Source organism: Polypterus senegalus, chromosome 3 (genome assembly GCF_016835505.1).
Source record: "Polypterus senegalus isolate Bchr_013 chromosome 3, ASM1683550v1, whole genome shotgun sequence".
NCBI classification, from domain to species: Eukaryota; Metazoa; Chordata; class Cladistia; order Polypteriformes; family Polypteridae; genus Polypterus; species Polypterus senegalus.
In genome coordinates, this window is record NC_053156.1 from 11,768,080 (window position 1) to 11,912,258 (window position 144,179).

Here is a 144,179-nt window from a genome sequence, read left to right on the forward strand (position 1 = left end):
TTTTCATTCGCTTACTGTTGTATTCTCACACCAACCCGTTTTAGACAAACGTGTCTTTCCCGAAGTGTTTAGCATTCAATAAATAATTATGCACGACATTCAGCGTGTGTCTACCCGGCGTGGGTAAGCCGTTGAACCCCATTCGGGCTGCAAACCGTGGAATTCCCACTAAGTGCGACTCGTGCGCTCCCACTGGTTACGTCCCAACCCTTCGTACACACCTCGCTACTACCGCGGTCGGGTGTCTTGGTGGATTATATATAGAAAGGCAGCCAAACCCGCACAGAGTAATGAAAAGTCTACGTGGGTCACAGGTACACCGAGACGACGACTCAAGTGACGAGCTGGAGGTGGGCACAAGAGCAGGCACTGCATACTGAACGAGAAATCAGCAGACTAGCATGACGGACGGAGCTTCTCCTCTCCTCCCGTTCCAGACTCCGCGCCGTGCGCCCCCATCCCTCCGTCTGGCAGAAGAGAAGGCGCGAGGACGGCCCGCCAGTTTTCAGTCACTTCAGACGATTGTGTGTTGGTTCGTTCCGTGCATTGTTACAATGTTGCTTTTCTTGCTGATTTATTACATTACCGATTTTTCAAATGTTAATTTTCTCCCTGTGCTTAAAAATCATTAAAAAAACGACCGTATGGTACGCCGCGGGTTGGCTAGTATTATATATTATAATATTATATTATATTACATTATAGTGCTCGCATTGTTTGTGCATTAGCGGCTAAGCGACTGGCTTAATTCGGAGGTTTCATTTTTCCAAATTGCGTTTCCTCGGAAGCGGAGCCCTCACCCTGACTTCACTTCCCGCTTCCGGGCCGGACAGACAGACACACACACTTCCACGCGTAGACGTTTATATATAAGATGCGTACATATATTGTTTTTTATTTTATTTTACACACAAATGCCAGCCCAAACACTCCAAAGCGAGTACATTTGATGCGCTAATTTGAGTGAGTGCTGCCCACTGCCTCCCGTCTCAGACTCAACAGGTGGGCACCTTCCTTTTATGTTGGTCCCGGCAGTACTTCTGGTGCCATAGTGCTGAATGTGGTCATGTGGAAGCCCTATGAAACAGGTGGTCCCTATTTCTGCAGTGCCCTACAGTGAAAAACCAAGGACCCCCAGAAATACGAATCCCATGGATCCCTGCGAGCGTCCACACTTGGTCTATGCCAGATAGGCACTGCCATCCATTGTACCTGGGGGTGGGCGAATTGCTCTTGACAAACAACCTGCACCATTAATCCTTCACTCCGACTGGGATAATAATCAAGTCTCAACCCCCAATGGTTAAGCATCCCTCCATGATGTCCTCCCATTATGACCTCCCAGCCGAACTAGGCTCCACCCTCTGTCCCAGTCGGGCTGCCAGTCCATTCACGACGGCACTTCCACCAACTCTAGTTGTGAGGATTTACTTGCTGGTGTGGGATGCAATTCTCACTCTTAGTTTCTCCAGGGGACGCATTTCAGATGTGCATCAGGGTGAAATATGTGGGCGCTGCTATTTAGAGACCACGCGTGCAGGTGACTGGGACACCGGGACACCTCAGCCAGTGTCACCTGAGAGGCCGGAGGAGATAGAAAGGGCACAGGTACTCGCACAAAGGGGTGCTTCCACGGATTGGTTTGCCTCTTTTGACCCCCTCACTGTTTGCCCTACTGACCCCTCGGTGCCACATGCCCCTTTGTCCAGCTGCCTTGAATGCAGTTACTGATAGATAAGGGCATTGAGGGGGGGCTTTGAAAAAGTTGTTAACTATGTGGTCAAAATGAATGACAGTAGCCTAACCACAAGGGGGCACCACAGACACAGCAATAGCCAACACAATCGCAGGTTTGACAAAACTCCCTTCTTCACCAGAACACCTGCGAAACCCACCCAATCCCAAATCTCCTTCGACCTCCAAGACAGCGTTGCCCGCTGCCACCCAACTCTGACTCGATTTAAGTGAGGCGGTGGGCTCTCCAGTCTCACATCCAGCTCATCCAGCAGCATTGCTGGGTCAGGCAGAGACCATTCAGGCCTGTCCAGCAGCGCCCTCTGTTGGTATCCAAAGTCCTGACAGGGCTGCTGTCACAAGAATGAGGTTTGGGGCAGCCACCCGAATTTTATTATGCCCAGGCTGCAAATGGGTAAATAGGCTGTGCTGTTCACAGGTCAGAGTCCAAACCAGAACTGCGTTAGGTATGTCAAAATGGCAGCTTTAAAGACCGGGACCGGAAGAGACGTCATCAGGAGCCACAAGTGACACCATCGTGGGCGCCGGCACCGGAAGGGACATCACAGTGGGCCCCAGAACTGGAAATGACGTCATCGTGGGCGCAAACACCAAAAGTGACATCATCGTTGGGGGCAGGAGTCGGAAATGATGTCATAGTGGGTGCCGGAACAGGAAGTGACATAATCGAAGGCATCATTATCGTGGGCGCCGGCAGTGGACGTGACATCACAGTGGTCACAGGGACCAGAACTGGCGTCAACGCAGGCACCAGAAAAAGTGACAGAAGTGACATCATCGTGGGTGTCGGGACTGGAAGTGACATGATGGCAGGCACCATCTCTGGAAGTGGCATCATCTTGGGCACCAGAAAGTAACATCACAGTGGATGCAGGAACCAGAAGTGTCATCATTGCAGGCGCCAGAAAAAAGTGACTTCTTTAGGGCCAAAAGTGACGTCACCGGACAAACGGAACAGGAAGTAATGTCATCGCAGGTGCTGCCACTGGAAAGGGACATCATCATGGGTGCTGGGACCAGAAGTGACATCACAGTGGACGCCGGAATAGGAAGTGACGTCATCGCAGGCGCCGGAAAAAAGTGATGTCTTTGGGACTGGAAGTGACGTTATTGTGGCAGTCAGGAATGGAAATGAGGACATCGTGGACGCCAGAACAGGAAGTGATGTCATGGCAGGCTCCGCACACCAGAAGTGGTGTCATTGTGGGCACCCACACCAGAAGTGACATCACAGTGGTCGCAGGAACCAGAAGTGACATTATCGCAGGCGCTGGAACCAGATGTGATTTCCTGTGGCTGGTCTGCAAAAAAATCGAGAGAGAAAGTCAGTGCACCGTGCCACCTTCTGGTCTGGCATGGAACTACCATTCTTCAGGCCCTCCCATGCGCACATGTGTGACACTGTATTGCTGGACTCCAACACCCATGGCACCCTGCGGGCATCTTCATTTGATCCAGCCATGAGGAACACCACTGCCCCCTGCTGTGTGGAGGATGAGCTGCTCCCAGTAAGCCTGTTTGCCCAGTCCAACCAGCCAGGATGAAGGATGGATTCATATCAAGGCATACCTGTCTATCCTCCCTGGCACCTGCAGTAGGCGACCTAAGAGGACACAAGAGATGATGAAGACCTGAACTTGGCCTGCTTGGTGCCAGTCCATGTCACACACCGTTAAAATGCCAACTGGAGGGGCACTGCCAACCATGAGAGCCAAGGTGGGACTTACATTCTGTTCCCTTTATCTGTTTATTTTTTGTTTAATAATTATCACAAAGTCACATTTTCATTGTGGACTTTTTAAATCATGTCACCTCCATAGGGGCCGTTTAAATGAAGATCAAACGTTTATGTTAATAAAGGGGAAAAAAAACACAACTCATGGGGGTGCACTTACTTTTGCCCACGAGTGGCCGAACACTTAAGGGCAGATTATGCACAAATGTTAGAAAGTCCTTTTTCACGCAAAGAACCACAGACAGAAGGAGTCCGTGACCACGTAAGCCTTTAGGGACCCTCACACCTCGACTTGATGTACCACCTGCACTTCAGAAGAGGGGTCTCATGCCCCTGAAGCTAAGCATGTGTGAGCCTGGCCAGACCTGGGATGGGAGACCATCTAGTAAACAGAGCTGGGATTGCTGCTGGAAGAGGTGTTAGGAAGACCAGCAGGGGGCTGTAAAAATGTCACCGTCCCTCAGATGAGACTTAAAATCGAGGTCCTGACTCACTAGCTAAATTGCCCACCGTACCCTTATTTGTTCTGGCCCCCTAATTAGCCCCTGTCTCTGATTGGCTGATTGGCTCTCTCTCTCTCTCAGGCCCCCCCCATTTCACCACCTAACAGCTTCCCGTTGTCCAGGTAGATGCAGCACACTGGGGGTGGTTGAAGTGGCTGAGAGTGTCTTGAAAGGCGCTATATAAACACAATAGGATGGCCAGCCTTGTTGGGCTGAATGGCCTGTTCTCGTCACCGCCGCTCCAATGTTGATAATCGTTTTCTGACGTGTTTGTCAGACTTGAGGTTGTTTCTCACAAATTGAATCTGAATGTTTGAATTACTGACGCAGGGCGGTCAGGTTGGGTTCATTGCCACCTGTACGGTGATAAAAAGCAGCCATTCTGAAGATGTGCAAACAAGCCGTGTTTGAACTGTGAGCTGATTAACAAGCGGCAGTCCAGACGAGCCACGGCGAGGTGAGGGTCCTCAAACAGACCCACTGAACCGTGGCAAGTAAGCAGTTTAACCTGATGGTCAAGCCTGTCCTTGAACCTTTTATCTGTAATTTAATTTCTTTGGCATGCGTACAAAATCCTTACATGTCAGCCAGGGCCGGACGTGTCAGTCAGACAGATTTGCTGCACTGCAGATGTTAACGTTAAATACATCCAACAGAGGGTACCTGCCAGAAATCCACCCTAATCAAAGTGTCTGTATGCCTGACGTATATCTCCGTCCTTCCAAAAGATGGTGCATCACAAACATTGGTAGTCATAAAAGACATTGCATTGGTTATTCCAACAGATGGCGCACCAGAAAAATGTGTAGTAAAAATGCATTGCATTTTTCGTTTCAATAGATGGTGAATCAGAAACATTTTTAGTAATAAAATGCCTTGCATTTGTCATTCCAACAGATATATATATGGCGGACAATAAGGGACGTCACAGGTCCCAAAATCAGACCACAACTAAGAGGACACAGGTCATGGGTTCAGAAAAAATGTTTTATTTAATGTAATACCTTCATACAAGTCCTGACACCATAATCAACACAAAAATGAAAACCTCTCTCCTGCTCCATTTCCATTCCAGGTGACTGTTGACCTCCTTCGTTCCAGTCTTGGACCTCCACCGGGTAAGGCAGAGCGGCTCCTTTTATGCCAGGTATGAAAGTACTTCTGATGCCACAACATTGTGCCCAGGAAGCACTTCTGGGCTAGGCAGAACCTACTTAAAATGGCAACTCCCTCTGGCATCACCCAAGGAACCCAGAAGTGGAGCCCATCAAGACTACAAGCACTGTGGGTGTGCACAGAGGAGAAATAGCAGAAGGATACTGCCACCCGGTGTACTGGAGGAGCAGGCAGCCCAGTATGGTGGTCTCCTTCTGTTCTGGGATTAAAATGGGCTTCACATAGGGAAAGGGAACAGCAAAAATCTCAGCCTAGATAGATAGATAGATAGATAGATAGATAGATAGATAGATAGATAGATAGATAAGAAAGGCACTATATAATAGATAGATAGATAGATAGATAGATAGATAGATAGATAGATAGATAGATAGATAGATAGATAGATAGATAGATAGATAAAGGCACTATATGATAGATAAGATATTCAATGTCAATTTATTTATATAGCACATTTAAAACAACATAGGAATGATGAGGCCAAAGTGCTTTACAATAACAGAATAAAAGAAAACATACAAATAACATAAATAGAAATAAAATAAATGAACATAAATAAAATAAATAATAAACAGAAGTAATGTTACATAATCACAATGAGGAAACCATCAATTACTGAAGGTCATGGAATGCAAGTGAATAGAAATGAGTCTTTACTCTTGCTTTGAACAGTTCACTTGTAGACGACTCCTTTATGTGATGAGGTAAAGAGTTCCACAGGCGAGAAGCAGCAGCTGCTCAAGCCCTGTCTGTCCTCCTTAGTTTGGCACTTGGTAAGCAACAGCCAATGACCACTTTGGCTCTCCAGGACCAAAGTTGCTGACCATGAATTTAAACGAGTACTAAGAATAAGCAGACAAGTAGGTAAGGTGTGGGCACAATGCCCATGTTGGTTTCTATTTCGCTATTAAAACAGGGGTCCCAGCACACTAGTTTGCCCGGGGGCCTATGATACTATTAAGGCGGCTCTGGGTAACACTGAAGTAGCTGCTCCTTTGAATTATGAGTGGTGGCGTCTGCTCGGCTCATTATTAACTGACAATATTCAGATACAATTATGAAAGCAAACTGAATCAATTTAAAGAGGAAAAAAAAAAAAAAAATCAGGTTTACCTTCGGTCAGTCAGTCTTTATCCAACCCGCTATATCCTAACACAGGGTCTTGGGGGCCAGCACAGGGTGCAAGGCAGGGACAAACTCCGGGCAGGGCGCCAGCCTACCGCAGGGCACACACACACACTCACGGGACAATTTAGGATCGCCAATGCACCTAATATGCATGTCTTTGGATTGTGGGAGGAAACCCGCGCAGACAACATGCAAACTCCAGGCAGGGAGGCGAACCCAGGTCTCCTTACTGTGAGGCAGCAGCGCTACCGTTTAAAAAGTGGAAATCTCACTTTTCTAAAAACAAAATAAAAGACGAGGCTCGGCGAATTAAACAATGGGTTCATTTAAAGGTAAAATGACTTGACTAATTGAGAAACTGGTTGGTACAAAAGTCTGCAGCCACAGGGGGTTAAGCAGAACTGGACTTACGAGACGCTGGTGCGTAACATAAACATTTCTTTATCTTCGTTCTGCATGGTCATTTCTTTTACTTGTCCATTATTACAAAACACGTGGCGCAAAAAACTGGGTGTTTGACGCGTAAGTCTTTCGGGATTTAGGAAAGACGAAGAAGGACGACCGCTTGAACCTTACCGCGTTTTTTTTTTTTTTTACTGACTAACTGATTTCGGTTTCAGTACAGTATTCGACGCCTGTTCTTCAGTTCACATCAACAAAGCTGGCCACCTGGACTACAAGTACGAAGGACCAATGGTATTTGGTGCCAGGTGTGCCCGATCTTGTGAGACGGTGCGATTACTCAAAAGCGCGAAGCAGACAGGCGAATTCTCGCGCGCATGCGCCAACCAAACACCCGCGTGATGTGAGCGGAGATGTTCTTACTGACAGACCTGCGCCCGCCCATTCCCGCCCTAAGCCCCACCCCCGTCGCGAGTCGCCGCAGCCCGTGCGGCTCCCAGGCAGCTCATTTTCTCCTTCTCCATGCAGAGAGATGGGCAGCACGCAAACATGGCCACCTGGCGAACGAGTGCCGTGTTATTTCTGTTGGCGATTGTGCTCCGAAGCAGTGTCGGTAAGTGTTTCTTTTCTGTTTGTGTATGCCGTACGTCGGGAATGCAAGGCTAAGTGAGGCCGAGGTCGGGCCGGAAGCTTGCCGACTCAAGAAAGATGCGCTTCGGAGGCTTGTGTTTATGTGGTTTCGCGGTAGGGGCGGCCCGCTTGGACGAGTATCCCCGCTGGGACTGTGGTCCCCCGTGACGACAAGCTGGGCAGCAGTTGGAGGCCTTCACCCTGCCCCGAGTACCAGTCACCATCCCTTATGTTTACGAGTGCCACATGGGACTTGCACAGTTTGGAGGGCCGTGTCCTGCGAGAGTGACAATGCGACGGGCCTTCGGTAATTCGCCTCCATTCTCCGTGTCGGTGTACAGTATGTGTTTCCCTATGTGTATGTGTGTTTATGTTTTCCCTTTCCTGCCATCTTGCAGGTTCACGGCACGTTTGACCGGTCGTCCGGTGCCAGTAACGGCGACTGTAGTGTTGTAATCGCGCTTTGTGTGCTTTGCGTCACGTATGGCACCGCCGTCTGGGTGCGATTTCCTGCAGGTATGTTCTTGTGCTGTCGGGTACCTGTTGACAGGCGCTGCTCGCTCCAGCTTAGTTTAGTTTAGTTTGTGGAGTCCTGGCTGCTGTTGTGTCCCAGATCTTATGGGATCTTTACACTCTGGCCAGCTTGATTGGCGACTCCACACCGGCGAGGTGTTAGTGATGGCTTGGCACCCCTTGTGTGTACGGCTCCGCCATGTAAATAAACTTTACACGTTCCTTACCAGGGCCGTCTCCCTACCAACAGCAATAGAAATGTAAATTGCCGATAAAGTTTAAAACATATATTTATTGTATTGGTACTTTCAGCAACATTTAAAAACATGCTGTACAGCAAAGATTAATCGACACAAACGTGTGAACAATACCTTGGAAAAACAAACATTTTAAAGTCAAAGCGAACTTTATTGTCATCTCAACCATATTCAAGTATACAGATAGACGAAATTGCAAAGCACAGGGTCCACAGCGTAACAACATGAAATGCAAATAATAAATTAAAATTTAAAATTGACATTTCAGGAACTTCTGTTTACTTTTTGTAAAGTTTATTTAAATGGCTTGAAAAATCTTGCATTTTGTGTTTATTTTTAAATGGGCTGTGAAGTGCTCTGGAGTATTACTTGTAACATCCACGGTAAACTGAAATGTGTAGCGGCTGTACAGAAGTGTTACATTTGGGAACTTGATTGGACCTTACTTTTTATTCTATGTTAGTGTTCCCTTATTTTAATTCCTATTTTATTTTTTTTTCTCTTCATCATGTAAAGCAATTTGAGTTCCATCATTTGTATGAGAATGTGCTCTAGAAATAAATGTGGGTGCTTTAGCGTATATGGAAAAAGATGATCCGTTGTGGCAACCCTTTAATGGGGAGCAGCCAAATGAAGAAGAAGAAGGGTGCTTTAGTATAACGCTTCACGATCCTAAACTGAATAGATGACGTATTTGGAAGTTTGGATGGCTTTTAAACAAAATGCAGTGGAAGAAAAAAAATTTATGAAAGACCACAGTGGCTTACAATATTGCAAGCTTTCAAGGCAACTCAGACGCCTTCTTCAGGCAAAATGGTGTCATTTTGCGTAACTTCTCTTTACATTCTACATTCTTTACCTATAACGGAGCGCCGCCTGTCCGGATCAGACACCCCTGGCACCCAACGCCCTGGTCCTGCGTACATGTAGTCCAGGGGGCCAAGCTAAGCTGATGTGAACTGACGTGAGTCAGCCAGTCATTATCCAGCCTGCTATACCCTAACTACAGGGCCTCGAGGTGGGATCTGCTGGTGCCAATCCCAGCCAGCACAGGACACAAGGTAGGAACAAATCCCGGACAGGGCACCAGCCAACTACAGGGGGCACACCCACACCCACTAGGGACAATTTAGGACTGCCAATGCACCTAACCTGCATGTCTTTGGTCTGTGGGAGGAAACCCACGCAGACACGGGGAGAACATGCAAACTCTACGCAAGGACGCGGACTTGGGTCTCCTTAATGCGAGGCAGCAGAGCTACCCACTGCGCCACCGTGCTGTCCTAATCCAGAAATGTGAATCGGAAAAAGAAGCCGAAAATGAAGGTGATCTGGGCTTTCCCACATACACACACACACACACACACACTCATTGGCCACTTTGTCAGGTCTGTCTCTCAAGTCTCAGGTAGGACCACCGTTGGCTTCTTTAGTCCCCAGAGCAGCCTGAATTCTTGGGTTGGGGCGTTTGAATGCTACTGTAAGAATTCCTGCAGGATTTCGGTCCATGCTTACTCCAAGCATCACAAATTTCCAGTGGATTTGTTTGCCGGTGAACCTTCTGGTCCCACCTCATCACATCTCGCTTTTGGATTGAGATTTCTGGACCCTGTGGACCATCGGGGCTGCCATGTTTGTGGAACCAGCGCTTGAGAGGATATGTCCTTTGTGGCTTGGTGTATTTAGTCAGTCAGTGTCCAGCCCGCTATATCCTAACACGAGGTCACGGGGGTCTGCTGGAGCCAATCCCAGCCAGCACCGGGCGCAAGGCAGGAACAAATCACACACACCAAGCACACACTATAGGGACAATTTAGGGTCGCCAATCCACCTAACCTGCTCGTCTTTGGGCTGTGGGAGGAAACCCACGCAGACACGGGGAGAACATGCACACTACACGTGGGAGGCGAACCTCAGGTCTCCATACTGCGAGGCAGCACCATGCCGCCCCAGAAATAAACAGTAAAAAGCTCTTTTTTTTTTTTTAATGCTGTACAGATTGGGGTGCTTTCATCATTTTTCTCAAAATGTTCATTTAATTTGAGGAAATGTAGAAAAAAGGCCCCAATACGTGAAGTGTGTTTTTTTTTATTTCACTTCGCTCCCAAACATATAAAAATGGGTTTGATTCGACCCGGAGACATTGTAAGGGCCCCGTGTCTGCGTGGGTTTCCTCCCACAGTCCAGAGACATGCAGGTTAGGTGGGCCGGCGATTCTAAATTGTCCCTAGTGTGTGTGCTTGGTGTGTGTGTGTGTGTGTGTGTGCGAACCCGTGCTGTCATCGGGAGGGTGTTGGGCCACGTTCTTGAACTTGATCTCGCACAGCCTCGTCTCTTTGATTTAGTCGGCGATGTGGGCCGCACGGTGGCGCAGTGGGTAGCGCCGCTGCCTCGCAGTAAGGAGACCTGAGGTTCGCTTCCCGCGTGTACTTTGCATGTTGTCCCCATGTCTGCGTGGGTTTCCTCCCACAGCCCAAAGACGTGCAGGTTATGTGGACTGGTAATTCTAAATTGTCCCTGGTGTGTGTGATTTGTTCCTGCCTTGCACCCAGTGCTGGCTGGGATTGGCTCCAGCAGACCCCGGTGACCACGTGTTAGGATATAGCGGGCTGGACACTGACTGACTAAATACACCAAGCCACAAAGGATGTATCCTCTCAAGCGCTGGTTCCACAAACATGGCAGCCCCGATGGCCCACAGAGTCCATAAATCTCAATCCAAAAGTGAGATGTGATGAGGCGGGACAAGAAGGTTCACCGGCTGGCGCCCTGCCCGGGGTTGGTTTCCTGCCTTGTGCCCTGTGCTGGCTGAGATTGACCCTGTAGTTAGGATATAGCGGGTTGGATAATGACTGACTGACATTGTAAATGGTAAACGACGGACGGACTGCTTTGTTTTCTGTCACTTTATCCTCCGATTTGGAAGCCTAGTTATGCAAGTGGCCTATCCTGAGAGAGATGGAGAGAGCGGGTGGGCAGCAGTCATCTTGGTTCAGAGTCTTTGCGTATTAAAGGGTAGGATTTTTTTTAGTGGCCCATACTTGCCTTGTGTGTCTGAAGAGTCCCGTCACGTGAGGCGTATCGGCTGACAGCTCTTTACATGGTGGGGTTTCTTTGATTTCAAGCACACGCAGTACTGTGGTGTGTGTGTTTTATGGAGACGACTCCCTGTCGGTGTGGACCGTCACTTACTCGGTGATGTCGTTTTTTTTTTTTTTGGTTGCGTCGTTTGAAGCGCCACTTGCTAACACAGGCTGTCACTACGTACTGCTCGGTCGAGTTGCCCGCCTGATTATGAGGTGTGAGTGGTGATGTTCGGCAGCCCCTGAATGCGAGCGTCCCACCGGACCCGAATCTCCTCTCTGCAGTGCGCTCTTTTTTTTTTTTTTTTCTTTTTTCTTTTCACGCGTTTCTCATTTTATCCTTGTGTCTTGTATGACGCGTTCACAGATGGACTTCGGGTCTGTTTTTTTGCAGTAAAGCTTACCTTGACTGTGCTGAGACCCCCCGTTTTTTTCTGTCCCTGAACTTGGGTCCTTTCCAAGACCTTTTTTTTTTTTTTTATCTCCTCTGCCCGTATGACACGTTTTAATTATCGTGCCTCGGACATAGAAAGACGGACTTGGGACAGCAGATGCATATTCAACACGCCTGTGGTAAGTTTCAGATGGGATCGTTTTATTTGTGTTTGTAAACGCCCATATGGGGGCTTCAGTGACACAAGACGCCCCCCTCTGTCGATGCCCTTGAATGCCAGCGGTGCCGCTGCTCCTGTCCGGGTCGTCTGCTGCTAGCTTTTCTAAGGTTTTTGATGTAGGTCACTGGGAGATTACGGCTCCCATGTCCAAGTGCACACTCCCCACCTGCTGTCTGCGCCTCTGCGTTCCTCAGACGACGACGTCGTCTGTGTCGTTTGTGGGGGGCCGCGTTGCCTGCAGTGCACCAGGGGAGCTGCTGTATTGATTTCCCTTTTTCTTCTCCCCCTTTGACCTGACGGCGCTCAGCCTCTGCTCTGCTCGTAAATGGCCGTATCACGTTCCCACAGCAGGGCTCAGCCTGACAGGTTCCTCGCCTTTTTGCCTCTCCGTCTTTTGTGCCTCTGATTTGCACAACAATGCTGTCTGGGGGTACGTGGCTGGCGGCCTTTTCACATTTGTTGTATTGTGTTTGGTTGTAAATGAAGCGTCTGGGTGTCGAGAGAAGGAAACAAAAAACGTGCATTGGGACGTCGGGAGGGTGTTGGGCCGCGTTCTTGAACTTGATGTTGGCACCTTTTATCCTTCTCGCACAGCCTCGTCTCTTTGATTTAGTCGGCGGTGTGGGCCGCATGGTGGCGCAGTTGGTAGCGCCGCTGCCTCGCAGTAAGGAGACCTGAGGTTCGCTTCCCGCGTGTACTTTGCATGTTCTCCCCGTGTCTGCGTGGGTTTCCTCCCACAGCCCAAAGACGTGCAGGTTGGTTGGACTGGTGATTCTAAATTGTCCCCGGTGTGTGCTTGGTGTGTGTGATTTATTTCCTGCCTTGCGCCCGGTGCTGGCTGGGATTGGCTCCAGCTGACCCCCGTGACCTCATGTTAGGATATAGCGGGCTGGACACTGACTGACTAAATACACCAAGCCACAAAGGACGTATCCTCTCAAGCGCTGGTTCCACAAACACGGCAGAGTCCATAAATCTCAATCCAAAAGTGAGATGTGATGAGGAGGGACAAGAAGGTTCACCGGCTGGCGCCCTGCCCGGGGTTTGTTTCCTGCCTTGTGCCCTGTGCTGGCTGAGATTGACCCTGTAGTTAGGATATAGCGGGTTGGATAATGACTGACTGACATTGTAAATGGTAAACGACGGACGGACTGCTTTGTTTTCTGTCACTTTAATCCTCCGATTTGGAAGCCTAGTTATGCAAGTGGCCTATCCTGAGAGAGATAGAGAGAGCGGGCAGGCAGCAGTCATCTTGGTTCGGAGTCTTTGCGTATTAAAGGGTAGGATTTTTTTAGTCCTTTTTTTTCCCCCCCTGTGCTGGCTGGGATTGGCTCCAGCAGACCCCTGTATGGATGGATGTATGCGATGTGGAAAACCCCTCCAATGCTCTGGCCGATCAGTTTTCCAGGTTTGCTCTCGAGCTCTTTTTGAAGTGAATGGTTTTTACAATGGAGGATTGCGGACCGGGAAAAGCCCACAAAAACGGACTTTGTCACCATCTGCGCTGGCGGACAGACCGGTGATTGGAGTGCCATACCAGATTGTTGGATTACGCTTAAATGATAAAATAGTGGCAGAGCGGCATGACGTGTTAAATCCTCTTTAATGGGAGACATCGTCGTCAAATCGCTTAATGCATTATGAGGCACACAGACTCCCATTTAAAAAAAAAAACAAAAAAACAAACAAAGTATAAAATGTTTGACACACTGGAGGAGACCGTTCAGTCCAGGTACTGTTTACAGCTTCTCCAGGTTTGTGCTTCAGCGACGTGTCTCAGATTCTCACAGCTCTTCACGTGAAGAAGTGCTTCCCTGCTTCAGACCTAAATTCGTTTTCCCTTTTAATCTCCACAAGTGCCCTTCAGTTTGCAATTCACCAGGTCATGATTGAGTCACAGATTTGCACAAAAACAGAGGAGGTTGTAGAGACGGGGACTTTATTCAAGCATGTCTCTTTGAAAAGTCTAAATGTGCTCCTTGACAGGTGAGGCAGTCTCACGATTAAAAGTATGTAAATATGAGAGAGAGTGGGGTCGAGAGAGAGAGAGAGAGAGAGTGGGGTCGAGAGAGAGAGAGAGAGAGGAGAGAGAGTGGGGTGAGAGAGAGAGAGAGAGAGAGACAGAGAGTGGGGTCGAGAGAGAGAGAGAGAGACAGAGAGTGGGGTCGAGAGAGAGAGAGAGGGGGCGAGAGAGAGAGAGTGGGGTCGAGAGAGAGAGAGAGAGAGACAGAGAGTGGGGTCGAGAGAGAGAGAGAGTGGGGGAGAGAGAGAGAGAGAGAGGGGGCGAGAGAGAGAGAGAGAGAGAGGAGAGAGAGAGAGTGGGGTCGAGAGAGAGAGACAGAGTGGGGTAGAGAGAGAGACAGAGAGTGGGGTCAAGAGAGAGAGAGACAGAGAGTGGGGTCGAGAGAGAGAGAGAGACAGAGAGTGGGGTCGAGAGAGAGAGAGAGAGAGAGAGAGAGGGGTCGAGGTAGGAAGAGAGAGAGTGGGGTCGAGAGATGGAGAGAAAGAGAATGTGTCTGTCTGTCTGTGTGTATGTATAGATTTTTAAGTATGCAGAGTACCGCATGACAGAGCAGCCACAAGTAAAGGAGCAATATGAAAAATGACAATAGGGACTCTGGTCTGTTGGGCCCTTGAGTGAGGCCCTTAACCTGCAATTGCTGAGCGCTTTGAGTAGTGAGAAAAGCGCTATATAAATGCAAAGAATTATTATTATTATTTTTATTATAAGGTAGTCTGTCAGCGTTTTTAGGAGGGGTTTTCTGAGGAATGTCTGTATCCTCTAGTGGTGCGATCAGCCCCCCAGCTCACAACTGATACTCTGCTGCCTCCGCTTTATCACTTTTGAAGGTATGGATTAGGTCAGGCACACGGGGTCACTTCTGCCCAAGACTCAGCAGGTTTGATTCTCTATGCCTGCCAGAGTAGGACATGTTGTTCTTAAGTGGCACTACTAGCTACTTGATTTTACTCTCCCTTGTTAATTTGTATATGAAGTATGGAGAAGGTATTGGAATTGTCCAACAATCTGTCCTCGATTTTGATGAATCTCGATGTTTTAGACCTCCCCAAGTCTGAGAATACCATTTTTGGAATTGTGTATGTGTGTGTAAACACGATACCTTGAGTTCGCTATCACTTCCTTCAACCAAATTTTGCATACAAGTATTAGGTACAAAACATAGATTCCTATCAACTTTTGGGCTAGTTCTGCAAACTGGAAGAGGTACTTTACCTTTTATTCATGCAGGTGTAGAGTCTGATTTATTCAACTTGAATTTTTAAATAATTGTTCAATATTTTATTAATTTGATTTGTTGTGGATGGTTCTTTAATGTACATAATATAAAAATATAATTATTGTCTTACGGTTTACTCCTCAAATATCCATCCCCATATCTGAGTATATGAGAAAGTCCAGCGGAGACCACTCCTGATTTTTTTCTATTTATTTATTTTTTGTTCTCAGTACATAAAATTTGGCACCATTTTCCACATACTATGATGGGTTTAATTGAACAAGGCCTGATGGTTTAAGAGTACATCAATGTTCATACTGGCATGTGCTGATCAACATTCAAAAAATCACCACCCTCCATCAACCATCATGATTACTGAGGACAACTACCTAACTGCAAAATCTGACTTTCCTACTTTAAGTAACGGCAGAGCAATCACACCTTGTAACAAAATAAATAAAAATAGAAATAAAAATAATAGTACTCTTTAAATGCTGCAACTCTACTGATTGTGGAATCCACTTGAGTAATAGAACTGGCAAACTTTACAGGGCTGAATGTCTACTTGTCATCAATTTTTCTAATGTTCCCATAAACTGAGCACAATTTCCTTTTTTTTTTTTTTTTTCTTTCTTACTGGAAGTGATCCTACAAGTCACACATTCAAAGTGGTTTTCAATCTAAAATGGAAAAGAGCTGTAGGTGGTTGGTTTGTTGTTGAAGCAGTTTTCTGTGGTCCCAGCTTCTTGTGTTATGGCTGTTCACTAACCTCGGGTGGGTAAGGATTTGGGTTTATGGTCCTGTGATGCTGTTTTCCCTTAAAATGATTATAGAAAATAAATAGTTGAATTTTTAAAATTAGTTTTGTATGTTTAAAATGTTAGTTGAAAATCTATTTATGATCAATTAGGGGAAGAATATCATATGGGCAAAGCGGAGACTTGGCATCCACTAAGATTGATCTATCTCTCTCTCTCTATATATATATATCTAATAGTGTCATCTAGCTATCTATTTATTATATCATGCCTATCATATCTATCTCTCTATCTATCCATCTACCTATATTATATAGTGCCTATCATATCTATCTCTCTATCTACAGTGGTGTGAAAAACTATTTGCCCCCTTCCTGATTTCTTATTCTTTTGCATGTTTGTCACACAAAATGTTTCTGATCATCAAACACATTTAACCATTAGTCAAATATAACACAAGTAAACACAAAATGCAGTTTTTAAATGATGGTTTTTATTATTTAGGGAGAAAAAAAAAATCCAAACCTACATGGCCCTGTGTGAAAAAGTAATTTCCCCCTTGTTCAAAAATAACCTAACTGTGGTGTATCACACCGGAGTTCAATTTCCTGATTACTGCCACACCTGTTTCAATCAAGAAATCACTTCAATAGGAGCTGCCTGACACAGAGAAGTAGACCAAAAGCACCTCAAAAGCTAGACATCATGCCAAGATCCAAAGAAATTCAGGAACAAATGAGAACAGAAGTCATTGAGATCTATCAGTCTGGTAAAGGTTATAAAGCCATTTCTAAAGCTTTGGGACTCCAGCAAACCACAGTGAGAGCCATTATCCACAAATGGCAAAAACATGGAACAGTGGTGAACCTTCCCAGGAGTGGCGGCCGACCAAAATGACCCCAAGAGCGCAGAGACGACTCATCCGAGAGGTCACAAAAGACCCCAGGACAACGTCTAAAGAACTGCAGGCCTCACTTGCCTCAATTAAGGTCAGTGTTCACGACTCCACCATAAGAAAGAGACTGGGCAAAAACGGCCTGCATGGCAGATTTCCAAGACGCAAACCACTGTTAAGCAAAAGAACATTAGGGCTCGTCTCAATTTTGCTAAGAAACATCTCAATGATTGCCAAGACTTTTGGGAAAATACCTTGTGGACTGATGAGACAAAAGTTGAACTTTTGGAAGGCAAATGTCCCGTTACATCTGGCGTAAAAGGAACACAGCATTTCAGAAAAAGAACATCATACCAACAGTAAAATATGGTGGTGGTAGTGTGATGGTCTGGGGTTGTTTTGCTGCTTCAGGACCTGGAAGGCTTGCTGTGATAGATGGAACCATGAATTCTACTGTCTACCAAAAATCCTGAAGGAGAATGTCCGGCCATCTGTTCATCAACTCAAGCTGAAGCGATCTTGGGTGCTGCAACAGGACAATGACCCAAAACACACCAGCAAATCCACCTCTGAATGGCTGAAGAAAACAAAATGAAGACTTTGGAGTGGCCTAGTCAAAGTCCTGACCTGAATCCAATTGAGATGCTATGGCATGACCTTAAAAAGGCGCTTCATGCTAGAAAACCCTCAAATAAAGCTGAATTACAACAATTCTGAAAAGATGAGTGGGCCAGAATTCCTCCAGAGCGCTGTAAGAGACTCATTGAAAGTTATCACAAACGCTTGATTGCAGTTATTGCTGCTAAGGGTGGCCCAACCAGTTATTAGGTTCAGGGGGCAATTACTTTTTCACACAGGGCCATGTAGGTTTGGATTTTTTCTCCCTAAATAATAAAAACCATCATTTAAAAACTGCATTTTGTGTTTACTTGTGTTATATTTGACTAATGGTTCAATGTGTTTGATGATCAGAAACATTTTGTGTGACAAACATGCAAAAGAATAAGAAATCGGGAAGGGGGCAAATAGTTTTTCACACCACTGTATATTATATAGTGCCTTTCATATCTCTCTCTCTCTCTCTCTCTCTCTATTTATCTGTCATATACAGTAATCCCTCCTCGATCGCAAGGGTTATGCGTTCCTGAAGCGATAGGTGAAAATCCGCGAAGTAGAAACCATATGTTTGTCTGTTTATTTTTATATATTTTAAGCCCTTATAAACTCTCCCACACTGTTTATAAATATTCCCCGCACAGTTATACAGCTTAAACCCTTTGTATTCTCTTAGATATTAGGTAAGATTCATTGAAATTATGTATATAAACACACTGTTTATATACAGTAAAACCTAAATATTATTTTAAAGATATCGAGTGTCTCTGATATCACATATGTTACAGCCATTATGATAGACAGGCCACCAGCAATAAATATGTACAATACAAGAAAAATAGTATACAGTAAATGTGTGTGTACAGTGACACTAAACGTACGTACATGTACTAAGTACTGTAAGTAGAAAATGAATTCTAGTTACTCACCAACAATGACACGATGACTTGTCCGCTAACGATGAGTTTAGTTTTACTGCACAACAAGCAGAGCGTCACAGCTCTTCTAAGGGAGCCTCTTCAGGCGACTGTGTAGCACCGCCGTTGTTCGTCTTCAATCCAAATCCCTAAAGCAGATTCTATCCAGACTGCTGCCTTATTAGATCCACTTACAACTCGTTTTGCACCCTGGTTAAAGGACACTGCGGCCGTAGATCTTATATTCTTTTCTTACTTTTTAAATAAAAACAATCGTAGCCTCATTGATGCTGTAATGGCGTCCAACAGCGGTGTAGCTTTTCCCTTCCTTCAACAAATCCAAAACGTTTACCTTTTCGGCAATTGTTAACATCTTCCGTTGGCGCTTGGGCACAGCCCCTGAAGCAGTAGCAGGAGCAGATCGTTTTGGAGCCACAATGAAGGGATTGACTACACACAAAGATAAACACAAAAGAGCACAAAAGTGAACTCTTTACACAGCGAAACACGTTGATGCTGAATGAGCGAGACGAGACTTCCTGGTTAACACCGCATTCAGCACACAGGAACTTAACTGCATGCTCTGATTGGTTAGCTTCTCAGTCATCCGCCAATAGCGTCCCTTGTATGAAATCAACTGGGCAAACCAACTGAGGAAGCACATGCTGGAAGTAAAAAGACCCATTGACCGCAGAACCTGTGAAGCAGCGCAAAATCTGCGTTGTATATTTAGTTATGCTTTCATATAAAACCCACTATAGAGTGAAGCTGTGAAAGTCGAAGCGCGATATAGCGAGGGATTACTGTAGTGCCTTTTCTATCTATCTCTCTCTCTCTATCTATCTAGCATATAAGCAGTGTTTAATTTTATTGAGTGAGGACTCGTATTGTTTTTCATATTTCCAAATTCAAACCATGCCGGATGGGATGTCTTGTACTCCGTGCTTCCTAAACTCAGTCCTTTGGGAATGTGGTCACCCTAAATTTGTTACTTGGTCTGCAGAATAAAAGATTGATACAAAGTGCAAAATCAACATCTCTCTCTGTATTAAAATCCAATGTGTCTCTGTCTGTACGTCTGTCTGCTTTTCACTAGAGAACTACTTGATGGATTGAGATCGGGTTTTTTTTTTGTGTGTCTACAATTTGTCTGCACATTCCGGTTGATTGCCCTAAGAATCATAGTTTGTTTACAGGAGCAATATATTTGCGCTAATCCGACTGTAGACCAGGGGTCTCCAACCTTTTTTCCCCTCTGAGAGCTACTTTTACAAGATGAAAATGGCCGAGAGCTTCTAACGTTTCTTCTCATAGCTTATTTCAACCCAAACAAACTGAATAAGCTTGTATTGCCTGAACATTTACAACATGTTGGTGTCCACAACTCACATTTTCCATTAAAACGTCACAATAAAATATTGAGTTCACCTGCAAGTGCATTTTGTACGTCTGTATGCATTTCCTAGCGTATCTCACACTATTGAGTTAAAACATGAAGGCTGTCAAAACAAAACAATGCAATTCCAAATCCACAGACCTGACTTCTTCATTTGTCATTTTGTCACATGTCACCGTGTCACTTTATTCACAGGTCCAGTCGCTTGTGTGATGTGTTGTTTAGTTAGTCAGGTGGCTGGCACTGAGGTGTCTGGTGGAGTGGAGCCCCCTTAGGTTCACTCTGATGGAGTCGTTTCAATGTCCGTCTGTCAGTCTTGTTCTGAACTTTGACTCACAGAGGTATGGAGACCCAAACAAAGCAGACGTTTTCAGAGCTGCTTGGTGAAGATTCTTCGAGTTATCTGGCTCTACTAAATCCACATAAAACTACATAAAATCCAAATCATATTATGGGATATCATCTACTGTTAAATTCTGCTCTGTACTTGTAATATTTTTATTTTCATACTGTATTGAGAATTTGTTCTGTGTATTGTATTGTATTGACGCCCACTGCACGTCCAACCTACCTATAAAGGGGTCCCTCTTTGAACGTCCTTTTCCAAGGTTTCTTCGATTTTTACCCTACAAGGGTTTTTTTTGGGAGTCTTAGAGAGTCAAGGCTAGGGGGGGGGGGCCGTCAAGAGGCCCACTGCAGCACTTCTTGTGTGATTTTGGGTTCTACAAGAATAAATTGTATTGAATTGTACTGAGCTCCAGAAGTGCTGTTGAGACTTTAACTGCACATTATTTTACAGGTGTACTAATATATAAAATATAAAATCCAATGTCTGTCTGTCTAAGTCACTTTTCACGAGAGAACTACTTCATGGATTTTTCTTTTTTTTTCTTTTCTATAATTTGCTTGAACATTCCGGTTGATTTTGCGACTTCTCATTTCGCTGTGTATCAGACTTCGCCTGCGGTAACGATTTATTCAGGGCTGTGGAGTCGGTAGATAAATGCTCCGACTCCTCAGTTTCTAAATCTTCCGACTCCGACTCCTCAGTTTCTAAATCTTCCGACTCCCCGACCGACTCCTCAGTTTCTAAATCTTCCGACTCCTCAGTTTCTAAATCTTCCGACTCCTCAGTTTCTAAATCTTCCGACTCCCCGACTCCGACTCCTCAGTTTCTAAATCTTCCGACTCCCGACCACTCCTCTGTATGTATCTACTATGTGAATGTATTTTCTACATCCATTGAAGGAAAGGAAGGCAACATACATGTCATTTCACCACAGAACTACTGGCTAGGAGGCCAACACTCTCTACTATAATGCCAGATTAAAGACAAACACAATGAAAACAAGGTTTTGTTTATTTATTTATTTATTTTTTTTAAACAAGTGTCTGAATAGTAATATCAGGCATAAAAATCAGGAACAGGAAATAGTTCAAAAATACAAGCCACATTCTTTGGTAGTTTTAACTTTTAAAACAAAAAAAAAAAAAAGCTTAACTATATGAACTAAAAACAATATCTGGAAAACCTGTATTAAACTTGGAATACAGTTCTAGTTAAAGGAAAGGAAATAAATATGGCAGCCAACTTATTCCTCTATCTAAAATCGGTGGGCTTTAGGCAAGGTTCACAGTTCCCTGTAACAGTGGAACACGACACAATGGAAAGCGGTGCCGCACCTTACCTGTGCATTACATCCCATAAAGTGACGCATACAGTCAATGAAAAGCGTGCTTCATGGTTACTTGACATGTTCGTTTTGTGGTAACATTATGCACTGCATGCATTGGGCTTTATTCTTACAGCAGAGAAGTAGTTCATTATGACTGTTTGTGAATTGGGACATTTCAACTTACTTTTTTAATTCCCATTTAAATTTAGTAGGAGTCGGTTAACTTTTTGCCGACTCCGACTCCAGGTACCCAAAATTGTCTCCGACTCCACAGCCCTGGATTTATTTGCACGAATCCAAGAAAGACGCAGAGGGCCGAGGTGTGGGACCTTTCCTCACTCACTTGCCAGCTTCGGTGTGTTTGTCCTTAACTCCGCTTAGCTGGTGAACGAGAGAACAATTGAATTCAACTTTTGTTTGATGTTTAAAATAAAGTGTCACTTAGGTCTTGATGAGTTTGAGTCTGGATGTTCTCTTAAGTGTGTGCCACGTTGAAAAGAGAGATTACAATTCAAATTGTGGATCGTGATTTTGTGTTAAAGGATCATGATGCATTTTTTTTTGGAAAGATCGCCCATGGCTAATTTGACTAATCAAGGTTTATGTAGGATTCCTTACCCCTTTGGCGAGCTACTTGGAAAGGGGTGATGAGCTACCGGTAGGTTAGGTTTGGTTTAAACACTCAGGAAAACACAGCACCTCCAAACTTGACATAAGTGGAACCCAACACTATCTTGTCTTAATTTTATTGTTGAGCTAATTGAGCTCCCCGTCTCATCCATCCACTATCCAACTCCCTATATCCTAACACTGGGTCACGGGGGTCTGCTGGAGCCAATCCCACCCAGCACAGGGCGCAAGGCAGGAAACGAACCCCGGGCAGGGCGCACACACCCACGGGATGACTTTGGATCGCCAATGCACCTAACCTGCATGTCTTTGGACTGTGAGAGGAAACCGGAGCAGACACGGAGAGAACATACAAGCTCCACGAAGGGAGGACCCGGGAAGTGAACCCAGGTCTCCTTACTGCGAGGCAGCAGCACCACCACTGCGCCACCGTGCCACCCCGCTCCCCGTCTCGGACAGGTTGAAATTTAAATAATCATCGTCGACCTCCATGTTAATGTTTGCAGTGCATCATGCAACAACAACAACATTTATTTCTATAGCACATTTTCATACAAACAGTAGCTCAAAGTGCTTTACATAATAAAGAATAGAAAAATAGAAGACAATAAAAAATAAAAATAAGTCAACATTAATTAACATAGAATAAGTAAAGTCCAATGGCCAGGGTGGACAGAAAAAACAAAAAAAAAACTCCAGACGGCGGGAGAAAAGAAAAAAAAAATCTGTAGGGATTCCCGACCAAGAGACCGCCAGGTCCCCTCTGCATGCATGTAGAAGTGGTGTCCTCCCATTTCAGGGCCCCCATGATGTTTTTTTTTTTTATTTTATTATGTACGTTTTTTAACACTAGAATTGCCAAAGCCTACGATAAAACTCGTAACCCTGGCCCACCTTGAATCCATTCGCACCTCTCTGTCAGCGTCTTTTGTGTTGTAAATGTGTCGATCGGCACAAGCAGCAAGCAGCCTGCTATCCCATCCCCACACCAACGCAGAAAGGGCAGAAAGTTCTCTCGGCTCAAGTCTGTTTACCTGCGTGTGAGTTGCCTGGAGTTGTAGACGGTTAATAATTGATCGTCATTTGGAATACATGTAGCAACGTGTTGGAGACCCCTGCTGTAGACTAAGGTGAAAGGTCATTGCTGTATGACGACTCGGCCTGTTCACGCAGCCTCGTGTTTGTCCAGCATTCGTGAGGTGTTTCCGACTTGACGGCTCGACAGCCTAAAGAGTGTACCCAATACAGAGAGGATCTTTTTGTGGTGACCGTGACCTGATCGATGGCTCATTGTCAATCTTACTAAAGATGTGTCCTTGGTGGCAGTGGGTTCTGTCACACTTGTGCCGTGTTTTGTTTCCTCCTGTAGTTTTCTGCTTCAGCAGCAGGTCCCAGTTAGTTTTGTTCCAGGTTTCCACAACTCTTGGAGTGAAGAAGGGCTTCCATAGGTGCAGGTGACCAATTGTTTCTCCTGAGAAGTTCAGCAGGGCTTTCTATTTCCTGGAGAAATGGTGATACAACAACATTTATTTCTATAGCACATTTTCATACAAAAAGTAGCTCAAAGTGCTTTACATAATGAAGAAAAGAAAATTAAAAGACAAAATAAAAACTTAAAATAAGACAACATTAGTTAACATAGGAAAGGAGTAAGGTCCGATAGACTTAAATGATAACTAGCGACTGGGAGCCCGATCGAATCGGACTACAAATTCTACGTTTGTGAAATCCATACTGCAAAGAATTATTTGTTTTTTTAAGTCCTTGAAATGATTTTATCATCATGGCACTGATTTGCGCTCAAAACAGACCTTTTCGGCCGATGTAATGAAGAGCTTCCTGTTTAAACGAGGCTGCGAGACGTGAACTCCGCTCTTCGGCGCACCTCCTTTTGATTTTTTCCCGGCAAACAAATTTTCAAAACCAACCGTATTTTACGACTCTAATCAGAGTCAGAGTAATAATTATGTTGGCGTGGTCATTTTAGATCTGAGATCGGCTAACATTCAAACAATGACCGTTGTTAATACCCAGTCGTCATTACTCAGTTTGCCAATAGGTGTCAGAAGGGCGGATGCCAAAACCGAACTGCCCAAAGATAGATTGACATAGCAAGCAAATGGCGACACGTTCTAAATTACTTTCGGTTCTGGAGCTGTCGAAGGGTTTAAGTCAGTTGATGATGCAAGTCCTATTTTAAGCCCTTATAAACTCTCCCACACTGTTTGTAAATATTCTCCGCACAGTTATACAGTAAACCCTCGTTTATCGCGGTTGATTCGCTCCAGACAGTTAAATGAATTTCCAAGAAGTAGGATTCTTTATTTATAAATCTAATATTTTCGCAGTTGGAGCATTGAAAACCTGTTTACGACCTTCTAAATACGTTTGGTAACATTATTAGAGCCCTCTAGACATGAAATAACACCCTTTAGTCAAACGTTTAAGCTGTGCTCCATGACAAGACAGAGATGGCAGTTCTTTCTCACAATTAAAAGAATGCAAACATATCTTCTGTTCAAGGTGCGCGTCAGGAGCAGAGAATGTCAGAGAGAGAGAGAGAGAGAGAAAAGCAAACAATCAAAAAATCAATACGTGCTTTCGGGCTTTTAAGTATGCCAAAGCACTGTGATAAAGCAGCGCAATGAAGGGATCGATGTGAAGGTAGCCTTTCAGCATTTTTTTACAGGAGCGTCCGTATCTTCTATGCAAACAGCCCCTCCGTCAGGAGCAGATAATGGGACCAATCATATGCCTCCCTGATGGTGTTGCATGATGGATAAGTATCTGCCTGTATTTCTCGGAGAGAGTGAAAGAGACAGAGAAAAGCAAACGGGCTGTTAGAGCTTTTAAGTGTGCGAAGCAGCGAGCGGGAAGCACATCGTATATCATTGAGGAGTTTTAATTAATATGTAATACGTGCTCTGATTGGGTAGCTTCTCCGCCCTCCGCCAATAGCGTCCCTTGTATGAAATCAACTGGGCAAACAAACTGAGGAAGCACGTAACATAAATTGAAAGACCCATTGTCCGCAGAAATCCGCAAACCAGCAAAAAATCCGTGATAAATATTTAGATATGCTTACATTTAAAATCCGCGATGGAGTGAAGCCACGAAAGTCGAAGCGCGATATAGCGAGGGATCAATGTACCTCTAAAGCCATTAAATAAATAATCCGTAAAAACTGGTGTTTATTGTGGAAGTTAAAATTCCAATAAATAAAAAAAATCCTTTTAAAACGAGGTTAAAACAATGCTGGAAGCAGTCCCTTAAGAACAACACAAAGCCTGGTGCTTCTTTTACCTGGCGCCTCTCCTGCTTCTCCCCGCAACATGAGAGTCGCCCTACCAGTAGCAGCTGACCTTTTTTTCCGCTCCACCGGTATGGAGACCTCCTGATCCCTGGCTTCAGTCGCGCACTCTCTAGACCGAGACTTGGCTTCCCTGGCGACCAAGACGCCCACGTCAGGGCATTCTCCACCCAAGCCTCATGACTCCTGCTTCCTTCTCGGCCTTCCGTGGCCAGCCGTCCTACTACCGGTCACTTCTGCTCCTCAGTATGCTAAGAGGGAGCGACCACTACCAACTGCCCTAGGTGTTGGCCAAACACCCCAGCTAGGGCTCACTGTCCAGCTGCCTGCCTGCCTGCGAGCCTTCGCTCGCTCACTCGCACCGGCTCTCTCTCTCTCCACGCTGCTTCCTGCTCTCCTGCAACCTCTGTCTTTTTTCCTTCCCTCTTTCTTCCTTCCCTCTTTCTTCCTTCTCTATCCCCTTAGCCGCCTCGCGCTTCTATTTATGAAGAGGACGTGGCAGCTGTAGCAATCAGCAGCCCCAGGAAGAGTTAACGAATGTGGACGGTTTCTCACCTGTGCGTTTAGGTGAGAAACGCCCACACCACGAATCCCCCTGGAACTGCTTCAGCCACTCAACCACCACACCCCCTCGCTAAGCTGCAATTATTTATTTAAAACTGGCCTCTTGACGTGAAGCTGTGGACCCGCTACACCACAGGAGTAGATTAGAAAAAGGACGAAAATGCCAGAAATTAGTCGGATTGGCACCAGGTTTGTTCAGTATTGGGGTTATCGCAGCAGTTTTAAAAGATGAGGGAACAATACCAGTAGTGAGAGAAGAGTGGATTATAGCAGAGATAAGAGGGGAGGCAGGCTTTGACCAGAACTGTTTCCCAGTTGACAGGTGGATGGCTTAGACTACCGGACAACATCTGAGATTTCTGAGAAGGTAGGAAGCTGGAAAGAGGAAAATGAGTGAGTTGGTGGGTGAAATTCAAATGAAGTACTGGAGGAAGGACTGGTGAATCTTCTGGATTTTTTTTTTCCCCATTAATAAAAGGACTTAAGGGAATTGCAAAAATGTAAGGGATTGAGGAGGTCTTTGAAGTACTTAACCGACCCACGACGTTCCGAGTCGAGGTCAGCAGCGCATCATCCCCACCATTATACAGTGTTGACACCGCACTGCTTCCCACTCCTGAGACGCCGGACGGTAGACCATAACCTTTATGGACAGAATTTCTAGGCACAGCCAGGGTGTTGAAGGGGTCCGGTTTGGTGGGCTCAGGACTGGGTCACTGCTATTTGCAGATGATGTTGTCCTGTTTGCTTCATCAGGCTGTGATCTTCAGCTCTCCCTCTGGATCGGTTCGCAGCTGGGATGGGAATCAGCACCTCCAAATTCGAGAGCATGGTCCTCAGCCGGAAAAGGGTGGAGTGCCCTCTCAGGGTTGGGGGAGAGATCCTGCCCCAAGCGGAGGCGTTCAAGTATCTCGGGGTCTTGTTCAAGAGTGAGGGAAGAATGGAGAGTGAGATTGACAGGCGGATCAGTGCGGCGTCCACAGTGATTCGGGCTCTGCATCGGTCTGTCGTAGTGAAAAAGGAGCGGAGCCGTAAGGCAAAGCTCTCAATTTACCAGTCCATCTACGCTCCTACCCTCACCTATGGTCATGAGCTATGGGTAGTGACCGAAAGAACGAGATCACGAATACAAGCGGCTGAAATGAGTTTCCTCCGCATGGTGTCTGGGCTTTCACTTAAAGATATGGTGAGAAGCTCAGTCATCCGGGAGGGGCTCAGAGTAGAGGAGTCAGATGAGGTGGTGCGGGCATCTGATCAGGATGCCACCTGGATGCCTCCCTGGTGAGGTGTTCCAGGTACGTCTAACCGGGATGAGGCCCCAGGGAAGACCCAGGACACGCTGGAGGGACTATGTCTCCCTTCTGGCCTGGGAACGCCTTGGGATTCCCCCCGAAAGAGCTAGAAAAAGTAGCCGGGGAGAGGGAAGTCTGGGCATCTCTGCTCAAGCTGCTGCCCCCCGCGACCCGACCCCGGATAAGCAGAAGAGGATGGATGGATGGATGGAGTTGAGTAAAGGTGAGTAGGTAAAGACTTGGATTCAAACAGAGCTGCAATCCCTCAGGTGATTGTTGCCATCCGAGTGGCCGTAGCTGTGCTGTCCCACTTAATGAAGGTGACGGTAACCACGCTGGTGTGTTTTTGTGCTCTGCTATCGCCCAGGTGTGTGTGTGTTTTTTTTTTTTTTGTCTTTTGAAAGCCTCATTGGGTGGAATTGCATTTCGTACCGAAGAGTCGGTAAAGACTGACTAAAAAAAGAGAAACAGGTTTTCGAGTTCGGATTCCTCCAGGGGTTTGTGTGAAAGGTGCCTCTGTATGCCGAGATCTGTGTGACACTTCAAATACTTGGCATTTTGCTGCCGTGTAAAGAAGACACTGTCTGCATTTGTTCCTTCAGCCAGACAGTACCCACCCTCTTTGTCGCGCACAGCTTTCCCCAGAAATATGTGCAGCTAAAAATATAACTTTGATGCCTGAAATGTGCAGACTTCATAAGCCGGGGTCGAGCGTAGGTGTGGGTGCACTGGAAGGCTGTTGCTCTGGATACTACCAGCGATGTCTTCACGTGTGCTAAAAGTGGCTACCGTGAGAGAGCGAGGAGAGAGAGAGAGAGCGTCAGAGTGGTGCCCTGTGCGTTGGCTGGCGTCTGGGTGACGCCTCAGAAGGACTACAGCTGACAAACCCGTCCACGTTTCACTATGAATTTGTAATGCCGTGGAGTTGGGGTGCCTGACATGGGCTCCCCAAGCGCACTCCACCGAAAGTAAGGCGTCGGACGTTTTCAGATTGACACAAAAATGAATCTTCACAGAGTTTGCTGCCTCAGTTTTTACAGGATGGCAATTTGCTTCGACTCCAGAATGTTCAGACGAGTGAGCAGATGACTTGCAATTTATAATGAAATTGAATTTAATGTCAAAAAACCGCTGCATGTCAGCCCTGCCACCAAACGACCAGCTGACGTCACCTCAGTGATCCTCTCGTTAGCTCAGGTGAGAGTGACGAGGACAAGGCTGTAGGTCGCTCTGCCATGCTGATTGAGTTACAATAGAGTGGGCGCCCAAGAGAGTCCAGCAAGCACCAGGAGGGTCTCCTAAAGTGGATTCAGCTGTGGGCACTGCCAGGGCATAGGTGGCTCATGAATGGCAGCAGGCAGGTGTGAGTGGAGGATGGCCTGGTGGGTGTCAAGAATGGCAGCAAAGAAGCCATCAGGGACAGACTGATATTCTGGGATTGAGTGGCGCTACCGTCAGTCCTGTGTCACACCAACAGTAAAGCATCCTTAGACCAGTCATGCCAGCCAAGGCAGTGCAGGGCTCAGAACGCAGCCAGGAGTAAAGAATGGGAGCAAAACATCAACGGAGAGCAACTTCTACCAACCATCCAACAACAGTTTGGTGACCAACATGACGGAGCACCAGGCCATAAGGCACAAGTGACAACTGAGTGGCTCAGGGGAAACAAAACATTGACATTTGGGGTCCATGGCCAGGAAACTCCCCATTGAGAACTTGCGGTCAAGAACACTTGCGGGTGGACAAACAAAAACCCACCAATTCTGATTATACAAGATTGGGCGGCGGCCATCAGTCAGGTTTGGGCACAGAAGTTGAGTGACAGCCTGCCAGGGCGAATTGAAAAAGAAAGAAGGGCCAACACTGCAGATATGGACACTCTGTGCATAAACATCATGTCCTTGTCAATCAAAAGTGACAACTGAGTGGCTCGGCCATCAAATCATCGACATTTGGAGTCCATCGCCTGGAAACTCCCCATTGAGAACTTGTGGGTCTGTCCACAAGAGGCCAGGGCTGTCTTAACGCATGGGCACGCTGAACAGTTGCCCGGGGGTCCCATGTTGTGACTTGCTGAGTGGTTGTGTAGGTAGGGGGCTTCAGTGCACTGCTTTGCCCTTTTCTGTAATGCTGTTTAGATGGCCTTGCAAGAGGCGGGCGGACAAACAAAAAGCCACCAATTCTGATTATACAAGATTGGGCAGCGGCCATCAGTCAGGATTGGGCCCAGATGTTGATTGACAGCCTGCCAGGGCGAATTGCAGCGGTCTTAAAAAAGAAAGAAGGGCCAACACTGCAGATATGGACACCCTGTGCTTAAATGTCATGTCCTTGTCAATCAAAGCCTTTCAGACTTGTGATCTGCTTGTCATTCTACTTCAGTATCTCATAGAAACATCTGACAAAAAGATCTTAAAAAAACTAAAGCGGCAACCTTTGTGAACACTGTCACAGGTGGCTGGGGGTGGTACCCAGCGGTGGAGGGCTTACGCCTCCAGCAGACCATGTGGGGGCGACCGCCCTGGTGGCTTTGGGAACCACGGGAATGGAGCTTGGAAGCTCAACCCTATAGGGGCCCGTGGTCACCACCAGGGGGCACCCCAATGCCTGATGGCCCTCAGCACTTCCGCCACACCCTATGGAAAGAAGACTAGGGACACCAGGGGTGCGTCCAGGTGCGCAGCCGGTACTTCTGTCACACTGGGGAGTGCCAGCGAAAGATAATCGGGAGGCACCTGGAGCACATCCGGGTGGGAATGAAAGGGGCTGCCTCCCTCGAATCGTTGGGTGGAAGAGGAGAGGAGTGAAAATGGTCAGAGACAAAGGGGAGAAATTGGATAGAGAGGCCTGGACTTTGGTGGAGTTTGTGGGTTGTGTGCACAATTGTAAATAAACGTGTGGTGGTGCCGAATACGATGTCTGCCTGCCTGTGCCCGGGCCGCGTTCCACAACACCAACACCCGACTGTACACACAGAACAGACTGGGACAGTTCAGACACCGGGAAATCCCAGCACAGCTGCCAACATGTAGTATGGGTATAGTGGCTCCACGGTGGATGAGCGGCAGAGTCGGCGTAGACAAACGTTAGGCCCCGACTGTTTTACGAGACGGCATCCCAGGCCGGCTCATTTTCAGTTCTTCAGGGCTCCCTAATTGGAGGCTGTGCTTGTGACTCAAAAGGACTCGATCTTAAGCCAGTCACTTGTCCTGGGCCCAGTGGTCTACTAGGACCCGAGCCGCGCTGTTGCTGTTAATGTCTTCTGAGGAGGCCCGGGCTGCTGGGCTGTTCTGTAACGAGTAAGTGTGAAGTCTCTGTGTTTGTCTTCCCACTCTGAATGCTCTGTAAATGCCAGGCTGTGGGTTGGCGAAGCCACACGTTTTGTGTTTCTGCCACCGATTATGAGAAATGGTTTGATGCGACTGTAGTATGTTGTTTTACGGCTACTGGGTCAGGCAGCGCTTTGGCTCGTGGAGGCCCGGATGTGCCCGCCACTGTGCCCGCCACTGCGCGATTGTCCCCAACTCTCCTCTCCTTCCTGGGTCACCCGAGACTGCTCGTTTTTTTTTAATTTGGTACAAGCTGCACTTACTCACCCCACCCTCCAGCGCCTCGGGCAAGTGGGAAATTTGGATGGCTGGGACGCTACATGTATTTGCCATGTAGAGACCTGTCCCCCCACTGGCTTTGAGCAACATAGGCGCTGCCTCAGTGCAGACTGGCATTCTTTGCAGGTTACCCAGAGAGCATTGCACCCAGCCACCAGGTGACGTTGATCTGGACTCGGAGCTGGCCCGTTAATGTGTGTGTGTGTGTGTGTCTCTTTCTCCCTCTGCTGTGGTTGGGTCAGGTTGCAGACTCCCAAGTGACTCTGGCTGGCTTGTCAAACTGTTGTTCGCTCGGGCTTCCTCCAGCACAGGCGCCAGTCACAATATTGAAAGCGTTTCCAGGCAAGTGAGAACGGAGAGCCCGTGACGGCTGGCTGTAATTATTCCTTTATTTTCTTGGAAATCGTGCCAGCTGGGAGTTTGCCTGCCAGGAGAAGGATGGAAATCGGAGGGAGGGGGGGGGGGATTTATGTCTGGGAATCAGAAGCACTTGTCTCGGCCGACTCTGCCGCTCATCCAGCGTGAAGACACTATGCCCATACTACGTGTTGGCAGCTCTGCTGTGATTTCCCTGTGCCCGTCCTGTTCCATTCTGTTCTGTGTGTACAGTCGTGGCCACACATCTTGAGAATGACCCCCCGTGTTGGTGTTCACAAAGTCTGCTGCTTCACTGTTTTTAGATTTTAGTCTGATGAGATGCTGAAGTAGAATGACAAGCAGTTCAGAAGTTTCAGAGGCCTTGATTGACAAGGACGTGACGTTTATGCACAGTGTCTCCATATTGGCAGTGTTTTTCAAGAGCTCTGCAATTCTCCCTGGCAGGCTGGCAGTCAACTTCTGGGCCCAATCCTGACTGATATCCGCCACCCATTCTTGGAGAATCAGAATTGGTGGCTTTTTGTTTGTCCACCCACCTTTTGCAAGGCCATCTTAACAGCATTATAGCCCCCCTCACCGGGCCCCCCCACCTACACAACCAGTCAACATGTCGCACTATACATAGATTAGGATTGGACCCCCAGGCAACTGCCCAGCGTACCCATGCGTTAAGACAGCCCTGGCCTCTTGAGGATTTGACCCACAAGTTCTCAATGGGGAGTTTCCCGGTCGTGGACCCCAAATGTTGATGTTTTGATCCCCAAGCCACTCAGCCACTCACTTTTGATTGACAAGGACATGACGTTTGTGCACAGAGTGCCCGTATCCGCAGTGCTGGCCCTTCTTTCTTTTTCAAGAGCTCTGCAATTCGCCCTGGCAGGCTGTCACTCAACTCCTGGGCCCAATCCTGACTGATGACCGCCGCCCATTCTTGCATAATCAGAATTGGTGGCTTTTTGTTTGTCCACCCGCCTCTTGAGGATTGACCCACAAGTTCTCAGTGGGGAGTTTCCTGGCCCTGGACCCTAAATTTTGATGCTTTGTTCCCCCGAGCCACTCGGTTGTCACTTTTGCCCGTCATGTTGGTCACCAAACTGGTGTTGGTAGATGTTGCTCTCGGTTGATGTTTTGCTCCCATTCTTTATCCATGGCTGTGTTCTGAGCCCTGCACTGCCTTGGCTGGCATGAATGGTCTCAGAATACATTACTGTTGGCGTGACACAGGATTGATGGTAGCGCCGCTCACCTTTTCATTTTTTTCTGGATGCCCCAATCAGTCAGAAAGAGGATTCATCCAAGAAGTTGACTTTTTCTTCCCTCAGCAGTCCAATCTCAGAATATCAGTCTGTCCCTGATGGCTTCTGTGCTGCCCTTCTTGACACCCACCAGACCATCCTCCAATAGCCTTCGCCTCATTCCCACTTGCCTGCCTGCTGCCATTCCTGAGCCAGCTGTGACCTGGTGGTGCCCACAGCTGAATCGCCTCTGAGAGATGCTCCTGGCACTTGCTGGACTCTCTCGGGCGCCCTGACGCCTTCTTCACCTCTCTCTATTGTAACTCAATCAGTGTGACAGAGTGACCTCCAGCCTTGTCCTCGCAGACACTCTCACCCATCTTAATGAGAGGATCACTGAGGTGACGTCAGCTGGTTCTGTTGTGGCAGGGCTGACATGCAGCGGTTTTTGGCATTAAGTTCATTTTCATTATTCATTGGCATTCATCTTCTCGCTCATCAGAACATTCTGGAGTCGATGCAAGTTTGTATTTGTGACAATCTGAAAACGTTTGGCTGTGACTGTACTTTTGAGCTGGTAACTGTAGAGGTTGGCATTGCAGGGTCAAAGACAAGCGACCGTTTCACCCCCACGTCCCCCTTCTATATTTGGTAGGCTTTGATCGGACTCTGTTCTGCCAGCCTGCCCAGCTCTTGCCTTTGACTGAAGCCCTCCAGTCCCGTGTGTAGATGCCCCACCCGCACCGAGGCGAGTGGAGTTTGCCTGCACCAGGGGTGTGGTGGGAATTGTGAAAGCGTAGCTTCAGCTCAGAACTTGCCATTGAGTCAACAAAGCAGGCAGCAGCAGCAGCAGCAGCCGGCGGAGGAGGAGGAGGAGGAGTGGAAAAGGGGGCTGCTGCTTACCTGGTGGCTGGCCTCGCACTTCCTGAGACAAAGCATGCATTGGGGGTCGACCATCTGTCTGTCGGCAGGCAGTTTAACTCCAGACAAAAAAGGGGGCGGGGGAGGGGATTAAGATCCATCCAGTGTGCCCCCTACACACCAGCTCTTTAATAATTTCCAGCTGGCCATGCCTGACTCTGTGGGCCTTTTGTGGAGCGTTCACTAATCTTCCAGACCATAAAATTGAAAAGAGCAGATCCACAGAGCCCTGTCTGCAGGCGGGTAGGGTAGCAAGTACACTGTGTGCACAATTATTAGGCAAGTGAGTGTTTTGACCATATCATCATTTTCATGCATATAGATAGATAATTTATTAATCCCAAGGTGAAATTCTCATAGTCCAGCAGCAGCATACTGATGATAACAATATTAAATATCAGAGTGGTAACAATGCAGGTATAACAGACAATAACTTTGTATAATGTTAACGTTTACCCCCTAGTCGCATAGTGTGTGGTCTCCTCAGTGTGTCAGTGGAGCAGGATGGTGACAGCAGTCTGTCTGTCTCTGAAGCTGCTCCTCTGTCTGGAGATGATCCTGTTCAGTGGGTTCTCCATGATTGACAGGAGTCTGCTCAGTGCCCGTCGCTCTGCCACGGATGTCAAACTGTCCAGCTCCATGCCTACAATAGAGCCTGCCTTCCTCACCAGTTTGTCCAAATGTGAGGCGTCCTTCTTCTTTATGCTGTTCCCCACCGTGTAGAAGAGGGCGCTCACCACAACCATCTGATAGAACATCTGCAGCATCTTATTGCAGATGTTGAAGGACGCCAGCCTTCTAATGAAGTATAGTCGGCTCTGTCCTCTCTTACACAGAGCGTCAGTATTGGCAGTCCAGTCCAGTTTATCATCCAGCTGCACTCCCAGTATTTATAGGTCTGCACCCTCTGCACAGTCACCTCTGATGATCACGGGGTCCATGAGGGGCCTGGGCCTCCTAAAATCCACCACCAGCTCCTTGGTTTTGCTGGTGTTCAGGTGTAGGTGGTTTGAGTCGCACCATTTAACAAAGTCCTTGATTAGGTTCCTGTAATCCTCCTCCTGCCCACTCCTGATGCAGCCCACCATAGCAGTGTCGTCAGTGAACCTTTGCACGTGGCAGGACTCTGAGTTTTATTGGAAGTCTGATGTATGTTGGTTGAACAGGACCGGAGAAAGTACAGTTGCCCGAGGACGTGGTGGACCTGTGGCCTCAGGTGGTGAAGCAGCAGCCGCTCCATGGTCTTCATCACATGTGACGTCAGAGCGACAGGCCGGAAGTCGTTCAGCTCACTAGGATGTGATACCTTTGGGACTGCGGTGATACTAGATGTTTTCCAAAGCCTCAGGACTCTCCTCTGTTCCAGGCTCAGGTTGAAGATGCGCTGTAGAGGACTCCCCAGCTCCGACGCACAGGCCTTCAGCAGTCGTGGTGATGTGCCATCTGGACCCGCTGCTTTGCTGGCACGAAGTCTCGTCAGCTCTCTGCTCACCTGGGCTGCTGTATATATTCCATCATCTCCAAGCTGTATAAACCTGAATGCTTATTGGATTTAAGCCTATCAGGTGATGTGTAATGAGGAAGGGTGTGGCCTAAGGAGACCAACACCCCTTATCAAGGTGTGCAGAATTATTAGGCAGCTTCTTTTCTTCTGGCAAAATGGGCAAAGAGATTTAACTGAGTCTGAAAAGTTTAAAAATTGTAAAAAGTCTTTCAGAGGGATGGTAAGATATTGGCGCGTGATCACAGAACCATCGAGCGTTTTGTTGCAAACAGTCAACGGGGTCGCAAGAAACGTGATGGGAAAAAAAAAGAAGCCACAGACTTGAGTAGAATCAAACGTGCAGCTACCAGGAACCCGTTATCCTCCAGTGCTGTCATATTCCAGAACTGCAACCCTACCTGTTGTGCCCACAAGTACAAGGTGTTCAGTGCTCAGAGACATGGCCAAGGTAAGGAAAACTGAACAAGACACACAAACTGAAAAGTTGAGACTGGGCCAAGGAGCATCTGAAGACAGAGTTTTCAAAGGTTTTATGGACTGGTGAGATAAGAGTGACACTTGATGGGCCCTGTGGCTGGATCAGTAATGGGCACAGAGCTCCACTTCGACTCGGGAGGTGGGGTACTGGTATGGTGCTGATACTATTAACGATGAGCTAGTCGGACCTTTTCAGGTTGAAGATGGACTCAAATTTAACTCCCAGACCTACTGCCAGTTTTTTGAAGACACTTTTCTTCAAGCAGTGGTACAGGGAAAAAAAAGTCAGCATCTTTGAAGAGGACTGTGATTTTGATGCAGGATCAATGCTCTGTCACATGCATCAAAGTACTCCAGTGCCTTAAAGATGACAGAATAATGACATGGCCCCCTACCTCACCGGACCTAAACCCTATTGAGAACTTGTGGGCCCTTCTTAAAGGGGAGATTTACAAGGAAGGGAAACGGACGGTACACCTCTCTGAAGAGCGTCTGGGAGGCTGTGGATGCTGCTGCGCAAAAAGTTGATCAAGAAACTGACCGACTCCATGAATGGAAGGCTTATTGCAGTTATTGAATAGAAGGGGCGCTATATTGGTCACTGATGTCACAAATGTTTATTTGGAAATTATGTGTTTGTTTATTATTGTCACTTTAACAGATGAAAATAAACAAAGGAGATCGGGGAAAATGTAGGTTTTTGGTTTAGTTGCATAATAATTGTGCACACGCGTGTATTCCCCAGGTGATGTCCACACTCACATTTCCTTTGCTTAACATTCAGGTTTCAGGTTTATTTAACCTTTTGGATTGACTGATGGCACTGTGTTTGTTTCATATTGAAATGAATCCCAAAAGTACAACAGTGTAGTCAGCTAGATAGATACTTTATTAATCCCAAGGGGAAATTTTACACGTAGTAAACAAGAAGCAAGACGACGGGCAGTAAATATTCCTCTAATCTCCGTCTGCTTTGCCTCAATAGACAGGGGTAGGGAGTGCGTCGGCTTGCTAATTTTTAGGGGGGCTTAGAAATTGCAAGAAAGTGGCTCCTGAGGTCCCAGCAGCCTTCATTTTTTCGTCTACTCGGGGAGAAAGTGAGATGCAGGAGGAGAGGGCGGGCCTTTCGGGCTCGGCGACGGAAACGGATGTCTGGGTTAATGCCAGCCGTACGAGAGGCACCGCTCTTGGTTCAGGTGTTTGACTTGAAAGGAAGGTGTAGGTGGGTTTGGTCAATATGACCAAAGTTCTGCAGCTTACAGTTTGCTTCATAGGACAGTCGATGGGGGTCTCGAGAGACTAAGTTGAGGGGCTAGCGAGTGCCCTGATAAAAACCCAAGGATCCAGACCTTTAATGACCTCTTGGGCACGGCCATCAGCAGTGCGTCTGTCTGCAGAGAGAGCGTCGATCTCGTCATTGAGAGGTTTACTGACCTCGGCGGTGACATTCCATGTGACTCTTCGTATAAAGTCAGTGGACGGATTGGCAGAGCATGGGTTGGTCATGAGGTCTCTGCTAAGGGGTTTGTGGCGCAAAAGGACAAAGGTCCTGGTGCCCCCCTGTTTGTGAGACGTGGACGCTATCCAGTGACCTGAGATGAAGACTCGACTCCTTCATGTGTGTCTTTTCAGAGGAAACAAAAAAAATCCTGAGTGGTCTTCCCTCGAGTTTCTTGCATACTCGCATATAGGGATGGATATTTGAAGAGTAAATATTTTTATTTTATATATATTAAAGAAGCATCAACAACAAAACAAATCAAATTAATACATTGAACAAGTGTTAGAAAAGTCAAGTTGAAGAAATCAGACTCCGGGATTGGCTCCAGCAGAACCCCTGTGACCCTGTAGTTGGGATATAGCGGGTTGGATAATTGATGGCTGGATTATGTACATTAAAGGACCATCAACAACAAATCAAATTAATAAGAAATGGAACAATTATTCTACAAGTTGAATAAAATCACTGCTTGAATGTAAAGGTCAAGTACCACTTTGGGTTTGCGGAACTAGCTGATTGTTGAAGTTGATAGACACCTACATTTTGTGCCTAATACTTGTATGCAGAATTTGCTTGACCGAAGTGAAAGCCCACTCAAGTTATCGTATTTACGCATTTACGCAACGGTATTTTTTTGGACTCGGGGAGGTCTAAAACGTCGTGATTCATCAAAATCGTCCAGTAATTTGATTACAGTACTTTCCCTACAGGGCGGCCAAGCTTAGCCGAAGTCCAGGCGTCGGATACTGTACTGAACCCGAAATCGGTCCGTCAGTCAAAACAAACCGCGGTGAGGTTCAAGCGGTCGTCCTCGTTTGTCATTCCTACATCCCGAAAGAGACGTGCGCGTCCGGCACCCCGTTTTTTTTTTGCGCCACATGTTTTGTAATGATGGACAAGTAAAAAGAAATGTTTATGATACGCACCAGCGTTTTCGCAAGTCCCTTTCTGCTTGGCCCCCTGTGGCTGCAGATGTTTGTGCCAACCAGTTTCTCAGTTAGTCAAGTCGTTTTACCTTTAAATGATCCCGTTGTTTAATTCGCCGAGCCTCGTCTTTTATTTTGCTTTTAGAATAGTGAGATGTGCACTTGGCGCAGTGGTAGGGCTGCTGCCTCACAGTAAGGAGACCTGCGTGGAGTTTGCGTGTTCTCCCCGTGTCTGCGTGGGTTTCCTCTCACAGTCCAAAGACATGCAGGTGAGGTGCATTGGCCATCCTAAATTGTCCCGTGTGGGTGTGGCATGCCCTGTGGTGGGCTGGCCCCCCTGCCCCAGGTTTGTTCCTGCCTTGCGCCCTGTGTTGGCTGGGATTGGCTCCAGCAGACCCCCGTGACTCTGTAGGTAGGATATAGCGGGTTGGATAATGACTGACTGACTTTCTGTACAAGAAGGTAAATTGGACTCGGGAAGATCTAAAACACTGAGATTCATCCAAATCTCGATATTGAATTAGTTTGCACGATTACAATACAATCCCTATACTTCGCATACAAGAGAGTAAAAAAAAAAAAAAAAATGGAGGGTATGGCGCGCAGAGAAACAGCTTAAAATTGTTTTAAATACTGAAGCTTGTGCACGATTGGACTTTCAGATCGAACTTCACTGTCTGAGTAGTGTTATGAATTTTTACAAAGGGGCCTCATTTGAAGGGAAAGTGTCACATTTAAATCTTTATATAAAAAAGAAACTAGGGGGCTCTGGCCCCTGCTCGCTTCGCTCACCCACCCCCGGGTTTGGTTTACCGGATATACAATTTAAAGCGATTTGTTATTTTCTCGGATCTTGTTACATATGCATTATTTTCACTTTTACTTTAAAACTTTTGTAAAAACAATACTTTATTTCCGGGTGTGGACAGGACGCATAACGCTGCTCGCATTGTGAAGGAGGGTGGCAGCTGGATACGTGCTAAGGAGATGCCGTCGGATCATCTGCCGTCTTTCTGCTGCTTGTGCTGGCGAGCTGCGTGTTCGGGTTTGTCGCGCGGCAAGTCGACCATTTTAAAGCCTGTACAGCAGCTGTCCTTTTGCCACTTTGCGTCTCTGTCGCTCGCGTTGCAAAGTTAAATTAGCTTAATGCATGCTAAGGAGAAGTGGTTGGATCATCTGCTGGCTTGCTGCTGCTGCTGGCGAGCTGCGTGTCCTGCTTGTCGTGCTACAAGTCGACCATTTTAAAGCCTGTACAGCAGCTGCCCTTTTGCCACTTCACGTCTCCGTCGCTCGCGTTATGAAGAGGGGTTGAATTAACGCATGCTAAGGAGAAGTGGTTGGATCATCTGCTGGCTTGCTGCGTGTCCTGCTTGTCGCACTGCAAGTCGATCATTTAAAAGCCTGTACAGCAGCTGTCCTTTTGCCACTTTGCGTCTCCGTTGCTCGTGTTGCAAAGTTAAAGGAGCTTAACGCATGCTAAGGAGAAGCAGTTGGATCATCTGCTGGCGTGCTGCTGCTGGCGAGCTGCATGTCGATCATTTTTAAGCCTGTACAGCAGCTATCCTTTTGCCACTTTGTGTCTCTGCCCCGCGTTATGAAGGGGGTGGTTGGATTAACGCGTGCTAAGGAGAAGTGGTTGGATCACCAGGCCACATGCCTTGGTCCGGTGCGCACCGTTGCTTTGACTGTCTAAGCATCCTTCAAAAACAACGAATCCATTATCACAACGCAACGCAGGCCTTCCCGAACGCACTTCAGCTTTCCTCCTAGCGGTGACGTCCCAAATCGGAAAACAATTCTTAAGTTTAGACAAACGGGTCCAACATTGAACAGAAAATTTCCAGGCTGTCCTCAAACTGTACGAACAAATGCTTTGAAACATCCAAGCTGTGAGCTGTGCGTCCATTTTGCAGTCTTCTAGACGCTCCGCGTGCTTCTGAGTTGGGGAACCGCTGCTCTAAAACTAAGAATCACAATTTGTTACCAGTCCAAACAATTTAGAACGTGAGATATTGCTAAAGTTGTCCATTGTCGTCCTATAACGGGTCTCACTCCCACGCTGGAGATTCCTTCACCACCACTGACACGAGTGGACGGTGGGAGACCAAGCCACTCCGGTGTCCTTGTATGCGGTCCATGGCGACCAAGGTCTTTGCTTCACACCTGATAGTCTCTTATATCTATAGTGAACAATAGTTACAAAAAGAACACCTTTTGACATCATAATTCTCCATTGATCGTATAAAGGAAAGTATTGTTCAGTCAGTGAATGACTTGGAAACAATGTATACAAAATAACACATTCATTCACTTTCTGGCGCTCTCTTACAGTGGGTACCGAAAGTATTCAGACCCCCTTCAATTTTTCACTCTTTGTTATATTGCAGCCATTTGCTAAAATCATTTAAATTATTTTTTTTCCCCTCATTAATGTACACACAGCACCCCATATTGAATTTTTGAAATTGTTGCAGATTTATTAAAAAAGAAAACCTGAAATCTCACCTGGTCCTAAGTATTCAGACCCTTTGCTCAGTATTTAGTAGAAGCCCCCTTTTGAGCTCATACAGCCAGGAGTCTTCTTGGGAAAGATGCAACAAGTTTTTCACAACACCTGGATTTGGGGATCCTCTGCCATTCCTCCTTGCAGATCCTCTCCAGTTCTGTCAGGTTGGATGGTAAACGTTGGTGGACGGCCATTTTTAGGTCTCTCCAGAGATGCTCCATTGGGTTTAAGTCAGGGCTCTGGCTGGGCCATTCAAGAACAGTCACAGAGTTGTTGTGAAGCCACTCCTTCGTTATTTTAGCTGTGTGCTGAGGGTCATTGTCTTGTTGGAAGGTAATCCTTCGGCCCAGTCTGAGGTCCTTAGCACTCTGGAGAAGGTTTTTGTCCAGGATATCCCTGTACTTGGCCGCATTCATCTTTCCCTCGATTGCAACCAGTCGTCCTGTCCCTGCAGCTGAAAGACACCCCCACAGCATGATGCTGCCACCGCCATGCTTCACTGTGTGGACTGTATTGGACAAGTGATGAGCAGTGCCTGGTTGTCTCCACACACTGAGGAGAGGCAAGACACATGACAGCCCGCATGAAGTTTGCGAAAAGACACCTGAAGGACTCTGAGATGGTGAGAAATAAGATTCTCTGGTTTGATGAGACCAAGATAGAACTTTCTGTTCTTAATTCTAAGCGGTATGTGTGGAGACAACCAGGCACTGCTCATCACTTGTCCAATACAGTCCCCACAGTGAAGAAGAATCTCCGAAGACACTTCGACATCTCGCGAGACAAGGCGGTGGGACAAAAGGACAGGTGCTGTACAGGCTTTTAAATGATCGACGCGCAGCGCGACACATGCAGCAGCACAAAGCCATCAGCAGACCCAACCGCTTCTCCTTGGCGTGCGTTCAGCGCCCCCCACGGTCCCCTTCACAACGTGAGCAGCGTTCTACGTCCTGCGAGAAAGAGATTTAACTTCGCCCGGGGTCTGAAATAAAGGACGAATATTGTGTTTACTGAAGTTTTAAAGTGCAAGTGAAAATGATGCATATGTAACAATTTCCATGGAAATAACAATCTGTTTCAATTGTATATCCGGTAAACCAAACCCGGGGGTGGGTGAGTGGAGCCCCCTTGTAAATAGTAATTAATATCTTTTTTTTTTTGCTTTCTCGTATGTGAAGTATAATGGAAGTACAGTGAACCCTCGTTTATTGCGGTTAATCCGTTCCAGACTCTACCGTGATAAATGAATTTTCGCGAAGTAGGATTCTTTATTTATAAATTGAATATTTTCACAGTTAGAGTATAGAAAACCTGTTTACGACCTTCTAAATACGTTTTATAACATTATTAGAGCCCTCTACACATGAAATAACACCCTTTAGTCACCATTACACTCGTATTACCCAATATATTAGACAAAATAAGACATATTAGACGTTACAAATATCATATTATTACTAGGCTCACCCACCTTTTAAGGCGACCGACTTTTCTCCTCAATTTTTGTGCGCTCCATATGTACATCAGGCATGTAAGTGTAGGGAATGAGAACATCAAAGTGCCCATTTATAACATCTCCCGAAAGTTTTTTTTTATCCCCTCGAGTGCCTGTCCAAAGTCGTACAATGTCAGCCCGAATCTGTACCGCTAAAGACGAAGTTTCATGCACTAAATAAGCTATAGATGAGAACAAGCAAGCACCATCTCCCCTGATATTCACTACGCGGTGAGGCATTTGTACTCCATCAACATTAATTATTTCCAGAGACATCATTTTGTCTATTTTTCCAGCGCATCGCGCACAAAACCAAGGGAACGATGGGAGCACCAGAACTCCGCTCACATCGCCTCACTTCGTACCTCAAGCCGCAAGTAGTAAGTCTGTGATAAGCGGAATACCGCTACGCTCTGCACTCACGGGACGGAAGGACAATCCCGACTGCTTTTCTATAGTAGATTATTGTACTGCACATTTAATTGCACACAAACACTAACCTATGAAGGCACGACCTCAGTAGGAGAGTCTCCAGAGGTGGTGCAGTATCTTCAGCAGGTGCGTCGTTGTCGTCTTCCGCTGAAGGAGTACTAGGAGTAGGCAGTGGGTGTCTGGGTGTGCGGCTGAAGAACATCTTGATAGGCAGTTGCTGGCGCTGTCTTTTCATATGCGTGAGGAGGCTTTTGTAGGGTATTGCCATCTTTGATCATATCCAAGAGTTTCACCTTCTCCTGGATAGTAAACATCTTCCTCCGTCGCTTAGTTTTATTGTCAGAAGGCTCAGAAAAAGCAGCACGTTTAGGAGCCATCGTAGGGCTCAGATAAAAGTTCTCAGAAAGCGCATGCGTAGTGACGTAAGCGTGTATGAGAAAAAACATTGCGACAGAGTGAAGCCGCGAAAGTCGAAGTGCGATATAGCGAGGGATCACTGTATTGTAATCGTCCAAAGATTCCTTGTCAAGAGTTTGATGAATCTCGACGTTTTAGAGCTCCCTGAGTGTGATTTACTTTCTCGTACTTTCTTATCCAAAAATTCCATTTTGATAAATCTCAGCGTTTTTAGATCTTCCTTAGTCTTAAAATACCATTTTTTTTGAATTATGTGTGTTTTTATAAACCCGATCGGTCAACCAAATTTTTCATACAACTATTAGGCACAAAATGTAGATTTCTATGAACTTTTAAGCTATTTACGCTAACCAGGAAGTGGCACTTTACCTTTTATTCATGCAGCCGCAGAGTCCGATTTTATTCAACTTTTATAATAATTGTTCCATTTGTTATTAATTTGATTTGTTGTTAATGGTTCTTTAATGTACATCATCCAGCCATCAATTATCCAACCCGCTATATCCGAACTACAGGGTGGTCCAGATCGTCTGGATGACTTTGATTTATGCAGGGACGATTCCAGTTCGGCGCGAAGACGATTCTTCATGTCGTCAGTTCGCACACTTCTCGATGGTCCGGGATTTTCTGCATGATTTTCTATGTAATAAACTTAAATTATAGTGTAATGAAAATTGCATAATTAGATATGGACCACCCTATACAGGGTCACGGGGGGTCTGCTGGAGCCAATCCCAGCCAACACAGGGCACAAGGCAGGAAACAAAACTCCGGGCAGGGCGCCAGTCCACCGCTGGGCACACACACCAAGCACAATTTAGGACGGCCAATGCACCTGACCTGCATGTCTTTGGACTGTGGGAGGAAAGCCACGCAGACACGGGGAGAACCCGTTATTGTACATAATATTAAATCTAATCCTTGTCTGTCGGTTTACTCCTCAAATTTCCATCCCCACATCTGAGGGTACGAGAAAGTTGAGGGTCAAGTCAGAAGTTTGTGTTTGTTTTTTTTCTTTGCTTTCATTTTAGTCATTGTGGTGTGTGTTCTTATACATCTATTTATCTGTTTTAAAAATCTTCTGTAAAAAGCCAAACTTCTAGCTGGGTACAAAAAAGTTCTGTCTATTAATATAGTGCCTTTCATATCTATCTACATATCGTATAGTTACTATCATTTTTGCTTTCTCGTATATGAAGTATTGTAATTGTCCAAAGATTCATTGTTGAGATTTTGATGAATCTCAGTATTTTAGACCACCCAGAGTCCAAAAATACCACTTTTTACAGTCGTGTGTGTGTATAAACACAATAAATTTCCATACCTGTATTAGGTACAAAATGCAGATTTCTATGAACTTTTGGGCTATTTACGCTAACCAGGAGTGGCACTTTACCTTTTATTCATGCAGCTGCAGAGTTTGATTTCTTCAACTTTACTTTTCGAATAATTGTTCAATATATAATTTATTTGATTTCTTGTTGATGGTTCTTTAACGTACATGATATAAAAATGTAATCATTCTGTTGCGGTTTACTCCTCAAATCCCCATAAGGGCGGAGTGGTGGCTCTTAAGGATCTGCGCTGGTATCCCCAAGGAATCCCCATCACTGCCAAAAGAGATCCTACCCTGCTGGGCCCTTACCCTGTAATTGCTCCAGGGGCACATTACAATGGCTGACCCCAAGGTTGTATGTGAAAATGAACTCTTTCGGGGCTGATGTAGACTTCTGTCAATAGGAGGAGTTGACAATAGTAATCAACTGTGACAAAACCAAGCGTTAAGTTTTTTGTTTTGGAGTCTTCTTGCTAGAAGGAAAGTTAGCTTCATTGGTGTTGACCGAGATTTCCTGCGCTCGTGTGAGTAGCAAGGCACAAACAATGACAAAAATGGCCCTGACACCTGACGAGAGATCAATGCGGACGCATAAAGCCGGGGACCGCGTTTTGCCTGTACTCTTTGAGCTGGACTATGACTTGTCAGACTCCGATTTTGACTCAAGCGATCAAAGACAAAGGTGGGGTTCCAGCTTCAGCTAATTGGTCCCCAGCTCTTCACGGTGCTGAACAGGTTCAAGGAGTTGACACGCCTATGGCGCTGTTTGCCTGGGAGGACTGCCATTTAACAATGATAAGAGGTAGAAAGCAGATTGCAAAGCACTGCGATGGTGACCACCACCACTGCTGCTGTTCCAGCCACGCAAAGACAGCCTGGCAGCAACCCTGCTGCACATTCTTAGCAAACTGGCAGCCACAGCATGCAACAACGGATGTTTTATGTTGATTTCTGTGTGAATCAATCAATCAACATTTATTTATATAGCACATATTCATACAAAAAAATGTAACTCAAAGTGCTTTACAAAATGAATAGAGAAATAGAAGACACAATAAAAAATAAACAAGTCAACATTAATTAACTTAGAATAAGAGTAAGGTCCGATGGTCAGGGTGGACAGAAAAAACAAAAAAAACTCCAAAGCTGGAGAAAAAAAAAAAATCTGTCGGGGTTCCAGACCACGAGACCACCCAGTCCCCTCTGGGCAATCTACCTAACATAAGTCAAACAGTCCTCTTTGTATTTAGGGTTCTAATGGGAGGACCTGATGATGATGGTCACGTAGACTTCTGGCTTTCAGTCCATCAATGTTGGAGCATCAGGATGCTTTGAGTAGGTGGTGGTGGCGCAGGGCGGAAAAATAAAAAACAGAAGAGAGAGTTGGGGTCAGTATGGATTTTAGAGCCACCATGAATAGTTATTATGAAGAGTATCAGGATTAAGTTAAAGTGAAGTTATAAAAAGGCCATGTTACAGTAATGTGTTGTCAGCAGTGTTTTAAACTGCTCCACTGTATCAGCCTGGCGAATTCCTACTGTCAGGCTATTCCAGATTTTAGGTGCATAGCAGCAGAAGGCCGCCCGCCTCACCACTTCTTTTAAGTTTTGTTCTTGGAATTCTAAGGAGACACTCATTTGAGGATCTGAGGTTACGATTTGGAATATAAGATGTCAGACATTCTGATATATAAGATGGAGCGAGATTATTTAAGGCTTTATAAACCATAAGTAGAATTTTAAAGTCAGTTCTGAATGACACAGGTAACCAGTGTAGTGACATTAAAACTGGAGAAATGTGTTCGGATTTTCTTTTCCTAGTTAGGATTCTAGCAGCTGCATTCTGCACTCGTTGCAAGTGATTTATGTCTTTCTTGGGTAGTCCTGAGAGGAGTGCGTTACAGTAATCTAGTCAACTGAAAACAAACGCGTGAACTAATTTCTCAGCATCTTTCAGTGATATAAGAGGTCTAACTTTTGTTATGTTTCTTAAGTGAAAAAATGCTGTCCTAGTGGTCTGATAAATATGTGATTTAAAATTCAGATTACAGTCAACAGTTTTTTAATCCTAATGTATCCAGTTTATTTCTGATGACCTCATTGAATCCATTATTGCCAATTACTAAAATTTCAGTTTTCTCTTTATTTAGTTTGAGAAAGTTACTATTCATCCATTCAGAAATACCAGTAAGACACTGTTAGTGTATCGAGAGAGTCGGGGTCATCAGGCATTGCTTTTCAGAAAACTGTTTTTTAGCCCTCAAAGAGCTAATAAATTCCTAATACAAAAAATTGTATAAGGTGAAAGAAAGAGAGAAAAAAAAAAAAGGTCGAGGGGAGTCCACTGTCGATTTTTTTTTTTTTCTTTTAAATATATAAACGTCTCTCTTTTTTTTTTTTTAAGGTGCACACCTCCGTGTAAAGCAGATCTGAGCAGGAAGGTGCGATTATGTCATCATGTGGCATGGACAGGTGCCCTTTCTGCACCGTAGAGATTTGACTCGATCGTGGTTGGCGCTTGTGCTTCTTACTCAATCCGCTAATCACAGACCCACCCGTCAGTGAGCGAAGTCCGAGAATAAAGAAGAGAAACCAAGTGAGCCGTCTGTGAACAGGGCGTCAGATGCTCTGCCAGACACACACCCTCATCCGTAACTGTGTAGAGCTGCGTCTCTTCCATGAGTCCAACGGTCTCCACCTACACGAAGGGTTCGATCATGGCATATCAAAAAAAAAATGCCATGGTCCAAGTGTCTTTTAGGTTTTAAAAGGTTTAGTACAATTCAAAGGAAAAGCTTGAAACACACACACACGTTAACCTTTCACACTTGCGTATCTTTGCTACGTCTCCTTAAGTTACTGTTTTCATTGTTAATGCGAATCTACAAATGTTGGTACGATGCCTTGTAAAGTATGCACCCGCACAGGTGTTTGTTCCGTTTTCCAATCTGGAATTCAAGTAGGATTGCGGGGTGGCTCAGCACTCGGCTCAGGTTGGGCGGTTGGGAGACAAAGTCAGAGAGACATGACTGCGTTCGTTTGGAGAGAGAAGGGTGCTAAGGATAGAGCTACATCATCCTCGCCACTCCACTGATCTCCCTCTCATTCACACACATGTATTCTGTCTTGGTGGTCCTACTAACCTTCGTTCCCATGGCCTTCCTCTCGAGGCCACTCATCATATGCCTTCTCCATACCTTGCAGTTTTTAACGCTGTAATCTGACATTGGCATTGGGTTGTTTTTTTTTTTAACTGTGGTGCTAATAAATTGTGCACACGGTCATGTCTCGTATCTGTCAAAAAACTTGTTAATGCTGTTCTCTGCTACTCCACTGTATTCGTTAGCATGTATTCACATTGGAGCACTGTGGACGAGAACAGGCCATTCAGCCCAAAAAAGCTCACCAGTCCTATCCACTTATTTCTTCCACAAAAACATTAAGTCGAGTTTTGAAAGTCCCTAAAGTCCTCCTGTCCACCACACTACTTGGTCGCTTATACACTCTGTGTGAAGACAAACGTCCTGATGTTTGTGTGACATTCACCTTTCTCAAGTTTCCAGCTGTGTCCCCGTGTTCTTGATGACCTCATGTTAAAGTCACCGTCTGATCCACTGCACTGATTCCCTTCATCATTTTAAACACTTCAGTCAGGTCTCCTCTTCATCACTGTAAAGGCTCAGCTCTTTTCATCTTCATAACTCACCCCCTGTAGCCCCTCAATCAGCCTCATCGCTCTTCTCTGGACTTTCTCCAGTGCTGCTGTGTCTTTATGGAGCCATAAACTGACCCCAGGACTCCAGATGAGGCCTCATCAGTGTGTTATAAAGACCTGAGAACCACCTCCTGTGACTTGTACTCCACACATCAAGGCGCTATATAACCTGACATTCTGTTAGCCTTCTTCATGGCTTCTGGATTTCTTAGAACATTAGAACAGTCTAAACGAGAGCAGGCCATTCAGCCAACAAAGCTTGCCAATTCTATCCAATTCATTCCTCTAAAATGACGTCAAATTAAGTTTTGAATGCCCTTAATGTCCTCCTGCCCACCACACTACTTGGTCACTCACTCCAAGTGTCTGTGGCTCTCTGTGTGAAGACAAACTTCCTAATGTTTGTGTGACATTCACCCTTCACAAGTTTCCAGCTGTGTCCCCGTGTTCTTGATGAACACATTTTAAATTCACCGTCTCGATCCACTGGACTGTTTAAACCCTTCAGTCAGGTCTCCTCTTCCTCACTGTGAAGGATCAGCTCTATTAATCTTCATAACTCACCCCCTGTAGCCCCTCAATCAGCCTTTTTGCTCTTCTCTGGACTTTCTCCAGTGCTGCTGTGTCTTTATGGAGTCATCAACTGACCACAGGACTCCAGATGAGGCCTCACCAGTGTGTTATAAAGACTTGAGCAGACCCTCCTGTGACTTGTACTCCACACGTCAAGGAGCTATATAACCTGACATTCTGTTAGCCTTCTTCATGGCGTCTGAATTTCTTACAACATTAGAACAATCTAAACGAGAGCAGGCCATTCAGCCAACAAAGCTTGCCAATTCTATCCAATTCATTCCTCTAAAATGACGTCAAATTAAGTTTTGAATGCCCTTAATGTCCTCCTGCCCACCACACTACTTGGTCACTCACTCCAAGTGTCTGTGGCTCTCTGTGTGAAGACAAACTTCCTAATGTTTGTGTGACATTCACCCTTCACAAGTTTCCAGCTGTGTCCTCGTGTTCTTGATTACGTCATTTTAAAGTCACTGTCTGATCCACTGCACTGATTCCCTTCATCATTTTGCACACGTCAGTCAGGTCTCCTCTTCATCACTGTGAAGGCTCAGCTCTTTTAATCTTTCCTCATAACTCATCCCCTGTATCTCTGAATCAGCCTCGTCGCTCTTCTCTGGACCTTTTCTTGTGCTGTTGTGTCCTTTTTGTAGCCTGGAGACCCAAACTGCACCCAGTACTCCAGATGAGGCCTCACCAGAACGTCCAGGGACTTGTACTGCAGACATCAAGGCGCTATATAGCCTGATATTCTGTTAGCCTTCTTAATGGCTTCTGAACACTGACTGGAAGTTGACAGTGCCGAGACCTCTATGACTCCTAAATCCTTTTCATAAGGTGGACTTTCGATTTTTAGATCTCCCATTTTGTATTCGGCTTCTCTGTTTCCGAATGTCTGTGTGACATTCACCCTTCACAAGTTTCCAGCTGTGTCCCCGTGTTCTTGATGAACACATTTTAAATTCACCGTCTCGATCCACTGGACTGTTTAAACCCTTCAGTCAGGTCTCCTCTTCCTCACTGTGAAGGATCAGCTCTATTAATCTTCATAACTCACCCCCTGTAGCCCCTCAATCAGCCTTTTTGCTCTTCTCTGGACTTTCTCCAGTGCTGCTGTGTCTTTATGGAGTCATAAACTGACCACAGCACTCCAGATGAGGCCTCACCAGTGTGTTATAAAGACTTGAGCAGACCCTCCTGTGACTTATACTCCACACATCAAGGCGCTATATAACCTGACATTCTGTTAGTCTTCTTAATGGCTTGTCTGCCAGTTGATCCCTTAGAGTCCACTGTGACTCCTAAATTCTACTCATAAGGCGGACTTTCGAGTTCTTCTCATGTTAAAGTCACCGTCTGATCCACTGCACTGATTCCCTTCATCATTTTAAACCCTTCAGTCAGGTCTCCTCTTCCTCACTGTGAAGGCTCAGCTCTATTAATCTTCATAACTCGTCCCCTGTAGCCCTCAATCAGCCTCATCGCTCTTCTCAGGACCTCCTCCAGTGCTGCTGTGTCTTTATGGAGTCATAAACTGACCACAGGACTCCAGATGAGGCCTCACCAGTGTGTTATAAAGCCTGAGCAGAACCTCCTGTGACTTGAACTCCACATATCAGGGCGCTATATAAACTAATAGCCTCCATGGCCACTTTAGTCCACTTTAATCATGTCCCCTCTTAATCACCATTTGGTTCTGTGACTCCAGTCTTCCCACCATTGTTGGTCTCTGTGGTCCAGGATCAGCCTTGCTACTTTCCTCTGCTGTGTCCTTTTTGTAGCCTGGAGACCCAAACTTCACCCAGGACTCCAGACGAGGCCTCACCAGTGTGTTATAAAGCTCCACATGTCAAGGCGCTATATAACCTGACAGTCTGTTAGCCTTCTTAATGGCTTCTGAACACTGTCTGCCAGTTGATCGTGTCCACTATGACTCCTGAATCCTCCTCATAAGGTGGACTTTTTGATTTTCAGACCCCCATTGTCTATTCACACCTCCCATTTTTTTTCTTACATTCGCTGACGTCACATTTCATCTGCCCAAGGCTGTCTGCTGTCCAAGTCCGTCTTCAGTGACTTCCATGAAGGTAAAGCAGGATCATTAGGTCAACGAGTTAAAGCAGGCCGACCACTGACTTTGAGCATCTGACATGTTAGAGAGGAGCGATCATAAATTAATGGCACAATGAACGTCATACGAGTTCAACTGAGGAATCTGCCGAACTGAACACAACAGTCGTGGCCGTTTTTCTCCGTCTGGACAAGGTTATATAGTCGTTTCAGAAACACTTGACCTCCATAAATCCACATTAGTCCAAAATTTGTATGCAAGTGGAGTGCATTAACATAATAGCATCCCTGCCAAGACGTGGACAGCCTGTTACAATGTTACCCAGCGCCAGAAGGAGAATACAAAGAGCTAAAAGGTCGCAGAAAAATAACATCTGAGACCCAGCAGCCTCCCTAGCTGCCCCTGCCGTGCTGTTGCATGAATTGATGAGAAGAAGAAGAGCCCTGAACTGAAATGACTTTCTCTGAATATGAAAGGGTCGAGAGAAAGAAGCTGCTGCTGTCTTAAAAAAAAAAAAATGAAGAACCGAGCAGCCAGGCTGAAGTTTTCCAGAAGACTCCTGCACAAGCATGAAGAATTCTGAATAGCCGAGCCAACAAGAGAGCCCGTGATTGGCAGAGGACCTGACCGACAAAGCCTTAATCCCTGCTGCCAGGTCACGTCCTCGCCAGGCCTGTTTTTCTTCCTCTAGCCCCTTGGCAGCTTGACATCCTTTTGAGGGAGACGGGCATTCTGAAAGTATCGAGGCGTTCTCGCCATAGAACGTCAAGCCAAGTGTTACGGTCGTTTGTCCTCGTTAACGATGAAATTCTTACTTGCGTGTCAGGCTACTCCGTTTGGAAGCTGAAGCTCGAGTACAAGATGGACGATTTAGCGTGACGGCAACCCTATTGTACGTGTAGGGTGTTCACTAAAGAATGGCTTGGAGCCATTTTAGAGAACTGGCAAGCTTGCTGGGCCCGTTGGCCGGGGTCTCCTTCACCTTATTTTTCCAACTGAACACAGATTTGAGTTTTGAAGGTTCTCGGAGTGCTTCCCTCCAGCAGACCCCACTTTGGTTACCGAGTCCATGTTTTTCTGTGGTTCTCTGAAGAAGTTAAACTTGAAGTGTTTGTGCAAAACGTAACGAGATTTCGCATGTGCCCTCCGTGCTCTACTGCACTTAATCCATCCATCCATTATCCAACCCGCTAGATCCTAACTTGAGGGTCACGAGGGTCTGCTGGAGCCAACACAGGGCACAAGGCAGGAAACAAACCCTGGGCAGGACACACACACACACACCAGGGACAATTTAGAATCACTGCACCTAACCAGCATGTCTTTGGACTGTGGGAGGAAACCCACGCAGACACGAGGAGAACACGCAAACTCCACGCAGGGAGGACCCGGGAAGCGAACCCAAATCTCGTTACTGCGAGGCAGCAGCGCTACCCACTGCGCCACCGTGCCGCCCCTGCACTTAATTCCCTTCATAATTTAAAATGTAACGACGACATCATGTAACCTCTTAGTCTCCATTTACTAAAACAGGCGGAGTTCATCCACTCGTTCCTTCAAAGTCCTGGAGTCAGTCTAGTTCACCTCGTTTAAGAATCTGAAGAAAGCTGTGGACCTCAGAAATATTCACATATGAATGACGACACAGTGAAAGTAAAAAGTATGTGAACCCCTAGGAATTCTCTCTATCCTTCTATATAAAAGCGGGCAGGATTGTCCTTCCGTCCCGTGAGTGCTACGTAGGCGCGGAGTTTCACACACGCCCCCATTTTGCAATGCACGATGGGATTTGTAGTTTTGTTTTTCCAGGTCAAAGGTGATTTTCTACTCCAGACTGTGCGATATCTTCTTCTTTCTTAATATATAAAAGCGGTCGGGATTGTCCTTCCGTCCCGTGAGTGGAAAGCGTAGCGGTACTCCGCTTATCACGGACTTACTACTTGCAGCTTGCGGTACGAAGCGACGTGATGTGAGCAGAGTTCTGGCGCTCCCATCGTTCCCTTGCTGGAAAAATTAGACAAAATGATGTCTCTGGAAATAATTCATGTTGATGGAGTACAAATGCCTCACCGCGTAGTAAATATCAGGGGGGTTCAAAAGGGCGACCTCAATATAGAGAAAAAGTAACAGAAACTCCGAGTATTAAAGTAATACCGCTCAAATGCAATATAACCAAATTAATGAGTTTGTATCAAATTGATCTGCATATTGAATTGCCTTAAGAAGTGTCAACTTATAAGTCGGTCGCCTTAAAAGGCGGAGTCAGCCTAGTTTGTCTAATTCCCATATACAACATGGTCGTATCGTCCTGTCCGTCCCAATAATGAACAAACACAGTCTCCTGTAACTAAAGAGGCACAGATTTTCAGAGAATCTTTGACCGTATTGAATAAATCATTCAAACTGTGAAACTGAAGGTTGGGAAAAGTGAACCCTAAGCGAATGACTCTCTTTAAAAAGCTCAGTGCAGTCCGAATTTAGCACACTACCGCAGGGCTGTATGCCAACATGATGACCTCCGAGACGACCACTGAGGGTGAAGCTGCTGGACTGGCCCAGCATGTCTCCAGACCTAAACCCTACTGAGCATCTGTGGGGCAGGTGGAGGAGCTCAAGGTCTCAAACATCCAGCAGCTCCGTGATGTCGTCATGGAGGAGAGGAAGAGGATTCCAGTGGTCAACCTGTGAAGCTCAAGAGAGTTCAGGCAGTGCTGGAAAATAATGGTGGGCAGCCACACAAAATAGTGACACTTTGGGCCTAATTTGGACATTTGTCACTTAGGGGTGTACCCACTTTTGTGAGATACTGTACCAGTTTCACGGTATTCGACTGTATTTTTATTCCCATGCATGAGTGGATTTTCCTCTGCAAGTACTGCAGTAGACTGGCAAAGAATAACCAATTCCACGGTCATGAGAATTGTACAGTCAAAGTAAAAAGTATGTGAACCCCCTAGGAATTCTCTCTATTTATGTCTAATTCCCATATACATCATGGTCGTATCGTCCTGTCCGTCCCAATAATGAACAAACACAGTCTGCTGTAACTAAAGATGCACAGATTTTCAGAGAATGTTTTGACCGTATTGAATGAATCATTCAAACTGTGAAACTGAAGGTTGGAGTCCATTTAATGAGACGAGTTCACAGGTGTGGTGGCCCAGAATGACTTTGATTGATCAAAAGCACGATAAAGTTTTGAGTTTTTGACAAGGAGCTTATCCAGACGGGAATCGCGCCTCGCACTAAAGAGCTGTCTGAAGGGCTCTATTCAATAATGCGCGCGTAAATCAAGGTTATTATAGATTTGCCTTTTTATATTAGTTTTTATTTCTACAGTGGGTACGGAAAGTATTCAGACCCCCTTCAATTTTTCACTCTTTCTTATATTGCAGCCATTTGCTAAAATCATTTAAATAATTTTTTTTCCCCTCATTAATGTACACACAGCACCCCATATTGAATTTTTGAAATTGTTGCCGATTTATTAAAAAAGAAAACCTGAAATCTCACCTGGTCCTAAGTATTCAGACCCTTTGCTCAGTATTTAGTAGAAGCCCCCTTTTGAGCTCATACAGCCAGGGGTGGTCTTATGAAAGATGCAACAAGTTTTTCACGCCTGGATTTGGGGATCCTCTGCCATTCCTCCTTGCAGATCCTCTCTAGTTCTGTCAGGTTGGATGGTAAACGTTGGTGGACGGCCATTTTTAGGTCTCTCCAGCGATGCTCCATTGGGTTTAAGTCAGGGCTCTGGCTGGGCCATTCAAGAACAGTCACAGAGTTGTTGTGAAGCCACTCCTTCGTTATTTTAGCTGTGTGCTTAGGGTCATTGTCTTGTTGGAAGGTAAACCTTCGGCCCAGTCTGAGGTCCTTAGCACTCTGGGAAGGTTTTTGTCCAGGATATCCCTGTACTTGGCGCATTCATCTTTCCCTCGATTGCAACCAGTCGTCCTGTCCCTGCAGCTTTAAAACACCCCACAGCATGATGCTGCCACCGCCATGCTTCACTGTGGGGACTGTATTGGACAAGTGATGAGCAGTGCCTGGTTGTCTCCACACATACCGCTTAGAATTAAGGCCAAAAAGTTCTATCTTGGTCTCATCAGACCAGAGAATCTTATTTCTCACCATCTCAGAGTCCTTCAGGTGTCTTTTAGCAAACTCCATGTGGGCTGTCATGTGTCTTGCACTGAGGAGAGGCTTCCGACAGGCCACTCTGCCATAAAGCCCTGACTGGTGGAGGGCTGCAGTGATGGTTGACTTTCTACAACTTTCTCCCATCTCCTGACTGCATCTCTGGAGCTCAGCCAAAGTGATCTTTGGGTTCTTCTTTACCTCTCTCACCAAGGCTCTTCTCCCCCGGTAGCTCAGCTTGGCCGGACAGCCAGCTCTAGGAAGGGTACTGGTCGTCCCAAACGTCTTCCATTTAAGGATTATGGAGGCCACTGTGCTCTTGGGAACCTTAAGTGCAGCAGAATTTTTTTGTAACCTTGGCCAGATCTGTGCCTTGCCACAATTCTGTCTCTGAGCTCTTCAGGCAGTTCCTTTGACCTCCTGATTCTCATTTGCTCTGACATGCATTGTGAGCTGTAAGGTCTTATATAGACAGACAGGCGTGTGGCTTTCCTAATCAAGTCCAATCAGTAGAATCAAACACAGCTGGACTCAAATGAAGGAGATCTCAAGGATGAGCAGAAGAAATGGAAAGCACCGGAGTTCAATATACGAGTGTCACAGCAAAGGGGCTGAATACTTAGGACCAGGTGAGATTTCAGTTTTTCATTTTTAATAAATCTGCAACCATTTCAAAAATTCAATATGGGGTGCTGTGTGTACATTAATGAGGGAAAAAATTAATTGAAATGATTTTAGCAAATGGCTGCAATATAACAGAGTGACAAATTGAAGGGGGTCTGAAGACTTTCCGTACCCACTGTATATTTTTTTTTCTGACCTTACGTGGAAATTCAGTTTAGTTTTAGTTTTCCTTCATTGTGTATTTTTCGTTTTAATTTAGTTTTTATTTCACAAAGGTATTTCTATTTTATTTTTATATCTATTAGTTTTAGTAATTATGGCATGGAGCTCCCACGGAGTTACTTTTGTGTCACAATCGGACAGAACTGCACACTTAACAGAGTTTAATGTTAGTGGGACATTACTACACTGCCTGGTTTACTATCTGGTTTTGTTTTTGTCTGATAAAAACCAACATAATCAAAACTAGACACTGAATATGAAGAATTTTACACAATTTTTTTAAATATTTTCTCATGAAAATCACAAGGGCTTACTTAGGAAGAACAGGACTCTTAGGCTTGAGTCAGTGTGCAGACACCACCTGGCTGTATTGAGGGACACAAAGAACAAGCAGCATGTAGTGTCGAGGTTAGGGGTGGCGAGTCTTGAGTAGCCCACCATAAGAACAGTAAACCCATGATGAGCAGGTAATAATGGCGCTTTTCCACTCCATGGTACGGCACAGCACGGTTCAGTACAGCTCACCTTGGTTCGGCTCGGTTTGCGTTTCGACTGCAGTTTAGTACCACTTTAGAGTGGGCGCGATTATTCACGTGTCGTTATAGTTGCGCCGCCTCTACTGCCGTGACATCATCGTAAACGCGCCACAAACAAACACACAACAATGGAGCATATCGACGGAATGGTGTTCTTCATTCTCGCCATGTGGATGTTTTTAACAGCAAGACAAAGGCGTTTGTTTCAAAAGAGGCTGATGGCAGCCAAAGAAATCACAGCTAAAAAAAACGAGAGTTTTGGAACTTTTACAACAACACGCAGACAACGACGACGCGCAAGGGTAAGCATCTAAAAAAAAAGCACATCACTAGCTAACTTTTATCACTGTTGCAAAGCATAAAATAAACTTAACTGCCAGTGTAACATTAAAATGCTGATTCTGTATATTAAAGATCTTCCACATTTTGCAAAAAAGTCGCCGCAACAGACCATCTGTTTGGACATTTAACCGTGCTTCAGAGTGGTGGGATGTGATTGCTCCCGGTTTTACAAACACTCAGTGGCTGGAGAACTTTCGAATGTCTGAAGAAACATTCATCCACTTATGCATTTGGTCGAACCACTTCCACGAGCGCCTGTTTGAACCACTCCGGCTGTTGTGGTCCTTTACACTCCTGCAGTTAGTCGCTCTTCATTTTTTTTTAACTTGTCCCTACACTGTTTGTAAGTCCGATGGTAGCCGTGTGCGCCCAAGAGCTTAGCGACCTCCTGAAAAACTTTTTCATTCCGCGTCGCCCCATCCAGCTCTCCTCGGCTACCAACGAGAGGAACGTCTGTACTTCCTCAATAGACCACGAAACAGCCCTTTTTGGTTAAAACAAAATGGCGCGTCCGAACCTTTGCTGGCTGTGCTAAAAATCTAGCGGCTCTGTTGTGTCTCGTGTCGCAAGTTCAGTGACGCAGTAATGACGATTTTCTCCGGCCAATCGGTGACCAGTAGAGATTACACGTCACGTTTTGGTAACGGTTCGGCGCGCTTGGTACCTCGGCTGAGGTGGTACTAAAAAAAAGGACCAGGAACTGTGCCCAGTGGAAAACCGCCCAAAAGTGAGCTGAACCGAACCGCGTCGTGCCGTACTATGCAGTGGAAAAGTGCCATAAGAGTACGGACTGGCACAAAACAACAGAGACAGCGTCTGAGATTAAGAACCACATAATCTAAACGTATTTATTCAGAGCAGGATTGCAAAATTTACAAGGGTTAAAGACTAACAGCAAGAATATCCATTCAAAACCTAAACATATTTTATTAAATTATTATTTTATTTCAGTTAGTCTTTCCAGCTACTTTAATAGTTTCGTTTAGTTTTGGTTTTGTTAATTATTTTATTTCGGGTTACGAAAATGTTTTCTTAATAGTAGTTTCAGTTTTGATTTTAGTTTTTGTTAACTATAATAACCTTGGCGTAAATAAAGGCGAGCTTCAAAAGGGCGACCTCAATTGAGCACGGCGAATAAAGGCGTTCGTAGATCATTTTATACCTTCAATCATTGCCTTTATCTAATACATTTTCTGTAATAATTATTTCGTAATTCATAAATATTTACGCGCCCTTATTGACGGATACCGTCTGAAGAGCTACGATGAAGAATTGTTCATCTACATGAGGCTGGAAAGGGTTACAAAGTCCTCTCAAAGAGCGGAGATATTCATCAGTCTACTGTTGGGCAAGTTGTCTATCAATGGAGACCGTTTGGTATTGTGGCTACACTGCCTAGAAGTGGGCGCCTTGCCAAGATGGCCACAGCGCAAAGACAGCAACGAGGTAAAGAGTGACAGCAAAGGACTTGAAGAAGTCACCAGAACTGGCTGACATCTCTGTTCACGAGTCAACTGTACGCAAAACGCTGAACAAGAAAGGAGTCCATGGCAGGAAGCCACTGCTATCAAAAAAGAACATTGCTGAACGCCTGAAGTTTGCGAAAGAGCACTTGGACACTCCCACGACGGTACTGGGAAAACCAACATGGAGGAACAAGCAGAACTTCATTTGGCATAAAAAGGGCGCCGCATATCAACATCAAAACATCACCCCTTCAGTAAAGTATGGTGGAGGGAACATCAGGATTTGGGCCTGCTTTTCTGCATCGGGGCCTGGACAGCTTGTCATCATTGAGGGGGAAAAAATGAATTCACAAGTTTTATCAAGAAATCCTCCAGGATAATGTGAGAGCGTTAAGCTCGGAAGAGGCTGGGCGATGCAACAGGACAGCAAGCCCAAACGTCGCAGCACGATGGCTTCAGAAGACCAAGCTCGGCCTTGTGGAGCGGCCCAGTCAGAGCCCAGACCTCAATCCTATTGAATGACTTGAAGAGAGAGAGAGAGTGAAGACGAGCAAAGAATATGGAAGAGTCAAGGCAGCTCTGCAGGGAAGAAGGGGCTCAAATACAAAACACGCACGATGTACAGGAATCGCCTGCCAAAGGAAGGTCAACCAGTTATGAAATCCCAAGGGTACAATACAATGCAGTTTATTTGTTGTATAGCCCAAAATTACACAGGAAGTGCCGCAATGGGCTTTAACAGGCCCCCCAGCCTTGACTCTCTGAGCAGACAAGGAAAAACTCCCAATAAAAACCTTGTAGGGAAAAATGGAAGAAACCTCGGGAAAGGCAGTTCAAAGAGAGACCCCCTTTCCAGGTAGGTTGGGCGTGCAGTGGGTGTCAAAAGTAGGGGGTCAATACAATACAATACACAGAACAGAACAATTCCTTAAGACGGCATAATAATAAAAATTTTAGAAGTACGGTTTAGCAGTAGATGATATGACATAATTAGGTTTGGATATTTTTAGAGTCCCTTTTAAGGTTCTCTTACTTTTTCCACAGGCACTGTGAACGTTGAATGCGTTTGTAAAATTAAAGACATGAAAGGGTAGAACTGTGTGTGTGTGTCATCGACTTAACTCCTTGGTATATCAGGACCTGTGACTTCGATGAAGATCAGATCACTTTGTGTGACCAATTCATGCAGTAAACCAATTCATTCCAAAGGGTTTGCATACTTTTTTACTTTGACTGTAGAGGTGCATCTCAATAAATTACGATATCATCGAAAAGTTTCCTCAATTCAAAAAGTGAAACTCGTATATTCTGTATAGATTCGTTACGCACAGAGTGATATGTTTCTTTCTTTTTCATTTTGCTCATTATGGCTTATAGCTAATGAAAACTTCAAAATTCAGGGAAAATTTCCGCTGACGATAACGTTTATGCGACAGATTGCGTTTTCCGACCGTTATTATCAACGTCGGCTCACTACATTACCCGACGGCCACACTTCACACCCGCTGACTTCCGCGTGCCCTGCACTTCCCTTCTTATCCAATGTGTTCTGTTTAACCCAGGGGTCCTCAATCCCGGTGGTCCTGGAGAGCCGCAGTGGCTGCAGGTTTTTGCTCCAACCCAGTTGCTTAATAAAAAGCACTTATTGCTAAAGTAACACTTCTGCTTCACTTTAGTGATTTTGAGCCCTTATTGCTTCATTTTGTCTCAAACAGCTCTTTTAACTGCTCCTTATTATCAATAACATGCAAATGACAAGAGAGAGCAGCATTTCTCCATTTAGCTTCTTTACATTTACACCTGTGTGTATTTATCGCAACTATTGGGTTTAATTAAATACTTGGAAGAAAAATGAAGAGAAAAAAGTGAAGGACTGAGAATTACTCGTCCATTTTAGCCTTCAAATCATTTGCATGATAGAAAGGGAAAGAAAATCTAGGATATGAGAATGAGCTGACATAGCAGAGTTAATTTAATTTCATAGCTTGTTGGTGCTTTATTGGCAAGAATTGCTTTCTAATTAAGCAACCAGGTCAGAACAAAAACCTGCAGCCACTGCGGCCCTCCAGGACTGGGACTGAGGACCCCTGGTTTAACCTATTCATGTTACACTGTCAAGTCGGGGAGCATGCACTGGTACAGCGTGCTGCCACACCCACCAGACAACGAAACAGCTCGGGATCCCGGTTGGCACGGTCTGGTCCCACCCTCCGGAAATGACCCTCCATCTGCCGCAGCCAGGTGTTACGTGGGCGACGCCTTGACCTGGTCCGCAACAATGAGCCGGATCACCCTCGGGTAATGGCGCCACGTGGCCGTAACTGATGCCCTCTCACAATGCAGGTAATGTGCCTCAAAGTCAAACCAGCGGTACCCACGGGTTCTCCATAGAGACGCACATGAAGGAGTCGAGTGTTCGTCTCGGGTCAGTGGATAGCGTCCATGTCTCACAAACAGGAAGCATCAGGACTCTACAGACTTTTCGTCCTTTCGCGCCACACTCCCCTTCCCTGCGACCTCCTGACCCCCCTGTGCTCCCCCCCAACCCGTCTACTGACTTCATAGTAAGAGTCACCAGAGTCGTGAGTGTCACTGCCGAGATAAGTAAACCTCTCGATGAGGTCGACATTCTCTCCGCTGACGGCCGTGCCCAAGAGGTCATTAAAGGCCTAGATGTTGGTTTGTAGATATCCGGAGCGCCGCACACCACATTCCAGCCACCTCCATGCTCTCCCAATCCGTCTACTGCACGGGTGTCCCACTCCACTCCTGCTGGGCCGCAGTGGCTGCAGGTTTTCATTCTAATCATCTTCTTCATGAGTGGCCCGTTTTTGCGGCCAATTGCCTTCATTTTAATTTACTTGACTCAGACCCCTTAGTTGTTTCTTTTTCCTAAATTGTCCCAAGTGTGTACTTGGTGGGTGTGTGTGTGTGTGCACCCTGTGTTGGGCTGGCACCCTGCCTGGGTTTGTTTCCTGCCTTGCGCCCCGTGTTGGCTGGGATTGGCTCCAGCAGACCCCCCGCGACCCTGTAGTTAGGATATAGCGGGTTGGAAAATGGCTGACTGACTGATAATAGTGAGGCCCAAAATGCGCCACCACATGAACGGCTCACCACTGTATCTGAAAAATAAAGAAAGGTGACGTCTCGGTGAGGTTGATCTCCTCAGGTCACCGAAACATCTTGACGGTGTTCATAGAAAAAAACAGAAAAGTCAACCATTTGGGAAATGTCTGCTGTGGCAGAATGAGAGCAGCAACAAGCCGTGGGATGAAATAACGGGGTTTAAATTAACAGCGAGAATCGGCTTCTCCTTAAGAGACTGGTTGGAGTTTGAAACCCCAGTTTAGCTGGTTGCCTGTCGGCTCGTTTCACGTCTCGTTTTCGTTTGAAGAAACGAATCAACTCAAAACAGGGCTATGAAGGGAAAAAGAGAATTTAACTAGCAATGAAAACTGATTAGGAAAAGGGGGAGAAGGAAAACTTGCAGCCATTGTGGCCCTCCAGGACCAGAGTCTGAGACCACTGATTGAACATGTCATGCTGCTTTTCAACTATTTTTTGTAATTTAAGCGTAACTTGTAGTGATGGGAAAATGAAGCCTCATGCAGCTTTTGTTCAATTTATGCCAGAAAAAGATCTGAAGCGTCGAAGCCTCGGCCCCAGTTTGAACAGCGACATCTGGTGGTTAACTGAGGTCAAGGCAAACTCTCGAGAGCGCAAGTGGAGCGGCGCTCACTGTTTCAGTCTCATGTCACCAGGAAAAGGTCAGAAAAGTTCAACACCCCCCCGATCTACTGACTTCATGGGAAGGGTCACCAGAGTGCCATGATTGTCACCGGCGAGGTCAGTAAACCTCTAGAGGAGGTCAACACTCTCTCTGCAGACAGACACACTGCTGATGGCCGTCTCTGAGCGGTCATTCGAGGGCCTGTTAGGTTACACTTTGTATTGTAAGTATTCCTGCTCTTGTAACATCCCGTACTAATCATGGGACTCTTCTAATATTGAGTCCTCTTATTAACCCTTTCAGGGCTGATGTTGCCTTTTGACAAAAGGAGGAGCTGACGATAATCCGTAATCGACTGGAAACTGTGACGTTTTAGTTAGACTCTCATCGGTAGAAGGAAAGTGAGCTTCGTTGGTTTTGACCAAGGTGTCCTGCGCTTCCGTGGGTAGCAAGGTGCAGCCACTGGCAAAAATGGCACCGACATTTGACGAGAGATCAAAGCGATTGCGTAAAGCAAAATACTCCGTAGAGGCCGTTTTGCCTGTTCTCTTGGAATTGGACTAAGACTTGTCTGACTCTGATACAAGCAATCACAAACAAATGCGAGGTTTTGCAGGTAATCGTGGTGCTGAACAGGTTAATGTATGGCGCTGTTCACCTGGTAGGACTGCCACTTAACAAATGATAAAGGGTAGAAACCTCATTGCAATCCACTGGGACCGTGACCACTGCTGCTGCCACGTGAACATAGCCTGCCACACATTCTTGGCAAACTGGCAGCCACAGCATGCAGCGACAGACGTTTTATGTTGATTTCTGTGTGAAGCCATTGTGTTTTAGAAAATGATATTTTTTGGAATAAAATGTTCAGCCCTTAAAGAGTTAAAATAACCTCCTTTCGTACTGTAACGCAGGGGTGTCTAACTCTGGGCCTGGTGGGCCGCAGTGGCTGCAGGTTTTCCTTCTCCCCCTTTTCCTAATCAGTTTTCATTGCTAGTTAAATTTTTTTTTTCCCTTCATTTTAACAGCCCTGTGTTTTAAGGAGTCAGTCCTCTGAATTGATTTGTCTCTTTATTAAATGGCAGCCAATCAGAAATGAGACGTGAAACGAGCGGACAGATTCCCAGCTAAACTGGGATGTCAAACTCCAACCAGTTTCTTAACGGGAAGCCGATTCTCGCTGTTAATTTAAACCCCGTTATTTCATCCCACGGCTTGTTGCTGCTCTCATTCTGCCACAGCAGACATTTCTAAAATCTGGTTGATTTCCTGTTTTTTCTATGAACACCGTCAAGATGTTTCGGTGACCTGAGTAGATCAACCTTTACCGAGGCCATCACCTTTTCTTTATTTTCAGATATCGTATGATGGGCACAGGTGGCGGCTCGTTTTGGGTCTCACTATTATTTGGCTGCTAATTAAGGAAGCCGATTCTCGCTGTGGGCGGCACGGTGGCGCAGTGGTAGCGCTGCTGCCTCGCAGTTAGGAGACCCGTCTGGGTTCGCTTCCCGGGTCCTCCCTGCATGGAGTTTGCATGTTCTCCCGTGTCTGCGTGGGTTTCCTCTGGGCGCTCCGGTTTCCTCCCACAATCCAAAGACATGTGGGTTAGGTGGATTGGCGATTCTAAATTGGCCCTAGTGTGTGTGGGTGTGTTTGTGTGTGTCCTGTGGTGGGTTGGCACCCTGCCCAGGATTGGTTCCTGCCTTGTGCCCTGTGTTGGCTGGGATTGGCTCCAGCAGACCCCCATGACCCTGTGTTCGGATTCAGCGGGTTGGAAAATGGATGGATGGATGGATGGATTCTCGCTGTTAATTAAAGCCCGTAATTGAATATCAGGACTTGTTGCTCCTCTCACTCCGCCACAGCAGGCATTTCCAAAACTCTTTCTTTTTTCTGTTTTTTTTTTCTTCTATGAACGCCCTCAAGTTGTTTTGGTGACCTGACACCGTCACCTTTCTTCATTTTCAGATATTGTGCGATGGGCACAGGCGGGCTGGTTTTGTGTCTCATTATTGTTTGGCTGCTAATTAAGGAAAAAGAAACGACAAAGGGGCCAGAGACAAGTGAATTAAAACAAAAGAAGGTAATTGGCAGCAAAAACTGGTCACTAATTAAGAAGAGGGTTAGAATGAAAACCTGCAGCCAACTGTGACCCTCCATTACACCCGCGCTGGGACGTCTGTTGTTCTGCTCTCCCTCGTCGTCATTTCGTTAACGCTTTTAGCACGATATGCTGGCACAACTCGAATATGTGTGTGGTTTAACTCTCTCAGCCGTGTCACACGCTCTGCTGTCTGGATGAGTCACTGGGCGAGGGAGTGTGATGATTGTACTGTCACTCGCACAGTGTGATGGCCTCGCAGATTGAGAGGTGTTGTGCGGCTGGCTGCCCTCCAGGCTTCTCCTCCTCGGCTTTCACACCAGCAGGGAGATTTACTGAGTCGTAATACCCGCTAGACGGCCGTAAAGAACGCCATGACCTGTCTCGACCTCCGGACACCGCCGTAGGGCACTGACTGACTGGGTTGAACAGGGTGCCTTTTTGAGCAAGACTTAACCCTGGCGATTTTTTTTGTGTTTTCTCCCCAGCTTTGAAGTGCAACTGTACCGAATGCGAGAAGAACAATTTCCAGTGTGAAACGGATGGTGCATGCATAGCTTCCATCTCCAACATCAATGGCTTGGAGCACCACATCCGTGCCTGCATTCCTCGTGCCAGCCTTGTTCCTGCAGGCCAGCCCTTCTACTGCCTTAGCTCCAAGGACTTGCTCAACACGCACTGCTGCTACACCGATTTCTGTAATAGCCTTGACCTCCGGGTGCCCAGTGGTGAGTGAAGGTTTTTCTTTTGACCTAAACATCTGCATGGTGGCTTGTTGTGCTAAACTCATTCCTGAAAAGCTGCACCTTTTTTTTTTTTTTCCCTGTCTCAGGAATCCCCGGAATTGACTACTCGCCATCAGGCTGGGGCTTAGTGGAGCTGGTGGCCGTGATAGCTGGCCCGGTATTCCTCTTCTGCGTGGTCCTCATAGTGGCGGTGTTTCTCTTCCAACACCATCAGCGCGTCTACCATAACAGGCAGCGGTTAGACGTGGAGGATCCTTCCTGTGACCACCTGTATTTAGCCAAGGACAAGACACTGCAGGACCTCATCTTTGACCTCTCCACTTCAGGGTCTGGTTCTGGTAAGTTCTCACTCAGATGCCACCCGTCCATTGAGCACTCAGAACGAGTCTGCTGTTGCTTCACTGTACAGTCGTGGCCAGACGTTTGGAGAATGACCTCCCCCTAGTGTTGGTTTTCACAAAGTCTGCTGCTTCAGTGTTTTTAGATCTGTGTGTCAAATGAGATACTGAAGTAGAGTGACGAGAAGTTTCAAAGGCTTTGATTGACAAGGACCTGACGTTTATGCACAGAGTGTCCATATTGGCAGTGTCTTTCAAGAGCTCTGCAATTCGTTTTGTCAGGCTGGCAATCAACTTCTGGGCCCAATCCTGACCTGACCCATTCATGGAGTTTCTCAGAATTGGTGGCTTCTTGTTTGTCCACCCGCCTCTTGCAAGGCCATCTTAACAGCATTACAGTTGTGGCCAAAATTATTAGGGCCCCTTATGAAATCAGGCAACACTCCTGATTCCAATATGAAAATGACCATTAACAACAAATGTTTGGTTTTTAAAGCGTATCTGTGTCCAAAATAACAAGGTCCACTAATTGTAGTTTGAATATTTTATTGACACACTGAGTGGAAACAAGAAAGGGCAAAAATGAGACATCCAAAATTATTAGCCCCATGCCCATTAATAGTCAATAGTGTACCCTTTTTGAGCCACAACTGACAACAATCTATTAGAGTAGGTCTTTACTAGATTAGCACAGGTCTCCTGAGGGATTTTGGTCCATTCCTCCATTGCAAATTGTTCTAGCTGGTCCAAATTGCGTGGTTTCTGAGCACGGACATTCACTTTGAGCACTCACCACAGATTCTCAATGGGATTGAGGTCTGGGCTCTGTGCGGGCCACTCCAAGATCTTGGTTTTGGTATCCTTGAAAAACTCATTTTGATGTGTGCTTTGGGTCATTGTCTTGTTGGAAGACCCAGCGACGACCTAAGCCTAGACTACGAGCAGATTTCTGCATATTCTCCCTCAGAATGTCAACATCATTTTCTTTTTTCATGATGCCATGCACCCGAACAAGGCTCCCTGTGCCCGAGGCTGCAAAACAGCCCCACAGCATGATGCTCCCACCACCATGTTTAACTGTGGCAGCTGTGTTCCTAGGGTTGAAGGCCTGTCCCTTTCTTCGCCAAACATAAGCAACATCCATGTGCCCAAACAGTTCCAGTTTAGTCTCATCAGACCAAAGCACAGACTTCCAAAAATCATCTTTACATTTCAAATGTTCAGGGTCAAACCTCAGTCGGGCTGTGATGTGCCGCTCTTTGAGTAAAGGGGTTCTTCTGGGACGATGGCCGTGAAGCCCACCACGGTGAAGAGCCCTCACAACTGTGTTCCTTGAAACATCAACTCCAGAAGAGGCCAGGTCAGCAACAATCATCTTGGCAGATGTCCGGGGTTCCTTGCTGACATCTCGGACTATTTTTCTCTCCAGAGTTCTTGAAATCTTGCGCTTACGGCCACGGCCAGGTTTGTTTCTAACAGAATTTGTCTCCTTGTACTTGGTAATGATGCAACGTACAGCAGTTCTAGACACTGTGAATCGCTTGGAAATGGCAGGGTAGCCTTGCCCCTTATCATGAGCCTCTACTATCTTCTTTCTGAGCTCCAGACTGATTTCCTTTGTCTTTGGCATGGTCAGTAACAGTAGTCCCTCTCATGTGTTCAAGAGCCCTGTTCCTTGGGAGTCTTTTGATGCTGATTGAGTGTTGTTAGGAAGCCAATTGACTGCACAGGTGTGGTTTCAAAGCTGATTGGTTAATTAGTGTAGGTGTGTTTTGAAAGCAAATATTAACATGGGGCTAATATGTTTGACCACCCCATTTTTTACTGTATTTGCTATGTGTTGGCTGGGATTGGCTCCAGCAGACCCCCGTGGCCCTATATTCGGATTCAACAGGTTAGAAAATGGATGGATGGATGGATGGATGATATAAAGCAAGACTAAAAATATATTTTATATTACAAAATGTATCAAAAGCTAGTAAATAGCACTGGTGGATGTTTGATTATATCAAGTTTCATCAATGTTGCAAACTTTGGGAAGAAGTTTAGGAAAATGTTCCATGATTCCAGGGGGGCTAATAATTTTGGCCTCAACTAAATAGGCCCCTCCCCAGGCAGAGCAGTGCACTGGGGGGCCCCCCCTACCTACACAACCACTCAGCAAGTCACAACATACATACAGGGTGGTCCAGATCTAATTATGCAGATCCAGATCGTCTGGATGACTTTGATTTATGCGGGGACGATTCCAGTTCGGCGCGAAGACGTCAGTTCGCGCACACACTTCTCGATTTTTCGGGTGATTTTCTATGTAGTAAACTTAATAAGTTATAGCGTGATGAAAATTGCATAATTAGATCTGGACCACCCTATAGATAAGGATGGGACCCCCAGGCAACTGCCCATGCATTGACAGCCCTGGCCTCTTGAGGATTTGACCCACAAGTTCCTGGCCATGGACCCCAAATGTCGATGTTTTCTTCCCCGAGCCACTCAGTTGTCACTTTTCATTGACAATGACGTGAAGTTTAAGCACAGAGTGTCCATATCTGCAGTGTTGGCCCTTCTTTCTTTTTCAAGAGCCCTGTGATTCGCCCTGGCAGGCTGTCAATCATCTTCTGGGCCCAATCCTGATTGATTGACCGCCGCCCATTCTTGTTTAGGCAGAATTGGTGGCTTTTTGTTTGTCCACCCGCCTCTTGACCCCAAGTTCTCAGTGAGGAGTTTCCTGGCCATGGACCCCAAATGTCGATGTTTTGTTCCCCTGAACCACTCGGTTGTCACTTGTGCCTTATGGCCTGGTGCTCCGTCACGTTGGTCACCAGACTGTTGTTGGATGGTTGGCAGAAGTTGCTCTCTTTATTCGTGGCTGTGTTCTTATGCCATATTGTGAATGAGCCCACTTCCTGGGCTGAGAAGCAACACTACACCTTTTTTTTTTTTTTGTGTGTTCTTTATTTCACCTTTTACAATTTCTTATATTAGAAATATGTTACTTTTCACATACCCCTTGGGGTCAGAGCACAGGGTTAGCCATGGTACAGCACCCCTGGAGCAATTGTAGGTTAAGGGCCCAGTTGAGTAGGATCTCTTTTGGCAGTGAAAGGGAATCAAACCGGCAACCACCTGAATGCCAGCGCAGATCCTTATGAATGGTCTCAGGATGCTTTACTGTTGGCATGACACAGGACTACTGATGGTAGCGCTACTGATGATAACAAGTTCTCAATGGAGAGTTTCCTGGCCTTGGACCCCAAATGTTGATGTTTTGTTCCCCGAGCCACTTAGTTGTCACTGTTGCCATATGGCCTGGTGCTCCATCATTGTTGGTCTTGGATGGTTGGCAGAAGTTGCACTCAGTTAATGTTTTGCTCCCATTATTTATTCCTGGCTGTGTTCTGAGCCCTGCACTGCCTTGGCTGACATGACTGGTCTCAGGATGCTTCACTGTTGGCCTGACACAGCACTGATGGTAGCGCCACTCACCTTTTGTTTTTTCTGGATGCCCCAGTCAGTCGGAAAGGGGATTCCTCAGAGAAGTTGACTTGACCCCAGCAGTCCAATCCCAGAATATCAGTCTGTCCCTAATGACTTCTTTGCTGCCCTTCTTGACACCCACCAGGCCATCCTGCACAAGTGTTCGCCTCACTGCCACCTGCCTTTCCTGCGCAAGCTCTGCCCTGGTGGTGCCCACAGCTGAATCCACTTTAGGAGACGCTTTAGGAGACGCCCTGACGCCTTCGTCACCTCTCTATTGCAACTCAGTCAGTGTGACAGGGTGACCGCCAGCCTTGTCCTTGCAGACACTCTCACCCATGTTAATGAGAGGATCACTGAGGTGACATCAGGGCTGACACGGATTGGTTTTTTGGGATGGAGTTCAATTTTGGCATAGACGGACTTTGCCATTCATCTGATCGCTCGTCAGAACATTCTGGAGTCGATCCAAATTGCCATCATATAAAAACGGAGGCAGCAAACTTGGTGAAAATTCATATTTGTGTCATTTTCTAAACGGCCATGACTGTATGTTAAAAATAGCAGCAGCCCCAGCACTGCCCCCTGGTGGTCACCGCTCTTAATATCTGCCAGTTCTGATGAGGTTCCTCGCGCCATCGCCCTCTGCTTTCTGTGTCTGAGCCCATTCTCCATCCACACACCACTTATCCCTCGTCGGAACATTCTGGAGTCGATGCAAATTGCCATCATATAAAAACGGAGGCAGCAAACTTTCATATTTGTGTCATTCTCTAAACTCTTGGCCACGACGGTAGACCCGTTTATGTTTCTTTCTACACGTTCTCGCTGCTCAGCATGCTTGACGTTTCCTGAGCTTTCTGAGTGCTGCTGTTGTCCTGCAGGGCTCCCACTGTTTGTCCAGCGCACGGTGGCCAGAACCATCGTCCTACAGGAGATCATCGGTAAGGGCCGCTTTGGCGAGGTGTGGCGAGGAAAATGGCGTGGAGGGGACGTGGCCGTGAAGATATTCTCATCTCGAGAGGAACGCTCCTGGTTCCGCGAAGCCGAAATTTACCAGACCATCATGCTGCGACACGAGAACATCCTGGGATTCATTGCAGCAGACAACAAAGGTGACTTGGCCATTGGGACTTTATTTGTGTGTTAAATTTTTTTTTTTTTGGTTTTGTTTTGTTGTGTTGAAATGACTTGGGGGGTGAGGCCTGCGTGGTTTCTTTGGCAAATCACCCATTCCCATGCTTCCTACAGATAATGGCACCTGGACACAGCTGTGGCTGGTGTCGGACTACCATGAGCACGGCTCTCTCTTTGACTACTTGAACCGCTACACGGTGACCATTGAGGGCATGATCAAGTTGGCTCTTTCAGCAGCAAGCGGCTTGGCACACTTACACATGGAGATTGTTGGCACTCAAGGTTAGTATTGTGTGTGTGTGTGTGTGTGTGTGTGTTAGTGAGACGAACATGAGGGGTGACGATCCAATGGGAGGACCCGACCTTTCACGCTACCAACCTGTTCTGTTACAGGTAAGCCTGGCATTGCCCACCGAGATCTGAAGTCCAAGAATATCCTGGTAAAGAAGAATGGCACGTGTGCCATTGCTGACCTGGGCCTGGCTGTACGACACGACTCTGTAACGGACACCATTGACATCGCTCCCAATCAGCGTGTGGGGACAAAACGGTAGGGGCCTGCTCACCATATGCGCCACGTGGCTGGAGCAGAAGCAGCTTGGTCTACATTTCAGAGCTCAGTTTGTTGGTGTGACTTAAATGCCACGTTTTGCTTGCAGGTACATGGCTCCAGAAGTTCTGGATGAGACCATTAACATGAAGCATTTTGATGCCTTCAAGTGTGCTGACATCTATGCACTTGGCCTTGTCTACTGGGAAATCGCCCGAAGGAGTAATGCTGGAGGTAAGCATGCCTACTGGATGTGGGGACACAATGGGTTGAGGTCTGGGCTCTGTTATTATTCCTCCTCGCCTCACAATGGGCGGACTCTGACTCTACAGGGGGGTCCAGATCTAATTTTGCAATTCTCATTATGCTATAACTTCCATCCATTATCCAAGCCGCTATATCCTAACTACAGGGTCACTGGGGTCTGCTGGAGCCAATCCCAGCCAACACAGGGCACAAACTCTGGGCATGGTGCCAGCCCACCGCAAGGCACACGCACACAAACACTAGCGACAATTTCGGATCGCCAATGAACCTAACCTGCATGTCTTTTGACTGTGGGAGGAAACCCACGCAGACACGGGTCTCCTAACTGTGAGGCAGCAGTGCTACTCACTGCACCACCGTGCCTCCCATGCCATATAACTCATTAAATTTATTACTCCGAGCCTGTATCCAACTGAAAGGAGGACAAGCGGGACATTTACATGGAAAAATCAGTGAATTAATTCAATGCAAGTTCATTTTCGTTTATTGCAAGATATTTCGAGCAATTCTTTTGTCTTGTATTGTTTTCCTGCATTGTATTAAAAGTTGCATAATTAGATCCGGACCACCCTGTATTCCACCCAGTTAGAGGTCGGCTTTAACACTGGTATGCAGTCTGGTTCGCCCTGACGATAACCAAGATTACTCGGGAGCATTTAATGACACGTACTGTATGTGGTGTCACTGCCTCCGTCTACAGCTTACTGGCTGGACATCTGTATCCAGCAGGGGGCGCTAGTTCTCTTGTCGGAATGAGCTTGTTTGTAATTGCTGCATGTTACATAACCCGAAACTATACAGATATAATAAAAAAAAGGCGATACCCCTCCCATAGTGATATGGCAGTAGCTTTGTTTAATGACGGCTTACACAGCATAACAGACGAAGGAAGCCATGACAAGAACCTAGTTCGGGAGTTGAGGCCCGATGTGTAGAGTCTGCCATTTTCGTCACTGCGTTGGATGGATTTTTCGGATCGGATGATGTTATCTCCCATCCGTCCGGTGGGGCGGGGCATTGTGTCAAGGCTTTATACTCTTTGTTCACGCGCAGGCCCCCCGCCACTTAGGTGAATCATGCGATTCCGAACAAGGCAAAGAGGGGATACATTTCCATGCTGACTCTGACACACTGTAATGGGTACAATGCCCATTTCACAGTTGTCCCTGTCTTGTCTTCTAATGCTTGCCCAGCAGTTCTAAATGATGAGCCCCTGTGTGCTAAATCTGTGCCCACTGTGCATGTGGGTAGAAAGAAAAGTAGATTTATAAAATATTTGTACAGAGCACGGTGACATATTAAACATACAGTGTACACTTGTTACAGCATCTTTGCGAATCAAGTACGTTGAACAGGGCGCCTAGGAGCTCCCCCGTGTTTCAGCACTCCTACACGTACAAGCAAAGCGAACGGTTGCCCTTTCACGCCATGTTTTTGCATTTGGAGATGAGCTCTTCTTCGTGTGCGCGTATTCAGTTTGTGTCTGCGCTCGGACTCCACGTGCCGGTCTCTCCCTCTGTCACATACTTACCATGCGAGTATCTGGATGGTTCTATTAATGAAGAAGTAAAAGATGCCTATAAAGATGGGAGACTACATTTTACCACTGGGTAATCAGCTAGTGTCTTATAAATGTAAAAACCGCACTGTTGTGTTTTTTTCTGAATGCAGAATAAGAGAAGCTAATTAAATGAGATCCGTTGTTATCGATTAGCATCACAGATTGTGAATCTGATTGGAAGAAAAACCTGCAGCCACAGTGGGTCCCCAGGACCGAGTTTGTAAAGCGCTGCACTCCACACCAGTCAATTCTGCCTGCTGCTTAAATGAGACTCTGATGCCATCTAGTGGCCGCATAACCTCTTTTGCTTTACCACACTTCTTTCTACATGTCGGGTAGTGTCGTATCATTTTGCTCATCGTATTCTGCCTGAAGAAGGGGCCTGATTTGCCTCGAAAGCCTGCATAGTGTAATCTTTTTTTAGTTAGCCAATAAAAGGGGTCATTTTGCTTCTCATCAGGCGGGGTGGTGGCGGCTCTGAGGCTAGGGATCTTCACTGGCAATTGGAAGGTTGCCGATTTGAATCCCGTAAATGCCAAAAGGGACTCTGCTCTGTTGGGCCCATGAGCGCGGCCGTTAACCTGCAATTGCTGAGCGCTTTGAGTAGTGAGAAAAGCGCTATATAAATGCAAACAAAGAATTATTATCATATTGTTAACTTTCTGTAGTCATCATGTCTAATGTTCTTTGTATTGCCTTTGTATTATGACTGAATAATATCTGCATGCACACATTCCACTAAAACCGTGAAAGGCAAGCTTTTTTGAGTTGCGGCGCACGAAGTCCAAAAATTTTCTTTCGCGCCGCACCTGAGGGGGCTTTCCCATAAATAAAGTCGTGACGACACAATCTATGGACAGTCGCCAATAAAAACAGTTAATTTTACAAGTTTGAAAGACATTTGGGCAGCACGGTGGCGCAGTGGTAGCGCTGCTGCCTCACAGTTAGGAGATTCCAAATTGGCCCTAGTGTGTGTGCTTGGTGTGCTTGTGTGTGTCCTGCGGTGGGTTGGCACCCTGCCCGCGATTGGTTCCTGCCTTGTGCCCTGTGTTGGCTGGGATTGGCTCCAGCAGACCCCCGTGACCCTGTGTTCGTATTCAGCGGGTTGGAAAATGGATGGATGGATGAAAGACATTTTTTTAATGAAGGAATCAAAGGATACAACTTAAATTGAATTAATGCGAACGTTGAGATTGTTTTTCAGCACATATGAGATTGATGCGAGGATCAGTTTTCGAAAGACAGACGATCATTTGAAGTCTCTCGCGTTTCTTAGACTTCATTTCCGTATTCCGTACAGTGAGCGAGATCTTCTAACAACGAGACTTTTTAAGTCTCACGAGAGAGATGTGTTTTTGACACCGCTGGTGTTGATGTTATGATGAATGGTGAACAGCGAAAGTTTTAACTGCCATTCAAAATAAATACATTAGTTTATTCAACAATCTGATTTTACCGTTATCTGTTTTTCAAACATAAAATCTATATTTTTTTTTAAACATTATCTTTTTAATCAACCAAAAGTTCAAAAACACTAGCAATTTTAAATATTTTTCAAAAGTTTTCGCAGCGCACGGCACACCGGTTGCCTGACAGTGCACTAAAAGAATAATATTTACTGAATTCAGTGACTTCTCCTGGCATAGTTTATAATGCTGTCGTATTAATTTGCCACATTGTCATAAAGAGGTTTTTTTTCTTTGATATTTGGTACACTTGTATTAAATTTTACATTTTCTTTTTGCATGACCTTTGGAGGTCAGAGCGCAGCATCCGCCATTGTACAGCACCCTACCGCTTTGTCTGTAACGCAAGTCTGCAGTGGTGTGCAAAAGTATTTAACCCCCTTGTAAGTTATCCTCATTTTCATTATGACATGATTAGTACAGATATTTATGCATTTAGTATTTTAATATGAACTCTTCTCCTGTAAGAATACATTTCCTTTTTTTTTTTTTATAAAATTTTATTATAATCATTCCATACAAGTAGATCAATTTTTTTCCAAAAAAAATAGGATTGAAAACAAATCGAACCTCACCCCTGAAAGAAAGCATGGCCGACAGAGTAATAGTTAAGGTTTGTAAACATATTTAAATTCATGACTTTAATAGGGCAATAGAGATGAATGGAGAAGAAAAAGAAATGCGGAGAGAATTACTCCTTCTTATTCTAAACTATTACTGATCAGATCCTGCCAGGTTTTGAAAAAGTTCTGTACGGATCCCCTAACTGAGTATTTGATTTTTTCCAATCTCAAAGAGTATAACACATCGGTTTCCCACTCACTTAAAAGAGGAGAGTTCGCATTCTTCCAGTTTAGCAAAATAAGTCTGCGTGCCAATAGTGTAGTGAATGCAACCCCAGTTTGTTTGTCCTTCTCCACTTTAAACCCATCTGGAAGACCCCCAAACACAGCTGTTAGTGGGTTAGGAGGGATTGTGAGGCCAAGGCTGTCTGAAAGGCACTTCAAAGGTTTGGTCCAAAATGATGTTAATTTGGTGCAGGCCCAGAACATGTGACCCTGTGAGGCTGGGTCTTGATTGCACGTTGTAAATGTAAGAATACATTTCCAAAGTCAAATAAACCATTTTCTGTAAGTATTTAACCCGTAAACCACTTCATACTTTTGGGTTAATGCATCCCCTGGACGCCAAATACTTTTTTGCTGCACTTTTTAAATAAATGTCACAATTCACCAAGAAAAAGAGAAATTTTAATGGAACACCTAGTTTTTTTTTTTTTTCTCCACGCGAATAGCATCATAATTACTGCAACACTGATCATTTTACACACTGCCAATGAACTGTAAAAACTGTAAAATAAAACTAGTGCAACAATATGTACAAGATGCAACTGACGCCATGGATGAAATTCAGTAAATCACCGAGCCAACTGCGCTTGAACTGGCTGGCAGCACGTGAGCACACAGAGAGAGGTAAGCGCTGAGGCTGACCGGCTAGTCTAGTGCAGCGGCTCAATCCCAGGGACAGGGGGCGCCAGTGGGATTGTATGGCACTGAATGAAGTGCCTTGATGATGTTAAAGCCTGAATGGCTTCTAATTTCTTAAAATTCAATGAAAAAAAGACTGAGATGATCATTTTTGGTGGCTCCACTGAGACCCCTAAAGTGTATTTAAGTTCCTTGGCCCAGTACAATAAGCCAATTGTCACAAATCTTGGGGTCAAGGTGGATGCTGATCTTAAGTTTGATAGCCAGATTAAGTCGGTCATTAAATCAAGCTTTTTCCAGTTGAGGCAGTTGGCTAAAATAAAGCCAATTCTTTCCCGGCACCATTTTGAAACCGTAATCCATGCCTTTGTTACTACTCGGCTGGACTACTGTAATGCACTTTATGTAGGAGTCAGTGCCTCATCGATTACTCATCTCCAGAGGGTCCAAAATGCTGCTGCTCCTCTTTTAACTGGCACTCGGAAATTTGAGCACATTTCCCCTGTTTTAGTGACACTTCACTGGTTGCCCGTTTCTTTTAGGATCCATTTTAAAAATTCTTTTATTTGCTTTTAAAGCTCTTCATGGCCTTGCCCCACCCTATCTCTCTCTGAGCTCCTACAGCCTTATTCACCCACTCGCTCTCTCAGGTCAGCTGATCGGCTGCTCCTGAATGTACCGAGGACTAAGCGTAAACTTAGAGGAGACCACCGTGCTTTCGCTGTAGCAGCTCCCAAGCTATGGAATGATTAGACAGGCCTCTTCTCTGTCCGTTTTTAAATCTCTTTTAAAAACCCATCTCTTTACCCTGGCCTTTGACACCTTGTGAGAAGTTTCGTTTTAGCTCATTTTACTTTTGTTGTTTTTAGCTGATTGTATTCCATTTTATATTGTTTTATCGTAGGGCTGTTTGATTTATGTATTATACCATATTCTTATTTATGTGCAAAAATGTTGTGTTGTTTTACCCATCAACTATTTATTGTACAGCACTTTGGTCCTGTGCTGGTTGTTTTAAAGTGCTTTATAAATAAAATTGGAATTGGATTAGCTCCGGCGTGATGGCACATTGTACTGGGAAGCGACTATAGCTGGTTAGGGTGGTTTAAGGGCTAATGGAAGAAGAAAACTCCAAAGTTAGTGTTTGTTAGTATAACTATTTAAACCTTGGTGCTTTGGAAGTGACAAATGAGTCCCAAACAACACAGAGGTGACAGTCATTTGGCTGTAATTAGGTACCCTTTGTGAGTTCTTTATTTCTTAACTTTTATATATAAACGTCGATGTGTGTCTGTCCTGCTTGGAAGTAAGAGGAGGAGTCGAGGTGAGGAAACAGAAACTCGCTTAGCCTGCTAATAACACAAGTGAGGCCATGTTGTCAAAACGAAACAAAGTCATTGGCAGCTAACATCGGCAACACATTATCCCTTTTACTTTTCCTCCCGCCGCTAATACACAAGCGAGGCAAGCGCGTCAGCTGAACGAATCCTCCTAGGAGAGAGAGACACCCGAGGAGTTCCTTTCAATTACCTGACATCTGTACATTTTCATTTTTTAATAGTTTCTAGGACCCCGGGCTTTTTACACCACAGGCTTACACAGTTAATTGGATATAAAAAGTCCCCTTGTAAGGTCCGTAGTCTTTTTGCTTTTTTCTGACAATTTCAATAGTTTCTAGGACGCCAGGCTTTTTACACCACGGGCTTACACAGCTAGTGTTATATATAAATGTCTACACGTGTGTGTGTCTGTCTGTCTGGCCCAGAAGTGAGGGGTGGAGTCGGGGTGAGGGCTCCGCCTCTGAGGAAACAGAAACTCGCTTAGCCGCTAATAACACAAGTGAGGGCAGCATGTCGTCAAAACGAAACAAAGTTATTGGCAGCTAACATCGGCAACACGTTATCCCTTTTACTTTTCCTCCCACCGCTAATACACAACCGAGGCTAGCACATCGGCAGAATGAATCCTACTAGAAGAAAAAAAACAGGGTAGTTCCTTCCAATTACCCGACATCTGTGCATTTTTATTTTTTTCCTGACAATTTCAATAGTTTCTAGGACACCAGGCTTTTTACACCACGGGCTTACACAGCTAGTATGTTATATATAAATGTCTACACGTGGAGGTAAGTGTGTCTGTCCTGCCCGGAAGTGAGAAGTGGAGTCAGGGTGAGGGCTCTGCCTCTGAGGAAACAGAAAACTCGCTTAGCCGCTAATTACACAAGTGAGGCCAGCATATCAAGAAAATGAAACCTCCAAAGAAAGACAACGTCGTTTAGTCACTAATAACACAAGCGGGACCAGCACGTCAAGAAAGACAACATCGCTTAGCCGCTAACATCTTCAAATTGGTGTCCCTTTTACTTTTTCTTCCCTCCGCTAATATACAAGTGATGCTAACACGTCGGCCAAATGCATCCTCCTAGAAGAGAGAGACACCCAGAGGAGTTCCTTTCAATTACCTGACATCTCTACATTTTAATTTTTTTAATAGTTTCTAGGACCCCAGGCTTACACAGCTAGTGCTATATATAAATGTCTACACGTGGAGGTAAGTGTGTCTGTCCTGCCCGGAAGTGAGAAGTGGAGTCAGGATGAGGGCTCTGCCTCTGAGGAAACAGAAAACTCGCTTAGCCGCTAATTACACAAGTGAGGCCAGCGTCGTCAAAACGAAACAAAGTTATTGGCAGCTAACATCGGCAACACGTTATCCCTTTTACTTTTCCTCCCACCGCTAATACACAACCGAGGCTAGCACATCGGCAGAATGAATCCTACTAGAAGAAAAAAAACAGGGTAGTTCCTTCCAATTACCCGACATCTGTGCATTTTCATTTTTTTCCTGACAATTTCAATAGTTTCTAGGACACCAGGCTTTTTACACCACGGGCTTACACAGTTAATTGGATATAAAAAGTCCCCTTGTAAGGTCCGTAGTCTTTTTGCCGGACAATCTCTGCAACATTGAAGACAAAGGAGCCTTCTGCTGATGTAACAAAGTCATTGAAATGCGCAAGGCAGGAATTGGCTACCAAAAAACTATCAAACAAATATTATTCCTGCGGGGAATGTTGAAAACGACGCAAGTGCAGTCGCCTCTACTTTTAAACTATAAAACCCGGGTAGCTTCTCGTTGTATTTAATAAAACCACCAAAGTGTTTGAAGCTTCTGCGGTGGACTGGCGCCCGGCGCCCTATGTTGGCTGGGATTGGCTCCAGCAGACCCCCGTGACCCTGTAGTTGGGATATACAGGGGGTCCTCGGGTTACGACACAGTTCCGTTCCTACAACAGTGATGTAATCCGAATTTTGGTGTAAGTCGAAACACACCCTAGACTTAAAGTCACTTACCTATCCTAACACATTTGCAAAATTATAATCTAGAACATAAAAACACAACCTTCTAAGCCACAGAAAAAGGACATAAATATACTGTACTGTACACTGTACTGTAGTAACAGAAACAAATGAGTGTAAAAATACATTCCTTACCTTTATTCTTTTTGATCTCTTTACAACGTCTAATTTCACTTCCATCGTGATGGCTTTCCACTGCCATCTGAAGACTCCGACTTTCGTTTAGGAGCCATGATAAGGGCGAAAAAGTTGGCAAACAAAGCAACACAAGTCGAACATTTCCTCCACGTGCAACCAAAACGAGTTCGCCAACTCCCTTGCTGTGTTACTGCGCATAACCAAACTATTTTGCCCCAGTAGTCTGTAAGTACGGCGCTAATGGCATAAGCCGAAACACTCGTCTCAATTTTTTTTTTTTAAGATTTTATGGGAGTGCGCGTTGTAAGTTCGACTCCATCACTCGTACACCGCGCACTTTCACTTTCACAGCATGCAACAAAACTACTGTACTGTACAGCCATTTATATGGATACACCTTAATAAAATGGGAATGGTTGGTGATATTAACTTCCTGTTTGTGCTAGCATTTCTCCTGCGGTGTTGCTATCAGAGTGGGAGAAGAGGGTTGCATTGACAATCCAACACAATGGGCAGCACATTGAACACATTTTATAAGTGGTCAGAAACTTGTAAATAACTCGTGAAAGAATAAAGTTACGTTAAAACCAAGCACACCATTGTTTTTCTTGTGAAATTCCCAATAAGTTTGATGTTTCACATGACCCTCTTCCTATTGAAAAAACAAAAGTTGGATCCAAAATGGCCGACTTCAAAATGGCCACCATGGTCACCACCCATCTTGAAAAGTTTCCCCCCTCACATATACTAATGTGCCACAAACAGGAAGTTAATATCACCAAGCATTCCCATTTTATTAAGGTGTATCCATATACTGTAAATGGCCCACCCTGTAGTTCGCAAACTCCCTCACTCGCATGCCGCGTACTTTCGCCACCCGCAACCAAACTAGTTCACCCCGTAAGTCTGTAAGTACGATGCTAACAGCGTAATCCGAAACACTCACATCTCAATTTTTTTCTTATTTTTTTTTTTAAGTTTTTATGGGAATGAGCGTCGTAAACTCGAAATGTCGTATGTCGCGACATTGTAACCCGAGGACCCCCCATTAGTGGATTGGATAAAGGATGGATGGATGTTTGAAGCTTTCACATCAAAGTACTTCCTATATGAGCACAATCCACTTGTACTTGCAGACACCTGGGACCCTCTTCTGTGGCACCGTGGTAATAAAATGGCCCCGTTTAGGAAGTGGGTCTTTAACGTAATGTTGAGTTTAGTTTACTGCTAGTGCTCAGTGGTTTGGTAATGTTGTCGCATTCACCCACATTCACACATGAGGGCAAAGGTAAAGCAAACCGAAATCACCAAGAGATGGTGGGGCGTAGTTTTATAAAGACGCATTATTCATGCAGTGCCTTCCTAACGATAACGCCATCCCAAGCCTTTTAAAGTGGACTCCATGTCATTTTGGCAGACATACTGTAGGCAAACAACCATTTTCAGTGCGTTTTGAACTTTTATCAATTAATTTTTTTTAATTAATTAAGTTTTTGTCCCAAAATGGAAATTGGTTTTATCAGAAAATTTTACGGAGAGTCCGTGCGCGGCATATCATTAAATACGTACAACAAAGAACACAACAGCAAACAAACTTTGCACATATAAATTTGAGATGTAACCATGAACATCATACTGATTGTATAACGTTAGATCTCACTGTGGATTTATACAAATTGTAAAAATCTGCTTTAAGATTTGACTAATGATTGATGCAGATTTTAACTGCTCACCTCCTGATTTAAGTCTATGGAAATGTATTCAAGTCAAAGACTAATGGCTAACCTGCACGGATGACCCCCCAAAAGGTCATGCATAAAGACCATTTCCCTTCAGGGATTAATAAAAGCGCATCATCCGTCAACAATCAGGGTGAAGGATTATTTGAACCAATTGTCACAAAACACCGTCTTCGCTCAGTGTGTCCGCTAGTAGTTCATAGCCGGACGGTGCTCAAGGTACCCCGGAGCCCAGATAACACTGGTGCAGACCTATAAATGCCTGGGAGTGCAGCTGGATGACAAATTGGACTGGACTGCCAATACTGATGCTCTATGTAAGAAAGGTCAGAGCAGACTAGACTTTCTTAGAAGGTTGGCGTCCATCAACATCTGCAATAAAATGCTGCAGATGTTCTTCCAGACGGTTGTGGCGAGCGCCCTCTTCTACGCGGTGGTGTGCTGGGGAGGCAGCATAAAGAAGAGGGACGCCTCACGCCTGGACAAACTTGTTAAGAAGACAGGCTAGGCTCTACTGTAGGCACGGAGCTGGGCAGTTTGACATCCGTGGCAGAGTGACGGGCGCGGAGCAGACTCCTGTCAATCATGGAGAATCCACTGCATCGACTGAACAGGATCATCTCCAGACAGAGGAGCTTCAGCGACAGACAGACTGCTGTCACCATCCTGCTCCACTGACAGACTGAGGAGACCCCACACTATGCGACTCTTCAATTCCACCGGGGGAGTAAATGCTAACATTACTCAAAGTTATATTCTGCTTTTACATGCATTTTTATTACTATTTAATTTAATATTGTTTTTTGTATCAGTATACTGCTGGTGGATTATGAGAATTTCCCCTTGGGATTAATAAAACTATATCTATCTATCTATCTATCTATTATATAGTGCCTTTCACATCTATCTATCTATCTATCTATCATATAGTGCCTTTCACATCTATCTATCTATCTATCTATCATATAGTGCCTTTCACATCTATCTATCGATCGATCGTACAAAATCTCTTGAAATCAAAGTCACCGATGTTTATTGTGGGGGAAAAAAAAATGATAAACCAGTATTGTGGGTGAGATAAAGGACAAAATCCACAGCAACAAAAAATAATAATACAATGTAACAATCCAGCAGAACAAAATAGTCACATCCAACAAACAGGACAAATTCAATAAATTACTGGAAAAAAATTAATGCCTAGTAATTATAGGCAAGCGGCGCAGTGGGTAGCGCTGCTGCCTCACAGTTAGGAGACCTGGGTTCGCTTCCAGGGTCCTCCCTGCGTGGAGTTTGCATGTTCTCCCTGTATCTGAGTTAGGTTAGGTGCATTGGCAGTTCTAAATTGTCCCGTGTGTGGGTGTGTGTGCCCTGTTGGTGGGCTGGCACACTGCCTGGGGTTTGTTTCCTGCCTTGCACCCTGTGTTGTCTGGGATTGGCGCCAGCAGACCCCCGTGACCCTGTAGTTAGGATATAGCGAGTTGGATAATGGATGGAATTATAGGCAAGGGCTCATGTAATGCACATAGTCCAAAGCTGACAAAAAAAAGAAAGAAAAAAAGGACGAATAACTGGTCCAGTGACTCGGTAGCAGCCAAAATCTGGGAGATTTGCTGGCTTAAAAAGGTTGGAAAAATCCCTTTAAGACAACCTTGAGCATTTTGGAGAAATGAACTTTTGCAATACACACAATAGTGCCACCTATCCTCAACACTCCCCCCTTACTAATGGCACTGACCCTTTTAAGTACTTCCTACCCAGTCGCTTAAAGGTAATGGGCTGTCCTACCATTCAGATAGTGGGGGGAGGAACACCTCCTTATCCTTACTTTATTCCTGCATAAACACCATCTTACATACGCCTCACACATCCGCGGGGATTACATCCAAATTCTTAAACAACAACAAGACATAAAATACATGAACGAATGGAGTAAAACTATCACCATCCCCGCACTGTGACGGCTTTCCCCCTTTCCTGTTTCGTTCTTCCTGACTGTCGCAAAGTCAGCTGCTTGCCGGCTTTTAGCAGGATAAAGGGAGTGTGCAGAATGAAAACTGGCCATCTACTGACCACAATAATAATGAAGGCATTATCTAAATAATAATGATGATAATAAATGCATTATTATTAATTGTAATAAATTAATTTAATTATTAATAATAAATTATTATTAATAAAAATTATTAATAATAATAATAAATTATAAATAAATCTCTCTATTATAATATAGAAAATCTTGGGACTTTTTGGAAGGAAGTCCCGTGAGACGGAGTCTTTTGCCATGAGATTCTTTCAAGTCACGGCCTACTTACAACTGTTTTCAAACAAGACCACGGTCACCCCGTGCATTCCGGCACTTAACCTGGACAGACACCAGTCCATTAAATGGCTTACTTATGAACACCCACAATTATGAAGATCCAGTTTAGAATCTCCCATTCATCTAAATATATCAGCGCGAAACAATGAAGCCAAACGAATTAACACGAAAACTGTCGATCGGTTACACGGCAAATTGGTTAAACGTGTGTCAGTGGAATATACTGAAACAGTTTGTGGTGTAACCGATGGACAATTTTCACGTTAATTCGTTTGACTTCATCATATCTCGGTGCTAGGATTGCCCGTGTATTCATTACTTCTGTTGATAACCCTTCGGAGTGAAATTCTTCAATAAGATTTGGACATAATTTGTCTTTTATTGGGAACTTAAAGTGAGTAAAACGTAAAAATTTATAAGAGCTGAGAGAGCTGGAACTGTGATGACCAAAACATTCACACCAATGAGAGGAGAGAAGGGCGTGAGAGGGCGTGGGCTGTGAACCAAAAATGGTGGAGAGGAGGGCGGGACTTGAGAAAATCTCTTGGCAAAAGTCTCCTCTCGTCTCAAGATTTTCTTTTATAATAGAGAGATTACTTTTGAGAGAGGACATGTAGGTGATGGGTGTAAGAGAACAAGATGCAGAGGTCAGAAAGATATGGAAGAGGATGATCCACTGTGGCGACCCCTAATGGGAGCAGCCAGAAGAAAAGGAACCGAGAGATTACTTTGAGTTAAGGATTACCTAATGAAATATAATGGCTTCCAAGCTCCTATAGTGTGGAGTTGACTGAATGAAGGTTGTCACGGGTTTGTGTTTTTTAGGAGTTTTTTCTTTTCTCCTTATGGAGTCTTTCAAAAATGGGGTCCACTGTGTCATGTTTGGTTTATACAATAAAATGAATTGTAATTGAATTTGTTTGAACTGCCATTGTGTGTCTTATAGCAAAACAAAGCTCTGACCCTCAAACAATCTGCCAGAGACTGCCATCATCAAGCCAAACGTTTTTCAGAAATGTTCTCTGTGCTGAGCTGTAAGAAGGGGCAGCAATAACGTGGATTTGTACCCACTGACAACTTCAAAAGGCATTTCCTAGATAGGTTTACAAGAAGAGGCTGCCAGTATTTCCATCTTCATCAGGTTTGGCATTGATTGGGTGAACGTTTATTTTATTCTAGTTCAGAGTCGGTGGTGCAGTGGGTAGCGCTGCTGCCTCACAGGAGACCCGGGTTCACTTCCCAGGTCCTCCCTGCGTGGAGTTTGCATGTTCTCCCCGTGTCTGCGGGTTTCCTCCTACAGTCCAGAGACATGCAGGTTAGGTGCCCATAGTGTCTGCTTGGTGTATGTTTGTGTGCGTGCCCGCCCGGCAGTGGGCTAGCGCCCTGCCCGGGGTTTATTTCCTACCTTGCGCCCTGTGTTGGCTGGGATTGGCTCCAGCAGACACCCCCCAAAACCCGTGACCCTGTAGTTAGGATATCGCGGGTTGGATGATGGATGGATAGTTCAGAGTCTCTCTGGGCTCCGAGTCGTACCCTAGCAGCACTGGGTACAAGTCCGGCCCCAAGCCTGGCCAGGGGTGCCGCTTGACTTCAAATGACTCATACAGGGCCAGCTCATGCATGTCAGAGCGAAGTAGAATGCCAAGAGAAATGCCTGCACGCCACACTAACACTGCCCAGTGTGGAATACGAACAAGAAACTCTGAACCTGTAAGGCGGCAGTAGTAATTACCTTTATAAAGCAAAGTTGCTCTTCTAATTGTTAAAAATGAAAAAAATGTTTGCAATGAAATGTTACGAATGCGTAAAGGAAATGAGTTGCATCTTTTGCTGCCCACACCCACCACAACTGCCCCCACAAAAAAAGCAAAAAAAGTGAGTCATTTCCTGCTCTTCATTGTTGAAATTGCAGTTGGCCTACTTGTTGGTTTATTTTTGTATTGAAATTCAGCCGCAGTGTTACTTTTTATTTCAAAAAAACTTTGCTGGTTTTGTAAATGGCACTTTGCTCTTTCGTATTCACTAGAATAGCTGCTCCCTTTCGAGTTTTACATCCTTCAGGCGACAAGTGTGATGTGTACGAGTTTCCTTGTGTAAACTTTTTAGATAAATTCAAATTAAGAACACTGCACACAAAATGAATAGAAAAATGAACAACAAAACAATCGCCTCTTATGTTGCTTGTTGTTTAGTTGGCTTAGTGATGTTTTTATATGTACGGTTGCGGCCAAACGTTTTTAGAGAATGACACAAATATTAATTTTGACAGAGGGAGATGGCACGAGGAACCTCATCGGAACTGGCTGACATTAAGAGTGGTGACCAGCAGGGGGCAGTGCTGGGGCTGCTGCTATTTTTAACATGCAGTCGTGGCCACAAGTTTAGAGAATGACACAGATATCGATTTTCACCAAGTTTGCTGCCTCAGTTTTTATGATAGCCATTGGCATCGACTCCAGAATGTTCTGACGAGCGATCAGATGAATGGCAATGAATTACAAAGTCCCTCTCTGCCATGAAAATGAACTTCATCCCAAAAAAAACACTGCGTGTCAGCCCTGCCACCAAAGGACCTGCTGACGTCACCTCAGTGATTCTCTCATTAATTCGGGCGAGAGTGACGAGGACAAGGCTGGAGGTCACTGTGTCACGCTGATTGCGTTACAATAGGGAGGTGACGAAGGGGTCAGGGCGCCCAAGAGAATCCAGCAAGCACCAGGAGCGTCTCCTAAAGTGGATTCAGCTGTGAGCACCACCAGGGCAGAGCTGGCTCTAGAATGGCAGCAGACAGGCAGGTGGGAGTGAGGCGAAGACTTGTTTGGGATGGCCTGGTGGGTGTCAAGAAGGGCAGCAAAGAAGCCATCGGGGACAGACTGATATTCTGGGATTGGACTGCTGGGTTCAAGTCATTATCTCTGATGAATCCCTTATCTGATTGTTTGGGGCATCCAGAAAACAGAACAGGTGAGCGGCGCTGCCATCAGTCCTGTATCACGCCAACTGTAAAGCATCCTGAGACCATTCGTGTCAGTGCAGGGCTCAGAACACAGTCAGGAGTAAAGAATGGGAGCAAAACCTCAACGGAGAGCAACTTCTACCAACCATCCAACAACAGTTTGGTGACCAACATGAGGGAGCACCAAGCCATAAGGCACAAGTGACAACCGAGTGGCTTGGGGAACAAAACATCGACATTTGGAGTCCATGGCCAGGAAACTCCCCATTGAGAACTTGCGGTCAAGAAGTGGGTGGACAAACAAAAACCCACCAATTCTGATTATACAAGAATGGGCGGCAGCCATCAGTCAGGATTGGGCCCAGAAGTTGATTGACAGCTTGCCAGGGCGAATTGCAGAGCTCTTGAAAAAGAAAGAAGGGCCAACACTGCAGATATGGACACTCTGTGCATTAACATCATGTCCTTGTCAATCAAAAGTGAGTACTGAGAGGCTCGAGGAGCAAAACATCAACATTTGAGGTCCATGGACTAGAAACACCCCATTGAGAACTTGGGGTCAAATCCTCGAGAGGCCAGGGCTGTCTTAATGCATGGGCACACAGGGCAGTTGTCCGGGGGTCCCATGCTAATCTAATATGTTGTGACTTGCTAAGTGGTTGTGTAGGTAGGGGGGCCCCCCAGTGCACTGCTTTGCCCAGGGGGTGCCTATAAATGCCATTAAGACAGCCCTGCAAGAGGCGGGTGGACAAACAAAAAGCCACCAATTCTGATTATGCAAGAATGGGCGGCGGCCATCAGTCAGGGTTGGGCTCAGAAGTTGATTGACAGCCTGCCAGGGCGAATCACAGAGGACTTGAAAAAGAAAAAAGGGCCAGCACTGCAGATATGGAGACTCTGTGCCTAAACGTCATGTCCTTGTCAATCAAAGCCGTTAAAACTTCTGAACTGCTTGTCATTCTACTTCAGTATCTCATCGGACACAAAGCTCTAAAGACACTGAAGAAGCAAACTGTGAAAACCAACACTGGGGTCCTTCTCAAAACGTCTGGCCACGGCTGTATCCTGTGTTTGTCATTATTTACGTTGCTAAGTACATTGTTGTACCAAATATGTTGATGTATACAAGTTTGTCACACTTTTCTAGCCTTCTGTATTTCAGTATATTGTATTTGCTCCTGCAGTGCCCGGACTTTCTTTACTGTTACATTAGAATCCCAGCCAGATAGCCGGGAGGCTCCATTTACATGTTAGACTCCAGAAGGCTCTGCCTTCTCCCCACAAACTCTTTTATGTGCTCTTGGTGTTTGTCAATGCAGAGCCACACGTTTATCTTAACACAAGCGCGTGTGAATTGAACATTCTTGTTACATCACTAAGGGAGGCTCTGGCAACTAACATTGCAGACATAATTGGTTTACGGAACTTGGAAAGGTTCTTTCAGGATAAGGTGTTGAAAAGGTTTGAGGGGAGTTTGACAAGCTGGTGCGTGACAGCAGTAATGACTGTGTGTTATTATCATGTAGTCTGATTCAGATTCTACGTAGAGAGCGGGGTCATAAACAAGCTTGGACAACCGAAAGCCTAACGTTTAGAGTGCATGCGTCATTCGGTTAACTGTGTTACCATGACTGGATTGGTACCAACATTACAGAGAGCAAAACGCTTGGCAAGTTGGGATTGAAGCCTCTTAAAATAATTTCACAGCCCTGAGCTGGACCAAGACGAGCGTTTTGAACAGGCAGGCCAGTTAGAGGACTGAACTTGTATGTGGAGCCGCTGCTTAACAAAAGGTTACACTTAGCAGTGACTGAATATCGGTGTGTCTAGTGAACCAGTAAACAGGGGTCCGCAGAAGCATCTCCTCACCATGTGTTTTACTCGTATACATTTGTGAAAGAGACGCAGCAAGAGTGACTCCTGTTAATTAGGTTCTTTTATACAATATTGCAGTTTGTATTGTTTACAGTGTACAGCCTTCATGTAATAGCCGAATTATATTTAAAATGGGGGAAACATTAATATGCTATCATTTCACACAGTCATTGATTGATTGTCTGGCTTTAGATATCAAAGTTTCTTATGTAATTTATGTCCTTGAAAGACGAGAGCAGGCCATTCGGCCCAACAGTTTGTCAGTCATGTCCATTTAATTCTTCTAAAGAAAAACATCAAGTCGAGTTTTGAAAGTCCTTAAAGTCTTAACTAGTATATAACTTTATTCCACTTGTCTGTTGTTCTCTGTTGCCTGATGTTTGTGTGACATTCACCCTTCACAAGTTTCCAGCTGTGTCCCCGTGTTCTTGATGACCTCATTTTAAAGTCACCGTTTGATCCACTGCACTGATTCCCTTCATCATTTTAAACCCTTCAGTCAGGTCTCCTCTTCATCACTATAAAGGCTCAGCTCTTTTCATCTTCATAACTCGCCCCCTGTAGCCCCTCAATCAGCCTTGTTGCTCTCCTCTGGACTTTCTCCAGTGCTGCTGTGTCTTTATGGAGTCATCAACTGACCACAGGACTCCAGATGAGGCCTCACCAGTGTGTTATAAAGACTTGAGCAGACCCTCCTGTGACTTGTACTCCACACGTCAAGGCGCTATATAACCTGACATTCTGTTAGTCTTCTTAATGGCTTGTCTGCCAGTTGATAGCTTAGAGTCCACCGTGACTCCTAAATTCTACTCATAAGGCGGACTTTCGATTTCTTCTCATGTTAAAGTCACCGTCTGATCCACTGCACTGATTTCCTTCATTTTAAACACTTCAGTCAGGTCTCCTCTTCATCTCTATAAAGGCTCAGCTCTTTTAATCTTCATAACTCACCCCCTGTAGCCCCTCAATCAGCCTTGTTGCTCATCTTAGGACTTTCTCCACTGCTGCTGTGTCTTTATGGAGTCATCAACTGACCACAGGACTCCAGATGAGGCCTCACCAGTGTGTTATAAAGACTTGAGCAGACCCTCCTGTGACTTGTACTCCACACGTCAAGGCGCTATATAACCTGACAGTCTGTTAGCCTTCTTAATGTCTTCTGGATTTCTTAGAACATCAGAAGAATCTAAACGAGAGCAGGCCATTCAGCCAACAAAGCTTGTCAATTCTATCCAATGAATTCCTCTTAAATGACATCAAGTTGAGTTTTGAAAGTCCCTAAAGTCCTTCTGCCCACCTCACTACTTGCTCTTATTCCAAGTGTCTGTAGTTCTCTGTGTGAAGTCAGACTTCCTAATGTTTGTGTGAAATTCACCCTTCACAAGTTTCCAGCTGTGTCCCCGTGTTCTTGATGATCTCATTTTAAAGTCACCGTCTGATCCACTGCACTGATTCACTTCATCATTTTAAACTCTTCAGTCAGGTCTCCTCTTCATCACTGTGAAGGCTCAGCTCTTTTCATCCTCATAACTCACCCCCTGTAGCCCCTCAATCAGCCTCGTCGCTCTTCTCTGGACTTTCTCCAGTGCTGCTGTGTCTTTATGGAGTCATAAACTGACCCCAGGACTCCAGATGAGGCCTCACCAGTGTGTCATAAAGACTTGAGAAGAACATCCTGTGACTTGTACTCCACATATCAAGGCGCTATATGACCTGACATTCTGTTAGCCTTCTTAATGTCTTCTGAACACTATCTGCCAGTCGATAGCTTAGAGTCCACTACGACTCCTAAATCCTTCTCATAAGGTGGTCTCTCAATTTTCAGACCCCTATTGTGTATTCACACCTTACATTTTTCCTTCCTATGTGTAATTCTTTACATTTACTGACATTAAATTTCATTGTCCACAAATCTGCCCAAGCCTCTCTGCTATCCAAGTCCCTCTGTGATGATATAATGGATTCCAAATTATCTGCTAATCCGCCTATCTTTGTATCATGAACCTTGAGTGAACCTTGTCCGGCTGATAAGTGTCCCCAGTAAAATAACATATGAATGAAAATGGTGGTTCGCTCCTTCCCCAAACGACCAAAAGCAGTCTCACTGTGGTCTCCTCGGCGTGTTGGGATGATCCTGAGCCCCGGGGTTTGCGTAATAATGGTGAAGCAATTGAATGTTTGGCAATCGAAAGCAGCGAGCGTGAAAATTCCGTATCGGTGTCTTTCTTTTGGTTTCCAGTGAAGTGCCCATGTTCTAACTGATCCTCCATTTTGTTTCGTCCTCTTGTTTATATGGCAATGGCCCGGATGGAATTGATGTGATCGACAAGGACAGTTACCTTGAGGGGTCACAGCTCCACAGCGTTCTCCTTCCTCCTTTGTTTCCAAGGGGAAAGCATTTCAACAGACACACGATAGACTATATAAACGGGACAACGCGATAAAAGACGCGACTCTGCACATTTAAGACGTCCCCATTCATGTAGCACGGCTGCAAGCCTTTGTGATGGCAATTAATAAATTGCAAGGTCAACGTTATAATAAATTAGGGTTAATAGTCTATTCAAAATGTAGGATATTTACCCGTGGTCAGTTGTATGTAGCGCTATCGAGATGTACATTGAAAACAGGAATCTGAATTTTTTTTGTGCGTACACAAATTTTCCGCTGTGCTGTCCATTCGCTGTGTTTTAGTGTGAATTCTACAAACGCCATTATGCATGAGGCCCCTGGACAAACCCGAAATACATTTTAATGTGGAGATCTACACAAAACTACATGTAGGCAAAAGAAACATTGGTTATAAAATACGACCCGGACGTGCAGGAAGTTAACATTACTCTGGGGTTGTAGACTTTGGTTTTCCCCATTTCAGATAACACGCACGCCCCAAAGCTGCTAGGAGACCTGGGGTGGTGGGATCAGCACAGTTGAGGAAATGGTGGTGGTGTGCTGTCAATGTTAGAAAAGCCACCACGTTAGACTGCTGGTTGATTTACTGGTTTTCCAGCTGGCATCATCCCAGACAGGAGCTGGGATACAAAGGGTATAAAAATAGTTTTACTAGGGCGAGATGTGGGAGGCGAAGCTGAAACGATGGCCAAGAGAGGCCTGGCACCATCATTTGAATTATCATCCTGGCTGCCGTGGTTTGAAGTATCTGTGGAGTAACAAAACTATTTGAGCAGGCCTGACAGAGCAGTTCCATTTTTTTTCCCCCACTTAAAGCACAGGGCTGAAATTTAAACACAAGTCAAAAAGTCTGGAGGATGACAGGCACATACAGTGGGGTACAGAAAAGAATCCCCCTTAGAAATATTCCCATTTTTTTTTTTTTTTTGCTTTACATCCTTAAATGAACACACAAACTGCTATTTCTTCCCAGCTTTACTTACTCAATGCCACCTCTAACATCCAAGTGAAAGAAATCACAGCTACAGTTCAGAAGAATTATAAAAAATCAAACACAAGACCTGCTGAGATTAATAAAGTACCCCCTGTCAGTGCCATTTTGTTGACCCCCCTTTTGCTTTAATGGCAGCCTTGAGTCTGTTGATTCTTCTCTTTCAGCTTTGCCCATCTAGACTGAGCCCACTCAATATTTGCCCCCCACTCTTCTTTACAGTTTAACTGTTCAAGTTCGCTCATATCGGTTGGTGGTCTGCTATCTTCAGATCTTTCCACAGATTTTCACTGTGATTTAGGTCTGATCTCCGAATGGCCACACCAGGACATTCACGTTTATCTCCTTCAGCCACTGTGTGGTCCATTTTGCTGTGTTCTTCAGGTCGTTGTCGTGTTGAAAGGTGAACATTCTGCCCATCTTCAACTTTCTGGCAGAGGGTAGCAGGTTTTCCTCCAGAATTTGATGGTATTTTCCTCCATCCATTTTTCCTTCTACCCTAATGAGAGCCCCAGGCCCCCCACAACAAGATGCTGCCCCCTCCATGCTTTACTGTCAGTATGGTGTGTTGTGGGTGGTGAGCTGCATTGGTGTACCGTTTGGTGTTGAGGCCAAGTAGTTTGATTTTGGTCTCCTCTGACCAGAAGACCTTTTTTCCACTTGGCATCAGAATCTTCAAGGTGCATTCTGGGAAAGCTCAAACGAGCCTCAATGTGGCCTTTCTTGAGAAGTGCGACCCTCCTGAACAAGCCACAAGTGTGGAGCGCTTGTTAAATTGTTGTCACATGCAGACAATGACCACTCTTTGCCATCAAATCCTGTAACTCCTTCAAAGTGGACATTAGCCTCTCGGTCGCGTCTCTTACCAGTGACCTCCTTGCTCTTCCATCCAGTTTGGAGGGTCCAGGGAGGTCCTAGTAGTACCAAACACTTCTTTATGATGGATTTTACTGAGCTTCTTGAGATTGATGAAGCCTTTGAGATGTCTGGCCTTCTGTCTGTCCACAACTCTACCACTGAGATCTTTTGAAAGTGACTTGTCACCCACAGTCAGTTGTTTGCTGTCAGTTGCAGTGCCAAGCGAGGGAATGAATGGACCAGGAACAGCTTCACTAGTCACACTCATTACAACTGATCACCGGTGGGAGGAAGCCAGTAACCGCAATGGAAATGGTGGGCACTGACACCTGAGTGAGTTGGGGGGGGGTCGGGTCCTTTTATTAATCTCAGGATTTCTTGTTTTTGATTTTTTATAATTCTTCTGAACTGTAGCTCTGATATCTTTTACTTGGATGTTAGAGGTGGCATTAAGTAAGTAAAGCTGGAAAAAATATTAGTTTGTGTGTTCATTTAAGGCTGTAAAGCAAAAAAATGGGAATATTTCAAAGGGGGGATTCTTCTCTTTACCCAGTGTACATAGAGCAAGCTGCTTTATCTTTTCATTTTTCATGTTAATTCCATTGACTTTTTTTTAAAATTAGAGCTGCACATAATTGCGTTTTGATTATTTTAGTTGTGTATAGGTAATTGAATTTTGACACACTCCAATTAATGGTAGTTCTCTAAAATGGGAATTGGGACAGGATGCCTAAGGCTGAAACGGCTTGATGTAATTTTCAGCTAGTCCAAATATAATCACAAACATCTGAAATAGAAATCTGTAGCACCTGTCAGTGAGACAATTCCCTCGATGTGAGCGAGACTCATCAGTGCTGATCTGTAGATGTCTGGTATTTCATCTTTGACTAGTCAGTGTGTAGCCAGCACGTGTTTCAGGTGTTTAAATTGTTGTTTTTGATTCATCAGACTGTAATTTTGATTATCCAATACATGGCATTCAATAGTAAAACATTTAGTCATACAAGATATAAGGACAGTTTTGACAACAGCAGGCCAATTGAACGCAGCTTTACTTATCACTGGTAAAGAACGTCACCGGGCTGAGATTGGGACATCCCATAACGGCCTCTGGTCTGGACAGTAGGTTGGTCTGCCATACTACTTGGTGACTTGCCGCACGTATTCTCTGGTGCATTGCTGTGCAATGAATTCTTCCAACTCCTAACTCAATTTTATCGTCCCAAGTGGGACGTTTGGTCTGCCAGTTGGTTTTACTGAGAGAGCCCAACATAACATTACTAACACACGAAAAAAGAGCGTCAAACGTAAAACTTAATCAAAGGAAGTCAACTGCAGCAGTGAGCGTAATACTTACAGTGAAACAGTAGGCCATGCAGTCATATAAAAAAGTTTGGGAACCCCTCTTAATTCTTTGGATGTTTGTTTCTCATTGGCTGAGCTTGCAAAGTAGCAACTTCCTTTTAATATCTGACATGCTTTATGGAAACAGGAGTATTTCAGCAGTGATGTTAAGTTTAGGCAATATGCGTCATAACAAAATTAGACAGGTGCATAAATATGGGCACCGCAACAGAGATATGACATCAATACTCAGTTGAGCCTCCTTTTGCTCCTTTGAGCCTCCAGACGCTGTCCTCCTGTAGCCTGTGAGGAGTGTCTGGACTCTGGATGGAGGTATTTCTGACTATTCTTCATACAAAATCTCTCCAGTTCAGTTCAATTTGATGGACAGCCTGCTTCAAATCATCCCATAGATTGTCGATGATATTCAAGTCAGGGGACTGTGACGGCCATTCCAGGACATTGTACTTCTCCCTCTCCATGAATGCCTTTGCAGATTTCCAACTGTGTTTTGGGTCTTTGTCTTGTATCTGTGTAACTTCAACTTTGTGACTGATGCTTGAACATTATCCTGAAGAATTTGTCGATATTGGGTTGAATTCATCGGACCCTCGACTTTAACAAGGGCCCCAGTCCCTGAACTAGCCACACAGCCCCACAGCATGATGGGACCTCCACCAAATGTGACAGGAGGTAGCAGGTGTTTCTCTTGGACTGCGGTGTTCTTCTTCCACCATACAAAGCTCATTTTGTTCTGACCAAATAACTCCATTTTGGTCTCATCAGTCCAAAGCACTTTGTTCCCAAATGAATCTGAGCATTTGATACAACAAGCGACTCTGTTTGTGGTGTGAGTGCAGAAAGGGCTTCTCTCTCATCACCCTGCCATACAGATGTGCTGAATTGTAGAGCGATGTCCAGATACACCATCTGCAGCGAGATGTTCTTGCAGGTCTTTGGAGGTGACCTGTGGCTGTCTGTCACCATTCTCACAATCCTGCCTCTGCATATGCTGCTACTGTATTTTTCTTAATAATAATACATTTTATTTATACAAGGCGCCTTTCTGAGAACTCAAGGACACCAAACAAACAATAAATAAATAAATAAAAGACACAATTATAAACAACTAAAAACATCAGAAAATATAAAAATTAAAACCAAACATAACCACTGTAATCCTAAAGGACAAGCCATTTTAAACCGATGCGTTTTAAGTTTACATTTGAAGGATGAATATGATTTGATATTTCTAAGCTCGGTAGGCAATGAATTCCAGAGCTTGGGAGCAGAACGGCTGAATGCTCTGCTCCCCATGGTGGTGGTTAGATGGATGGAGGAAGAGGATCTAAGGTTATGGGAGGGAATGGCAACATGAAGATATGGAGGGGTGAGGTTATGAATGGCCTTAAATGTTAATAGCAGAATCTTAAAATCAATTTGAAACTTAATCGGGAGCCAATGAAGCTGCTGCCAAACCGGAGTAATATGGTGAACAGATGGAGTTCGAGTAATGATGCGTGCTGCAGAATTCTGGACTAGCTGAAGCTTATCAAGAGATTTATTAGAGAGACCAAAGAGGAGTGAATTAGAATAGTCCAGCCGAGAAGTGACAAGACTATGAACAAGAATGGCATTGGTATGGGGAGTGAGGGAGGGGCGGATGTGATTAATATTACGTAGGTGGAAGTAAGCAGACCAGGCGACGTTATTAAATGTGAGATTGGAAAGATAGAGGACTGCCGAGGATGACACCCAGACTCTTGACCTGAGGTGATGGGGAAACAAGAGTTATCAATAATAAGAGAAAGATTATTGGCTTTGGATAATGATGATTTTGAACCAATGAGGAGGACCTCCGTTTTGTCACTGTTTAATAAAATTCGACGAAAACCAGAATTTAATTTCAGCAATGCAGTCAATAAGCGAAGGTGGCCTGCCATACCTGCTGGATTTAACAGCAACTGTGCCTGTGGCCTTCCATTTCCTGATTCCATTCCTTACAGTTTACACCTCTGAGATGGCTTTTTGTAGCCTTCCCCTAAACCAGGAGACTCAACAATCTTTATTTTCAGATCTTTGGAGAGTTGCTTTGAGGATCCCATGCTGTCTGTCACTCTTCAGAGGAGAGTCAAAGGGAAGGAAGCACAACTTACGATTGACCACCTTAAATACGGTGGCTTGCAAAGTATTCGGCCCCCTTGAACTTTTCCACATTTTGTCACATTAAAGCCACAAACATGAATCAATTTCATTGCAACTCCACGTGAAAGACCAACACAAAGTGGTGTACACGTGAGAAGTGGAACGAAAATCATACATGACTCCAAACATTTTTTTTTACAAATAAATAACTGCAAAGTGGGGTGTGCGTAATTATTCAGCCCCCATTGGTCTGAGTGCAGTCAGTTGCCGGTAGACATTGCCTGATGAGTGCTAATGACTAAATAGAGTGCACCTGTGTGTCATCTAATGTCAGTACAAATACAGCTGCTTCCAGCAGGACGACGACCCTAAACATAAAGCCAGGGCAACAATGGAATGGTTTAAAACAAAGCATATCCATGTGTTAGAATGGCCCAGTCAAAGTCCAGATCTAAATCCAATCGAGAATCTGTGGCAAGATCTGAAAACTGCGGTCCACAAACGCTGTCCATCTAATCTGACTGAGCTGGAGCTGTTTTACAAAGAAGAATGGGTAAGGATTTCAGTCTCTAGATGTGCAAAGCTGGTAGAGACAAACCCTAAAAGACTGGCAGCTGTAATTGGTGGTTCTACAAAGTATTGACTCAGGGGGGCTGAATAATTACGCACACCCCACTTTGCAGTTATTTATTTGTAAAAAATGTTTGGAGTCACGTATGATTTTCGTTCCACTTCTCACGTGTACACCACTTTGTATTGGTCTTTCACGTGGAATTGCAATAAAGTTGATTCATGTTTGTGGCTGTAATGTGACAAAATGTGGAAAAGTTCAAGGGGGCCGAATACTTTTTCAAGCCACTGTATCTTTGACCACTCATGATGGACACTCCTGTCTGTGAAGTTCAAGGCTTCACGAGCTCACCAAGTAATCCGCACTGAGCGGTGACAGGCAGTCAAATCAGCACAATGACAAGGGGACCCACATTTGTGCACAGCCAGCTTTTCACATTTGATTTAATTTCATGCGACTAAATACTGCGTCACTTAAAATCTTTATTCGGAAAACGCTGCAGTACTCGAATGTTCCTAGGAAATGAAAGACATACCACTGTGATCTTTTGAAAGAAGAGGAAATTATTATGCAGGCTGAGAGGGTGTTCCCAAACTTTTTCATACGACTGTATTTCACATAAAAGACACACACTAGCCATCATTGTTTTTGACAGCTGACATCAACCCTTTCACCTCTCTTTTATTATTTGAGCGTTTTTTTGCTCTTAATCTCCAAAGTGCTTGAACATAAAGGACTAAATTCTTTCAGGCTTTCTTTGCAGTACTGGAATCTACCTGATCGCTCATCAAGAGTGGTTGGGTGAAATGTTATTTGTTCCCAGGAGGTAATTTGGCTTTGTACAGAAGCTCTTTAAATAAATAAATGCATTGTGTGGAAGTGACACAGACCGACACGCAAGTCCAAAAAGCGCACACACGTTTATTTTTCTTCCCCTTTTTTTTTCAGCATACAGTTCACAATCCCAGCAGTCACTGCTCATTCCTTTTTCCAGTTCTCTTTCTCTATTCTTCAGCCGCCTCCATTCCATTCCTTTCCTCACAAGCTCTGCCCTCCACCTCCCGACTCCGGCTCCCTGAGTGTGGAGTGAGGTGACCTCTTTTATAGTGCTCCAGGTGCTAACCCGTCCTGTCCCGGATGTGGCGGAAGTGCTGCCATCCAGGCTTCCACAGTTGTTCAGGTGCCCCAGCAGGGTTGAGCTTCGTAGTGCCAATCCCGTTGCCCCGATGCAATCCAGAGGGGGATTCCCTGTCATGTCCCAGGAGGGGAGGTTTGGTCTCTCTCTCGGTCCTGACGTCCAAAGGGCATCCCGACTGGGCAAGGACCCCGGCCGTCCATCCGTCACAATAGATGGATAAATAAATACACACACATGTTATAGTCTGAACACCCACCAGAATGACTAAAAAGAAGGAACATTTATAAAAGGAAGAAAAGACTTGGGACTTAGCAGGCACAGTCCCAGTGAGGCACCATACAGACATATTGCTGTTGGTATGAAGGACCCCAAGTCGCATTTCTTGGCACACTTCAGTGGAGTCCTCGGTGTTGGTGTGTCACAGAGTGGATGTGCAGCTTTGTTCATAATGGCACCCAGTTTTGTTTTCATTCTCTCCTTTGCTACAATTTCCAGGGGACCCAAAGTGCACCCGATTACTGAGCCTGCCCTTTTAATTAGTCGGATGATTCGGTGGTCCACTCTTAAAGTGACGTTAGCAGCCCAGCACACCACACTGGCCATCACAGAGTTAAAGAAGATGTGACATTAAAGGAATGCAGTCCACCAAGAGTCCTTTTTATTTTACTGTTGTATCGTATTGAGGATGTCTTGTGTTCTGTTCTGCGTATTGTATTCTATTGACCCCCTTTATCTGACACCCACTGCACGCCCAACCTACCTGGAAAGGGGTCTCTCTTTGAACTGCCTTTCCCAAGGTTTCTTCCATTTTATTTTATTTTTTTTTTCCCCTACTTGGGTTTTCTTGTCTTCATAGACAGTCAAGGCTTGGGGGGCTGTCAAAAGGCAGGGCCTGTTAAAGCCCACTGCGGCACTTCTTGTGTGATGTTGGGCTACAGAAAAATAAATTGCATTGTATTGTAAGAATGAAGAGTCTGCTCTGCCCCTTCTTCTCTAGTTCCTCTGTGTTCGGAGACCAGTGCTGCCTGTCATTGATGTGGACCCTCCGATGTTCTTGTATGAGTGGATCTCCTGTGCATTAACTCCCTGAATAGTGACTGGACATGGAGGCTCTCTGATGAGGTGAAAAGTCAGTTAGCTGATGTCGAGTTGCAGACAATTCTCAAAGTTCTCCCCCCGACTCCTCTCCTTTGTCTCATCCCCTAATCGGTATCCCCCATAAGTTCAGAATCATCCTGACCTGCTGTTATATTTATAGTCAGATGTGTACAGAATTAAGCAGGCTGGCCTGATCATTGTGGTGCCCCAGTGTTGCTCACACAGTCCTCGAGTCTCACAGATAGTCTATCATCGGGACCCCACAGGCTTATCCACCTGCAGATCTCTGATGGTATTGAAGGTGTTGGAGAAATCAAAAAAACAGAATCCTCACGGTGCGGCCAGCTTTGTGGAGCAGACAGATGATTACATCGTCCACTCCAGTCTCTGTCCGATAGGCAGAGTGCAGGGGGCCTTCCACAACAGGACACAAATAGTCCAGTAACAGCCTCTCGGGGGGTCTTTCATGATGTGAGATGTCAGTGCAGATGGTCTGTAGTCATGAGGTGAAGAGGCACCCACCTTACTTACAATGCAGGATGTTTTCCACAGCGGTGGCACTTCTTGGTGCTTTAGTGACAGACTGAACAGGTGACAGTTGGTCAGCCTATATATATATATATATATATATATATATATATATATATATATATATATATATATATAAACTGCTCAAAAAAATTAAAGGCACACTTTGAAAACACATCAGATCTCAATGGGAACAAGAAATCCTCCTGGATATCTATACTGATATAGACTGGGTAATGTGTTAGGAACGAAAGGATGCCACATCGTTTGATGGAAATGAAAATGATCAACCTACAGAGCCCTGAATTCAAAGACGCTCCAAAAATCAGAGTGAAAAAATTATGTGGCAGGCTAGTCCATTTTGCCCAAATTGAATTGCAGCAACTCCAAATTGTACTCAGCACTTTGTATGGCCCCTGTGTTCTTGTATACATGCCTGACAACATCGGCGCATGCTTCTAATGAGATGACAGATGGTGTTGTGGGGGATCTCCTCCCAGATCTGGACCAGGGCATCACTGAGCTCCTGGACAGTCTGAGGTGCAACCTGGTGGCATTGGATGGACCAAAACATAATGTCCCAGAGGTGTTCTATTGGATTTAGGTCAGGAAAGTGTGGTGGCCAGTCCATGGTATCAATTCCTTCATCCTCCAGGAACTGCCTGCATACTCTCACCACATGAGGCCAGGAATTGTCGTGCCCCAGGAGCCACTGTACCAGCATAGGTTCTGACAATGGGTCCAAGGATTACATCCTGATACCTAATGGCAGCCAAGGTGCCTTTGTCAAGCCTGTAGCAGTCTGTGTGACCCTCCATGGATATGCCTCCCCAGACAATCATTAACCCACCACCAAACTGCTCATGCTGAATGATGTTACAGGCAGCATAATGTTCTCCATGGCTTCTGCAGACCCTTTCACTTTTGTCACGTGCTCAGGGTGAACCTGCTCTCATCTGTAAAAAGCACAGGGCACCAGTGGTGCATCTGCCAAATCTGGTATTCTATGGCGAATGCCAATCGAGCTGCATGCTGCTGGGCAGTGAGCTCAGGGCCCATTAGAGGACATGGGGCCCTTGGGTCACCCTCATGAAGTCTTTCTGGTTGTTTGGTCAGAGACATTCACACCAGTGGCCTGCTGGTGGTCATTTTGTAGGGCTCTGGCAGTGCTCATCCTGTTCCTCCTTGCCCAAAGGAGCAGATACTGGTCCTGCTGATGGGTTATGGACCTTCTATGGCCCTCTCCAGCTCTCCTAGAGTAACTGCTTGTCTCCTAGAATCTCCTCCATGCCCTTGAGACTGTGCAGGAGACACAGCAAACCTTCTGGCAATGACACGTATTGATGTGCCATCCTGGAGAAGTTGGACTACCTGTGTAACCTCTGTAGGGTCCAGGTATCGCCTCATGCTACCAGTAGTGACACTGACTGTAGCCAAATGCAAAACTAGTGAAGAAACAGTCAGAAAAGATGAGGAGGGAAAATGTCAGTGGCCTCCACCTGTTAAACCATTCCTGGTTTGGGGTCATCTCATTGTTGCCCCTCTAGTGCATCTGTTGTTAATTTCATGAACACCACAGCAGCTGAAACTGATTAACAACCCCCTCTGCTACTTAACTGACCAGATTAATATCCCATAAGTTTCATTGACTTGATGCTATACTCTGATTAAAAAGTGTTCCTTTAATTCTTTTGAGCAGTGTATATATATATATATATATAAATATATATATATATATATATATATATATATATATATATATATATATATATATATATATATATATATATATATATATATATATATATATATACATATATATATATATATATATACATATATATATATATATATATATACACATATATATATATATATATACACATATATATTTTCTTGGGAATTGTTACATATGCAGAATAAAACTAATTTACATTACAGCGAGTAATTAACCACAGTAAAAAAGGGTAAAACGTCATAAATCGAAAGAAAATGATGTTTCATGTTGCGTCGGAGGTATTCGTTGCGTTCTACATATATATTTTCTTCAGAAAATCTCTTGGCAACGGTCTCGTCTCGTCTCAAGATTTTCTTTTATAATAGAGAGACATGGACGTTGCTGCATTTCAGAGGTGTGAACAGTGCCGGTGGAGTGGTTCAGCGTTCACATCATATTTACATTCATCATGGGTACTTTTTAACCACCCATTATCCAACCCGCTGTATCCTAACTACAGGGTCACGGTCACGGAGCCAATCCCAGCCAACACAGGGCGCAAGGTAGGAAACAAACCCCGGGCAGGGCACCAGCCCACCGCAGGGCACACACACGGGACAATTTAGAATCGCCAAACCTGCACGTCTTTGGACTGCGGGAGGAAACCCACGCAGACACGGGGAGAACATGCAGACTCCGCACAGGGTGGACCTGGGAAGTGAACCCTTAAGGGTCTTCTAACTGCGAGGCAGCAGTGCTACCCACCGCGCCGCTGTGCCGCCCTTCCTATAACTTATTACGTTTATTACTCCGAGCCTGCATCCAACTGAATGGAGGACAAGTGGGACATTACATGGAAAATCAGTGAATTAATTCAGTGTACAGTAAGTCCGTTTTCATTTATTACAAGATATTTCGAGCAATTCTTTTGTCTTGTATTGTTTTCCTGCATTGTATTAAAAGTTGCATATTTAGATCCGGACCACCCTGTATTCCACCCAGTTAGAGGTCGGCTTTAACACTGGTATGCAGTCTGGTTCACCCTGACCATAACCAAGATGTATGTGGTGTCACTGCCTCCATCTACAACTTACTGGCTGGACATCTGTATCCAGCAGGGGGCGCTAACCAGACCCTCTTAATACTTACATATTCTGCTGCCCTGGTTTCTCTTTCCTTATCCTCTTTTGAGCCTTTTTTTTTTTAATCAAGCGCAGTGATTTACTTATTTTTATTTGCAGTTTCTTCCCCACCCAATGGCGACATGAGTAAACTCCCCTCGGACCCCTGTGGTACGTCTCCCAGTTCCTTATGTCTTTTTTCTTTGTCTCGCTCCAGGGATCCACGAGGAATATCAGCTGCCCTACTATGACCTCGTGCCCTCGGACCCCTCGATTGACGAGATGCGGAAGGTGGTTTGTGACCAGAAGCTCCGCCCCAACATCCCTAACTGGTGGCAGAGTTACGAGGTGAGTGGTCTGTTGGTCGAGAGCGACTCGTGTGCCGCTCTGCATCCTTATCGCCCCCCATTTATTTATTTATTGAATTGTTTAATTGTTTGGTTGGTTGGTTTTTATGTTTCAGGCTCTACGTGTGATGGGGAAAATAATGCGCGAATGCTGGTACGCAAATGGAGCAGCGAGGCTTACCGCTCTGAGGATCAAGAAGACTCTGTCTCAGCTGAGCGTTCAGGAGGACGTGAAAATGTAGCTGTTGGGAGAGATGGAGCCAAAGGACACTTTGTGCAGGAGATGAGGGGTGGGGTGGGGTGGGTGGGAGGTTTATGGGGGTACGAGTAAGCAAAGGACAAAAGATGCACACAAGGATATACGGCCTGCCAGAAAAGCCACAAGTCACAAGGCCTACCTCACCTTTATGCACCAAAACTACTGAGTTTCCCAACCCCTGCCCACCCGCATGTACCGATTACCTGCGTTCTTTTATTACCGCTATGTGTGGCTCTCCGTGAGAAACCCCCTTTTTTTTCCTTGAACCCCGATGCTGAATAGGAACCAGCTACAATGCAGTTGTCCTAGAGGTTAACGTGCACTATGATTGGGTTTTCCAAACCCTCCTGCTTTTGTGCCTGAGGGTCTCCTCTTTTACAGAAAGGGTACTGTGGGTAATGGGTGGGTTGACGGGGTTTGTAATGAGCCTTCAGGGTGTGCCCGGGCCAACTGCTGTTGGAATCTGGCACTGTGCAAGCTTCTCATGTTAGTCCAACCTCTGACGGCAGACGTGATTCGCTGGGCGTCCGGCTCACTTGGCACCTGCAGCGGGGTGGACCTTTGGCTGCGGACTTTGGCGGCTGTCACACGCACTCTACAATTTTGAATTCTGTTCAAATCGGACTGATAAGCCATATGCTGTGTGTGGGGCCGCATGCTCGTCGTGTGTCACTTGGATATATATATTTTTTTTTATTATTATAATTATTACTGTTTGTTTTTTTTTTTTTTTTTTAAATGATGGATGAATACCTCGGAAAGCATTTCTAACATATTTACCAAAAATGCACATGCACATACACTGGACTTTGTTAGGATTTTGATTGTTGCTTTTCTACTTTGAAGTGATTCTGCCATGCAAGGTCATGAAAGTGATATTTTTATTTTTTTTTTTTGGGAGGGGGGCATATTCAGAATCCTAAAGGATGTAATCCCCCAAAAAAAAAAACTTGCTTATGGAGCTTGCTACTGTACTTGAAAAGACTGATTGAGGGTTGGCTTCAAACCCAGGTCCCCCCCCCCCAACCGTACTCTTATTTAATCTTCATGCCCAGTTTCTCCCGGTACGGCAGCCACATCAGCTTCCACCGACTGTGCGGCCTTCCCCAGCCTGTAAAACGATGAAAGCGTCCCGATTCGTAGTGTCCACTAGGTGGTGCTGCAGAGCCGAGTCCATGTAAAAGACGGCCGCTCGGGACACGAAGGTGGCAGGATGGCCCCCCGGTCTCCGCTACTTGGCAGAGCTTCAGGCACTGTTCTCAGCTCATCTTCTGTACTGGCCATTTGTCATCGACCGTGTGACTTGGCATCGTGTGGCGTTTTGTGAATTTGGCCTTGTTGGCTGTGACGACAGCTGCCATTCTGCCAGTTTATATTATTATTATTTTTTTTTTTATGTTTTCTGACCTCCTCTGTATGCAATGTAAATATGTAAGATAAGTTAAGTGTGTGTTGTGCCGACGTCTGCTCCAGCATTTGGTGAGGGCAAAGCTGAGTGGGTCAGGCAGTTGGGCACGTGAAGCCAGCATGCATGACGTTTATGGGGGCCGGTAGTCCCCACTGTCTGGCATGTGGTGGGGGGGGGGTTTGGGGGTCACTGGCCTGTCATTTCAGATGGGACATTCTGAGGATGCTTCTTTTTATTATTGGGTGAAATTATGTACAAGCTGGGGGGATGTGGTGCCCGAGTGGGACCAGGAGTGCATCTCTGTTGGGGGATGGCATTTGGGACCCCCACACCCAGCATTTCCTATCATGGATGAAAGACACTAAACCTTGCGGCACGTATTTATATTTTTAATTTATTTTCTACAGTTGTGTTTTTGTGTTGTATTATTGTTTGTGCCTGGCTCTGGAGAAGCCCCCCCTCTCCGGGTGGCTGAGGTGTACAATCCAGATGCTTCAGGTGTTGGCCGACCAAACCCCCAAACTCTCCTCGGTGATGAGATGCACTCTGCCGGCTCTGATGACTACTTACGTCTCTATTGTGATTTTGGGAATTTCTTTTTCTCCTGGGGCACCAGTTTGTAAATAAGCTGCTATTACGAGGTGTGCTTTGCAGGTGGGCCGTGATCGGTAACCCCCAAGTCCCATCGTGAAAGGCCAGGCCAGCCACACAACGCTGCTTCTCAACTCGTTCCCATCCTCGGGACTACTCAGGAGAAACTCTGCTGGTCCTGGGCCTGCGGGAGGCGCTTCTTTAGGGGCTTTGATGTTCGTCTCTCACCTGCCTTTTTGTTTTTTTTCTTGGGGGTCCTTTTGTTTATTTATTCTAATGTGTTTTGGGTTTTCTGTGCACCTTTTTTTTTTTTTTTTAAATATGAAACACTTTTAAAAAGATGTCAAACGTTAAACACTTTTCAGGATTAGTTTGCAAAACTTCTGTATAGTAAGAAGAGGAGGAAATAAATCCAATCCATTTTCCAGTAGTGTCGCCTCCTGGTGGTCGTTCAGAACAGTGCTGCGCGTTTCTAATGTGTGTTTTGTGCTTTCGTTTTAGCCGCTGAAGGAAAAAAACAAAAAAACATTTCCGCTTTGAAGTGCCGGAGCATCCAGACAGCAAAGATGGAGGAGTAAAGGGATAGCAGGGGGGGTTTGTGATTTTATTTCGTTAAAAGGGATAGCAGGGTGGGTTTGTGATTTTATTTCGTTAAAGGGATAGCAGGGTGGGTTTGTGATTTTATTTCGTTTTTTTGCACAATGAGACTGGCACGCAGTGTCACCCCGCGGCTCACCGAGGCGCCCTTTTTCTGTTCTGTGGTGGTGTGTTTTCTTCTTCATGTCGGTGTGCAGTAAAGTCCTCCTCGAGTCGGGACCCTCGTAAAATAAGCGTAGGTGCTGCGTAGAGGGGGCTGCCAGTCCTCACTATGCAGTGTCCCTGTCAAAACACGCACCCCCTTGGAAATGCCCTCATTTTACTGATCTGAAACTTGAAATCGGGCAGAGTGCTGCTGCTGCCACGCAACAGGGGGCTGCCAGCATGGAGTTTGGGTGTTCTGCCCGCAGTCCAGAGACATGCAGGTGATGCTAAACTGAACAGCCGTGTCTCTCTGTGCGTGTACAGGTGTTTGTGTTTGCCCAACAATAGGCTGGCACTCTGGCCAGGGTTGTGCCTGCTGATGCCCCACCGCCATGCTCTGCTCAAGCAGGTTTCGAAAACGAGATGGATGGATGGCGCAGTGGGTTCGCTTCCCGGGTCCTCCCTGTGTGGAGTCTGCATGTTCTCCTCCGACAGTCCAAAGACATGCAGGTTGGGCGCATTGGCGATTCTGAATTGTCCCGTGGGTGTGTGTGCCCTGCCCGGGGTTTGTTTCCTGCCTTGCGCCCTGTGTCAGCTGGCATTGGCTCCAGCAGACCCCCGTGACCCTGTAGTTGGGGTGTGGGTGGGATGGATGGACGGCCAGTGGATTTCACTTGGCTTTCTATCGATCAAAGTGAAAACCGATCTCTCCTACAAAGGGGGTCTTAAATGAATTACAGATACAAAATAACCGATCACTGGCGCCCGTGACCACCACAAGTGCGTCTCTGTCAGCCTCGCTGTTATCGATGGATTTTGTCGGATGTCACGCAGATTAACAAGTGAACCCCCCAACTTTGTCTCGTCCTGCCACCAATCCCCAGGCCACATTGCCGATTTGACTCCACGTCTCTGCTCGTTGTCCCATCTCGCAGACTCCCATCCGCTTTTCTCCATATTTTGCAGTTTTCATCTCCCCTTCATAAGCCTTCTGCTGCAGAGATAGCTGGCACTGCCACCACCACCACACTTTACGGTTTGTGACGCTGTGCCCTACTGGTGGCTCGTCAGAGCAGCAGACTGGTGAGATGTCCTGTGCATCTTTGTCCCTCTCCCATTACGCCAGTGAAGCCCCCCAAGAGGATACAACCGTCATCTGCAGATCCCCTCTTCTGGTGGCCTGTGCAGCTTGTGGCTCCTCTGGAATTCTCGGGGGTCTCGCGGTGGCCCTCTGCGCTCGATGCTCTAGCAGGTTTACAGCTGAGCCGTAACGTTTTCTCTGGCTCTCCACGACAGACTGAGCTGGCGGCTCGTCCCCTTTGCCGTTTTCTTGTCTCGTCCCTGCCTTGTGCTTTTTCTTGGGTTTGCTTGTCGTCACTCAGGCCACCCTGATGGCTCAGCACACAAGTTCGGACCTTTCAAACACAATGGAGTGAGACCCCAGACAAGGCAGGTGGTCTCTCCATTGAACTCGTGGTGGGACTTCTGAAAGCGCCTGGCAGCTCAAGTGATGTGTCGGTGAGTTAAAGGGGGGCACTTAGACAACCCACATGCTGGTTTGGTGTCCAGTCTTCGCCCCCGCCACCACTTGGCAGATGTCTGTTTTCACTTTGCCACTCGAGAGTCTCGTTCAGCGGCGTCCAGGAACTCCAATTCAAGCCACTGCCATTCAATGGTGTTTAAGAAGAAAAGTCATTGGGGGGCTTCAAGAGAGCAAATACTCTTTATTGGCCCTGTATAGTGTGGGCTCAACTGCAGTGACTTAACTTGAGTGGGTAATCTTTGTGATATAGCGCCTTACAGCGCAGTCTCTTCAAAGTGCTGTGGATGCCAGAATTGCATTTGACAAAGTGCACACAAAGCTGCACTTGAAGTTTGTCGGGTAACAGAAGTGAATCCAGCGTGATAATCCGATATATGGCGACGTTCTCTACGGTGGGAGTGAAGGGAACTGTGGAGCACAAAGTCAAACTCGGTGCATTGAAAACGCTTTCACCCCCCAAAATGACCCGCCTTGATAAAATGAACAAGGGTCTGTCTGGTTGCAATATATCTGTCGTTCCAACAGATGGTGCATCACAAACATTGGCACCGGTTTTATGAATCCCACACCATATGACAGAGGCATGCGCCATCTGTTGGAATGACAAATGGCAGTGCATCACAAACATTAGCACTGCTTTTGTGAATCCGTACTAAATGGTACATGACAGAGACGTATGCATTGCTTTTGTCATTCCAACAACTGGCACACCACAAACATTAATGCTGCTTTTATGAATCCCATACTCAGTGGCATATAACAGACATCGTGTATGTGCCATCTGTTGGAATGACAAATGCAATGCAGCACAAACATTAATGCTGCTTTTACAATTCCCATACTAAATGGTATATGACAGAGAAATGTGCATTGCGTTTGTCATTCCAACAACTGGCACACCACAAAAATGAATGCTGTTTTTATGAATCCCATACCCAGTGGCATATAACAGACATTGTGTATGTGCCATCTGTTGGAATGACAAATGGCAGTGCATCACAAACATTCGCACTGCTTTTGTGAATCCCATACCAAGTGGCATATAACGGACATACTGTATGTGCCATCTGTTGGAATGACAAATGCAATGCAGCACAAATATTGGCACTGCTTTTATGAATCCCATACCCAGTGGCATATAACAGACATTGTGTATGTGCCATCTGTTGGAATGACAAACGCAATGCAGCACAAACATTAATGCTGCTTTTACAATTCCCATACTAAATGGTATATGACAGAGAAATGTGCATTGCGTTTGTCATTCCAACAACTGGCACACCACAAAAATGAATGCTGTTTTTATGAATCCCATACCCAGTGGCATATAACAGACATCGTGTATGTGCCATCTGTTGGAATGACAAACGCAATGCATCAGACATTAGCACTGCTTTTGTGAATCTGTACTAAATGGTACATGACAGAGACATATGCATTGCGTTTGTCATTCCAACAACTGGCACACCACAAAAATGAATGCTGTTTTTATGAATCCCATACCCAGTGGCATATAACAGACATTGTGTATGTGCCATCTGTTGGAATGGCAAATGCAATGCGGCACAAACATTTGCACTGCTTTTATGAATCGCATACTAAGTGGCATATAACAGAGACATGCACCATCTGTTGGAATGACAAATGGCAGTGCATCACAAACATTAATGCTGCGTTTACAATTCCCATACCAAATGGTATATAACAGACATACTGTACGAATCCCATACTAAATGGAACATGACAGAGACATATGCATTGCGTTTGTCATTCCAACAACTGGCACACCACAAAAATGAATGCTGTTTTTATGAATCCCATTCCCAGTGGCATATAACAGACATATGTGCCATCTGTTGGAATGAGAAACGCAATGCATCAGACATTAGCACCGCTTTTGCAAATCCCATACCAAATGGCATTTAACACGTACACATTGTTTCTGTCTTTCCAACAGATGGTGAGTCAAACATTTCAAGAAATGCATTTTATTGCTACAAGGGTCTGTGATGTGCCATCTGTTGGAATGACGTTTTATGACCACATGACTGTTTGTTTAAACCGTTTCTGTTAAAAGCCAGGCTTCCCTTCCTATGGATAAGTAAAGTTGAATGTTTAATTTCAAAACGCTTTCCAGTAGATCATGTAGTGCTGATGTTAACGGCGATGTCGGAGTTGACTCCTTGGATTTCAAGCCGTCTTGGCCGTGTAGCACAGCTAGTTTCATATAAGCGACTGGCACAACCTGGGATTTTGATCAGCTGGACTAGGAATTTTTATTTGTAAGCTAATCCCTCTTTTTCATCCAAGAATGGAAAATGATGAGGTATTCAATGGCTAAATTCCAATAACTCAACGTTCTCAATCCCAGGCCACTGCTTGTTTGGACCCCCGAGCCCAAACCCCCCCCTTCACTTTTGCCCTGATGGCCGTAGTTCTGTAGGAAAGATCCATCAGAAAGCCCTTCGCCCTCCTTTATTGTGTTGTAGACCCCGTTTGAATCATTCGTCCATTTTTGCCCCTCCGTCTGCTCTCAGTAACCCATCAGGACAAAGTGCTGACTTGTTCACATAAAGGTTTATGGATTTACTCAAAACTCCCACTCAGTAGAAGTATTCTGACCTTTTCTTCTGGACGCCTTTGAGCGTTAATGGGGGGGTCTCTATAAGCTTTGCACACCTGGACTCGGCCATTTCCCCCAACCCTCATTAATGCACGCCGACTGGCTGGGAAGTGTCGGCCATCTTCAGGTGTCACCTCGCGTGTTCTCTGGGGGGTTTATGAACTTTTGGGGTCTCGTCCTGAAGCCCCCGTGCCCGGCACCCCAATACTGGAGCAGGTTTTCTTCCGAGATTTCTTTGGGTTTGGTCGCATTCATCTTTTCAATTGTGATGCCAACGGGCCCCTCGCCTGATGCTGCCACCAGCCTGCTTCACTCTAGGATGGTATTAGACAGGTGCCAACTGTGCCTGCTCTTTGCTACATTTTGTGCTTGGACTTCTGCACAAAGAGTTTATATATATATATATATTTTTTGTCTTGAGTTCTTTTAATGCCATTTGCCGAACTCCAAGTGCCAGCTGCCCCCTCTACCGTAAACACCTGCTTGCGATGCCCGTCCTCCCACCCGGTTCTCCCAACACAGCAGAGGCCGTTCCATTTCTCAAGGCTTGAGACCGCTGAGCTGTACAAAGGGGTTCAGACGCCAACCCTAACCGATGCCCCTGCGGTGGTCTGCAGAGACTTCCTTGGACTTCATGGCTTGACCTACTGTGTGAACTGTTGAGCCTTCTCGTCACAGGTACGGTTGTGTGAAAAGAAAAAGAGTACACCCTCGTTCAAGTCTAAGGTTTCATGTATCAATAAAAAAAGTCATCTGGTCTTTAGCAGGTCTTGAAATTTGGTAAATACACCCGCAGGTGAACAACGCCAGGTGACAGGTGACATATGACGCGGTGTCCTTCTCTATTTCACGCTGCAGGCGTCGGTCACGTGCCGAGGCTCACCTTCTTAATCAATGCAGTCCTCTTCGTAAATGAGTTCACGGGCGAGGAAGCACCTCATCGTCTTTCTGCTTCACACCCTGACGTTGTGGGTTCAAATCTCACTGCTGACTGCGCAAGTCACTTCAAAAACAAGAGAGATGTGACCAGTTGTATCCCGGATGTTGTAAGTCGCCTTTGATGAGGGCGTCAGCCAAAAGAAGTGAATAAAAAATAAGACAATTAAAAGGACAAGCCGATCGGCTCTGATGCGCAATTTCAGGCGAAAGCAGCGCAATGCCGGGATCGGTCAGCAGGTGGCGCCTGAAGATGGAGATTTGGGCTGCGCGAGCGTTGAGACACACGGGACGGGAGTTGGGCTGTTAGTTCGTGCCGACTTAACGACTCACTGCTCGAATCAGACGAGGGTCGTCCCGTCCTTTTCGTCCACATTGTCACCCGGCCTGCTTGGCCTTTGTTGTACGTGGCTCCCCATTTTAAAACGTCTCACCCGTTATGCTATACAGCGCCTTTCACTTCCATAGCAACATTTAAAATGATCTCGCCATGGTATATAGCGCCTTTCACAAACCAGCCCTCATGCGATACCACAGTGCATTTTATACAGACTGCAATAGTTGTGGAATATAGCAGCATCTAAAAGCATTGCTGCTATTTATAGTGTATATAGCGCCTTTCACGTACGTAGCAGTATTAATGCGATGTAGCGTCACAATTTATAATATATAGCGCCTTTCATATACGAGTCGTTACGTGATACAGCGCACCACACACACACACACTGCACTATTTATAGACTATAACAGGACTCGGTTATCTCACGACACATAGTATATAGCGCCTTTCACAAACCGGCCTAAATACGATACCACAGTGCATTTCATATAGCCTGCGGTATTTGTAGAAAATGGCAGCATCTAAATGCATTGCGCTATTTATAGTGTATATAGCGTCTTTCACGTACGTAGCAACATTTAAAATGACCTCGCCATGGTATATAGCGCCTTTCACAAACCAGCCCTCATACGATAACACTGCATTTCATACAGACTGCAATATTTGTGGAATATAGCAGTACTGTATCTAAAAGCATTCCACAATTTATGGTGTATATAGCGTCTTTCACGTACGTAGCTGTATTAATGCGATGTAGCGTCACAATTTATAGTATATAGCGCCTTTCATACACGAGTCGTTACGTGATGCAGCGCACCATACACACACCGCCGTATTTACAGACTATAACAGGACTGGAGTATTTCACGACACAGTATATAGCGCCTTTCACACCTGAGTTCTTCAAACACGTCGTTACTCTTTACATAAACGGACTTGGCGCCTCACCACACTGACCGACCATTCGAGCTTGAGGGGCGTCCGCTGCAGAGCGGGCAGCCTGAATCACACCGCGCAGTAATTGGCCGATATTGGCTGTCAATCAAATTTAGACACGCCTTCAGCGAATGAGATGACTTTCCGTCGCTCACGTGGCCCATTTTTAGCCAATACATTCTGTCGGCGTTTTAAATCCGCTTTAAATAATTTCAGTCATCTCGGCTTTGGGCTGCAATCCAGTAGGGGTCGCACTTCTCCGCACGCTCCTGTGTATACGCGTAGCGCCCCCTTCAGGATACGTCACCTGGCTGTCCGGATCATTTACTCGAAAGCTCTGAATCTGCGGCTATAAGAATATAGTACTGTAAATCAGTACAGCGCCATCTGTAGGCCGCGGCGTGCAGTGCCAGAGGAGTCTCGTTGCGTGGGTTGATTTGCGGGACTTTTCTTGACGTTCCCTTCCTTCTGTAGTGACGCGCGCGTGTCTTTACTATTCCCGGCACACTCAAGTGCGTATATAGCGTCTCGCGCTGCCTCGATCCTTGGCTTGGAGGGGAGGGGAGGCCTCGGGCACAAATTGAATAAAACGTGCGAACGGCCCATTAACGCTAAATTGTAAAGCAAACCGAATGTGTTTGCGGATGATTGCGCTGCCCATTGTTATCGCGAAATGTTTAACAAAGCGTTCGGTACCTGCAGGGGCGACACGTCCCGTCCCACTCGATCCTGTCCTTTGTTGACTAATGGGGGGCTATATTATCACTTTAATTAAAGCTTCTGGTAGCTTCTGTAGAAGGAGGACCCAACCTCCACCCAATCAGGGACACGCGCTGTGAACGTGTCAGAACTTGAAGGCTGTATAGCGCCTTACAAGCCGGGCAGCGTAAAACAGGAATTGGGGCCGTAAACTGCTTACACCACCCTGGGATACACTGACTTGACGTGACATATAGCGCCTTTCCGATGCACGCAGGGTTAACAGAAACGACCTCCTCCGGTTAAGCGACATTTCTTATTCACAGTAAAGACTTTATGCGCTATATAGCGCCTTTCACTCGTGTCATTCATTTCATAAGCGCATGTCTTCACTCCTCGCGCATCTGTCACTTTTTCCACTTACATTCCAGTCGTCCTGTCGGGCCGCTTACCTCCATACTGGTCTTTAAGGGATATAGCGCCTTGCACCTCTGCTGTAGCCTCGTCGAGGTGCTTGGATGTTCTGGCGGCCACAGGGCGTCTCGCCGCCTTCGTCCCGCACGTCACTCCTGACTAATCGGGGCCTTTTCACTTTGGACTCCTGACGGGTTTTTCCATTCGCAGGTTCGCGCTGACGCAGTCCTTTCCGAGCTTCCCTTGGTCCACAGAAATGTCCGTGCTTGTGGGATATAGCGCCTTACACACATCCACGACATCATTGTGAAGCGTCTCCCTTTTTATTGTATATAGCGCCTTTCATCAAGCAGTCGTTACGTGATACAGTGAACTTTATATACAATGCAGTATTTATATAATATTATCGCGCGATTTAAAGTTCATATAGCGCCTTACACACACATCCACGACATCATTTTGAAGCGTCTCCCTTTTTATTTTATATAGCGCCTTCACCCACCAGTCTAAGTCATACAGCTTCCTCTCCTTTCACTTACTGACAAACGGCGTCCTTTAAAGGACTTCCCTATTTTAGTATATAGCGCCTTATATGGCAAAATCTCTTTAAATGTGCGTCCATGTTTATAGGATATAGCGCCTTTCATATGCCAGTCTTTATGAGATATTACAGTATATTTCATGTACAACGCAGTATTCATAGAATATTATCGCACGATTTAAAGTTCATATAGCGCCTTTCACACACACCCACAACATCATTTTGAAGCGTCTCCCTTTTTATGCTATATAGCGCCTTACACATTGCACCACAGTTTTTATATAGAGTAACCGCTTTGTGCTCGTGTTCCTCATGCATGGCGCTATAAAAACATTCCCGGACTGTTATTGTTATAATGTGATTCAGAGTTTATTCTAAGCAGCGCCTTTCGCCCACACGCATACACATTTTTTTATATAGCGCCGTTCAACAGGAAACACCCCGAGGCGCTTTCTAGCGTCATTGGTGACGCTCGCGCACGTGACAGGCTTGACCCTTAGCCACTGGGTCACGCTCGATTATAGCGCCTTCCCCGTGCTTACACGTGCTGCCACAGCCTCTGCTTGACGAGGTGTCTTTTCATTGTGTGTCCGTCCATAAAGAATATAGCGCCTTTCATCGAGCAGTCGTTACGTGATACCGCGTACTTCATTTAGAACGCAGTCTCCATAGAATATTATCGCGCGATTTAAAGTTCATATAGCGCCGTTCACATATTTACACAATATGACATCATTTCAAAGTATCTCACTTTTTATTGTATATAGCGCCTTTCACCTACCAGTCTTTATGTCATACAGCTTCCCCTCCTCTCACTTATTGACAAATGTTCATAAAACGGCGTCCTTTAAAGGACTTCCCTATTTTAGTATATAGCGCCTTTCATATGCCAGTCTTTATGAGATATTACAGTATATTTCATATATAACGCAGTATTCATAGAATATTTAAAGACGATTTAAAGTTCATATAGCGCCTTTCACACACATCCACAACATCATTTTAAAGCGTCTCCCTTTTTAAAGTATATAGCGCCTTTCACCTACCAGTCTTTAGGTGATACAACACATTTTACATACGTCACAGTTCTCATAGAGTATATCGGCACTTGACTAGTATATAGCGCCTTTCACATCCCAGTCTTAATATGACGAGGTGCATTTTATACACGCTGCAGCATTTATAGAAACGATCATCACCTAAAGTTACAGGGCATATAGCGCCTTTAACATGTCAGCGGTATTTATATGACATGACGTCATTTGAAAGTATTTTCCTATTTATAGTGCCTTACACATGCCGGTCTTTATACGATGCAACACACTTTGTGTACATCGCAGGATTTATAAAATATATCAGCACTTAAGAGAATCTCACGAACTATAGTATATAGCGCCTTTCACGTGCCAGCATTGATACAGGGCACTTTATGCACATCAGAGTATTTATAGGTTTCCTCCCACATGCCAAAGACATGCAGGTTAGGTGCATTGGCGATCCTAAATTGTCCCCAGTGTGTGTGTGTGTGTGTGTGTGTGTGTGTGCGCGCCCTGCAGTGGGCTGGCACCCTGCCCAGAGTTTGTTTCCTGCCTTGCGCCCTGTGTTGGCTGGGATTGGCTCCAGCAGACCCCCGTCACCCTGTCTTAGGATATGGCGGGTTGGATAATGGATGGATGGAGTATTTATTGAATATGTCAGCACTAGAAAGCATCTCACAAAGTAAAGTATATAGCGCCTTTCACGTGCCAGTATTAAGATGATACAAGGCACTTTATGCACATCAGAGTATTTACTGAATATATCAGCACTAGAAAGCATCTCCCTATAAATACCATTACACAGCATATAACAGCCCAGTCTTAGAGTCCATTTCATATATGCTGCAGTATTTATAAAATACAGTATTGTCTTAAAACATCTCACTATATAGATTATATAGCGCCTTTCACATCCCAGTCATAATATGGTAAAGTACTTTTTATATACGCTGCTTTTACAGAATGTCGGCACTTGAAATCATCGCACTGTTTATAGCATATAGCGCCTTTCACATCTCAATATTTGGATGTTACAACGCAACTGGCACACATCGCAGTGTTGATGTAATATATCGGCCTCTCTCTGGGCATAGTGTATATAGCGCCTTTCACATCCCAGTACATTTCATAAACGCAGCGTTTACAGAATATGTCGGCACTGATAATATTATATAGCGCCTTTTACACTCGAGTTCTTCACATGCGTTTCACGTTCATACCCGTCATTACTTTACACATAAACGGCCCCTAGGCGGCGCCCCGCGAGCTCGGGCTTCTCATTTACGGGGAGGCTTCCCCTTTCCAGGTCACGCGCGGTCACTGTCACAGCCTTCACCGACTTCCCCGGTTCTTACAGATCCACGCGTTGGCCACGAGCGTTTTCCGTGGTCTTGGGGACACGAGGTTGACGGTCTTAACCCCAAGTGAATGCGTTATGAAAAAAAAAAGTCGCTCTTTCCTCCGCCGCGGACTTTTATTCTACTGGGTTTTCTCTCCTCTGTCCTTTCTTTGACGTTCCCGTGCTGATCGGCACATCCTTCGCCCGGCGGCAGAAGGGGAAGCCGCTCGAGTGGCGTCGCGTGATGCGGCGGGTGTGAGACACACCCCTTCACAGCTGGGAGTGAAATCGCAGCGCCGTCCGCCGTCCCTCTCAGTCACTCGGCGAATGCGCTGCCTGCCGGGAGATGGGCGCGCGCGCTGAGCTCTGCTGAGGAGACGGACGGCAACTCTCGAGCCGAGCAGACGAGTGGACCGCTGGCCGCCATGAAGAACACGACTTTCCGCCGGTTCAGTAAAGTGAGCCGCAGGGCCGAGGACGAGGCCGACGATGGAGACAAGGCGGCGGTGCAGGGCGTCTACACGAGCCGCCGGAGTGACTTTCAGTCGCCCGCTCTGGAGTTGCAGTGTGGACGCCCGGGCGACGTGTACAACTACAAGAGCCTGGCGTACTCCGGGGGGACGCTGCCGAGGAGCTTCAAAAACGTGAGTTCGCTGTCAGGGGGTCACGTCAGGGGGTCGTGGGGTCACCGAGATCGTTGTGGCCACGTAAACTTCGTGAGTGCGCTTGGATTTAGAGATGTGGGGCACCTTGGGGGACCCCCCCTACCCTCTCACCTCCACTTTTCTTGTTGGGGTCCTTGAAATGCCCGTCAGTTTGGCCCCTCTTCATTACTCTTTTGTTTGATGGCACCGGGTGGCATTCCGCCTTGTTGCGTGTGGTTCCTTGGCCCACTTTGGTGGTCTTTTTTTTTTTTGGTCCCATCTTTTCCTCCCTCATCTTTGTGGGCCCACCTTGAGTGGTCCTTCCTACTTTGACTTCAGGTGGACTTTCATGGCCGTGGTCAGGTCAGGTGGTCTTCCACCTTTTTTTTTTCTCATGGTGTCCCCCCCCTCCCCAAGCCTTTTCCCGTTACTGGCAGGCATGCCCACGTGACGGGACCCCCTAGCCCCCCACCCCCCTTTTTTGTTATTTTTTGAACGGCATCTTGAGAGCACATGTGGCCGCCGAGAGTCTGCAGTTAATTACCAGTGGAGACAGGCGGCCTGTGGAAGACCCCTCGAACGTTTGCGGAAACGAATGTGCGAAGGAGCGGGGGGGGCCCTCCAGTGACTTGGGGTGGGGGGGCTGTGTTTGGACACCTCGCCGTGTGGTGTGAAGGGGGCTGTCTGGTGGGCACACGTGGTCATGGGAGGTCCTTGTCGGGGGGACATTATGAGGTGACCCCCTTTTTGTGACCCGACCTCCTCCTTCATTTCACCTGCGCCTTGGGGGGGGGTCCTCAGCGTCACTTTTTAGAAAGCCGCACAGCTGCGTCCACCGGTGGTCCGCACTCCTCGGACGACTCGGCTTTCTCCTGTTGCGCCCGCACTTTCTCTCCCCTCGCCGCAGCTGTCGTGTGGCACCGCCCCGCTCTGACACTTGGCACGCACGTCCCCGCGTGGTTGGGATTCTTTGTGAGGGTTTTTTGGAACTTCACGCCGCCAGCCTACTTGCTGTCCCGCCACCCACACGCTTGTGGAGGTTTGTGGGCAGGCTTTGTGTGCCCGTGCCATTCTGTATTGTGCCACTGACAATGGCGGCCTTGTCTGAGGAGGAGAGCTGGCAGTGGGCTTGATGCCGTCCCTCATATAGCGCCCTTCTTTGTTGAAGTGCTAGAGAGCATGGCATGGGAATGGTGCTCCTGCCATCCTTTTCTCACCTGCGGTGACTAGTTTGGCATTGAAGTCACCCACCCCCCTTACCCGTGCCATGTGTGAGGGCACTTGCCATGGGATGTGCCACATGAAACATAGATAAGTTAGGATGGAGCAGGACGTCTGAGAGCTGGCGGCGTGCCCTTTGGTGCCAACCAGTGGAGGTGCCGCTTTGGTGTTTATCTCAGTAAATGAAAGCCCCTAGACTGCCCCCCCCCCTTGGGATCTGAAGGTATGTGGGCATCAAAGGGGTCATTCAGAGAGCTGAACAACCGCTTGAATGTCCTGCGGCTCGATGGCGCGGCCCGTGTAGGCAGTGAATAGGCCATTGAGGCCGGGGGGCATCGGGGGAGGGTCATTCTCTGTCGTCTTCCTCTTCCTCATCCTCATGCCCGTCTGTTTGTTTTCTTTCAGCAAGTGCCGCCTCTCAAGTGGAAGCCCCTGACTCAGGCCACCGAGCCACAGAGGTGAGCGTCGTGTGCTGGGGTTCTGCTGAGGTGCCAGTCTTGGGGGGGGTCTTGGCACTGGAATTGTGTCAACATGATGGGGGGGGGGTGAGCTTGATTAAATTGCTTTGTGTTCACGTTTGGTGTGAAAGGCGCTATATACAATCAGGAGAGCTGACATGGCCCTGGCATAACAGCAGTGTTGGGTTCTGCCACCCCCTGCTGGTCGAGTGCCCCCTTTCTCCCGTTACTCCTCCCCTCCATGCAAATCACTGTTGTCCCGTGAAGGGCACTATATGGACTGACGGGGTAGGCATGTTTGTTTTTTTTTTGTTTGTTTGTTTTCCAGTTGGCAGTGCCAACTGCTTTGACGTGTTTTCGGCTGCCACCTCCACAGCTTCTTTGGAAATCACCTTCTGTCCCTGTGGGCTTTTTCTTTTTTTTTCTTTTTTTTTAAAGATATCTATGAAGTGTTTTCCTACTTTGAGTCATGTGTTGGCACCAAGGGCAGTGCCCGTCATTGGCACTGTCTGCTAATTTGTATCTTTTCTGGTCACCACATGTGCCATGAAAGTCCCTATAGCTAGGCGGGCAGCTGTGTGTGTCTGTTCTGTAGCACCTTCCAAAGAGACTAGTCATGGGTTCAAATCCCCGCTGCCTCACAGAGACCACCAGCATGAAAGGCACTATATGAAAGAAGACTTGATGACAAAGGGAAAAAGAAAGATGAGTTGATGTGGGCACATTTGGTACCAGAGGGCACATCTGGGTACCTGGGTGGTGGTCATGAGGACAAATTTCTGGACATGGCAGAGCTGGCACTTCAGTAGCTGAGGGTATAGCGTCTTTCACAGTGAGCACTCATTTGGGATTGTGTGAAAGGTGGGCAGCTGACCTCCATGCGGTGGTCTTTGTGCCAGGCACTCAGCCGCGGTCCGTTTGTGTTTCAGGAAAATCCTCATCTTGGAGAAGGCAGAGGGCGAGACGTTTGGCTTTGAAATTCAGGTATGTGGCGGGCGATGCCAGTGGGCTGTTTGCTGATGTGTGGTGGTGGTGAGGGGGGTATCGATGGTGGGTGCGGTGGCTTTGCCATCAGGTGAGCTAATGTGTGGCACTGGTTGTTTGTACGTATGGCATGGGTGGGCCCGGTGAGTTTTTTTTTTTTCTTTCTGAGGATGGTGCATTGTGTTACCCAGGTTGGTGCCCACTGTGAATGCAGACTCACAGGTGGGTGACACTGGCGCTCTTTGTCTTCCAGACGTATGGCGTGCACCACCAGAATGACAACGCTGTGGAGATGTGCACCTTCGTGTGTCGAGTCCACGAGAACAGCCCTGCCCTCACCGCCGGGCTCAAAGTTGGTAAGTGATTCACCCTGGGTGGGCACTGCCCGGCTCAGGTCGGGTACCTGTGGGAATTAGCACTGGGTTTTGCTCTTTTTAATGTGGAGTTGTAAGGCACTATATAAAACTGATTACAGGTGACACCATCGCATACGTCAATGACGCCAACGTGGAGGGCTTCCGTCACAGGGAGATCGTGGAGCTCATCAGGTCCTCTGGCAACACAATCAGGTGAGCGGCCGGACCCTAGTGGCAGGTGTCATGATGCCCACCTGCCTGCCCGCTGACCCATTTGCTTTGTCTTGCAGGCTGGAGACCGTCTACAGCGCCTCGATCCGAAAAGCCGAGCTGCAGACGAGGCTGCAGTACCTGAAGGTGAGAGGCCACCCGGGCACTGCCCGTTTATATAGCGCCTTCCCTCTGGGTTGGGGGACATGCATGCAGACGCAAAGGGCATCTGTGCTGGTAGCTGTGGCACAGTCCATCTATGGGTTTATGCAGGCCACACTGCTTTATTTGTGTGGCTGGAATGGCGCAAATAAGCCAGGTGGCGGGCATTTGCCAAGCCACGTTGTGCCATTCTGTGCCCTCAGTGCCACTTTGGCATATTCCAGTATGGAGTCTTGTGCTCCTCACGCTTTGCAGTGTAAAGGGCTACTCTGCTTATGCTGTGCGACGTGGTGGGTCACTTTGTGTGGTGACACTTTGCTCATCCTGTAGTGTTGTGGCTGTTCTGCTGCCTTTGTTTTTGGGTGGCACAGCTGGTTCTGTTTTGCGTAGCCCTGCATTGTGACTTGTGTTGTGCTTGTCACGCCTGCTTGTGTATCTTTGAGTGGCGCCCGTTATTTGGGTGTGTGTTGGCTTTTGTCTTGGTGGCAAAGTGTCACAGCCAGGCACCATTTTGTGACATCCCATCGAGGCTCTGACTGGCGGTGGTCTGCTTTGGCGTGTTGTGCTCATTAAATATGCCCTGTTGCTTTGTCATATCCCAGCGGGCACCATTGTGCTCTTTATACCCACTTGGCCCCCGGGTCTTTGTTTGTAAACATTCGTTCTATGACGTCACCATGCTGTCACCATGTTGTGGTCCTTTGTGTGATGTCGTGTAGCCTTCCTGGCCTGACAGGGCACTTGGAATGGCGCAGTGCCACTTTGTGGTGTTTCATTTCGTGTTGCTGCCTGGCATCACACTTTGTGTGTCAAGTTGTATTTTGTGTCTGCACTGTGTGGTGTGCCACCCCTCACTGTGATATCCTGGCACTGCCCCTCTATGTCCTGCTGTGACTTGAATGCCACTTTATTTTGGGTGCCCATGGTGTTTGGTGCCTGGCATAGCTTTTCCTGTCATTCTGAGGTGTGGAGTTTGGTTGTTGTGGGGCTCAAGGCTGCTTGCCCCCATTGATTTGTGTGCTTTGCCCCCTTTGTGGTGGTCCGCTTCATTTTGTGCCAGTGTGGCATCAAGTGCTGTGCTGTTGTGACATTCTGGGTTGTCATGCGACTCGTCCCCTCGTGGCACCTCGTGTAGTGCCCTGGCCATTCTGCTCTCTTGTTTTTGCCCACCCCAGTGTGGTTGGGATTGGGCAGACTGGCAGTGCCACACTGCATTGTGTGGTGTTGGGATGCTTTACTGTGTAGTCCTGCCTTGTCACTTGTGTTGTGCCCTTCATGTCTGCTTGGCATGTTGTGTAACTTTGTGAGTGAAGTTTTCATTTTTGCCAATGCCATGTGCTGTGCCGGGCACCGTGTTGTGATGTCTCCCATGTGGTTCTTTGTGTGGCCCTTTTATAGCGCCTTTCTGGCCATTCTACTGTGTTGCTTTCTCGTTACATGACGGGCAGTGCCACTTTGTATTGTGTGACTTCTCAGCCATGGCGTCTCCTTTTATAGCACCTTGTGTCACGTCCCGGCTCTTTTATGATCCCTGTGCCAGGCATTGCCCCTGAGTGGTGACACTTTGTATCAGTTGTGTAGCCCCTCATGGTTGGAGGGGTTCAGCTTTGCCACCAGCCTCGGGTGCCCCACATTGTCGAGGTGACACCTTTGATTTGTTCCGAGTTCTCCTTTTGTGTAATCGTCTATCGTCTCATATTGATGCCCATCGATCGTCGGTCCGTTTGTTTTCAGGTTGGTTTCCAGTTATGGGTTGCCATCCTACAGCACTGGGCACAAAGTGCCCATCACTCTTGATGGGCCACTCCAGGGCATGCTGTTGTGTTTTGTCCCATCCTTGTATGCATTCATTTCATGATGCCCTGCTGCCCGATATTGTGCCAGGCTCTAAAGCCTCATTTTGCAGTGTCTTTGTGGGTGACGTTGCTTTGCGTTGTCTCCACAGTATGGGAGATGGCAGCTGTGCTCCCAAGTCTTAGGTGATTCAGGTGGTGGGCACAGAGTGAAGCCTGGGCACCAGGAAGGAGGACAATGTGCCCCCGGGGTATCATTTCGTATTGATGCCTATCAATCATTTGGCCTGTTCCAGTTGCAGGCTGCGATCCTACTGGGCACAAAGTGTCCATCACTCTGGGCAGGTGGCACATTGTGCTGTTTTGGCCCATCCCTGTGTGCATTTCCATCATGATGCCCCACTGCCCTGTATCATGCCAGGCTGCACAGCCTCATTGTGTCTCGGTGCCCAGCGTCTTGCTGGCTGATGTTGCCTTGCATAGTCTCCACAGTGTGGGAGTTGGCATCTGCGGTGATTCAGGTGGTGGGCACAGAGTGAGAGGCGCAGTGGTCAGTTGTTTGAATGTGAACGCCTGGTGCGGGCTATGAAAGGCGCCATATACACCTGTGGGTGTGGAGACCCCAAGTCCCAGCTGATCCTCGGTGGTCCACAAGTCTCGTTTCCTTTGTGCTGCTGGGACGTCCCAGTGGGGTTGGTGCCCTCATGAATGCCCCTCTGCTGTGTAAGGCACTATATTTTGTTAACATGTCTCTCTCTTTCTTTCTTTCTTTCTTTCTTGGTGTTGAAAACAGCAAACTCTGCACGAGAAGTGGGACGAGTACCGATCTCTGATGATCCAGGAGCAGAGGCTGGTGCGCGGTGAGTTGAATGCCCCCCGGGATGCCACCTGTACCCCTGATAAGTGGCACGCCTCTCAAACTGTCCGTCAATTTCTCTCTCTTTTTCTCTCCCCCCAACGCAGGCATCGTCATGACCGACCCGACCCTCTACGACACCCTCGAGTCGGTGCGCGCCTGCATCTACGGCACGGTGGGCGGCTCGGCGCGGAGCCTGAGCAGCACGAGCAGCACGGCGGACGAACTGGACGAGCCGCTCTACCAGAGCTGCGTGTTCGACGGCCTCAAGGACTCCGCCGAGGCGCTGCCAACGCCCTCCTCTTCCTCTTCCTCGTCCTCGTCCCCGGCCCGCGACCTCCTGGCGCCCCCCAAGTGCACCCTGACTCGCAGCGCCAGCACGCGGAGCTACCAGAACGGCGGCGCGGCGCGCTCGTGGGACCGGACGGCCGGGCACGGAGTGGGCATGGGCACGGGCACTGGCAGCAGCAGCTACGGCTCCTTACCGAGGAAGACCAAGCAGAAGAGCCTGCGGAAGCGCCTGCTGAAGTTCATCCCCGGACTGAACCGCTCACTGGAGGAGGAGGAGAGCAAGCTGTAACCCCCCGCGACAGTGGCGGCCTGGATTAACTTATTTATTTATTCGACATTTTGTACAGATTTGGATTTGGATTTGGATTTTAACGGGCAGGTGCAGCTGAGCGCCTCTTCAGATTCCGTTTTTTATTTTTTATTTTTTGTTGTTTTTTTTAATTTAAACCCCGAACTGGACTCGGAGGACGGACGTGGCCGCCAGACGGTCCTCCGTTATTCTCTTTATGCGCAGCCTCGGTGAAGCCCGGGGGGGTGGAGGACCCCGAACCGCCCAGATTTGGCTCCGTGCGAGGCGTTCTGAGAAAAGGAAGGAAGGCAGAAAGGCAGGCAGGCAGTCAGTCAGTCAGCCCTCTGGTATCTCACGCGGCCTTGTGGACTGCAACGGAAATGGCCGCGTGACGGAGATACCAGCGCTGTGCCACCCTGCGGCTTGGGCAGCGGACACTTCCGGCATATGGCGCCCTGCACCGACTTAAGAGGAGAAAATAAAGTGCGTCTTCTAAGAAGGAAGGCATCCGTGCTTTTGTTTTATCCGTAATGGGGGGGTGGGGGGTCGGGATGTGTATGGCTTGAGCTGCCCTCCCCCCCACACACACTGTTTAAGTGACATGAGGTGGGCATCTCCTCATTCCTGACCAATCGGGTGCCATCTTACCTGCAGAATGGGCATCTAGGAGTTGGCAGCAGCAAATCTGCACTTCGTGTGAAATCGAAATACTCGACTAACTCACAAAAGTGGGCAAGAGACCCCCCGCAGAAAACTGCCACAGAAAGAGGGCAAGGCGGGCATACATAAGCTCGCCTGTGAGAGCGTCATAAACTTGAAAGGTGGGGAGCTATGAAAGGCGTTTAATGGGGAGGCGAGGACCCCTTTGAAATGCCAAGGCGCTTCTGCGTCGTCGGACTCGCTCATCCATCAGGGTGGTCTAGTGGTGAAGGCTTTAAACTTCAGAACCTGAGGTGGTGGGTTCAAATCCCACCTGTGTGACCACAAGCACGTCACTTCACCTACCTGTGCTCCAATAGGAATAAACAAAAGAAATTATATGACAAATGTTTTAAGACCCCTTAGAGAAAGGTGCCAGCCAAATAATAAGAAGTCCTAATAATAAACTGATGTACCTCACCGCCTTACAACGTGGGCAACGCACACCCACAATGGCAAAAAAGCAAAGATCATAAGCTCTCCTGCAAGATAGGAAGCCCCTCAGAGTGTGATGCCCCCCACCCAGCAACATGAAAGAAAGGGAGCTACGAAAGGTGCTTTATAGAGGCAGGATGTGTGCCCCTTTGAAATGCCCAGGTGTGCCCACAATACAATACAACCCAAATTATTTTCTTATACGGTGGTCTTCACTCTTTCTACCCATCAGGGTGGTCCAGTAGTTAAGGCTTGGGACCCCAAACCCTGACGTTGGTTGCTAAATCCCACTACTGACACCTGTGTGATCCGGAGCAGCTTACTTCACCTGCTTTGCTCCGACTGAACAAACATAAGAAATGGCGGCAATTGGATTTCAGACGTTGTGTGAGTCACCTTATGTAACGAATCGATCAGTAAGACACTATATAACAAACAGAGAGACATGAAAGGCACTATATAATTAGTAGATAAACATAACGGGTGCTACATTATAGATAAAGGGGAAAGGCACTATATAATAAGTAGGCAAATATTAAAGGCATCCCATAATAGATAGACAGATAAGGAACTAAAAAGATGAAGATGAAATGTTATTTAATGGATATCTAGATAGGCAGATAGCAAGAAACCGTATAATAAATAGACACCCATGAAAGGCGCTATATAAAGGATGGAGTGGAATTAAAAAACAGGCGAAAGTGAAAGACACCACATAACAGAGAGGGAGGAAAGGCGTCAGAAAAATAAACTTGAAAGAGCGCTGTATAATAGACTGATGTGAAAGGCGCTATATAATAGAGAGATAGATAAATAGGAACGGGACAGCAGACAAATTAACATGAAAGACACGGGCAGGCAGAGTGGCGGCTTTGGACTTCAAACCCTGAGCTTGTGGCTTCAGATCCTGCTAACCGCCACCAAGTGTGTGACCCTGAGCAAGTCACTTCAGGTGGCCAACACAAAGAAATGTGTTTTTATCTCAAATGCTGTAAGTTGCCTTGGATAAAGGCGTCAGCCGCACTAAAAATGAACTTCTAATAATCCATCTTCGTAACACGCTTATCCGGGTACAGGGTCGCGGGGCAGCTGGCGCCTACCCCAGCAGTCATACGCGCATGGCAGGAGCGACAGCCACCCAAAACGCGCTGATCATGAGGCTGTGCGGTGACACTTGTGCGCAGGCGCACTTTGCCTACGAGAGCAACGAACCAAAAAAAAAAAAAAAAAAGAGGGAAGTGCGCGTCTACCGTGACAAGGGGCTAATAACGAAATTGTCGTGCAACTGGCCGGGGGTCCCCGCTCGAGGCTTCGAGTCATTTCGGGTTTGACGGTGCGCAGTCCCGGCCGTGCGTTTCCAGTGCAGTTACTTTGGCGAGCGGCTCTAAGAATCGCTTCTCTTGCAGCAACTTGTTTTCGTATCACGAAGAGGCGCATTAGTCATTTCCTTTCCGATCAAAGCACGCACATGGGGAAGTAGAGATGGGAAGAACTACCCCCCAAAACACACTCACACTTAATCGGTTACTGCCAAGATATTCGAGCCAAAAAATGTTGTAACAAAAATAAAAAGTAAAGAGTCCTGCGGGACTTGTCTTTGTCCAGATGTGGGTTAAAACAAAAAAAATAGCGGAATGGGTCACCGGCCGGGGGCGAGCTCGCACAAGGAGCGCACGAGACGGGAGCGCGCCTGACGGATCTCTCGAGGTTTTCGTTGGAACTCAACGCGGTCGGTTTAGGAGTTTATGGAGGCTTGTAAAGAATTGTACCAAATGAAAGATGTGCGTGTGTGAACTGGCGCCTTGTCCGTGGCTTGTTCCTGCCTTGTGCCCGATGCTTGCTGGTAAGGCTCCACCTGCCCCGTGACCCGTGATGGATGATTTGACATAATTGTATTCAAAACGAATCATGTTAGGCAACAAAAAGGAATGCAATAGTGTGCCAGGCGTTCTCGGTGGCCCTAAAATGGATTCGTGGTGCTTTAGGGTCGCTTATCTGTGAGCAGGTGTCGCTTTGCCTAGTCTTGGAAATCACCTTGACTAAAGGCGACAGCCGAATTCGGCGCTTTCTAAACTCAACGCCAACAGCTGGGATCGCGCAGTGGCGTCCACCCGAGGAGCCCCTTGAACCGGCGTCCTCGTGCTCGGCCAGCCCAGAGTTGTCTATGTAGTCAGATTAGAATGGAATTGAACTGAGGGGCCTGGGCCAGAGTGGTGGGCCAGTGTTAACCCCTGGAGGCAAGCTCGAATAAAGAGGGGTCGTTTCTTCTCTTTGATATGCCTTTCAGTGGCCTGACGAGGCTGCGGACAAAGCGCTTACTGTTGCCCGTGGAGCGGTGGGCGAGTTCCGCCATGCTGAGGGGAACGGGGTGGGGGTCGCGGCTCATTATCCGAAACTCCACTGTTCTTCTGCTTTCCCACAGAGATAAGCGGTGATTGGACAATTCGAGAAAACCGTTATCTCACGTCTATCTTACGTTTTTTTATTTATTTATTATTATGTTTTTTGTTCATTTATCTTGTGTTATCGAGTTTTGGGCACTGCACGTGGCCTTTACAAACAAGCGCAGCACACATTGAAATGAGGCAGTTCAATTCAAATTAGAGGACAGTGTCGACCCTATTATCAAAATATTTTGGGGGCTGGGTGCGACTGCCACTAGATAAGATTAGCAAATGTTGGCGTGTAGAGCCGTTTAAAAATAAACGAGGAAATGCAAAGCTGAAGACGCGCCGAGCCATTCGTTATTCAAAGCAGCCTGCGGCCAAGTTAAATTTGCGTGAGGACTTAAAAAAAAAAAACTGCCAGTAGCCGCAGGGTTAATAAATGACTGGCCTGCTGGGTGCGGATGCAAGCACGTGACCAAGGGGCGGGGCTTCACCTATTCCGTTCCTCGACTAGATGAAGAGCTGATGGGGCGTGGCAGGATCGCGTCACCGGTTGCTGGGGGGCGTGGTCGCTTGCGTTTTATCACCTCGCACAAAGCGTAAACAGACGTCGCCGGGTCTTTGTAGGCTGATTGGCATCCGGGAGCATTCGGCTCATCCGTCCATCTTCAGGGACGCCGGACAACTGCAGCCTATCCCAGCAGGTATAAAGTGCAAGGCAGAGGACGTCAGTCCATCCTAGGGCTCATTTGGCGCAGGACAGTGAGAAACTGATATTGGGGTCAGTCAACGGGTCTGTGGGCACACCGCCCACTCGCTCACCTGCGTCACTTGCGCTCTCCCCTGTCCTCTGTTGATTATCAGTCCTTACAGTCATATTTCCCTAAGTCGACTTGACTCCCCAAAACTGTCCCATGTATGAAGCGGATTCGGTAAATGACTGGATGGACAGACAGACGGATGCGCAGGGAATGGACTGATGTGTCATAAAACTCCTGTCACTCTGTATAAAGGGAAAGGCCTAATGGTTAAGACCTCAGACTGTTAAGTGCGAGGATGTGAGTTCAGCCTACACCTCGGTCTCACTCTGAGCAGGTGCAATTCATTTCAGCCAACTGAGCTCCAATAGTCCACCTCTCTATGCAGCCGTTACACACACCGACCACCTACAGAGAACTCTGGGATGAAACACCCAAGAAAGACGCAGGACGGAATCGAGGAAATGAAGTTCTAGTGGGAAACACAAGGGCTTGGCTGCTGGGGCTTCATTAAGTTGTTTGTTGAACAAGGAGAGAAATGAAGAGCTGCTGCGTCACAGCATCCCATCATTTGAGGCTGCACTCAACACGAAAGGCGCTATATTACACAATGAGCTTCTGTCATTCGAGAACCACTTTAATGTGAAAGGCGCTATATTACAGTGAGCTTTTGTCATTTCAGACCCACTTTAATGTGAAAGGCGCTATATTAAACAGTGAGCTTCTGTCATTTGACACCCCTTTAATGTGAAAGGCGCTATATTACACAGTGAGCTTCTGTCATTTGACACCCCTTTAATGTGAAAGGCGCTATATTACACAGTGAGCTTCTGTCATTTGACACCCAATTTAATGTGAAAGGCGCTATATTACACAGTGAGCTTCTGTCATTTGACACCCCTTTAATGTGAAAGGCGCTATATTACAGTGAGCTTCTGTCATTTGACACCCCTTTAATGTGAAAGGTGCTATATTACACAGTGAGATTTCCATCTTTTGAGGCTGATCTCAGCATTAAAGGCGCTATATTACAATCATTGGAGGCGGAGTCTATGTAACATAATGAGCTGTTATTTGAGACTGATGACAATGTGAAGGATGCTGTATTATGTGATGAGCTTTTCCATTATTTCACGCTACACTCAATGTGAAAGGCACTATATAAGACAATGAGCTTTTTGTCATTTGAGGCCAACCTTAATGTGAAAGGCACTATATACTTCACTTCTTTGCTACCATCATTGAAGGCTGAGTCCAATGTGAACGGCAGTATATAAGACAATGAGCTTTACTGTTACTTAAGATCATGCTCAAGGTGAAAGGCGCTATATTACAATCATTGGAGGCGGAGTCTATATAACACAATGGGATTTTCCATTATTTCAGGCTACACTAAATGTGAAAGGCACTATATAAGACAATGAGCTTTTCCATTATTTGAGGTGGTGCTTAATGTAAAAGGTACTACAATATGTGATGAGCTTTTCATGAAAGGCGCTATATCACATGAGGAGCTTTGAGGTTGAGATGAACGTGTAGGACGCTTTATTACACGATGCTTTCTCTTGATAGATTTTCACTCCTCTGTGATTTGTGTTATTTTCTTGTATTCAGTCCACTATGGTACCACCCCCCCACCCCACTGTGCCCATCTCCTGCCATACTCCGGGTGTGCCTACCTCCTTAGGCTCCGCCCCCAGCTCTGCTCCACGATGACAGCTGGGCTGAGGCAGCCTTCTCATTGGCTGAGGCCTGTTTGTCTCACTTTCCAAATCCCCAACTTTCAGGCTCTTCTAAAGTTCTTTACATTTGAAAGCCTCCATGCAGCATCCCCTCGTCGCACGCCGGTCAGCACACGGCCAAACAGCGGGGACGGTCAGCTCAGGACTGATGGCTGTTTGTGCCGGACACAGCCGGGTGGAGCTGAGCGACTAATCCAGCTAGCAGAGTGGGCTTCTCCTGCTGCTGTCCCATTGCTTCCTCTCCAGAGGAAGTTCAAACTGTCGTCCTTGAAAGAGGAACAATGGAGCGCACGTCAGAGGGGCTTGGGGAGGACGGGGTGAACGCTGAGTGTCCTGCAGACGGGCTGATGTGGCCAAACCGAAAAAAATTGGCAGCAAGAAGGGTCTGGAGAGCCAGCCCAGGAGCTTCACAGGGCATGAGTGATCACGAGGGGAGCTTGAAGGCCACTGGTTTAGGATGACCATCACCATTTAAGGGGTCCTCGTAATTTCTCATTGTCCACCCAGTGCATGTAAGCTGGCCTTTAAGACTTGACAAATGAGAGCTGCGGGCAGCAGAGAAGGGCCACTTCACCATCCATCCATCCATCCATCCACCTCTCTGTTTCCATACCTCCGTGTCCAGTCCAGGGTTGTGGGCAGCCAATCACCAACAGGGCAGAAAAGACCCTGAACAGGGTGGAGGACCACTGCAGGGCCCATTTGTGCCCACATTGTCCAGGACCCTATAAGTCTAACATGAGCCTCTATGGGAGGACAAATGGGACACCAAGAGAAAAGTCCACAGGAACACAGGGAGGATGTGGAGCCTCCAGAGAGATAGATAGATAGATAGATAGAAGTAAAAGGCACTATATGATAGATAGATAGATAGATAGAAAGGCACTATATGATAGATAGATAGATAGATAGATAGATAGATAGATAGATAGATAGAAAGGCACTATATGATAGATAGATAGATAGATAGATATGAAAGGCACTATATAATAGATAGATAGATAGATAGATAGAAGTAAAAGGCACTATATGATAGATAGATAGATAGATAGACAGATAGATAGATAGATAGATAGATAGATAGTGATGAAAAGCACTATAAAACTAATAGATCTATCTATCTATCTATCATATAGTGCCTTTTACTTCTATTATATAATCTCTTTCGTCTATGTGTTATAAAGTCCCTATCATCCTCTTTAATAAAAGAGCGTCCAGGTGTCCGCGTGTGTTTGTCTCTTCTGGTGAAGTGCACAAGCGCGGGGCCGTGACACACATCGCACCATGCGCTCGGCACCGTGGACGCACACACACTGGAAGCTGGACACCCAGTGAATGGCCTTCCCACGGCCGCGCATGATAAGAAATAAAGGACACCATTGCTGGGGAGAGTGCTGATTGGATAGTTGCAGCTGTGTATATAAAATCCGTTGCTGGGGAGACGCCACACATACAATAATCAGCTGCACGCCAGCACAGATTAAAACACTTGGTGGGGAACTAAACAGTACTTGCTGGGGAGACGCCACAGGCACGATTATCAGCTGCACGCCACACATTACATCAGTTGCTGGGGACACTCTGCTGATTGCTCAATGTTGTGACAGAAAATTAAAGTCATATTACGGACATCAAAGCCAGTATTACTGTCAGAGAAAATTAAAGGCACACAATACACTGACGCATATTACAGCCACATACAGGCCAGTATTACTGTAAGAGAAAATATGATTATTATTATTATTATTATTATTATTATTATTATTATTATTATTATTAACAATAATAATAATAATACATTTTATTTATACTGCACTTTATATGAACGATCTCAAAGTGCTACAGAGTAAAATAAAGTAATAAAAAAACATATATTACAGACGTATCTAACAACATGCCATCCAAAAAAAAAAAGGACACGTCAAGTAGGACAAAAGACACAGACAATCAAATCCTAAATAAGCAACATCTCCTGGAAGAACAGTCAGCTCAACAAGTAAACCTCAACAAAAGAAAGGCTGAAAGACAAAGAAAAATACGAGCAAATAGATGGATTGAAGAAAAAGAAAATGAGCGTCAGAAAAACGCTAAAAGAGAGAGAGACTCAGAGGAGCAAACCTTACAGAAAGTTGCCATTTACTTTCCAGATCCAGTATTCAGCCGCGGTCAGTTATATGTTGCATTATCAAGAGTTAGAAGTTTTCCAGATGTTGTTGTCCAGGCTGTAGATGGTCCTGAACAAGGCAAACTGTTGCCAGACTCAGACAGAATATTTACAAGAAATGTTGTCTATAATGAAATTGTACAGAAAAATTTCATGAGGTAAAAACATAGAACATTTTTCCTAAATATCTTCTTCAGATATTGTGTCTTACAGATTGTTACAAAGTTTTACACTAAGGCAGAATTAATTATACTTACTGTCTTGTCATATACGTCTCTATTTTATTTTTATGATTATTTTACTTTAGGCTTCTTGCAAAAATATTTTTGACAAGGACTGTTCCTACTAATGTTTATGCACTACTGTTCTAGCGCCCGTTATTGTAACGGGCTTAATGTCTAGTAAATATTATATAGCGCCTTTCACTTGTGTGAATGTGTCTGTTCCTGTACACCTCTTAGTGCTCCTTTCTTTCTTTCTTTCTTTCTTTCTTTCACGAGGTGATCACTCGTGTAGTCCATCAGTGCGCCACCTCAGACGAGTTTTTTTTTTTTTTGCGCACGGCACACGTCACGCGGCGAACAGAACAGGGAAGTGAAAGGCCGCGGTAGGACGGTGACGAGCGATCGGCCGTGTCGGCTTCGGGTCGCCTTGCTGGTTGTCTCACACGCGAGCTGTCCTTGAGATTCGCGCCGGACGGTGACACGCGGTCTCTGCCGGGCTCCCGTTTATGTTGAGGACCCAGAGGGGCTCCTGGTTTGTGTTTTTGTTTTCCAGCGGAGCTCCCGGTCGGTGCCTCGGGCAGTCCGCACCTGTCATTTCTTCCCGTTTCATTTGCATGATTTCCATGCATTTGAGTGTCGCCTCCTCCCCTTCCTTGTTTGTCACCCCGACTGGACGTGTGCCACCTGACGTGTCGCGTGACCGACTCTTGGCCAGGTGGGTTCTTGTGGTCCAATATTAGCGCAATCTGAGGTGACCAAACCAATTGACGTCATCCAGTTGGAGTTTGGTGCCCATGTCACATGAGTGCCCGGCATGTGCCAGCTGTCGTGAGTCCACTTCTTCTTTTTAATGTTTGATTTAGGAGACGCCTGGCGACTTACAAGTGCGACTCCCATTAGGATTGCTGTGTTAAGGAGTGGGGGGCTCTCCGGAGTGGTCTTTTATACAAATGAAAAGGATGAAAAAGTCAGGAGGAGTAACCAGAATATTGTCCGGGAGTGACTGAAACTAAAAAAGTCCACAAATAAAAAAACTAATTGAAGCCCTCCGGGTGTCTGCTCAGCCACTTAGACTATGCACGCCATTTTATAGCTCCTTTTAATTTTCCTTTGTCCTACTCTGGCCTCCTCTTCCTCCCCTTCGTCTTCTATCCCAGCTCCAAGCTTACCTGACTGAGCCCAGACCCGACTTCATCACACAGCAACTACACTTCCCAAGTGCCTTTGCAGGAGTCTGCGCCACAGCAACAGGACTGCTGCCAACTAGTGGGCTGGAGGTTTGTGGGGGTCTCCGGCCAGTTACATGTGATTATTAGGCTGAGGTGACGTGGATTGGAGCACAGGTAGGTGAACTGGCCTGCTCAGGGTCACACCCAGTGACAGCAGTGGGGTCTGAAACCACAGCTTCCTGGATTGAAGTCTTAACCACTGTGCCACCCTGCCTGCTTGCCCACCCACCAGTTGATGTTAATGGCATCCTGGCCACCATTCAGTTCTCCCTGCACTCCAGCTTGCCTTTCCAACTGTCCATATGGACAATCCACTGACTGAGATGCTATGCCATGTTATCTGTCAGCCAGTTCAGTGCCAGGCTCTTTATTTTTTCAACAGCATGAAAATTCCATCCCCCTAATTCCAAATTTTCATTAGCCATTGCATGCCCATTTCTGTCCAAGTGCCCACCACTACGCCTGTGCCAGTCATCTGCCAGGCAGGGTCAGATAATACCTGGCAGGGGCACTGAGGCAGTTGGTCAGTTTCATCATTGGCATGGCAAGCCTCCAAGAGTCCAATTTCATGATACAGGTGGTTGCGGCACAGCTTAGTAAAAGTGTCACTTTGTACAACATGAGTGAGGTGGCAAATACAAAAAAATATACAGACGGGGAGGGGCCTATTCTAGCCACACCCCCTTCACCTCCAGTCCGTGGTGTCTTCTGTTGCTAGGTAACTCTTCACACACCTCCATGACAGTCCCCAGCTGCAGTCTCTTGGTGTCTCCTCATGTTGTTCTCCCATTTTTATATAGCGCCTTGACGGGGCACAGAAAAGCAAAGGGAACAAGTCAAATTCAAAGTGACGGACCCTCATTGAGTGACGAAGAATTGCAAAGTGAGAAGATGAGGGGCAGAAGATTCAAGTTAAATAGTTAGTACCCTGGTGCAGGAAGCCCCCCTATCCCCCAACAGTCCTTTTCATGTCTCCTCCACACACACACACACACACACACACACACTATGGGGACTCCTCTTACCCACCTGTCATGGGACTTTCCTACAAACTGGACACAGGGGGCTCAAAACTACGGGTCTGCAGACAACCAAGCAGCCTGGCAGGCCCTCCACAAACTCCACGGCGGACTTGAGAAGGAAGCCACCTCTGATTCAGCCCGCTGATCTGTGCCACCTCCGCCTTGGGCACGTCACGCCGGAAATGCGTCAGTCAGCTTGTGGGCTCACCGCTTGGCTTCCTGTGGCAAAGACGTGTGATGGATGAGTGGCTTTGTGTGCTTGAGCCCTGCACATCATGACAGAAAGCTCGCATACAGCTGATCCATATAGCGCCTTTAGAAGTAAACCCACCCTGCACGTCTTGCTGTAAGATATCACCAAGGTGCCATCCATATAAATGCTTCAAATCCTAATGATGCCAAGGTGACGTCTGGCCTGCTGGGACAAAACTGGACACTAACTATCAATTCTAGATACTTCTGCCCACCCTCATTGACCAATCACCAATGATGATGCCTAAGGCTCCACCCCCACTCCTTTGTCACCTCTTTTGTGACAAACTCCCCATCACTAAGCACCCTCCTCCTTGATGGCATCCCGGATGAGGTGCCGTCACACAGCATGAGTGCAGGGTGGTGGGATGGCGACATTTGCACCCTGCACCAGCATGGAAGGTTCTAGAATTGTGATATTGTCTGGTAAGGCGCTTTATGTTCCGTCGAGCTTTCCAAGCCACCGTGCCACATTAAAGGTGCAACACAATCTCCTCAGCTCTGATGAAATACCCCCACCCCCCAAACCATTAGGATGTTAGGGGGCTGAGCGTAATGGGAAGTAAATGAGATTAGAGAAGAGAGCGGCCTGCAGCAACTGGCGGGCCCCTCACAGCAGGTGCCACGCTGGGCTACTCGAGTTTCACAAAACAGGTGGCAGAGGATTAGGAAAGCTCAGGGCGGGCGCTGCAGGGTGCCGTCTAAAGTTCACGCTAATCCCAGGTCGTCTTTCAAAGAAACTTTGGGGCTCAGGTGGCAGTGAAACTCTCCTCCTGTCCCCCTGGTGGCTGCCTGGAACTCCTCTCTGGCATTACTGTCACTGCTAAGGGGGCGACGCACTCCTGAATGGTGCCAGTGTCACTCCTTGTTGTCCCTCGTGTTATATAATGCCTTTCAGTACACTCATCAGGACAATGGGTTTCTATGTTAAGTACCTGACAGATTTAGCGATACACTTTTTAGAATAAAGCAGGTAAAGACACACTAGGTGTTTATATAGTGCCTTTCATGGTGAGCTTTATTAATTACAGGCCATGAGCTTAAACCAGAAAGTGCCTGGTCACTCAGTCCATGACATAAAACTTTCAAGAAAAGAGAAGACATGAAATAAATCTGACATCACTCTTTAGGCTTCTGATCCAAATGAGCTTTATGTCTTATAGCGCCTTTCAAAGAGAGGCCTAACAACAATGGCAGCAGCGGCATTATGAGCCAAGTCAGGTTCGAGTGACCAAAGGGGTCATTATGGTGAGCAGAGCGATGACCCTGTCAGCCTCAGAGCTTTGGTCACAAGCAGGCTGAAGGGGCGGGGCTTATGTTAAACTGACACTCCAGCAGTACATATGGGTGTGGCTTACGTGAATACAAGCATCATCACTCCACAACAATTAAGGGTCAGGGTCATTCAGGGTCAGTCAGCAACTGAAAAGGGGAGGGGCTCAAGCCTCATGCAGACATTCCTACTAATCACTAGTAAAGGGGCGGGGCTTATGTGAAAATTCATTATCACTGAAAAAGAGAAAAGGTCAAAGTTTAAGTTCATTGGACAAAGCAATAATCAGGAGGGGCTTAAGTAGACATAAGAAATATCATTTAGAAACCGTAAGTGGGTGGGGCTTAAGTTTAAAGAATTCATAATCAGTCAGCACAAATAAAAGGGCAGGGCTTAGGTTAATGGACAAATTGTTATTCTTCATTAGTAAAAAATAAATGCAGGCAAAATTAAAGGGGCGGGGCTTAATTCATTATCACTGAAAAACAGTAAAGGGCAGAGTTTAAGTTCATTGGACAACCAGGAGGGGCTTAAGTGGCAGGGTGGCACGGTGGCGCAGTGGGTAGCGCTGCTGCCTCGCAGTTAGGAAACCCAAGTTTGCTTCCTGGGTCCTCCCTGAGTGGAGTTTGCATGTTCTCCCCATGTCTTCATGGAGTTCCTCCGGGCGCTCTAGATTCCTCCCACAGTCCAAAGACATGCCTGTTAGGTGCAATGACGATCCTAAATTGTCTCTAGTGTGTGCTTGGTGTGTGTGTGTGTGTGTGCACTCTGCGGTGGGCTGATGCCCTGCCTGGGGTTTGGTTCCTGTCTTGTGCCCTGTGTTGGCTGGGATTGGCTCCAGCAGTAGTTAGAATATAATGGGTTGGATAATGGATGGATGGATGGCTTAAGTGGATATAAGCAATATCATTTAGAAACCATTAGGGACCAGGGCTTCCATTTAAAGCATTCATAATCATTCAACACAAATTGTTATTCTTCAGTAATTAAAAGTAAATACAGGCACCATCACTCAATTACATTAAATGGGCGGAGCTTAATTCATTAGCACTGAAACATAGTAAAGGGATAGTGTCTAAGTTAATTGGACACATTGCTGCTCAGCAGCAGTAATCCTATGGGGCTTAAGTTTAAAGCGTTCATAATAATCAGCAAACAAAAAGAAAGGGGCTGGGCTTAAGTTACAGACATTCATTATCACCCAGCACTTGTAAAGGGCGTGGCTTACATTGAAAGCATTCATTAACCCTTTGCAACCATAAAAGGGAGGTGCTTAAGTTAAACAGACATTTTGTTATTCAGCAGCATTAAACAGGTGTGGCTTAAGTGAATAAAGGAAGCATCTATCAGCACATATAAATGGGGAGGGGCCTAATTTTAAGGCATTCTTAATCAGTGTGCAGTAATAAAGGGGCGTGGCTTAAGTTAAAAGTATTCATTATCACCCAGCACTTATAAAGGGGCAGAGTTCAAGTTAAAGGCATTCATTAGCACTCAGCAATAGTAAAGAGGCGGGGCTTGAGTTTGTAGCTTATACTTTCACTGAACAACAGTAAAGGGGCGGGGCTTAAATATCACACAGAGACCATTAGTTAGTCCTAATGATGGGGCGGAGTTTAAGTTCAACAGAGACAACCCTGAGGGCTTTTAGTTACACTCAGACAACATCACTCAGGAGTACTGATGGGGGCTTAAGTTTGTGCCCTCTGATGTGTGCCTCAGTGAGGACGAGATAACTATTAACCCTAGAATAGGAAGGCATGGGGGCACTTAGTTTTTCACACACACAGACTTTGCTTTTGAATTCATAATGACAATATCACTTCCGTCGATGTGGGTGAGGAAAGTGTAACCCTCCTAGAATAGAAACAAACAGGGGCACTTACTTTTTCACATCACTGCATTTCTGTGAAATGAACAATGGCAGGTGATGTGACCACACTGATCCTGTGTCTGTGTTAAACAAAGTGCCTAACAAGGCTGGGCACTGCGCACAGTTTCACAAAACAGGGTAACATACAGGGCACAATGGGACCCCTTGATTATGACTAGCAGCACCAAAAGAAGTTTTTAATGGAAGTTTGGAAGCAAATTAATCAGAGAGATGACATCCCATAATATGTGGTCACACTTTATTGTCAGCCATTGTCACATGGTCACCAGAAATGACTTTTTCTTGAGAATGAGCCTATAAGGGGCATCTTAAACCGGCTTAATCCAGTTCAGGAGCCTACCATGGCAGCATAGGGCACAAAACAGAAGCCAGCCCGGAATGGGGTGCCAGGGCCCACATATTGATTTATCTTACATTGAGAAGAACAAGTCTTATAAAAAATTAAGAAAAGTGGGCAGAGGAAAACCCATTCAGATGGCATTGGCACCTGGGTATTATCGGTCTGCACTCAGTGTGGACCTGAGTGACTTCTTCTAGGTTGAGGAGGCTTTGACTTGGCTCCCATGCCAAGGAATTTAGCAGATTTTTATTGTCATGTGGCACCCGGGACAGATGTACTCCTGGGCATTGCTGCCAACATAGCGGCTGTCAATCCTGCCAGTGATCAAGCAGTAAGCCAGAAGCTGGAAGAGGGACAATAGTGTCATATGGTTTGGTCACACGTCTAATTATTAATTGTGTGCCCATTGCTTGTTGAACACCCCGGAAGTTACCATTCAGTGCTGGCATTGAGGTGGCACAAAAGCCAAATGCTAAATAAATTCACGTACTGAAGCATACTGTACGCATACCCCAAGCTGGCAGCAGTAATGCTCTTGCCATCTCCATGCCACCCACTTGACTGGTCATTATGCCACATCAGTTGACCTTGCTCTTCTTGCTCTTCTGTTCTTTGACCCCAAACATTTTCTCGTTTTCCTTGTGCTTCCCGTCAGCGTCTTGTGGTTTCCGTGTTTTCAACTTTGTGCCCGCTTTCCTTTCCTTTCCTGACTTTTGATTTTTCTTGGCCCGTTGTTCCAGCCTTGGCCTGGCTGACTTCACACACGATTTGCGTATCCAGATCCCCCCACTGATACTCGCTGGCCAATTCAGGGAAGCCCTGACAGTTAAGGTGCTGGTCCAGATGGGCAACTTGGACAAAATGATAAAAGTTACAGTAATAAATGAAGACTTCTCTCCATCAATCAGCAGAAAACATTATAGAAGGTTTGGTGTTGGGGTCAGCGGTGGGATTTCTTTTCTCAAAATGATGTGAGACTACCTGCACACATACTGTCCCACGTGTGTCACTGTCGCGTGCGGTCAATCCCCTGGCATTGGCCATCACTCTCCATTCACTGGCACACAGGGGGGTGTTGATTGGTGTTCCTCCTTTCCTCATCTGCATATTCCCCCTTAAGGACCAAGCCTGCTGTCTTTCTGTTTGGATTTGCGCTCCTCCCCTTTTTGGCTTTGGTTCCTGAAAGGCGCTATAAAGTCTATTTTGGATGTCAAATCTGATAGCAGGTGGACCCTCTGTCTGCTCTGAACCCACCCATCCGTAAATCAGGTTTTATAGTATCTAGCGCCTTTCCTACTGACTGCTACAGGACTCCACCTTGATGCCAGTCTGCCAGTGTTCGTCATGTGGTGACCTGCAGCGCCTCCTGCTGGCTGACAAGAAGGAGCAGCTAAGGGATGGAGTTGGCGTCCTAGGGTTGTTTGTCTAGATGGTGACCTTGTTCTTCACTGTTCGCCCACCATACCCACTCACAGGGTGCCAATTCCTCCAAGTTCTTCATATTGGCATGGGAGGAAATGCATGTTAATATCCTTCTGGCACCTGACCCTATGGATGATGGATCTTGAGACTCCTGTGTCCCTCATGTTTAGCTGGACCCTCTGCTGACCGTACCCATCTCTCACAGGCTCTCGTGAACCTTCACGTTATAACGATGAGGGTGTGGGAGGGTGGCACTACAGGCACAAAGGGGTTAATGTGACTGCGATGGCGCTTTGGTCCACTCCACTGCTCTCCTAAAGCCTCACACGTCAAACTGTGTAGCTTCAGCAGATGGGGGTCCACTCGAGTCCCCCAACTGACCCTAACAGGTCTAATGAGGAGACTGTGTGCCAAAAGGATACCCACACCCTACCCACTTCCACCCTGCCAGTGCCTATCCATCATCTCCTGGTCACATGGTGGACACTCTTATTGCTCCTCATGCCTGCTGGTGCCCCCCCATTGACCACCCTCATGTCGTTCTTTGCCACGCGTCGCTCACTGAGGCTTTTGCTTGGGGCGCCTCCAGGACACATCACCATTTCCCGTAAATTTCCTGCAGAGGGATGGAAAGTCTTGAGGTGACGTGTGTGACATTTTTAGGCTCCTAGGCTGTACTGGGACAGTCCCCAGAGTCGGTGGGTACTCCAGAGTGAGAGCCGTAAGGAGGAGGTGGCACAACTGAAACATGGCAGCCAAGGAATACAAAGATGACATAAAGCTCCTTTCACAGTCCCTCTGGCAGCCATGTTACTAGAATTTGAAGCTTAGGCATAGAGTGGCACAGTGGTTAGGGCAGCTGCATTCTCAGGGCTGGGCACTGCTATTTTTAGCTGGCATGTCACTCTCTGTTCTTGAGTTTGGTTCCTTCTGACGTCTTTGGACATTCCCTTGACATGTGTGTGTGTGTGTGTGTGTCATCATAATGGAGGATTCTGAACTGGCCAATGTGGATGTGTAAAGAGTTTACCCTGTGATAGACTGGCACCCTGTCCAGTGATGCCCACATTAAGCTTCAACCCCCACACCCTGACCAAAAGATGACAATGGAGGTGAAGGCTTAAGGTAACAAACCTGGGGGACACAAGGAGATGGTGGTGGGCACACACCAAGGTGGTGGCCAGTCTGTCGATGGGTGGGCACCAACAGACCAAACTCTACATGGAGAGGCCAATGGGTGAAAACTGTGGTGCAGAAAGACCCCCCAATACCAACCAAAACTAATGGGCTCTGGCAATGCATTTAAACGGGGGACTAATGGAGTGTGTGTGTGTGTGTGTGTGTGAATGTAAATGAGTGTGAGTGTTCATATGTGAACAAGTGTGTGTGCATATATGAGTGTGAGTGTGAGTGTGTGTGTGTGCTTGGGTAAGGAGGATATGTTTGAGTGTGAGTGTGTGGATAAATGTGTGTGCGTGCGTGTAAACACATGGGTGACTGAGTGTGTGTGCATTGGACCGAGTGTGAGTATGTGAGTGTGAGTGTGTGAATAAATGTGTGTGTGTAGAAGTGTGATTCAGTGAGTGTGCTTCAATGTGTGTAAGTATGAGTGTGTACATGTGGTCACATGTGTAACTGAGTGTGTGTGTGTGTGTGTGTATGTCTATGTGCGTGACTAAGTGTGAGTGTGTGTTAGTACATATTATTGTGTGTGAAAGTGTGTGTGCGAGAGAGTGCACTAGTGAGTGAGTGTGAGAGAATGGGAGTGTGTGTGTGTGTGTATGTCAGTGCCTACAAGTGTGTGTGTGTGTGCAAAGGTTTGGCCGAGTGTGCGAGTTAGCATTCGCATGAACAAGTGTGTGCATCAGTGACGTGTGTGAGCCTGTGTGTGTGTGTGTGAGACATAAGTGAGTGTGTGTGGCTCTTTGCGGCTCAACGTTTCAGATTTCCATAGCGGTGAGTCATAATCAGTAAATAAGAGTGTGTGTTATATAGCGCCTCTCACTACCTCTGTCAGTTTAACACCATCAGTGTCACCTAGCTGTTGTGAAGACTTAGCTCAGCACCTCGTTCGTGTGTGTGTATGTGTGTGTGTGTGTGTGTGACTCAATGGGCACGTGCCGCTGGGTGGCTCAGGTCTTTGTGATTGGTGAGGAGGGTAACTGGTGTGCACGTGACAGATGGCAGGCCACTGTGACCACATGGGGGGCTTGTACGCAGGCGAGTGTGCGCTTGAACTCCCACTTGTGCCCGCGCCCTCCACGCTTGCTCAACTTGATCATCGACGCTGAGCTTGCAGGAGCTGACGGGACGTGTAAGATGACTGCTGGAAAAATGATAAGAGTGTGATAGACGAAAGTGTCATGTGGGGACCAAAGCCACTTCCTGAGGTTTGGTTTGGTTCTGTCACAACGCTGACAGCACGCCAGCTCTGCGCCTGCCTGGGACGTGTGGTGGGGCTCACAGTGTAAAATCAGCACGGCGGGACCGTTCCTGTATGATAAGAGGACCCTCAACACTTGTGCCCCCTGTAGGTGATTTGGGGCATTTCATGACCTCAGCTTGTCTCGCTTTGCAGTTAGCCAGGGGGCCTGTGTTTTTTTGGTTCGTCAAGGAGGGTCCCTTCATCTAAAGAAACCAAAAACTGAGACTGGAGGTAATTATAGCGCAGGAAGTTGTGTGCCGTGTGTCCCCAGCAGGTCACATGTGTCCGGTGCGGCCAGCCAAGCAGAAGACAGTGAGCTGTAAAGTCACAAACTTCAAAGAGCTCGAAACACAAAGTCACCGCTTCACTTCATGCCACCTGCTGAGACTGCAGACCCCTGGCCTCGGGGTCATTGAGGACATCTGTCACTGCCGCTGGCACCTCTAAATCCATTACTTCATATAGCACCTTTCATCGGGTGTACGATGGCTGGCATCTGCATGAATGGGGCACCCTGTGGCTGTGCATTAGAAAACGGCGGGACTGGCACCCTGTCTGTGTGTTGCTCCAGCCTTGTGCCCTATGTTTGCTGGGATGGATCCAGCTTCCCCATGACCCTGTGCTCAGAATGACACTAGTTTAGACAATGGCATAAGTCACAGCCATGGCACACATACCCAGGTTGACTTGGACTTAGTAGACTATTCTAGAACGTTCTGCTCTCACATCTCTATTATGACTCAGCACCTCTCTCTCTCTGATGCCCTACTTCATCACAAGGTCCCAAAGTGTCCACTGGCTCCTTTCAGACATGACGTGACGAGTGACAGACGTCTGATCGTGGTGGCACAGTGCTCAGATCATTTCAAGGCTGGCATGCCTTTGGTGTTAAGGTACCCTAAATTGAATAAGAGATTGAAAAGGGGTCTTGGAATGCGTGACCGACAGACGTCCCGTCCAGTGTGGCCACAGGATGGGCACAGGCTCCTGGTGCCGGGCATCACAAAGTGTATGGACTGAAGAATAAGATGGTCTGGCCAATAATGGTGTGACGGGTGCTCAGGTGTCTCAGGTACTGGCTTTGAACCACAAGATGGAGACAACTGTGGTCATTCCTGGCAGGACCTTCACAGAATGAGCCATTTGTATATAGCGCCTGTCCTTATCTTAATGTTTAACCAGGGCAACATCCATATTTTAAATACAGTATGTGTAAGCTGTGCCCACCTCAGGCATTAAACATATATGAGAGTGCATTATGTATGTATATCCATGTGAGAGAACGTGTGTCAGCACACCGGGCCAATAAAGGTGCTTCTGTTTCTTCTAATTCTAACCACCTCCTGGTCAGGCTGGACCAACTGGTCACTGTAAAATGGCCCAGTGTGAGGGAGTCTGCCCCCTGCTGGACAGGCCGGCTGCCTTGCATCCTGTGCTGCCAGAATAGGCTGTGACCCCGTGACCACCAATCTAACATGCCCAGGTCTCTAAGGTAAATAAATAAACAGACCTGTCAATCATTAAAACCCTTTACCCCTAATGTTACCTATTATTATAATCAAATAATAAAGCAAAATAGAAAATGTTACCCTGGCCCCCTCACACACCCCGAGTGTTGTGACCTGCCATCTATAAAAAGGGGTAGCAGACGCCCAGCGCTTGTCGTCTAAGAGACGACTGCAAATCCCATTGGTCATCACGTCTCACGTGATCAGCGGCTGGGGCTGCCGGGACTTGTAGTTTTCAACCACTTAGCTGTCCCCGGATCGTATAGGAACGCAGCGTGAGAAGACGTCCCGTTTCTTTACTGGAACCTTAATTGCAGTATAACATGCACGAAAGTCCAAGGGGGACTTCATCCTCCCCAATGACTAACCCCCAAAAAAAAGAACCAAAACGGCTTTTCTATGTAAAATACGCCTATACTACGATCTCATGATTAAGAAATTGCGTCCCGTTTTGGGACAATGAAAAACTGGTCAGCCTGTAAGAAAAAGGTGATCCCAATGTCGCACGCGCCATGAACTACATGAAGTCGCCAGCACCTCGGATTTCACTCACCGATTACAAACAACCGGAACAACAGACTAATCAGCCCATCCGGCCATCTGTCCTGCTTAGTCATGGCAAGGTCGCGAGGAAGACAGAGTCCATAGAAGTCATCTGGCATAAGACACGAGCAATCGTGGACAGGGAGGGAGTCAATAATAATAATATTAAATACTATTTATATAGCGCCTTTCTCATGCTCAAAGCGATGACCAATTTACTATAGCAAAAGGAATGATGAAGATTATTAAAAGTGTCATTTATCTTGCGTTTTTTTTTTTTTAATGCGACATGTGAAAGGCGCTATAAACCATTTATTCTGTAAAAGGCCACACCTTTTAAAAGGAAATGCCCGGTATTTCGGGTGGCAGTTAACAAACAGAAGTGGATACCTCCATAACGGGACTATAAGTCAGTTATTCATTCGTGACCACGATATTTCAGACGAAATGCCCAGCTTTTTGGGTGGCAGCTTGCACAATGGCAGCGCAATGGTCGCACAATTCCAAACTAACCCGATGAACTGGTGAATAAAAAGAAAATGTCCTGCTGTTCAAATAAAAACAAAAACCTCGCAGGTGGGCAAGACTCGCATATTCTGTGAATGGGGTCTGTGGACTCTCTAAACTCTGTGCCCACCTATTAGGGGACATTCGGCGGGCCCTTTAAATAACGGTGTGACGCTCATCTGGCATCAGGCGCTAACTACGCAGCTGCTCGTGTGACCTGCCGAAGCAACCAGGAACAAAAAGAGAACTCCTGGAAGAGCTTCAATGGCACCAAACCCCATACAGACTTCCATTCTTCACTAAGCGTTAGGTCAAGTGCGCTATATTTGTGTGCCCGGTGAGCAGTGGACTGAGCATTAAGGAGACAGTGGGCAAAAGTTTCAAGGACAGAATCCCACAGCAGTGCAGTCAGAAAACAGAAGGCAGCAGGCGATGTGCAGGGTGGCGTGAGGGTCCAGGGCCCGTTAGTCTGACAAGCAGCTCTGCCAGGCAGAGTCTTCTCCTTCTGCTATCACAATGGGCAGCAGGCACTCTTGATGAGATTTTTGGGTTTACAGCTATGAACATTGTGATAGACTGGCACTTTGTCTATTTCTTCTTGCCTTAGTGAGATGGGCTTCAGCTGCCCTGCGACCCTGCTCGGGGTAAAGTGGGATTGAAAGATGAATGGAGTTTTGCACAATGCTACTTGGTGGAAGCTGGCATTTAGCTTTTAATATACTGTAGAATTTAGAAAGAAAAAGAGGCAAGGTGTGACCACTAGGGGAGCGCCAGTCCATTTATTGAATTCATTTGGGTCTTGTGGTTTTCCGCTGTGTTTGAATGCGCTGCCCGCCGCTCGTTCCTTTTTTACTCGGCGCTATATACCGGTTATACCGATTTGACTTTTTTCCGGATGCGTTTTGCTCTGCTCCGTATGTCGGCCGTGTGCTGCCCCCTCTGGCCAAGCCGGGAAGCGCTTGCGCCGACACCCGGGTGCTCGCTGGTTTGAGAGCGGAGAGCGGGGCCTCTCAGGCGGCTTCCTGCTTTCACTTCCTCTGGGACCATGGGAAGCTCAGTAAGTTTGGTTCCCACCCAGAACCGCTTCCTGCTGCCATCGGCTACAAGCCTATTCCTCCTCCCCTCGACCACCACCCAACGTCCCAGCGTGTGCACAGGAAGTCGTCGCGAGAAGCTCCGGTGCCACTCGCGCACCCCGTCGTGTGCCATGTCTCACTAATTCGTCCTAACGCCTTTCCACTGACGTGTGCCTGGAGATCGGCGGGTCGCCCGTCCAGCAGCGCCCTCCGCTGGAGACACGGTGGAAAAAATAGTTTGAATTTGATCTGGAACTGCGACCCTCAAAAGCGCATTTCAAGAGGGGTGAGGTGGGGGGTGGACTTGTCTTATAGGTTTGGCGGCTGTCCCGCCTGCTTTGGCCAGTGCTAGCAAAGGTGACCCGAGGGCGCAGAGGGCCATCTGAGTAAACATGATGTAACGTGGAAGATGATTTCCCAACAAGGCTTTGTAAGGGTCAGTACAGATGAGTGAATTTCAGTCCCGCCCAAAGATATTTAGCAATGCCGCGGTCTGAGACTGCGTGTCGTAAGTCGAGGATGAGGAAACTTGGACCGAGCACTTCGCACCAGCCACGACGACCTGCCATCTACTGGGCAAAGTTTCGT

The 144,179-nt window shown here is 46.3% G+C and overlaps 2 protein-coding genes across 2 annotated transcripts; both read left to right on the forward strand.

Annotated features, from left to right (window-relative positions):
• The first annotated feature begins 7,161 nt into the window (after positions 1-7,161).
• acvr1ba (activin A receptor type 1Ba) lies at positions 7,162-101,524 on the forward strand. The gene is made up of 9 exons (XM_039746614.1): positions 7,162-7,312; positions 63,826-64,065; positions 64,170-64,421; positions 68,783-69,013; positions 69,150-69,317; positions 69,429-69,585; positions 69,695-69,819; positions 100,891-101,021; positions 101,137-101,524. Exons 1-9 carry the CDS (start codon positions 7,222-7,224, stop codon positions 101,260-101,262), a joined length of 1,521 nt encoding a protein of 506 aa, XP_039602548.1. The 5' UTR covers positions 7,162-7,221; the 3' UTR covers positions 101,263-101,524.
• A 13,150-nt stretch (positions 101,525-114,674) lies between these two features.
• On the forward strand, positions 114,675-122,190 carry tamalin (trafficking regulator and scaffold protein tamalin). The gene is made up of 8 exons (XM_039746615.1): positions 114,675-115,071; positions 116,698-116,750; positions 117,680-117,734; positions 117,988-118,090; positions 118,210-118,303; positions 118,381-118,447; positions 121,049-121,115; positions 121,219-122,190. Exons 1-8 carry the CDS (start codon positions 114,853-114,855, stop codon positions 121,689-121,691), a joined length of 1,131 nt encoding a protein of 376 aa, XP_039602549.1. The 5' UTR covers positions 114,675-114,852; the 3' UTR covers positions 121,692-122,190.
• Positions 122,191-144,179: the final 21,989 nt, after the last annotated feature.

Bases quoted from the DNA above. Each gene is read 5' to 3' on its own strand.
- acvr1ba (XM_039746614.1), top strand. From the start codon at position 7,222: ATGCAGAGAGATGGGCAGCACGCAAACATGGCCACCTGGCGAACGAGT. The intron at 69,014-69,149 runs GTGACTTGGCCA...TGCTTCCTACAG, and splicing joins CATTGCAGCAGACAACAAAG to ATAATGGCACCTGGACACAG. The intron at 69,586-69,694 runs GTAGGGGCCTGC...TTTTGCTTGCAG, and splicing joins CAGCGTGTGGGGACAAAACG to GTACATGGCTCCAGAAGTTC.
- tamalin (XM_039746615.1), top strand. From the start codon at position 114,853: ATGAAGAACACGACTTTCCGCCGGTTCAGTAAAGTGAGCCGCAGGGCC. The intron at 117,735-117,987 runs GTATGTGGCGGG...TTTGTCTTCCAG, and splicing joins CGTTTGGCTTTGAAATTCAG to ACGTATGGCGTGCACCACCA. The intron at 118,304-118,380 runs GTGAGCGGCCGG...TTTGTCTTGCAG, and splicing joins TCCTCTGGCAACACAATCAG to GCTGGAGACCGTCTACAGCG.